The sequence below is a fragment of the Capra hircus genome, chromosome 10 (genome assembly GCF_001704415.2).
Source record: "Capra hircus breed San Clemente chromosome 10, ASM170441v1, whole genome shotgun sequence".
NCBI classification, from domain to species: domain Eukaryota; kingdom Metazoa; phylum Chordata; class Mammalia; order Artiodactyla; family Bovidae; genus Capra; species Capra hircus.
This window is the reverse complement of record NC_030817.1, coordinates 66216805-66360983: the sequence shown is the minus strand read 5'-3', so window position 1 is coordinate 66360983 and position 144179 is coordinate 66216805. Positions and strand designations below refer to the sequence as shown.

The 144179-nt window shown below is 40.2% G+C and overlaps 6 protein-coding genes, 1 long non-coding RNA gene and 1 pseudogene across 10 annotated transcripts in view; 3 read left to right on the top strand and 5 right to left on the bottom strand.

The window, feature by feature from the left end:
• Positions 1-10792, bottom strand: part of EXD1 (exonuclease 3'-5' domain containing 1) — a 38400-nt gene extending 27608 nt beyond the window's left edge. The window contains 4 exon segments of the mRNA XM_013966986.2: positions 692-760; positions 8245-8429; positions 8832-8904; positions 10714-10792. Coding sequence (XP_013822440.2) covers positions 692-760; positions 8245-8377 — 202 coding nt within the window. The 5' untranslated portion in view covers positions 8378-8429; positions 8832-8904; positions 10714-10792.
• Positions 11206-47068, top strand: CHP1 (calcineurin like EF-hand protein 1). The gene is made up of 7 exons (XM_005685503.3): positions 11206-11513; positions 17652-17724; positions 27812-27892; positions 31650-31777; positions 40784-40845; positions 44859-44981; positions 45127-47068. The coding sequence occupies exons 1-7, from the start codon at positions 11447-11449 to the stop codon at positions 45178-45180; spliced, it is 588 nt and encodes a 195-aa protein (XP_005685560.1). The 5' UTR covers positions 11206-11446; the 3' UTR covers positions 45181-47068.
• On the top strand, positions 52253-66554 carry LOC102181394. The gene is made up of 3 exons (XR_310320.3): positions 52253-52397; positions 53886-53965; positions 58956-66554. It is a non-coding gene; the product is annotated as an uncharacterized LOC102181394 (long non-coding RNA).
• Positions 69380-81425, bottom strand: OIP5 (Opa interacting protein 5). Its single transcript, XM_005709403.3, has 5 exons — positions 81052-81425; positions 80772-80838; positions 78185-78307; positions 75925-76006; positions 69380-70440 (listed from the first exon to the last, which is right to left on the bottom strand). Exons 1-5 carry the CDS (start codon positions 81371-81373, stop codon positions 70345-70347), a joined length of 690 nt encoding a protein of 229 aa, XP_005709460.2. The 5' UTR covers positions 81374-81425; the 3' UTR covers positions 69380-70344.
• NUSAP1 (nucleolar and spindle associated protein 1) lies at positions 81658-111241 on the top strand. Of its 2 annotated transcripts, none has more exons than XM_018054427.1 (11): positions 81658-81842; positions 87232-87300; positions 88543-88737; positions 89997-90153; positions 94461-94559; positions 95364-95473; positions 99140-99321; positions 100497-100654; positions 103726-103842; positions 109188-109296; positions 110355-111241. In XM_018054427.1, the coding sequence occupies exons 1-11, from the start codon at positions 81750-81752 to the stop codon at positions 110449-110451; spliced, it is 1386 nt and encodes a 461-aa protein (XP_017909916.1). In that variant the 5' UTR covers positions 81658-81749; the 3' UTR covers positions 110452-111241. The 2 variants fall into 2 exon arrangements, with proteins under 2 accessions (XP_017909916.1, XP_005685561.2); XM_005685504.3 differs by having other exon boundaries at positions 89994-90153.
• On the bottom strand, positions 113281-133354 carry NDUFAF1 (NADH:ubiquinone oxidoreductase complex assembly factor 1). 2 transcript variants are annotated; one of them, XM_005685510.3, is made up of 5 exons: positions 133233-133354; positions 126993-127645; positions 123598-123783; positions 116444-116518; positions 113281-113508 (listed from the first exon to the last, which is right to left on the bottom strand). In XM_005685510.3, the coding sequence occupies exons 2-5, from the start codon at positions 127566-127568 to the stop codon at positions 113359-113361; spliced, it is 987 nt and encodes a 328-aa protein (XP_005685567.2). In that variant the 5' UTR covers positions 127569-127645; positions 133233-133354; the 3' UTR covers positions 113281-113358. The 2 variants fall into 2 exon arrangements, with proteins under 2 accessions (XP_005685567.2, XP_013822441.2); XM_013966987.2 differs by having other exon boundaries at positions 133226-133339.
• On the bottom strand, positions 130760-131757 carry LOC108636995 (annotated as a pseudogene). The gene has a single exon (XR_001918698.1). The product of XR_001918698.1 is annotated as a small nuclear ribonucleoprotein-associated protein N pseudogene (transcript).
• Positions 131800-132472, bottom strand: LOC102182981 (SNRPN upstream reading frame protein). The gene has a single exon (XM_005685509.3). It carries the CDS (start codon positions 132053-132055, stop codon positions 131840-131842), a length of 216 nt encoding a protein of 71 aa, XP_005685566.1. The 5' UTR covers positions 132056-132472; the 3' UTR covers positions 131800-131839.

Below are 144179 nucleotides of genomic sequence, written 5' to 3'. Positions count from 1 at the left end.
ACCCACTTGAAGTGCTATGTAATTGACCAGTATATACCCTTTGTTATTGTTTAGTTGCTAAGTAGTGTCTGATTCTTTTGCAACCTCATGGGCTCCATAGGAGTCCACAAGGTTCCTATGTTCATGGAATTCTTCAGGCAAGAATTCTGGAGTGGGTTGCCATTTCCTTCGCCAAGAGATCTTCCCTACGCAGGGATCGTACCCGGGTCTCTCTCATTCCAGGCGGAGTCTTTACTGTCTGAGCCACCAGGGAAGCCCCCTTACCCTTTGTTAGGTTTTCAAAAATCCAGAACTAGACTTGAGTTCTGAAACATTTGGCTCCAAGGTTTCAAACAGTGTACTGTGGATGTACTGTGAACGTGTGGTGTTAAACTCACTTGCTGAACAAGATAACTCCTCTCTGTTCAGACTGATAACTCTGCTTGCAAACTGACCTCTAATATTGAGAACCAGCTGTCCTCACATTGTAAAATCAAGATGATTAAAATTCTTTAAAGACAGTTCTGTTCACAGTACCTACTACAACAGTAAGATAAGGGACACTTCTCAAATACCAACTTTAAGAGTTCATAAATGCAAGACAACATCTTGAGCCACCCCCTCACCACCAAATATTGGAATGAGGCAGAGCAGTGAGCTTCCTGCTACTGCAAATCCTGATATCAGCAAGTAGGAAACATGAAGCTCTCACCATTCACAATCTCATGTCCAAAAAACATCTTCACTCCTGGGACACTTAGACCAGTCTCTACGTTCTTCACTGTTATAGAAAACAATTCATTTAATTAATTAAAAAGTAATATTCCCTAAAACTGTAAGAAAATATGATACCTCTCAAAATTGCCCAAATCCGAATTTTATAAAAATCACCAAATTATCTTCCCTAAGAAATAAAGAGTCAAAGCTAAAATATAGCTAAATTACAAAGCTATAACATTGAAACAAGTAGTATAAAGAACAGAGGGAACCCCAGAATGATCAAAGATCATTCACTGAAAGAGCTGTAGTAATACACCAAATTTAAACTTCTGCTAAGAATATGCTAAGGCCTTTGGAGCTAAAGACTATCTATTTATTATATTTTTACTGATTTTTTTATTCCACCTAACTCCAGAAAAAAATTTAAGGCATCTGACTACTTCTAGAGTCTACACCCTTTTCATGCTACGTGCCTGATCTATGAATTTTCAGAGACAACAGCCCAACTCCTGGCCCAATTACAGGCTCTTCCGTGAGGAAGTAAAGGATTTAGAAGTTTAGATGTCATGTTTACAACACTGTCATTTTTTCTAGATGGAAATGCTCACAGCATCTGTATATCTCCACATCTCTCAGCAACTGAAAACAATGGAGTTTCACTCTCACTAGTCCATTGAATATATTCTTTGCTGTTGTTGCTGTTCAGTCACTAAGCCATGTCTGACTCTTTGCAACCCTGCTGATTGTACCACACCACGCTTTCCTGTTCTTCACTATCTCCCAGAGTTTGCTCAAATTCATGTCCATTGAGTTGGTGATACTATTTAACCTTCTCATCCTCTGCTGCCCTCTTCTCCTTTTGTCTTCAACCTTCCTCAGCAGCAGGATCTTTTCCAATGACTCAGCTCTTCAAATCAGGTGGCTAAAGTACAGGAGTTTCAGCTTCAGTATCAGTCCTTCCAATGAATATTCAGGGTTGATTTCCTTTAGGATTGACTGATTTGATCTCTGTGCAGTACAAACTCTGCCGACTCCCAAAAGGCTTCTCCAGCACAATTCAAAAGCATCAGTTCTTTGATGCTCAGCCTTCTTTATGGTCCAATTCTCACATCTGTACATGACTACAGGAAAAACCATAGCTTTGACTATATGGACTGTCTAGGTTTGTCATAGCTTTCCTTCCAAGGAGCCAGTTTTTTTAAATTTCATTGCTGCAGTCACCATCTGCAATGATTCTGGAGTCCAAGAAAACAAAATCTGTCACTGCTTCCACTTTTTCCCTATCTATTTGCCATGAAATGATGGGACAGATGCCATGATCTTAAGTTTTTTGAATGCTGAGTTTTAAGCCAGCTTTTTCACTCTCCTCTTTCACCCTTACCAGGAGGTTCTTCAGTTACTATTCACTTTCTGTCATTAGAATGGTATTATCTGTATATCTGAGGTTGTTGGTATTTCTCCTGGCAATCTTGATTCCAGCTTATAATTCATCCAGTCTGGGATTTAACATGATGTACTCTGCATATAAGTTAAATAGACAGTTTCAATATACAGCCTTGTCATACTCCTTTTCCAACTTTCAACCAGTCTGTTGTTCCATGTAAAGTTCTGACTGTTGTTTCTTTATCTGCATGCAGGTTTCTCAAAAGACAGGTAACTGGTCTGATATTGGTTTTCTGATATTTCCATCTCTAAGTGTTTTCCACAGTTTGTTGTGATCCACACAGTCAAAGGCTTTATTATAGTCAATGAAGCAGATGTGTGTTTTTTGGAATTCCTTTGCTTCCTCTATGATCCAACAAATGTTGGCAATTTGATCTCTGGTTCCTCTGCCTTTTCTAAACCCAGCCTGTACATGTGGAAGTTCGTAGTTCATGTACTGCTGAAGCCTAGCTTGAAGGATTTTGAGCATAACCTTACTAGCATGCAAAATGAGCACAACTGTACGATAGTTTGAACATCCTTTGGCACTGCCCTTATTTGGGATTGGAATGAAAACTGACTTTTTCCTGTCCTTTGGCCACTGCTAAGTTTTCCAAACTTGCTGACATATTGAGTGCAGCACTTCAGCAGCAGCATCTTTTAGGATTTTAAATAGCTCAGCTGGAATATATTCTAAGGTCAAAGATCACCAACTGCCTATTTGTAAAATCCCCCGGAAGTTTACTATCTTATACTTGGCTCTCATGCATCCTTTGACAATACTGTTCTCTACTTTCTTGACTTACAAGACATTCTTAGTGTTTATTTCCTTTCCTACTAATTATCCAGAGTCATCATACTAAGCACCTAAGCGAGACATCATGCTAATTAATTGCCTATGTTTAATTTCCAGTAACATAATGAGACAGGCATTTCATTATCTTCATTATGGAGGAATCTGAGGCTCAGAAAGGTTGAATAATTTGCTCAAGGTCACACTACTGGTAAAACAGTCAGAATTCAAACCCAGGCCTCAGTGATTTTAATATGCATCTTGTAACCAGCATTCCAGCATCTCCCTGATTTGCTCCTTCTGGTTTCAGCTGCCTCTACCACCACTGCTTGCCGCTTACACACTGACAGTCCCTAAGGTTATGTTCTTCATCCTTCTACCTTCTCCTTGAGTGATCATATCTACTTCCTAGTCATCCTAATCCCTCATTTCTACAATATGGATTATTTCTCTGAGGCCCACTTGAATTTTCAACTAATGGAAGACTTACTGCAAGATTTTTCAAACTGATCATTATCTTCCTGCAGTAACCAACAAACCTGTTCCTCTTCCCATTTCTATCAATAACAGTATTATATGTCAAATCTCAGTCATAAATGTAGGAGTCATTTTCCATTGCTCTTTGACAATCTAATTGATTACTAAATTACTAATCCCCTCTCTTAAGCATTTCTAGAATCTGTCTTCTCCATTCCTTGACAAGATTAAGCTCTGACTCCCATTACTTCCTCTTTACTGGGTCCCTTGATTGCCTGAATAGCTCCCTGTCTATTCTCCTTGTCTCTTGTGTCTCTCTACTTCAAAATTTCCTTCACACTGCTATCATAGTGATGTCACTCCGTGCTTTACCCAAATAGTACATAAAATAAATAAATCCATTCAATTCATTCATTTAGTCATGTCCAACTCTTTGCAACCCCATAGATTGCAGCACACCAGGCTTCCCTGTCCATCACCAACTCCTGGAGCTTGCTCAAACTCATGTCCATCGAGTCACTGATGCCATCCAACCATCTCATCCTCTGTCGTGCCCTTCTCCTCCTGCCTTCAATCTTTCCCAGCATCAGGGTCTTTTCCAAGGAGTCAGTTCTTCACATCAGGTGGCCAAAGGACTGGAGTTTCAGCTTCAACATCAGTCCTTCCAATGAATATTCAGGACTGATTTCCTTTAGGATGGACTGGTTGGATCTCCTTGCAGTCCAAGGGACTCTCAAGAGTTCTCTCCAACACCACAGTACAAAAGCATCAATTCTTCAGCATTCAGCTTTCTTTATGGTCCAACTCTCACATCCATACATGACTACTGGAAAAACCATAGCTTTAAGTAAATAGGTATAAAGAAATACATTCAACTTCCTTAGGAATATTTTTTGAAACATGCCAAAATAAAATATCACTCTTTGCCTATAATACTAACAAACGCTGAGAAAAGATATATATACACATCTGCATTTCTTAAAAACTCAAGACTAGGTTATTTACTGAAATTCACTCACACATTACTAGTAGCGAAGTAAAAACACATAACTTTTTGAAAAACTATTTAGAAATATGCATCAGAAACATTTAAAATATCTGTAATTTTCACCCAGTATTTTCACTTCTAGGAACTATTCCTAAGACAATAATTATAAAATATAACAAATATAAAAATGTATTTTATAAAATAATTCATTATAACTCATAATTATAAAATATACAATTGTATTGTAATTTACTATAATTTATAATTATAAATATTGCAAATTTTTTAAAGTTTTTAAGCTTTTCACTTTAAAATGTTTAGCCATTATACTGAAGTTTCAAATAATATAAGAAAATGTTACACTGTTAACTAAAAAAATGCATATATGATATACCCAATTTCTTAAGTCAAGTACATTGCTGCTGCTGCTGCTGCTTAGTCGCTTCAGTCGTGTCCGACTCTGTGTGACCCCACAGACGGCAGCCCACCAGGCTCCGCCGTCTCTGGGATTCTCCAGGCAAGAACACTGGAGTGGATTGCCATTTCCTTCTCCAATGCATGAAAGTGAAGAGTGAAAGGGAAGTCGCTCAGTCATGTCTGACTCCTAGCGACCCCACGGACTGCAGCCTACCAGGCTCCTCTGCCCATGGGATTATCCAGGCAAGAGTACTGGAGTGGGGTGCCATCTCCTTCTCCGGGTAACTTTCTAGTCATTCATTATTGCTGTTGTTCAGTCGCTTATTTGTGCCTGATTCTTTGCGACCCCAGGGACTGCAGCCTACCAGGCTCCTCCGTCCATGGATTTTCCAGGCAAGAGTACTGGAGTGGGGTGCCATTGCCTTCTCCATCAAGTACATTAAAACTATGTAATTAAACACTAGAAAGAAATATACCAAAAATTTCATCAGAATTGAACACTCTGTTGAATGAGCATGTGGCATTTACTGACTATTATCTACTTGGTGCCATTTATTCAGGCTACCAATGTGCTCATTCTCCCCAGACAGTGGTGTCTATTAAATTTCCAAGACATCTCTTTAAGATAAGAAACAACCCCCTACCCTATCTTTCCTCTTCCTCCTGTGTTTAATTCCACCAGCTACTACCATATGCCCTTGAGGTTTGAAGCCACATGGTGAAGATGGTACTACAGAAAGATAAAGAACAACTTTGGGGAGAGTCACAGTAGCTCTGGGATACCTCTCTTCTTTTACATGATTTGTTTAGGCCACTAGAAGTGAATCTGTTTCTAGCAGCTGAGCACAGTTCCTAACTGATACAGCATTAAAAATTTCAGGCAAGTAGTTTGAAAATCTATATGACTCCCATTTAAAAGATATTTCAGACTGTTCCTCTTTGCTTTCAGAAGTTCCAAATGTTATGACATGTGAGGTCCTTCTGATCTGCCCCATGCTTATTTCTCTTCTCCAGCCTTATCTCTCACCATATCCTCACACTGAAATTTATTTAGATTGTTTTTTGAGGTTTTTTTGGCTGCACCATAAGGCATGAAGATTCTCAGTTCTTTGACCAGGGATAGAGCCCCTGTCTTGGGCAGTGGAAGTGAGGAGTCTTCACCACTGGACCTCAGGCAACTACTTAACGTTTTCTGAATGCACCAAGTTTTCAGTTCTCTACTTTTGCATATGCTGCTACTTCTTCCTATAACAATGGTTCTCTCAAAGTGTGTTCCCCAGCACAGAATCAGCATCACTTGGAAACTTCTTGGAAACACAAATTCTTGAACCCCAATTAAGACCATAAGAATCAGAAACTCTTTGAGGGGGTGGGAGGCATCAATCTGTGTTTGAACAACTCTTTCAAGTGATTCTGAAATATAGATGAAGTCTGAGAATCATTGGCTTAAAACAACCTTCCCCGCTTTTCCCAACCAGTTAACTCTTGTGAAGTTACATCTAATTCCAAATACATTTCCAACATCAATTCCTCCTTTGGGAAGCATTCCTCACTGTCTCAGATCTAAATTAGAAACTTTGTGTTTCCATAGTATCCTGTGTGTCCTTCTATCAGAGGATATCACACTGCATTATATCTTTCTACTTATTTATCTGTCTCCTTCAGTTCAGTTCAGTTCAGTTCAGTTCAGTCTCTCAGTCATGTCTGACTCTTTGACACCCCATGAATCGCAGCACACCAGGCCTCTCTGTCCATCACCAACTCTCGGAGTTCACCCAAACTCATGTCCATCGAGTCACTGATGTCATCCAGCCATCTCATCCTCTGTCGTCCCCTTCTCATCCTGCCCCCAATCCCTCACAGCATCAGGGTCTTTTCCAATGAGTCAACTCTTTGCATGAGGTGGCCAAAGTACTGGAGTTTCAGCTTCAGCATCAGTCCTTCCAATGAACACCCAGGACTGATCTCCTTTAGGATGGACTGGTTGGATCTCCTTGCAGTCCAAGGGACTCTCAAGAGTCTTCTCCAACACCACAGTTCAAAAGCATCAATTCTTTGGCGCTTAGCTTTCTTCACAGTCCAACTCTCACATCCATACATGACCACTGGAAAAACCATAGCCTTGACTAGATGGACATTTGTTGGCAAAGTAATGTCTCTGCTTTTTAATATGCTGTCTAGGTTGGTCATAACTTTCCTTCCAAGGAGTAAGCGTCTTTTAATTTCATGGCTGCAATCACCATCTGGAGTGATTTTGGAGCCCCAAAAAATAAAGTCTGACACTGTTTCCACTGTTTCCCCATCTATTGGCCATGAAGTGATGGGACCAGATGCCATGATCTTAGTTTTCTGAATGTTGAACTTTAAGCCAACTTTTTCACTCTCCTCTTTCACTTTTATCAAGAGGCTTTTTAGTTCCTCTTCACTTTCTGCCATAAGAGTGGTGTCATCTACATTTCTGAGGTTATTGATATTTCTCTTTACTAGTCTAATTTTTTCAAGGACAGAGACCATATTATTCTTATCCATATCCCTGGTACCCAGCACTGTACCTGGGATATAAAACTTAATAAATGATTACCAAATGAATTAATATTTCAAAAGCCTGATATAGTCCCAACCTAGCCTACAAAAGTTTAACTAATAATATGGCTTAACAATAATACTAATCTCTCAATTGTCACTTACACATTTCAGTTGTGAACTTGAAACTTACTGTGCCAGGAAAACAACTACCCTAATAAGTCAATATTCTAGCTGAATAAGAACCCTACATTGAGGCTTCAAGGTGAACACATGGAAGAGGCTAAAAAGGTGGTATGCTTAGAGACAGTAGAAACTCTGAGCCCGTTCCCATAAACCTTGCCCTATATATCTCCTCCATCTGGCTGTTCCTGAATTATATCCTTCATAAAGGAACTGGAATTGAAAGTGGGAGGTGCAAAGGCTACACTGTGACCATGAGGATAATAGGCGATTACTCAAGTGGCTGAGTAGGAGCACAAGATGCCTTATCTCTCCCGGAATCTTTCAGCCACTGCACTATTCCTCAGCAGTCTACCTCTGGGCTTCTTTGTGCATGACAAAAATTAAACCTTTACCATCTTTGGAATTTGTCTGTTGAAGCTAAAGCAATTCCAGCTGATACAGTGTTCATTTTTAATTTCAAGGTGCATATGGAGAGAAATTAAAAGATGTACACAATTTAAAAAAAACCTATATACTGAAATTTTCCACTATCATGTCAATAGAAGTACAGAGGTGGACAAGCCAGCATGCACAGTCATATGGCTCCATTAGGGAAAATAACATTCTAATCTTCCTCCCACCTTTCCTCTAAAATAGGAATAATGCCACTCTTCCAGTTGCTAAGAGAGCCCAGAATCATCACCCAAACACACTTATTAGTCTCCTAGAAGGCAGGAGATTATGAGAAATAAAATGAAACCTTTCTTCAGAACAACAATCTTGTCAGGGTCCACATGCTGCAGCACTCCTTCAAAAATGCCACAAACTAATGTGAGTCTCACTCTTCTCCACAAAATCTGGTTGAGGAAATGGTAGTCACTGCTGAGATCCATGCTATTTGATTCCAAAAGGAGTCTTCAAATAATCTTCTTTAATATCTAAACCCTTGAAAATAAAAGAGATCTGATTTTTTAAAATATTTTGGGAGAAATGAGGTTATTTTTCCTTTCCTCATACTTGGGACAAGAAAAATAAAAATATTCGAGTAATTCTGCTTATCGTTTATAATTATAATGAGAAAAAGATCATTGCAAGTATCAACTCTAACTTATACATGGGAAACTGAAAACTATAAGACTTCAGGCAAAGAGGGTTTGATTTCTTTGTCTATAAAATGGCCTAATATCACCTATCCTTCCTTAGCTAAATGGAGCAAGAACATTTAGAGGCCTTTCAAAAGCACATACATACGCCATTTTAACATCAGCCAAAAAACTAAAAGAGCAAATGAAAAAACAAATGATATTGGCAAACACTTGACAACACATGTTGCAATGAATTGTTTACCCAGAAATGTCCAGGATCTAATCTCTTCTGGATATAACCTCTTCTAGATTAATAACATTTCCAGAGTTTCACACTGTTAACAACGAAAGAATAAGTGAGTTAGAATTATCACAATTTCTGCATTACCAATCTAGTTGCCATGTCACTCTGAGGGTCATTCCACCCCACCCTAGCCACAGCTCAGGGACTGGGCTGCTGTGATGTCACCAACCAGTCATGTGCAGCCTGACAGATTAAACCGTCACATGCTACACAATGGTTTTCTAAAATTCAACTGTTTTTGAAAAAATGATGTATGCTTATTATAAAAAGGAGAACAATGCAGAAATGCACAAAAACTTTATCTTGCAGAAATAACTATCATTCACAGTAGATACTCTTATATTCCTTAGTGTAATACTGTAATTTAAAAGATAAATTCTTTTTTTAAAAAAAGATCTTTTAGAACAATCCTGTTATTTGGATGTCTTTGTATTTTGAACCTCAGCTAAGTGTTCCTCCACAGTGGTGTAAATTCAAAAGCGGCTTGCCTTCACCACACTTGGAATAGTCAACTAGTGAATTTTGCAACTTAGTTTAACTACAAAACATTGACCAAATAACTAAGGCCCAATTCATCTAGGAAGAAGGTGAGAAGTTACATAGTGTTTTTAACCAGATAAATAACTTACACTTTAATATTTTAAGGTCTAGCAAGTGTTTTCACAACTGTTATTTGTTGCCCACAACTGCCTGATTTACATATGTAGAAACTGAGGCTTAAATTAAGATTTAAGACACCTGCCCAAGGTTAGACAGCTAGAAAGTAGTGGAACCTGAACTAAAACCAGGCCCCTCGTGGAGATGAGTCCAGTACCCAGTGTTATGCTTCCAGAGGGAACACAGAACAAGTCACCAGAGTGCCTGGAAAAATCATTCTTCCTTGTTCCAGTCAATCCAACAAGCAAAAGGGGAATTTTTACAGAAATAAAAGAGAATATAAAAATGGAAAAAACAGCCCTTACTAGAGACAAAAATTAACTTACATTTTTAAAAGATACGTAAGACATAAGCTTGTGAAATGCTTGGGGAAAGAGGAAATTTAAGAAATGTTAAAGTAAATCAGAAAAACATTAACACAAAGCAAAGATAGCTCTACTGCGGACTGCAAAAGGTAAGATTCAAGATTGGTAAGGAGCAAGGTCAGGATCCAGAGATGGGCTTCACGGCACACTCAGAAAACGGACACTCAAGTTGCTGACAACACAGATTTTTCTACCGTACTTATACTCTCAAGAAAAAAAGAAGCTCCTGTGGCCGAGACGGGCATATCCAACATGTCACCCTTTGCTGATGAAGGCAGACATCAAGTCAGAGGAGGCCAAGTCAATCATAAAAACAACTCAGTAAAACTGGAACCTCCGTAACCTAAGCTGACTACCAGCCCGCTAAGAGAGTCTTCTAGGGCTTAAGTACTAAGTGAGATCTGTCAGAATTTGGTTCTTCTGTAAGTGAAACCAGTTTTGTACAAAATAACAGGGGTGGCAAAGGCGTGTAAAGGCATTGAAGCCACAGCAAATGAACTGATTCTCCTGAGAAGGTGTACTAATTTGACAGGTGGCTTTAAACGTTTTCAAGAAAACAAACAAAAATATGCCATAAGAACCAAATGCAAATTCCCTCATTTTTCGGGCAAAATGAGAAACTTGTTTAACGCTGTTTAACGGCGGCCATACGTTAAAAAGTCTGTCCTCCGCCGTTAGGTTTTTTTTTCCTCCAACGGAAATTTGTGCCTATTTCAGCCAAAGGGTAAATTCCTCGAGCTTCAGTCTTGAACTGAAAAGAGAAGGACTGCTTTTAAGGAAGAAATCTCGGGAAGTTCCAAACCCTCAGCAGCAGTTACCAGAGGGCAATCCCGAAATCAACTGGAGAAAAGTACGCAGCTCGGGCGCTGACACTCTGGAGCCGACGCCTGCCGATTGTTTCCCGAGGAGCCAATCGGCGCTCGGTCCCGGAACTGGCTCGCGAGCTCCCCCTGCGGCTTGGAGGAGAGAGAGCCTCCAGGAAAAAAAAGAGGCGCAGTGCAACTCCCAGCATGCAGTTCCCAGGAGACACACCCTAGCGTTCAAGCAAGCCACGTTTTGCCTCTCTGTTTTTGTTTCTCTCCGCAATCCATACTAACTGTAGGGTGGGATTTCTAATGTTAGAGTTCTGTGAGAAACAGGTTGGCTACACCAACTGCCACAGGTCAGTGTGTTGTAAAACAGTGGCGTTGCCCTTTTAGTTGCGGGCTCTAGGGCCAGCGTGGCATTGCCCCTTTAAGACCGGTGGCATCATGGTTCCGGGGGCGTGGTCCGCTTTTAGTTAGACCCGGCCGGGTGCTGGGCTAATTCATTCGGGGCTGGAGCTAGAAACGTCGACGTCGGCTCCAGCGCTGAGCGCAGCCTCACTCCCAATTGGCTGGGCCTCCGGCCTGCCCATCGCCGCGCACCACCCCTGGGTTCCCTTCCCAGTCCGCAGTAGAAACACTGCCCTCTCCCTTCTTTGACCCCGGCCCTTCTTCCCCTTCGTCCCTCCCTCTTACCGCCTCTGTCGCTTCAGGCGCCCCTGCTCCCAGCGGAGCTCCCGGCTTGGTGATGGGGTCCCGGGCCTCCACGTTACTGCGGGACGAAGAGCTCGAGGAGATCAAGAAGGAAACTGGCTGTGAGTTCGGGTAGCGGGCGGGAACGCGGCCGGGCGCCTCCGGCTGGCCTCACGACCGAGGGCGACTGTCGCTGAGATCTGCAGCTGGGGTGCCGAGAGGTTGGGGGTTCCTAGGCATCCTCCAGCGCTCGAGCTTTGGGGATGATGGAGGACCTGTTCTTACAGCTAAGGCTACCCGCGGTGGGACTCTGGCTCTTGTGCGGCTCCCCTTCTCATCAAAGACAGGATTCGCGATCACCCGTAAATCACTGATCCCGCTCTTTTCTCCTTCCCCTGCTCTTGAAAGTCTCTGAACTCTTTTCCTTTGTCTTTCCTCGCACCAAACTTAAATTCAGGAACTCTGGATAGGTCCTGTAGAAAACATTGTCTTTCCTGTGACGTTTCTAGACAAGGACTTAAAAACTTAAAACCACTGACAACTGTGGGAAATCAGACAAATTCTTGCCGCAACTGGAAAAATAAATCCAGAAAGTGAGATCGTGTCGTAAGGTTTTGGAAAACGTAACCTGGTGATGGAACACCGTAAAGAACCAGGGGTCTGAGAGTATGAGATTTCTTTCATTCTGAGCTTGTGGAGAAAAAGTGCAGTTGTTGTGACTACCAGTTTTTTATTTACACTGAGGATGCTGGCTGTCCTAATTTCAGATATATTGATTTTTACTATGCTGGTGTATGTCATGCAGTCGCCATGGAAATTGGATGTGCTCCAAAAATTTCAGTGAATTTGTAGAGGAACTGATTTTTATAGTCTAATCTCTTCCTCTGAATCTGAAAGGGGCAGCAGGGTTTTGTGAATTCAGAAGCCCTGTAAAACACCATGGTACATTTGTGTAGCCCTTGATAATGGATACAATATTTCTCAGTAATCCATTATGACTCTTGTATTTTACATGAGTTATGTAAGCATCTGGGCTCTGAGTCTTCATAATTTCTGTTTTTGATAATGAGATGGCCACAAAGTAATTCAGTGATTCATTTGCAGATAATATTGAGTGCTGGGGGAACCTCAGAATCACCCAGGCAAAGGTGGCCTGAGATAAGTTGAATAAATACTGTCCCATCTTTCTGATAGCCCAGCTTTCTAGAATCTTCAAGTTGGAAGGGATGTTATTTAGCCTCATCCCTTGTCCTATTGGCTTACTGTTTTCAGCATCTCCTAACTTAGTCATTAAGCCTCTCTATAAAGATTTTAAGGAGCTCACCACCTACCAATGAGTCCTTTTTATGATTTTGAATGAAGACAAGAAAGTAGGTAGATGTTTATAATGTGCAGTACTTGTTTAGCCACTTGACCTTGTGGTCATTTTATTACTTACTCTGATTCCAAGAGTAGAAACATAGACGGTTTGGATTCAGCAAGCATTTTATTACATCTTGTGGCTATGACCTCTGGCCACACTTGTAAACATAAGAACTACTTTAGGTCTAAGGTGACACCAGAATTAAAGCATTCTTTCTTAAAATAAAGAGTCACATAATGAGGGAGTATAAACCAGAGTGCTGGTGGGAAAAAGCTGTTTTTCCCTCAAGAGGAAAGGAGCAGTAATCCCATTCTGGTTTTATTACATTTGACCAAATGAAAGAGGCCTTGATTGCCTTAGGACTCTAGGTTTTTTCACTGTGTGACTGTGAGAATGGAGTACTCCTGTAGAGCTATTTTCTTAGTTGCCGAAAAGAGAATCAAGCCTGAGGGAGAGTCTCAGCCACACCAGGACAAATGTACATATTGAGCCAGAAAGCATAATGAAACAAGTACTTATTGAATTTTTGCAGTGTCTATACTCAAAAGGAAATGGCAACCCACTCCAGTATTCTTGCCTTGAGAATCCTGTGGACAGAGGAGCTTGGAGGGCTGCTGTCCATAGGGTCGCATAGAGTTGGACACGACTGAAGCAATTTAGCATGCATACATGCATTGGAGAAGGAAATGGCAACCCACTCCAGTATTCTTGCCTGGAGAATCCCAGGGACAGAGGAGCCTGGTGGGGTGCCATCTATGGGGTCGCACAGAGTCGGACACAACTGAAGCAACTTGGCAGCAGCAGCAGCATACTCAGTACGATAGTGGGTATTCAGAATAGGTAGTGACAAAAGATGCCCACAACCACGTCATGGAGATAAGCCCACAAGAGTTAGGATTAGCATCAAACAAGATACTGAAATTGTGTAGCACCCCTTCCAGAACTCAGGGAACAGTCATTGTGAACTGGCCTTGAAGAGGATAGGAATTGGGCCATGATATATGCATCAATTGATTAGATTTGGATAAATTAAGCTAGAGCATTTTGAGTGGCTTCCAGGCATGTCCCCTGACCTGCTACACTGTCATTCTGCTTTGGGAGTTGAGCTGTCAGTTTATCCAGTTTGTGCCATCAGTAGAATTGATTTTTAAAGCAATAGTCTTAGCATGATGCAAAAGGTTTAGAAGAATAAAAACAGCAAACACCTGAGGGTGGGGTAGAGTGATGAAATTAGCCCTGTTTTCCTCTGCTGCTTTGTTCTATAAAGAGTTTGGGGAACTGTCATTCCGAAACACTTCAAGTTAAGAACAAGACATTTCACTACTCCCTTTGCAAGAAGAAAATGTACCATAAATAAGTAAAATTGACTTTATATGCAGTATGAAAGCTTTGTATTTGTAAGTCTAAATTGGTTAGAATTCATATATGACTAGTTTATCTGGTGTTTGAAATGTAATCACTTAAGTGTTTAGAAAAGTACGTCTAAGTGAGAATTCCTTGTACACCTTTAGTTTCATCATCTGTAAATGAGAATAAAAATAGTACTACTTTTTGGATTCTTAGGATTAAATGAGAAAAATTATGTAAACTACTTAGAATAGTGTCTGGGTATGTAATAAGCACCAGATGCTAGCTATTTTCATTTTGAACTATAGGTAACAATCATCTTATTGTGAAAACACTATTACCGTATGCTAGTTATAAAAACCATGTCTAGTATGTAATTGGAGAGGTGACAATATTTTGCGCTTTTCCTGTTTTCAGGGGACATTGGACTAGGAATCAGGTTTTCCCAATTTAAAGAAATAAAACTTTGGAAGGAGTAGAAATCTTGACATATCCAACAGTTTAAAAAAAAAATACTGTCCAAAAACACGAGTTGGCATAAAACATTTGCAATATTGTCTTAGTTCTGTTACCTTCTTTCACACTTCAGCATTTCCATAAATTAAAGTCATTTGAGTAAAAGCTGTCACTAGAGGAAAGGTCACAGTGTCTTGAGAGTTTATGAAATCTCCACCCTTAGTTCACTTAACTATATGGCAATAACCTGGCTGTGAATTACTTAAAAACCTTTACAACGAAAAATAGCCACATAATCCTTGAGGAACAATTCACACCAGCTGGGTAGTGATAAATTCCGATTGATTTATTTTTAGTCTCTGTCTTCTGGTATGTGTCGCGTGATATGGCAAAGGTGCTGAACAGGTTTGGGAAGTAAGTGCTACAGGCCAGTGAAGTTCTGTTTGTTTGAAAGGGTGTAGTGATCATGGCACTAGTGTGGATTTCTCTGTAATTGGAACAAAGAGCACAAGCCTGGCAAAGGCAACTGCTTGAGAATAATTTCCTGAGCTAGAATGTAAGTGGAAGTTCAACTGAAGGCTGTTCCTGCCTCATGATACTGGACACATTCATGGCCCTCAGCTGCCTTGCCGTAGTGCCTGAGGGCTCTGTCACCGCAGAAGACCCTGCTGTCTCCCAGCTCCTACTGAAAGAGCATTGCACATATTACTAACATTTTCAGCTGGTTTTGGATTAAGTGATTTGCAAAGCTCTGTACCTCCCCCTCCCTGCCCCCCACCTTTTTATGATGAAAAATTTCAAACATACAGAAAAGTTAAAATAGTATAATGAACATCCATATAATTCAACATTTTAATTCAACAGTTAACATTTTGCTATATTTGTCTATTTGTGTGTGTGTGTATATATATATTCTTTTTGATGAACCATTTTAAAGTTGCAGATAGCCAAACTTTTCACCCCTTAAGCCTTAAGCATGTATTCCTGAGGACAGGGATTTGTTTCCTGCATAACCACAGTACTATTATCACACCTAAGAAAGTTTGACTCTGGCTAGGAAGACTGAGGAATTCGGGTGTTGGGGAGACTTTTCATTATGTACACTTTTTATACTATTTTTACCATGTGGATAGATTGTTTTCTCAAGCTAAAAAAAACCTAGTATAAAAAGAAATACAATTTGAATGTGTTCATTGTTAAAAGTAACCTGAAGTATAATACTCTAAGTATTAAAAACTGACCCCGTGGGCTAAATATTATGAAGTTATTAAAAAGCACTCCAAAGCAATATAGAAAAATAATGAATTAATAAATGAAAAATAAGCTATTATAACTATGTAAAGTGCACAAGTGACATATTAGGTAATATACAAAGACATGAAAACATTGGCATTGATATTGTAAACAAATTTTGTCTTTCCAAAAAAATCTTTTGAGAAAGGTAGTCATTCTTGAACCAACTTATTTTGTGAAAACTAAAAAAAAACTTTAGTTCTAGAGCAACGTTTGAGTCCTGAGGCCAAAGCCTGTTCAGGTTCCTGAAGAAGACGGTTGTGGCTGGCAGAATCAAGAGAAAGGTGGAGATTAATTAGTACAGCAGTAAAATTGTACCTGCAGGCTCACAGTATTAGGACAATGATAATAGCTAACCTGGCATGCTTACCAGGTGCCAGACGTTGGCCAAGCACTTTTCTCTCCTGGACTTAGTTAGTTCACTGCACAACCCCATTCACTCAGCCCTCGTTGGTGAGCTGGGTTGCCATGACTGGAATCAGAATCGGTCAGCCTGACTCTCAGAGGAGTGTTTACTGAGCTGCGCACACCTGCCTTTCAGGCAGAAAGGTCCCCACCGGCTTCCTCAGTGTCTGGGCTCCTGCTGGCTCTGCCCTGGCAGGGGTGGTTCTGCCTCCTCCTCTGCTCCCTGCTCTCCTTGAGAGCTAGTACAGAACAGAGCCCAGGCTGGCTTGAAACCTGAGGCTGAAGAGTTTACTGCTTGGCCCGGTGTGTCCTCTCATACTAGCTTTGGGCCACTCACTTCCTGCTTCTCCTGCGCGTGCCCGTGTTAATTTTGTCCCATTGTTCCCAAAGCTGCGAGTGGATTTCTGTTGCATGAGCTGGGGGAGGACAACTATCAGAACTCCCTGAGCCACCCCTCTACCCGTGAAGGTACAGCCTAGGACAGAGTCCACACTGGTCACACCCTTTTTGGCTGTTGTCTTTTCTCCTTTGATAACTAATTTTTTCCCTCCTATCTCCAGTCTACCACGAGATTAAACTATTTCCCAGAAATTCCTTTTTGCATTTTCAAAGTTTCATTGTCTACCTGTGGTTAGTGCCTCATTTTAATTGTCAGCTTGTACCTGAGTTAGTGCAAAATGAGGAACAAAGTAACTTCCTGGTATATGTCACCTGAAGATAGCACAACCATTTTACAGATTGCCTAATTTTCTTTCTTAGAGCCCATTCCTTTACTGGGAACTCAGTGGAGCTCATGCAGTTGCAGAGAAAGAGGCTGACCCAAGGCTGTAGATATCTTTTACCCAAAGATCAGCCCTGAGGGAAAAGATAAAAGTCACTGATGCTTAAGGAAAAGTAAACTAGATTCTAAAAATACTGTCTGTTTCACACACCCCAGGCCTTAATTCAGCACATGTTACCTACCCAGCTGTGCCAGTCTGAAACACCAAACTGATTAATAGGGATGTGTTTTTGATCAAAGCTGGAATTTTCATAGCTTCTAAGTCAGGGTACTGAAAGGTGAAAGTTTCACACTTTCTTTTTAAACTAAATTTAGCTTTGTTTTATTAAATCTTAACCAACTGACATTTAACACAGAGTCTTAATTAAGCCTAGCCTTCACTCTTGAGAGTCAATTTTGTTTACTCTTGATTTATTTTCTAACTCCTTTCATTCTTTCTGCTTTGACACACTAGAGGTGAGTTAGTTGAGACATCGCACCACTTTACTGACTTTGAAGCATTTAATGGTGAGCTGGGACCAGGAGGGCAGCTGGTTTCCAAAGGGTCACTCACATTCAGGTTCAATTTGAGCAGAGGACAACTTCTCCAACTGTAACTAATTCTGTGTTCTTCAGTTTCCCACAGTCAGATCACCCGCCTCTACAGCCGGTTCACCAGCCTGGACAAAGGAGAGAATGGGACTCTCAGGTAGGCATTTCCTTTCTTTATTTCCTGCTAGTGGCTGAACAGCTGCTTTTATCCAGAGAGCTGACATCTGGCAGGCAGAGAGCAGGGACCATTTCTTCACGCATCTTAAAGTGTTATCGATCCACAAGGGAGTTAAACAGAACAGTGGATTTGCATTTATCGCTAGGTGCTTGCTGCTTTACCCCCGCTCTCCTTAGTTTGATGGGCCATTACTCTGGTCCTGGAAATGTACCTTCGGGAATTTCAGCTCTCTCTGCTTGAATTTTCCCACAGCCCTTCCCCAAACATGTTAGCTTTCAGGAGGCTGATCCATAACAATCAAAGGTGGTCTAAGTTGTTTTGTCCTCTTTTCTCTAATTTCTCAACTCAACCCAACCCCTAGGGTACATCAGTTTATATGTATTAATGTTAGATAAGGTGGTCAGTATATTTATCTAGAGCAGTGTTTCTCAACTAAGGGCTATTTTCTCGAGTGGCCAAATATCTGGAGACATTTTGGATTGTCACAGCTGGGGAATGCAACTGATGTCTGGCGGGTCAAGGCCAGGAATGTTGCTGAACATCCTAGAATGCACAGGACAATCCTTCCTAAATGTCAGTAGTGCCAACGTTGAGAAACTGGTCTATAGTAAGTATATGACTTCAGATTTACTATAAAGCTCTTTCATTTTATATTTGTAAATGTCTTGTCATAGTCAAATGAAATATCTCCTGAGCACCACCTCCCAACCTAATTCTTAAGCAGCACCTAACTCTTGTTATTGTTGTTTCTCAGCTTTGATTGACTGATAGAACAAAGCTGTTTGCCTTTCTGGTGGATGGCAAGAAACAATGTAGGCTTCTAGCACAGGTGTGGGCTTAGCATAAAAGGGGAAAGAATATAGTTGCTAAGCCTTTGTGTATAATCCTCAGGCAGAAGAGCTTAGAAATCTATAGGACCATGTTTGTTTAGAGCCATGTCTGGTTTTGCCGGAAGCTGGAGTTGACCAAGATCACGCTGTCCAGTCATTAAAGTCAACGACTATGGAGTACCTATCATATGCAAAGACCATACTTGGTACTTTGTATTTTTAATTTAATTTTACTTTTGAGGCAAAAGACACATAACATAAAATTTACCATTAAAAAGTGTCCTTTTTAGTGGCATTAAATACGTTCACAACACAGTTTAATACGTTCATGTATTACTGCAGTCTAGTTCTAGAACGTTTTCATCAGCTCAGATGGAAACCTCATACCATTGAGTAGTCACTTCCCATATAGGTGGAATCATACAGTATGTGGCCTTTTGTTCACTCACTCTTTGATTTTACATGGTGTTTTCAGAGTTCTTCCATAGTGTGTATCAGTACTTCTTTCCTTTTTATGGCTGAGTAATATTCCATTTTGGGCTTCTCTGGTGACTCAGTAGTAAAGAATCCACCTGCCAGTGCAGGAAATTTGGATTTGATCCCTGGGTGGAGAAGATCCCCTAGAGAAGGAAATGACAACCTCACTCTGCTATTCTTGCCTGGGAAATCCCATGGACAGAGGAGCCAGGTGGGTTACAGTTCATGAGATCGCAAAAGAGTTGGACAGGACTTAGCAACTAAACAGCAACAACAATATTCCACTGTATGCATAGACTATATTTTGTTTGTTCATTCATCATTTGGTGGGGATTTGAGCTGTTAACATCTTTTGCCTATTATGAACATTTTTGTGTGGACTTATGTTTTAAGCATATAAACTTAAGCATATGTACTTGAGCATATACCTAAGAGTAGAATTATGGGTCCTATGATAATTTTATGCTTAATTTATTGAAGACCCACCAACCTGTTTTCCACAGCTCTGTACTATTTTACATTCCCACCAGCAATGAAATGCAAGTTCAAATTTCTCATCAGCACTTTTTCTTTAACTTATTTTTTAAATTGAAGGATATTTGCTTTATAGAATTTTGTGGTTTTCTGTCATACATCAACAAGAATCAGCCATAGGTAGACCCATGTCCCCTCTCTCCCCAATCTCCTTCCCATCTCCCTCCCTACCCCACCCTTCTAGATTGTCACAGAGCTTATATTTGAGTCCCCTTAGTCATACAGCAAGTTCCCATTGTCTGTCTATTTTACATATGGTAATGTAAGTTTCCATGTTACTCTCTCCGTGCATCTTACCCTCTCCTCCCCTCTCCCCGTGTCTATAAGTCTATTCTCTATGTCTCTTTCTCCATTACTGCCCTGAAAATAAATTCATCAGTACCACCTTTGTAGATTCCATATATATGTGTTAGTATAAGATATTTGTATTTCTCTTCCTGACTTAAATCACTCTGTATAATAGGCTCTAGGTTTGTCCACCTCATTAGAACTGACTCAAATGTGTTCCTTTTTATGGCTGAGTAATATTCCATTGTATATACATACCACAGCTTTTTTATCCATTCATCTGTTGATGGACATCTAAGTTGCTTACATGTTCTAGCTATTGTAAATAGTGGTGCAATGAACATTAGGGTACAAGTGGTTTTTCAATTTTGGTTTCCTCAGGGTATATGCCTAGGAGTGGGATTGTTGTGTCATATGGTGGTTTTATTCCTAGCTTTTTAAGGAATCTCCATACCATCTTTCATAGTGGCTGTATCAATTTACATTCCCACAGCAATGCAAGAGGGTTCCCTTTTCTCCACACCCTGTCCAGCATTTATTGTTTGTAGACTTTTTGTTCATTAGCACTTATCGTCTCTCTTTTAATTTTAGTAGATGTGAGTGGTAGATCATTTTGGTTTTGACTGCACTTCCCTAGTGGCTAATGATGTTGAGCATCTTTGTGCTGCTTGATCATTTGTATGTCTTCTTTGGGGAAATGCATATTCAAGTCCTTTGCCGGTTTTTCAACTGGAGTTTGTCTTTTTTGTTGTTAAGAGTTCTTTTATATCTGAGATACCAGACACGATTTGCAAATATTTTCTCTTATTCTCTGAATTGTCTTTTCACTCTCTTTCTAGTGTTTTTTGAAACATAAAGCTTTAAAAGTTTTGAAGTCCAGCTTACCTAACTTTTCTTTTGGTGTGCATGCTTTTCGTGTTGATTCTGTGAAACCGTTAACAAGTCCATGGTCATGAAGATTACCCCTATGTTTTCTTCTAAGAGTTTTATGATTTTAGCTCTTATATTTAGATCTTTGATTCATTCTTCATCACACCATGCGGACTGTGAAATCTGAGTTCCCCTACCAGGATTTGGACCTGGGCCCTAGCAGTGAAAGGGCCAAGTCTTAACCACTGGACCACCAAGGAATTCTCTCATTTTTGAGTTTCTTATTTGTATATACACACACAATTTTTTGGTATATTTACACAAAATGGAAAAAAAAAAAAAGCAGGCTTCCCTGGCAGTCTAGTGGTTAAGACTCCTTGCTTCCACTGCAGGGGATGCAGGTTCAGTCCCTGGTGGGAGAACTAAATCACACATGCTGTGCAGTGTGGCAAAAAAAAAAACCCAAGGAAAGCAGTGTTGTGTGTGTGGCAATAGATAGAAAGAAATATAAGAGTCAAACCTTATTTTTTGACCTGTGGATATCTAGCTGTTCCAGCAACATTTGCTGAAGAGACTATATATATTTGTACTTGAAAACTAAATCAGACTAGAATATCTATATTTCCTTAAGGTCAAATACTTGAACAATTTACTTGAGTTTGGGATTACGTCTTTCTCATAAATTTAGATTTAACCATTAAGTGAAGCTATAGAATTCACATTAGTTTTGTGTCCTTTTCTTTTTTCTAGAAAGTAGGTGATTTGTAAATGTGTATATTTTAATCACTTTCATGGTTTGCTGGAAACAAAAAATGGAACATCTTTTGTAAAAGGAGCTGTTTTTCCTCAGAAAAGGTGACTTTTCATGTGTCAGCTAGTGTTACCTGCTCCTTAAAATGTAGTCAATATTTGCTCAGCCCCTAAAATGTAATTTCACACTCTATGAAAAACCAGTGAACTAACTCGCTCATTTGATGTGTATCAATTAAATACCTGTAATGCACTAGACACTGTTTCTCTTCTGGTTTCTACAAATTCTTGGTAAAGGAAAAGGTGGTAGGAAGTGATGGGGTAATTTTTTATTTCGTGGTTACCTAGATCTAGCTGACTTTTTTGTATTCAGCTTTACAAAGTACTTGGTCTAAATTCTGTGCTTTGATCTCTGTCATGGATGTGGATGAAAATGTGGGGAAAACCCCAAGCCACCTTGAGTGCAAGAGAACGTTACCCTGTTGTTCTACACAGTAAACAACTGGCATGTTTCAGTCAACCCTTGAACGAGGCAGAGTCAGAGACGGTGGCCCTCTGCACGGTCAAATCTGAGAATAGCTTGTAGTCTGCCTTTAGTGTCCGCAGTTCCACATCCGCAGAGGCATCTGATGATGGACCTGTAACACTATGATACTGGCTATTGAACAAATCGCACATAGATGGAACCATGTTCAGGGGGCAGCTAAGTATGTAAATCATTTTGTTGTACCCACCCATTGTCAGGAATTTCACACTGGCTGTGCCTCCTGACAATGGCCATCTCAGCCTCTGGCCATCTTGTTAGATTGTCTTCCCCTTTCTCTCCCTCTAGCCTTAGAGAATACGCGGTAAACTCAAAATTCTTTTTTTTTTTTTTCCAGATTCTTCTGTGGTAATAGAGTGATTTAGCTGTCTCCTTTACTGCCTTTAGTGCCAGACTCAGCTCAAGTCCTGTCTTGACCTTTCAGTAACCCATCAGGGTACTCAGCTGAATACAAGTTACCTCCAGTCTTCTGTTACCTGTAACAGACCCCACTTTCCTAAGAAAGTTATTAGGAGAAATTTTTTTCTTCCATATTTTCTTCACTTTCTTCTCCCAAGATGCTTCTGTGTCTGGGGCTTAAAGCCAAATTCTCCAGAGTGAGAGACTAGAGTGTACCGTCCAAGACATTCTGTACTCCTTTTTTAAAAGTGTCAGTCTGTGGGAGCATGAAGCAGAAACTATGGAAGGCTTTGGTTAGAAATGGAGCTTCAGCAAAGTGCTTTCAAAGGTTCAACCCCAAAGTATCTTTTATAAAACACTACGTCCATGGCCTACCCATAGGTATTAAGTTAAAATGATTGGTAATCTTCAGATTGATATTTCATATACTATAATTTCACAAATCTTACTTTCTTCAGGTGCCATTATTTTGAGTGAAATATTTCTATCTCTGCCATTGAAATTGGTCTTTGAAAAGGCAACTGGTCTTACAAGGTGCCCTGAAATGGTCCTTTGTAGGTCAGGTTAAGGTGAGAGCCTGGTCATTATCTGAATACAAAGAAGGCTTCTTTTGTTTAAATATCCTTGAAAAAGTGAAAGTGACCTTTGAAAAGGCAACTGGATCCGTAAGATGCCCTGAAATGGTCCTTTGTAGGACAGGTCAAGGTGAGAGCCTAGCCATTATCTGAATACAAAGAAGATATCTTTTGTTTAAACATCCTTGGTACTGATCTAATCTATGGGGTTAGATGTCAGGATAATGACTACCTTTTGGGTTGGGGATCAGATTGACACAAAGGGAGCATGAAGGAAGGAAGGAAGGAAGGACAATATCTGGGTCCTGATAGTGATTGATTCCTTGATTTGGGTGCTGGTTATAATATGCGCTGGTGAAACGTCATCATACTGAATGCTTGTGATTTGTACTCTTCCCTGTATGTATGTTATACCTCATTAAAAGTTTACTTTAAAAATATCCTGTGCATTGAGCAAGTTTAACATTGGATCTTTGTCAGATACTTTCTCTGATGTAATACCATGATGAAAAATATTCCTGGGTATTAAGTCATGCAGGTTAAATTGACTCTAGGGAGCAGTACAGACCAGTTAAACCCTGCAAGGAAGTTATTACTGAAACTACTAGTTGGCTGTGTTGTTATATATCACTTTTAAAAAGATTACCTATAATTTTTAAGAGATTGTGTCCTAAGTGGTAGCCATTTATCTGCTTAAAAACTGAGTGCCTCTGAGATTCATTTTCTTGTTTGACTTTATCCAGAGGATTGATGATTTCAATATCCTGGATAAGCTCTTGCTTTGTACAGAGTGCTCTCAGTCATTCCATAATGGAGTTTCACAGATGAGAACCATGATGCCAATCCAATTCTCATTTTTTTATTATAGTAGGTAATCTTTTTTTTTTTTAACTCTCTTGAAAGCTTCAAATATATCTTCCTGATGTTCTGAAATTTCACAAAATTGTATTTTTTTGTGGGTTATTTTTCATTATTCATTCCTTGGTATCAGGTGAACTTTCTCAATCTAAAAATATGTCCTTTGGCTGGAAAGTTTTCTTCTGTTATTTGTTTATTTCCTCCCTCTCTTCTTTCTTACTGATTTTTATGCCTTTTCTATTGGTTGGCTATTGGACCATCATGGCTCAGTTTTCCCATATTTTCTGACTGATTTTTTTCCTTTGCTTTCTGGAAGATATCCTCAAATTTATTTTATAGACCTTTTGATGAACTTGTCTACAATCACATTTTTAATTTCCAAAAAACTTTCTTGTTCTCTGACCTCTACTCTATCATAGTAGCTTATATTTGTTTTATAGATGCCAAAACTTATCAAATGTCTATTGGGTTACTTATTAGAACATTTCAAACTCTCTTTTGTTCCCTGAATTATCATTACATCTATTCATTTTGGGGCTTCCCAGGTACTCAGTGGTAAAGAATCTGCCTGCCAATGCAGGAGATGCATGTTCAATCCTGGGATGGGGAGGATCCCCTGGAGGAGGAAATGGCAACCCACTCCAGTATTCTTGCCTAGAAAATCTCATAGACAGAGGAGCCTGGCAGGCTACAGTCCATGGAGTTGCAAAGAGTCAAACACAACTGAGCATACACGCACGCTTTTCATCTTGATCTTACTCTTTTATATTACTAATTTTTCCAAAATTCTGGTGAGCCTTAATTGTCCATTCCTATTTATGAAAAAGCCTGGATGGGGTAATGTAGAAAATGGGCATAGTTTGTTTGTGGTTGGTTTCTCACAGGGCTTTCCCTGGATGGAAGGACTGACGACAAGCCTTCTATACTCTGAGCAGGACCAGTAAGTTGGTAGACCTTACTTTAGGGGTGGTTAGGGAGCAAGGGGACAGATTTGCAGTTCTCTTCCCCCAGTGAAAGGACTGTGTTCCTGGGGAGCCAGCCTCCCATACTTGGCCAAAACCCTGCCCAGGTGGCTCTTCCAGTTTCTTTCCATAGCAGCTCCCCATTTTTATCCTGGGGACAAATGGTTTTATGTTCCTTGGATGGGTGCTGGCAGCAGTGGGCAGCTGGCCCATTCTTTAAAAGTTCTGGTAATTAATTTCCCTGAATGCTGTTAATACTTCTCTCGCCTGGCAATTCTGAGTGTGGTGCCTTGCTGAGGCTGCAGGGCAGAATGGCTATCATCAACTCTTCTACTCTGACTTATCACTACATTTGTGTCTGTCTTCTAACTTCCAGAATTGGTCAGAGTTCCTTGTCTACTAACACACTCCTCCCACCCTGATTGTTTATGTCATGGCTGTATTCCCATGTGTAAATTTTTACTGACATTTCAGAAGGGTTTAGAGAATGAGAGGAGGTAAACGTGTGTGTGATCACTTTCTCAACCAAAAGTCAGATGCAGCTTTGCAAATAAGTGACTGGCCCTAGAATACCCAAATAAGTAGCAAAGACTGCGTTTAGAACTTTGGCACTTTATATGAAAAATCCTACTATAAAACAGAAAACCAAGATCATTTTATCAAGATCAGTCAACAATAAGAAACTGTATATTGTTTAATAGTTTATAAACTGTTTCTTAATACTCTTTTATTTTTGTGTTGATGTTTTCAACTGTATGCCCCTTGATCTTAGAGACCTCATTGTATATACAATCTAAATTCTAAGAGTAGAATTTAAAAATGTCAAAAGACAGGGTTTAGAACCTTACTGATGTTGGAAATCCATGACTGGATTCCTCATGGAGACTGACAGAGTTAGGCTAGATTGTGAACTCACCACTTGACACTAGACCTGGTATTTTAAACTGTGTCTTTTTGCAGCTAAAATTACTTAAGCTTGTTAGACATTAAACTGAGGTATGTGGCCTTGCAATTCACATTAGCCTTAATCTTCTTTTAAAAGGAAGTAGTTATTGTTTCTTAACCACTGTCAAACAAGAGGAGCTTACATTGTGTTGATAATGTGGACTTTGTATTACAGAACATATTATGTAATAAGAGCTTAGTACATGTTTGTTGAATTATATAATCACGACCTCCATAATTTTCTTCAATAATTTTAAGCAACCCAGTTATCTTATGAATGTCTTCTTCTAGTTCATTTATTGATATAAAAATTATTACTCTAAATGATGGAAGATTAGAATCCAGAGTTATTATACCAGAGCTTTGCGCTTAGTCCCCTAGGTCATTTCTTCCTTTGTCGCCACCAGATGTGGTGGTGTTTAATTACTTAATTAAGCATCCTGTAAATGTTAAACCACAAGAGGATCAGAGAGAGATAGTTGAAGGCACCTGGGTAAAATATGAACATTTTATTAGCATCTTATACAGAGAAGGTAGAGGAATGTTCTATCTCTTCTGTTAGTAAATGTCTTGAAAGCAGGAATCATTTTTTTGAGTTTATATCCTTTTTACCCCCTTCTTATCTGGAAATAATTGCAAACTTACAGAAAAGTTACAAAAATAATGCAAAGAACTTCATATACCCAGTACCCAGATTTACCACTTGTTAACACTTTGCCACATACTTTAGTGTGTATTCCCTATAATTAGGAGATTCTCATAGCAAAATCAAGAAGTTTAGCATTTTCTGTGCATTATATAAAATTCTGTATCCTATATGGCCCATATTCCACATTTATTTATTGACTCAGTAATCTCCTTCACACAGTTTTTTTTTTTTTCCTAGTCTAGGATCATGCATTGAGTTCTGTTGTATGTCTCTTTAGTCAGTTCTCTTTGATCTCAAACAAGCCTCTGCTTTTCTCTGTCCTTCATGACATTGATATTTTATAGATATATTGTCTCTGTTGTAGATAGCTTTATATTTCTGGCACAGGATATCAACCCAGGAGGTTTGTTTTTTTTTTGTTTTTTTTGTTTTTTTTGAGAAAATAGTTACTAGACATTTTTGGGGAGAGCACCTTTCTTTCAAAAAGTTTATTTAATATGGGAAAGAAGTGTAGGTTTTTTAGGAAAAAGAGCATATGTTTTGACTTACAGTTGTTATTTAGTCACAGACTTAGTTTTAAGTTATAGTTCTTCCACTTTTTACCTTTGTAAGCTGGACAGGTTACTTTATGTCACTGACTCACAACTTCCTCAGCTCTGAAAGGGTACAGATAAAGTGTTGACATGAAAAAATGAGATAAAGTATATTAACAGAGTAGCACATGATGTGTATAGGGTGAATGGAAATTAACAATATTCACTTTAACAGACTTTAAGTTGTGAGAGGATGACTGCTCTTGCCGTGTTCAAGGGTTAAATACTTCTCTAGCTCTAGACTGTAGAAGACACTGGAGAAAAGTCCAATCAGAGCAAGGAAGCATGGAATCAGTTAACGCATTTTGTTCTCTACTGAGATGTAAATATCATCTAAGAATTCCTTGCATTTCTTAAGTGCTGTATATCTTCTTACCAAGGGTATGGAGGCCACTCTGAATTTTTCCTCCCATGTTCAAGCTCTTTGGTGTTTGATACTTTGCAGTTGCTGTTCCTTCTACAAACTTAATAACTAAGTGCAAAATGGTCATGTTCAAAGAATCATTTACAAGGACAGCTTACAAGGATTTGCTTGTTGGTTGATTTACTGACATAACCTGTGTGCTGAATTCACTGGAATGTGACATAGTCAAATCTGGCTTCTTCCACTCCTGAGCTGGTGCAAGAAACACTTGGCAGCTATTAAAGTGCTATTCTTTGCAGTTATTTGGTATAATTTGCCACAGAAGTAAATTCCAGGAGGTAATATTCTTGCTCGGTTGTACTCTTGCATGACCAAAGGAGTTCATGCAAGGGCCAATGGTCTCTAACCCAAGGTGATTCTCTTGGCAGCCGGGAAGACTTTCAGCGGATTCCAGAACTTGCCATCAACCCATTGGGGGACCGGATCATCAACGCCTTCTTTCCAGAGGGGTGAGTCCTTGCAGGTGTTGGACTTCCTTTTGGAGGCTAATCTGGAGTATTGATATTGGTTGGGTCATCTCAGACCATGATCTTTCTCCTATTGGACATTCCTAACTCAGTCATATCTATAATATCTCTACCCTCTCCCTGTTTTAAACTTCAAATAGGTATGTTAGCTCATTTTCACAGTTCTGTCTTTAATCTCTGTTTATCTTTGATGTAAAACTAAACATTTTAAAAACTATGAGATAATTTCAAATTTACAGAAAAGTTGCAAAATTTGCAAATAGTATGATGAACACTTGCATGTCTTTTACCCAGATGCATCTGTTGTTGTATTGTTAATATTTTGCCTCATTTGTGAGTGCTCTCTGTCTCAGTCCTAGCCAATAAAAACATCATTCAAGCCACATACATAGTTCCTGCCAATTTTCTAGTGGTCACATTTTAAAAAGTAAAAATAAACAAGTTAAATTAATTTTGGATAAACAAGCTAAATTAACTTTGGCAATATATATTTTATTTAACCCTGATATATCTAAAATGTGTAAATCAGTATTTTAAAATTATTGTAGTATATATTCTTTTTTATAAGTCTGGCATCTATTGTGTAATTTATACTTAGCCATACCTATCAAGTGCTATAAGAATATTAATATAAAATATGTTTCTTCCAGCTTTATTGAAATGTGACTGACATGTAACATTGTATAAATTTAAGGTGTACAACTTAGTGATTTTATACATGTATATATTGGAAAATGATAACCGTAATAATATTAATGAACACATTCATCATCACATATAGTTACTTTTTTCTTGTGATAAGAACTTTTAAGATCTCTCGGCAGCTTTCAAAGATACAATTCAGTGTTGTTATCTATAATCACCAGGGTGTATATTTCACCCCCAGAATATATTTATCTTAGAATTTGATACCTTTTGACCACCTTCATCCGCTTCCCCTATAGTCTACTTCATTCTAATATATTATTGATATTCCAGTTTTCTCAGTTTATCCAACAATCTCCTTCCTCCACTATAGGATCCAGTCTGGCTCAGTTATCATATATTCTTAGCCTCCTTTAATCCAGAACATTACTTTTCTTTTCTGACACTGGCTAAGAATATAGTTCCCCTACCACACACACACTTTCTCAAACAGAACTAGGCATTTGATATGCTTCACTAAAACTAATATACTGCCTTCAAAGTACTGAGTCAATATTTAATGAATCGATTAGGTACCTTTTGCTGAATAAAGCTTATCATATAATCTTGTTTTAAGTAACAATCTCTTTAACAGTGTCTTTCTGGTTCCTTGTGACTTGTTTCTATGACCCAGAGGACTTTTAAAATGTTGCATGGTTGCCAGTTCTTAATGAGACTAAAGTGTCAGTGAAAACACTCAGGTAAAATAAGTGGAGACGGAATTGTAGAACTCTGAATTGAAAACAAAGGAATTTGCAAGTTGAGAAGTTGGTCCCTCAGTAAGCTTGAGTGACAGAGAAGACTAGCAGCCAGTTCCTGTGAAGAGAGCACTCAGAGACTGAGACCTGCCCTTTTCAGGTTCACGTTGACCATGAGTGATCATCTGTTCTTCCTCATTTTCTGATTTTTTGTCTCCCTGAAATGCCCTGTTTGTTTCAGTTGTGGTTTTAGTGCTGAATTCTTGTCTTTTTTAAACTTCTTTTCTTTAGCCCTTGCAGAGAATTGAACTGTGTCCAGGGATGACTTTCGCTGCTGTGTTTTGTTTCTAAACCTTTTGCAGTGCAAAGTAAACCCTGCAGAGTCATTTGCCAACCTTTTTTTTTTTTTTTAGTGTTCTCTAGTCACATTGATCATTTGAAAAAGCAGCTGTGGAAAGCTGTTTTAGAAAGGCCAGACCACCTTCGTTGTGACTGTAGTGGTGCCTGTCATCTTATTAATTGATCTCTTGTTAAGGACACAATGAGTGCTGATGTACTCGAGATATGTATGAGGAGGCTGAGGATGACACTGAGATAGACTGCTTGGCAAGCCCCCCTCTGCTTCTTGCTCTGTCACAAATAGATATTTGACTTCTAGGTTGTATGCAGGTTCAATTTGGTTTTGTTTTTTTTAAATTTTATTTTATTTATTTTTCACTGCACTGAGTTTTTGTTGCTGCACTTGGTCTTTCTCTAGTTGTGGCAAATGGGGGCCAGTGTTTAGTTGTGGTGCAGGGGCTTCTCATTGTGGTGATTTCTTCTGTTGTGGAGCCTGGGCTCTAGGGCTTAAGAACCTCAGCAGCTGCAGCACGTGGGCTCAGTAACTTCAGAGCATGGGCTCTAAAGTGTGGGCCAAGTTGCCCTGCGGCATGAGGCTTCCTCCTGGGACTGAAGCTGTGTCCCCTGCATTGGCAGGCGGTTTCTTAAGCACTGGATCACCAGGGAAATCTCTCAGGTTTTTTTTTTTTTTTTTATAGAATGAGATTTGAAAGTAGGACATTGGTATTTAGTTTCCTTTTACTCAGAGACACTATGTCAGTGATATATGTTTACCTATTTGTTCTGGCATATGACTCTGGTCTTATTACACATTCCATGATTCCTCAACTCTGACTCACATTTTTTAGAGGTAATGAAAGGTCATCCTTTTGAGTACAGAGGGTTCATGACCTAGAATTTGAACTCTACCTTTAGAAGGTCTCCGATCTGTATGTCTGCTTGCGCTTGAGACCCGATATACCACATGTATTCAGTGGGGACAAAGACTAGGATTTATTTTAGGTAGCCGCAGGAACCAGACAACCTGTTCTCTCCATGACTGCCTTAGATAAATAACTATTCACATGGGACATTCTTTTTCAATATTAAAAAGCAGTCTTTATTCATTCAAGTTTTTGAATTATTTCTTATAAGGTTACTGATTAACTGTGGCACAATAAAAAGATTTTCTCTAATCTTCAGTACTGAAAAAGCTTTATACATAAAGAGGTCTTTCAAAGCATTATGAGGAAAATATCTATCCAACTATGAGGGAATAATAAAATCATAATACAGCCATACAATTATGCAGATGGTTAAAATGTTTTGAAGTATTTATATTGGTTAGAGACATGCCTAAAAGTTTTTAAAAAGCAAGCTACAAAATTACATATGCAGTATGGTCACAATTCTCCAAAAAGCATAGAAAAATTACTGGAAGATAGATTAACAATGATTCTAACTGATTGGTAGAACTAGAAGTGGTATTTTTCTACTTTTAATCAAAATTTCAAAATGTATTTATTGATTCTGTGACTAAATAAACTTTAAGTCAAAAGCAGTTGTTGTATAATATGCCTTAACTTTAAAATATCACTAGGTATATATGACTGCAGGGGAGATATGTAAGGTGGATAGGGAGACATTCGAATGAAATGGCTAACTTGCTGTTCACTTCAGAGCCTGAAGCAGTGAGTTCAAGTGTTGGCTTGTCTGATAGCACAGCCCAGCTGCTACTTATAGTCCTCTTTGGGAAAAGAAATTTAAGTAAATTTAATAGGTAACTGACTCTGGTAAGTCCTGTTACCTTTCTAACTCTGGTTAATCATTTATAAATTAAGAATAATAATACCTACCTCAAAGGATTGTAGCAAGACTTAGCTGAAAATATTTTATGAACTTTATGCATTTTATGCATATGGAAAGAGACTTCATTAAATGGACCTTCAGGCCACTCTAGCTATAACTGTTAATATATTAAATTAATAAGAAATAATCACCTTGATTGACATGTTCTTTTTGTTATCTTTCTTGTTCAGAGAGGACCAGGTGAACTTCCGAGGATTCATGAGAACCTTGGCTCATTTCCGACCCATTGAGGATAATGAAAAGAGCAAAGATGTGAACGGACCAGAACCACTCAACAGCCGAAGCAACAAACTGCACTGTAAGGAGATAGTCATCTGGCTTAAAATATTTGCTTTTCATTTCTTACAAATCATTTATTTATTTGTTCATTTACTAAACAATCATTTATTTGAACACAGTGGTTAAGAGCTCAGACCCTGGAGCTAAACTGGCTGGATTTGAATCCTAGCACTGCCGCTTTTTGGCCCTGTGACGTTGGGCAGGTTATTTCAGATCTTTAGGCTGCAGTTTCTTTTTCTGTAGAATGGGATATTAAGAGTTTTCACACAGGAAGGTTGTAAAGATTTGATGACAGATCTTCATCTTCATCAAGTGCTAGAGTAACAGCAGTGAAAAAGATCCAGCCCACCTTAAAATTTGACAGATGCTGGGATGTCACTTAAGAGGGTGGACAGCCAGGTTAGTGAAAGATTTCATTTTTCTCCCCATGCCTCTTGCCTCCTTTCTTTGGGTACTTAGATTTCCCTCTGTCCTTTATTGGTTTGCGTAGGATATTGCCTAATCCCTTATAATACTTCTCCAAGAAATTGAAATTGATTTCTCTTTTCATTTAACACAAGTTGAAGTTGAAATTACATTGAATTGGTTTTGCCAAGCTTCTGTTACTGGGGTGCCCACCAAATTTTTACTAGATGACTTAAAGAAAAATTAAAAGGCTTTATAACATTGAAACAAATATGGATAAACTATAGGATATAATGCTAAATTTATATACATTTGAAAGATGGTACATGAAACTTAAAGCTTTAATTTGTAGCCCTTGGCCCATATCCCCAGATCTCCCTTGCCATAGGAGTATGAGTTCACTCCTCCTCTATTTCAGGTAGAGTTTGAGAAGTACTGAAATAAATATTATTGTATAAGACAAGAAAGGTTTTTGAACCCAAATAATAAAACACTGCTCTTCTTCACTACAAAATCGTATACCTTAGTGAACAGCAAAAGACTTGAATACAAACAAAATTGAATATAGAAGAAAACAGAATTCTGATGAATTGTTCTCAAGTTTATTGGATACTCTGTGTTTATTAGTGAATTTCCGTTTCTTTTTTCAAGACTAAGTACTGTTTGAAACAAAGCCTTGTGTCTTAATGTTTTATGAGGTTTAGTGTATATTTAGTACAAGTTTGCCTGATGCTGGCATTAGTATAGGAGATTATTTTCTTATTCATTGTTGTCAGACCAGGAGTTGATCAATAATTGAAAAAGTTGGCTTTCGCATGGAATCAGAAAAGGATACGTGGCTTAACATTTTAATTTACCTTAAAATATTTAAAAACAGATTCATTGGCCAACCTCTGGATGTAGGACCAAGAGTTGTTTTGGTTTGTTTTTTTGAATTATTTCTTTCCTTTTATTAATTTAGTTTTTAATTGGAGGATAATTGGTTTACAATGTTTTATTGGTTTCTGCCATACAACAACGCAAATCTGTATTAAGTATATATTGTTTTGTTTTAATAAAGTTCTGTGGATGGGAGTCATGTGACATCTTTTGCACAGAACCTATCTGTAATGTATGGTCTAAGGTTTCTGGTTGCAGTTCCTTTTCAGTGGAAAGAGGACTTAAAGGTACTTGGAAAGCATTCTGAGAATAGAATTTTCCAGGTGTTTACATTTCTTCCTTCATCTTTTACACTTGTCCTGCCACACTTTCACAACAGTTTGGTTTTGGTTTTTTTTTCCTCTCTCCAGTGACTTGATTTTGAGTCTTTCAAAAGCTGTTAAACTAATTTTCATTTAAAAAATAACTTTTCACATATGTTTCATTTCCTATTAAGTTATACAGTGTTATGAAAAGTACAGATAGCACAATTCTAAGAGAGTTGACACACCTGACTCTTGGTAAGGATCCAATTCAGCAGGTGGAGTAGACACTCCAGAGTTGCCCATTGGCTGCAAGAATGCTGTGTGCTGTCAGCTGGAACGACTGCAGAAGGGAGGGGAGTGTCTGTGGATTAGTGAGTTGGTTAAGGAGAAAACAGTTCAGAGACATTCTGTGCTCTACAAAACTATGCTTACTTTTAGGTTATCAGATGTAATACCGACCGGTTACCTGAATTCCCGTTACAGCGTGGGCTCTACCTTTTTCAAGTCATGAATTCCCTTAGCAGTCTGGTGAATACTATCAATCTCATCTCAGAATGTTTGTGAAAGTATAAAGTGAAACACATACAATTATAAAGAAAACCAATTATATTGAAATACTATTAACAAAATGTTAAAACAACTTTGTGATGCAGTGATACTTCCGTATTCTATGCTAAATAACAGGATGTGATTTGGAGCCCTTTGGTTATAGAGCAGCTCTGTATCTTGATTGTGGTGATGGTTACATGAAACTACATAGGTGATAAAATTGCTTACTCCTTGAAAGAAAAGTTATGACCAACCGAGATAGCATATTAGAAAGCAGAGACATTACTTTGCCAACAAAGGTCCGTCTAGTCAAGGCTGTGGTTTTTCCATTGGTCATGTATGGATGTGAGAGTTGGACTGTGAAGAAAGCTGAGCCCCAAAGAATTGATGCTTTTGAACTGTGGTGTTGGAGAAGACTCTTGAGAGTCCCTTGGACTGCAAGGATATCCAACCAGTCCATTCTAAAAGAGATCAGTCCTGGGTGTTCTTTGGAAGGAATGATGCTGAGGCTGAAACTCCAGTACTTTGGCCACCTCATGCGAAGAGTTGACTCATTGGAAAAGACTCTGATGCTGGGAGGGTTTGGGGGCAGGAGGAGAAGGGGACGACAGAGGATGAGATGGCTGGATGGCATCACCGACTCGATGGACATGAGTTTGAGTGAACTCCAGGAGATGGTGATGGACAGGGAGGCCTGGTGTGCTGTGATTCATGGGGTTGCAAAGAGTTGGACATGACTGAGCGACTGAACTGAACTGAACACACGCTTGCACAGGTACACATGTGAAGCCTGGATAAACTCTGGGTTGTACCACTGTCGGTTTTCTGGTTTTGATGGTATGTTATAGTTATGCAGGATGTTACCTGCAGAGAGCCTGGAGTGAAGGGTATATGCAGAGGCTCAGAGAGATATTTGTACATCCCCATTTGTGGTGGCGTTATTCATAAGAGCTAAAATGAGAAAGCAACCTGTATTCATGAGTGAATGAATGGATAAGCAAATTCATTAATTCACATTGACCCTAAAGAAAATATTCCAAGTAGCATTAGTGGATATGGTAGTTACTTAGTGTATCAGCTAGGATACCTTCAGCTGAGTCAGCTGACTTCAACAGTAAGGAGCTGTATTATCGCACTTTACAAGTGAAGCAGGGCACGTGTCAGGGTTGATTGTGTTGTCAAGGACCCAAGTTTTTCCTGCTGCTCTGCTCTGCCATCCTTAGGGTCTGCTTCATCCAAAGCTGTGGCTCCTCATGGTCACATGATGGCTCTAGTGGCATTTAGGCTATGTGCTTCCCTGTTCATATCTGACAGTGGGGAGACAGAGACAGACAGGATGCCCCCTAAGCCATGGATGAGCTTCTGTTAGGAAGGGAGAAGTCCAGGGTGCCACAGAAATGGCAGAGTTTAGGGTGAGATAGAATAACAAGTGCAAGTTATGCATAGTTCTTACCATTACTTTAGTCTTGGCTTTCAGATCGACTTTTACAGAAAGCTGAGCATAAATTAGAATGCGGTTTAGGATCACATTCATGTGAGGAGACCAGTGAGACCAAAGCTACAGGAGGAGTCCTTGATGTCTGCTTCTCTGTCTATAGATTGGTTTTTCTGAATTTACCACAGAGCTGTGGAAGCAGCAAGAAGGTGCTTCTTGTTGTCAACCGAAGAGAACAGCTGAACATCATAAACCTAGCAACACATCTGCTACTAAGGCAAATTTGTTTACCGTCCATCTTCCTCAGAGGATAGTCTCTTCAGGAACTCTGAGCGCATGCTTTGTCCTATCTGTTTTTCATGCCACAGTGAAAGAATGTCAAGGATAGTTAACAAGGCTGAGCTGTGCCTATGTAGGCACAGGCCCAAGCACACAGAGTACTGCTCTTCTGTCTGTCCCCAGGAATGGTTCCTTATTATTCCCTTCAGGTCAGTGAGGTTATAATGTCTTACGTGGAAGGTACAACCCATCTTAGAATGTTCCAGAGCATGGTAAGCAAGGGAGGGGTCGATAAGCTTCCATTTTGGTATTCTGTTGTCCTCTGAAGTAATTTGTTTTTTATAACACATAATGAGTAATGTGGGAAATGAGTCTGTATGAAGACATTTTATTTGGATGATGAAGAGTATTGGTGAAGTGGAGTTTGGGAGAGTAGCCAAGAAGACACTGAGCAGCATTATTCACAGTGGCTAAAAGGTCAGAGCAGCCCAGGTGTCCATCAGCAGATGAATGGACACAAAATGTGGTATGTGCATTCAATGAAATATTATTTGGCCTTAAAAAAGGAAATTCTGTCACATGCTACAACATGGATAAATTTACTTGATACTAAATAACAATAACAATAAGACCAACACAAAAGGATGAATATTATTTGATTTCTCCTGTGTGAGGTTCCTAGAGCAGTCAAATTCACAGAAAGTTGCCAGGGCCTAGAGGCAGTGGGAAATGGGGAGTTATTGTTTAATGGGTCAGAATTTGAATTGGGGAAGATGAAAAAGTTCTGGAGGTAGATGGTGGTGATGTTTACACAACAGTGTGAAAAGTACTCAGTTGTATACTTTAAAAGGGTCAAGTTTATTTTACTACATTTTTTTTAAAAGAAGTAACAGTGATTAAAAGGTAAAAGTCTGACTGAGTGCTTTCATTTTCTTTCATTAAAACCAAATTGAATGCGCGACACGATTTTAGGCCCAGGATACAATGATGCATAAATCAGAAGAGGTCTTTACTTTCATAGACCTTATGATCCAAAAAGGGAGACAGACTATTTGGAAAAAGACAAATGAATAAACAGAATTTGTGATCATGGCAACTTCTGTGAAGAAAATGAATATGGTGAGAAGAGAAATGGATGGGGGTGTCACTGCTTCAAAATGAGGGGTTGGGGAAACCTTTGTGAGGAGTTGAAGCTTTAGCTAAGAATGAGCCAACCATGCCAAGAATAGAAGTATAGTCTAGGCAGAGGGGACAACTGGTGTAAAGGTCCTTGGGTAGAAATGAGTGCCTGATGTTCATAGGACAACGAAGCATGATCAAGAAAAGAGGACGGCAGAGGAGAGAAGAAGAAAGCTGAGAGGTGACGCGGGTACATGACACTGATTGAGCTCTTCCTGTGTGCCAGACGCTGTTTAAGATGCCTTTCATGTGCTAACGCATTCAGTCCTCAACCCTCTGAGGTGGATTCTGTTACTCTCACCTTGCACCTCTTGGACAGCTGGGGAACAGAGAGGTTAAGTGACTTGCTTGCTTAGACATAGTAAGTAGGCTGTCAGAGGCAGGACTCAGCACAACCAGAGTCTTAACCACTGTGCTGTGTTGCTCTGATGTCAACATCAGGAGCTCAGAGGAGGGAGCCAAGCTGGAGGTGCCCATTTGGGAGCCATCAGCATTAGATGGCATGTAAAGCCCTGAGGCTAGAGGTGAGAAACTACCCTTCTGGAGACAGGAGAGTCCCAAGTCACAGACCAAGAATGGGGGAAAGGGACAGGTAGAGAGGAAAGAGAGAAGGTAACCAAATGTCTCAGTCATTTGGCATTTGACCATTAGTTATCTCAGGGAAAATGCTGGTTCTACTGGTTCAGGACCAGAGCTGATTGACGGGAATCCAAATCAGTTAAGAAATTACTGTTAACTGCAGTTTTTTCTAGAAGATTATATCATGTGATCTCTCTAGTTACCCCTCTGCTGCTGTCTAGTCTGTTCAAGCTGCTTTAACAGAATACCATAGACTAGGTGACCTAAGCAGACATTTGTCCCAGTTCTGGAGACTAGACTCAGATTAGGTTGCCAACATGGTCTGGTTCTTGGTAGAGGTCCCTCTTCTGGTTCACAGTCTTCTTGCTGTCTTCTCACATGGGGAGGGAGGTGGAGACAGAAAGAGAGAGGGATAAAGAGATCTCCTGTCTCCTGTTTTTATAAGAGCATTAATCTCATCAAGAGGGCCCCACCCTCATGAGCCAATCTAACCCTAAAACATTGGGGTTAATGGTTCCAACACAAGAATTTGAAACATTCAGTCCTGGCAACTAGGTTTCAAAAATTAGCTTTTCAGGTTTCTCTAAATACTTGGTCAGAAAGAAATGTGTTTATTCCAGTACCCAATTAAGTAATTCAGAAGCATATTTATGGGTTATATAACAAACAGATTTCTGTCCCTGCTGCTGCTGTTGCTAAGTCGCTTCAGTCGTGTCCGACTCTGTACGACCCCATAGACAGCCTCCTACCAGGCTGCCCTGTCCCTGGGATTCTCCAGGCAAGAACACTGGGGTGGGTTGCCATTTCCTTCTCCAATGCATGAAGGTGAAAAGTGAAAGTGAAGTCACTCAGTCGTGTCCGACTCCTAGTGACCCCATGGACTGCAGCCCACCAGGCTCCTCCGTCCATGGGATTTTCCAGGCAAGAGTGCTGGAGTGGGATGCCATTGCCTTCTCCGTTTCTATCCCTAAATCACCCTAAACATTCCTTAGTTAAATAACACATTTTGTGGTATTTTAGAATGATAACAGCATTTGCAGAAGAAAGAGAGTGTGTGTATGTCTTTAAATTTGTATTCTATATTGAACTATAGTTAATTTACAATGTTGTGTTAGTTTCAGGTGTATAGCAAAGTGATACAGTTATGCATGTACATTACATTCGTTCTTTTTCAAGTTGGCAGTACTGTATTAAACACACATTCATTGTGGAGCACTTATGATCCTGTCCCTTCCCTGGGAGTCAAAAACTTCCTAATCATACAAATCTCAAATTTGGTAAACATAGTTACTCAACTAACCAAATTAAAGAAAACTGACAAACATCAGGAAAAGTCTTTCCTGTTTATTCCCCCTTTGAGAATTTTAATATGTACCTTACAAAAAGTAAATTGGATTTTTCTAAAATTTTTACCTGGTCTTTTAGTGGACTCACCACCCTCCTCCCTCTTTTTTTTTTTTCCTTTTGGTGGAGGCAAGGGGTGATGTTTAAGCTTGCAGATATTCATCCCTGTTTTCGTGCCTTTGCTCTCAGTGTTAGCTCTTCCTGGAATCCATCCTTTATCAGATTTCTGTTTATCTTTCAATACCTTGTTCAAATGTTACTTGAACCAGAAAGACACATCTGCAGTGTGCTGTGTTCCCTGGTATTTCATATGTATGACAGCATTTAGAATGTAGTAAAGTGCATAGTGCGTGTTGTTCTCTACTGGATTGTGAATTCCAAGGACCAGATCTAACTCCGTGGATCTTGATAACTATAAAGCAACGGATATGGGCCTTTTAGTATTTTCAGTAACTTCAGTACCTTCAGTACCTTTTGGTTTTCAGTACTGAAAAACAAAAATCTTCGCAGCATACTTGAAGTGATTCAAAGCCTCGAAAGTACAACATTCAGCTATTGTGTGGTAGTCACGCCCTCAGTGTGACGTCTCACAGTGCCTATAAAATCATCCAGTGTTACCACACTGTTCACTTGGTGGCCCTTTAGGAACATGACAGTGTCTGAGTGATTTCTGCTCCTCTGAATCCTCTCTCTCAAATATCCTAGTTTCTAAAAGATCTATCTATTATGTTAAAGAGAAAGAAGCATGAAGAGGCCAGGACACCACCAAATGCTTGGTCTTTCTGTTGGAGACAAGTTCTTTACTTTCAGGACTCCTAAGTGAAAGAGGATTATGTCAAGTCTTATGTGAGGCAAAATGAAGACTATAGCCTGGGACACAGCATTTCAGATAGCTCTGAGAAACTGCTCCAAAGAGGCAGCGGGGAAAACCAGTATATACGTGATTTGGGTGAAGGGGCAGTACTTGCAGTCAGGCACGTATATTTTGCAGAAAGTTTTTGCTAGTCTTGTGAAGGTTAATGCTCATTATGAGGAGCAGACATCACCATGAAGGATTTCAGTGCTTTTCTAGATATGAGAAGATGCAAGAATTGGTCTCATAAAATTGGCTCCTGAAAATATATAACTATCTGAAGACCTGTCCTGCCAGTTTTCCCCAGAGCACAGAGTACCTCATTTCTGCTGTCCAGCCTGAACTCCTTTCACAGGGTGTTGAAAATCAGCGGCTGCAGAAACACATGATTTATTCTTGTAGAGGTGGATGGCAAGTGCCAATTTGTAGCTGACAGTTATTTGAAATGTGACACAAATTTGCCGAAGAGGTCATTTCCCACAGTGATATGTCCTGTAGTCTGCTGCTTGGTGCCTGTATGGCTCCTGCTGTTGACTGTCCCTGACGGTGGTGCCCAGAAGACTTGACGGGCTGGATAGAGACAGCCTAACTGACAGAATCGCTGATGGGATTTGGGTTTTTTGTGTGTTGGGGGAGGAGGGGTTAACATTCTAAGTTAAGAAAAAGGACATTCAATTTATTAAGTTTTTTGATTTGTCCAATGAAAGGCCGTGTTTCATCCATGCTAAGATGCCATCATTTATGAGATGCATCCCAGTTCCTTAAAGTGTCTTAAAATCAGTTACAGTGTCTTTAAATCTCTACAAGTAAGGGCAGTTGCTCTTGGAAAAACTATTAATTCATTGTCAGTTTTCTGTCTGGTGTCCTTTATATACTTGGTTCTTTGAGAAGGGACAAAACATTATTGCTGCTGCTACTGCTAAGTTGCTTCTGTCGTGTCCGAGTGTGTAACCCCATAGATGGCAGCCCACCAGGCTTCTCCATCCCTGGGATTCTCCAGGCAAGAACACTGGAATGGGTTGCCATTTCCTTCTCTAATTCATGAAAGTGAAAAGTGAAAGGGAAGTCGCTCAGTCGTGTCTGACTCTTAGTGACCCCATGGACTGCAGGCTCCTCCGTCCATGGGATTTTCCAGGCAAGAGAACTGGAGTGGATTGCCATTGCCTTCTCTGCAAAACATTATTGAATTTCCACTAAATTCTTGTTTTTTCCTACCAGTTGCTTTTCGACTGTATGACTTGGATAAAGATGACAAGATCTCCCGTGATGAGCTGTTACAGGTATGTGGGAGAACTCCAATGCACACGGCTAGCTTGTGTTTGGGCCCTGCTGACTTAGTGATATGGACAGGAATTGTTCTTTCCTTCAGTAAGCTTTTATTTAACACCTGCTATATGCAGCGTCCTGTCCTGCATATATAGGATAAAGCAGAACAGATGACCTGGGGAAACTTGAAATGGCTCATTGAGTTCTCACAGATGTCACCACTGTTTAAAAGGTAAGCACCGAAGAATTGATGCTTTTGAACTGTGGTGTTGGAGAAGACTCTCGAGTGTCCCTTGGACTGCAAGGAGATTCAACCAGTCCATCCTAAAGGAGATAAGTCCTGGGTGTTCATTGGAAGGACTGATGTTGAAGCTGAAACTCCAATACTTTGGCCACCTGATGTGAAGAGCTGACTCATTGGAAAAGACCCTGATGCTGGGAAAGATTGGGGGCGGGAGGAGAAGGGGATGACAGAGGTTGAGAAAGACTTCGCCTTCCAGTGCAGGGGATGCCAGCTTGATCTCTGGTCACGGAGCTAAGATCCCACATGCTTCATGGCCAAAAAACCAAAACATAAAACACAAGCTATATTGTAATAAATTCAGTTAAAAATTTTAAAATGATCCACATCAAACAAAAAAACTTTTAGAAATTTTATGAATCTTTAGGATCCTAGGGGGCTAACACATTCAGGAATTTCCATGGGGAGATTTCTCTATTTCAAGATAAAACTAAAAAGTAAAGTGCTTTCTAGTCCCCTTGAAGTGAGTCTGAACTCATTGCTTTGAGAAATCTTCTCAGTTGAAATTAAGGACCAACCCAGGGTATTCCTATTAATTTCTGTGTCATAGTAAAAACCAAAACAGTCTGCAGGTCAATGATTGTGTCCTTTGGTTTTGAATTGGGGACATCTTTTTTGTAAGAAGATTTCACTTTATTTAAAATTGCTACATATGGGCTTCTGAGTTCTGGAGAGAAACATAGAGGCAATCACTCAATAGTTGCAAGTTTTTATCCTCTGTCCAGATCTAGCTGCCAGAAAGATATATTTTGGAATGGAAGGTTGATTTTTTCTTTTTTCCTATTATTAAGATAAAAGAGCCTGCGGCAGGGTATGAGGAGGAGATCATGTGGCCAGAGTGCCAGTCAGTGACTAAAGTGTTCCTCAGGCCTGAAATGACTTTAGAACAAATGTGCTTATGGATTATTGAGGTGTCAGAGGACTAATGTTATCCTAGCAAGAAGAGAATTTGAACATTTTACCAAAGTTTACAAAATTAACTTTTCTAAACTCTGCTATTTCTAAGACATTTGATAATATTAAGTTCTTAATTACTCGGTGGATATTTTAAAAAATTGCTATTTTTCGTAAGGAAAGTCTGAGTGTTCTTATTTTCCTAGTTTGATTTTTATAAAAAGTTCTGACTGAACTTTTAAGGGTGATGGATATGTTTATTTTCTTGATTGGGGTGATGGTTTCACAAGTATGTGTACATATGTCAGAACTTACCAGGTTGTACATTTTAAATGTGTGCAGTTTACTGCATACCAGTTATACCTCAATAAAGATAGTTGCTATACTCATTTTATGAGAGTAGCATAACTTGGACATGAAAATACTGTAAAGACTATAATAAAAAAAGAAAATTACAGTGCAGTCTCTTTTACTCACATGGATGTATAAATATAAAACAAAATATTAACACATCAAATCCAGCAATATATAAAAGGAATACTATATTGTGGCCAAGGTGGCTTTATACCAGGAATTTGAAGTTGGTGTAAAAGTAGAAAACCTACCAGTAGTGTTTCTCCATGTTAACAGACTAAAGAAGAAAAATCAAATGTTCTTTTTCATAGAATTTTTATAAAATTCATCATCCAGTCATGATTTTTTATGGTAGGAATATTGACTTTACATACTTTTTGTAATTTTTAAATTTTTATTGGAGTGTAGTTGACTTACAGTGTGATGCTAGTTTCTGCTGTACAGCAAAGTGAATCAGTTACATGCATATGTCCTCTATTTTTTAGATTCTTTTCCCATATAGGTCATTACAGAGTTTTTAGTAGGGTTTCCTGAGCTATAGAGTAGGTTCTTATTCGTTATCTATTTTATATAGAGTAGTGTGTATATGTCAATCCCAACCTCCCAATTTTTTCCTCTCTTTCCCCCGACCCCAATTCATGATTTTTTTTAAAGTCTTAAAACAGAGAGAGATGGGAGCTTTCTTAAACTAATAAAAGATATATACAGAAAACCTCATCACTCATTTTAAAAACAGCAATAATAAAAGTTCCATTTGCTAATAAACTTCTGACTGGAGCTACAAGTGACACTGTGGAGAGGTGGAAAGGGCATTGACCAGGTGTGGAGGCCTGGGTAGACAGCTTGGGCCACTGGCTGCTGGGACCTGTGTCCAGGCACTTCTGGACCTGTCTGTCCTCACTGACAGACTGAGTGAGTGATTTTTACTACACCCCCACTCCTATACCCACCCCACTGTACACATATAGCACATAATTCTAAAAATAAAACACTTCAGAGAATAATTGGACTGGGACCTGAAGAAACTGCTCTTTGAGGATGGATTTGTCTAGTTGGCCATACACAGTCACTGTGTGAGTGCTTAGTTGCTAAGTCCTGTCCGACTCTTTGCGACCCCATGGACTGTAGCCTACCAGGCTTCTCTGTCCTTGGGATTTCTCAGCCATAAATACTGGAATGGGTTGCCATTCCCTCCTCCAGGGGATCTTCCTGACCTAGGGATTGAACCCACATCTCCTGCATTGGCAGGTGGCATGTTTACCACTGAGCCACCTGGGAATCCCAGTCACAAGGAAGATAACAAATGGCTTGGCCAGCTAAAAGTTTTTGCTAACATTGCCTCTTTTTATTTATCCTTTAGTTTGTATATATTTCTCCCCAAATGTACAACTTCCAATTTTCAAGAATTGATTTGGGGATCAGGGTGTATTGATACAAATCAGTATTTCAGTTCTTTTTTTTTTTTTTTTTTTTTTTTCAGAATATCCCATAACATACTTTTAAAAGTCAATTTCAAGAGACTAGGGAAGTGTATAAAGGAATAGGGCAAAGGGAGTCCCGTGAACAGCTGGCTGAGAAAGTCTTTCTTTCCTAGGGGAAAGCTCAGCTCTTACCTGTTGAAGACAGAGGTGGTAGACTAGGGTAATGTAAGGTATCATAAAAGCACCCTGTCCCCCATTTCATGTTGTTTTAAAAGTCATGTTATTAAGAGTTGTTTGTTTCATTTAAGGTAGCAATTTTCAATGTATATTCACACCCTAAAAATGTTAGCAGAATAAGTGAGGAGGTGGCGGGTTTTTTGGTACGTTTGGGAATAAATTTGTTGAAAGTGTTTTTTAATTCTCTTTATCACAGTTCTCGCAGCCCTTTAACTATGCTTGTCATTTTTCTAAAATAAGGGATTTAGTATTTAACCCTTCAAGGATCTTTATGTTCCTTGACCATACTTTAGGAATAGCTGAGCTAATGCACTGCCAAAGTGAACTGTATTCTGGTAAGATTCCAGAAAGTCTTACCAAACTGACTTAAACCTATAAGTGACTAGTTTGCCTCATGCAACAGGAAGCCTGGGAATATACTGTCCAGGTTTGTACAGTACCTAAATGATGTCCAGGAACCAGGTTTCTTCTTACTGTGGCATCCACAGTACATTTGACTTTCACCTAATGGTCCCAGGATTACTGTTGTTCGGCATCATGTCTACATCCTGGGCAGGAAAAATGGAGAAGACCAAAATGCAAAAGACTTTCCCTGAAGTGAAGGTCTGCCTTCCTATTCAATAACTTTGCCAAAGAGTTCTGCTCATATTATTGTCTAAAATGGCCTAGATGAGAAGATATCCGTTGAGGCTTTTTGGCTGTTATATTAGAGGACATCAAAGAAACAGAGGGTGCAGGTGGCTTTTTATTTTTCAAATTTTAGTAAGAGAGTCCTCGTGACCCCTAAGTCTCTCGTAATTCCTGGCTCTCGGTCCTGCAGGTGCTACGCATGATGGTCGGAGTGAATATCTCAGATGAGCAGCTGGGCAGCATTGCAGACAGGACCATCCAGGAGGCTGATCAGGATGGGGATAGCGCCATCTCTTTCACAGAATTTGTTAAGGTCAGTCACTTACCTCTTCGCTTGAAGAACTTAAATCCTACTATGCAGGAGAGAGGGAGAAAAACATTAGAGAAGAGCTTGACACAGCATCTCCTGTTGTAACCTTCGTAACTGTAGCTGGGTTTGTTTTTTTTTTTTTAAACAGGTTTTGGAGAAGGTGGACGTAGAACAGAAAATGAGCATCCGATTTCTTCACTAAAGGACTGAGACCAAACTATTCCTTGCTTTCTAGTATTTAAGAACTGGAACTTGAAACCCCTCCTATCCACCAGCCCCACCTCCACCCCATCATTCCCCTTCTCCCAAAGTACTACTGCTGTTGCATGACAACCCCAAATATGTTCTGTCAACGCAAACCTGCCTTTGGTGTATAAATAGGGCATTACAGAATGGTACAGCCAGTCTAATTCTGTTCAGTGTTGTTCGCCGGATATCTCCATTTCTAAATGTCACCTTCCCTTGTTCTGCTGCTGAGTGCCATGCATCCATCCAGTCTGAGAAAGTGAGAGGGAATCAACCGAAGAACAGCCAGCAAAGCTCTTTGGCTGGATGTGAACCGTAGCCAGGCTGCCTTTCCACCAGCTTGGCTTTGGCATGCTCCTTCATCCTTTTTTGTATGTTCTTTGCTTCCACTTCTCTTCTGCCCAACCTACCACTCTCTTAGTCTTTCAGTATCCCTGGTTTTTATTCTCAGTTACGCCTGTTAAATATATTTCAGACTTGGCAGTATAGTTCAGTGGTCTGGCAGTTTTTAATCTACCTTTACTCTTAAATGGGTATCTGGGATGTTGCCTCCCCAGGAGCTCTTTAGTAACCAACACTTCTCTCAGAAGAATGTCTTGACCATCTCTTGGTCCCCTCTGCTCTGTCACCAAAGGGCTGTTGGTTAGAGAAGCTCTTGAAAGATAAGAAAGATAAGAGGTGTAGAGCCAAGTCTTCTAGGTGGCTTGCCCAGGTCACTCTACCTCTGGCCTCTGACTCTCAACACACATACCTACATGGCTGCTCTCGTTAGTACAGTGTTGATTCTCTAGAAATTAGCCGTATGCCTGCAGCTTGCTTCGTCTGAGGATAATGTCACCACCAGAATGGCTGCTCTGACCGTTTGCTTGGTGTCTTTCTCATGGCTTTTCGAACAAGGAGGCTGGGCACCCTAAAATATTCCCACCTCTACAGCATGGTTTATGCCTTGGTGTGATGTGCCCTGGAATTCTTTTCACTTCACATTTCTAAGTAGAAAGATAAGTGCCTAACTTATCCCAGGCCATAAGATTTAAAAATTGTCCTCAGTGTCTTGAGGTTTTGCACAAAATTATCTCTGAATTTTACACCTGGAACAAGTTAATGCCGGATGCCACAGTCAGGTCTTAATACAGGTCCAAAATATTGAATGTATCGTATCATTAGCTGCCTGGTTACATTGACTTCCTAGCTCCTCTCGTACACTACTGCTAATCCCTTAGGAATGAGAGCTCTGGCACTGGTGACACAACCTGAAGTGGCATTACAAGCCTTTGCTTGAACCAGAGCAACTCCTCTGCCCCAAGGAAGCTTAGTATGGATGTCACTGAATCAGGCTGTGGTCATCCTAAGATCTGTCCTTATGCATCTCTTCATCCATATATCTGTCCTTGGCTGATTCTCTCTGACTCATTGCTTGCTTGCTTCTTTCCTTGCTTTGGAAGGCTATCCAAGATGTATACACACTACTTTATGAAGGGAATTGCTTTAAAAAAAAAAAAAAAAACAACTGCAAAGGGTTTGGGAAGAGTGCTTAAGAAAGAGTGGCCAGGCTGGATGACTCAAGTATAAATGAGAGAGGATTTCATAGAGAAGTATCAGTGTGACTTTGTGATCAAGTGATGTAATATAGGAATTGTATAAAAGGGAAGAACTGTCCAACACTGGTCTGTTTGTGAGGTACTTCAGAGGCTCCTTGACTTGCATATTTAAAGTTCCTAAGATGATGGCCTTTTCCTCCTCTTGGCTGTGTAGCAAACTGTTTTAATCCACGGTTGTGCCTTATTGTTCCATTAAAATTGTACTCTTCGATCCATCAATAAATACTTGTGGTTAAAACAAAACAACATGGTTGATTTTTGTCCTCATGTTTTATAAGTATTTTTCATGACTCAGTCCCTTTCTTCAGGTTTGAAATCATTTGTCTTCTTTACTTGGCTTTATGTCTGTGCTATCAAATGCATTTATTTGAACATAATTGAGCATGATGTGAGATTCTGTCAGCATTTATATCTGCTGCTGCCTGGACATACAAGGCAGAGGTGTTCATCTAGTGGCCAGCACTGAATGCATCTGAGTGTGATTGACAGCCTCAGCCACTTCCCACTCTTTCCAGGTTGGATTTTATTTCTGTTCTTGAACCCCTGACTTCTTAAATGTAGAAGAGGTCTAAAATGGGGTATCTGTCTCTTGCTTGTTATTAATTTGTTCACAGTCTAAGTGACATAGTATGCCCAGCTATTCAGTTCAGTTCAGTGGCTCAGTTGTGTCCGACTCTTTGTGACTCCATGAACTGCAGCACACCAGGCCTCCTTGTCCATCACCAACTCCTGGAGTCCACCCAAACCCATGTCCATCAAGTCAGTGATGCCATCCAACCATCTCATCCTCTGTTGTGCCCTTCTCCTCCTGCCCTCAATCTTTCCCAACAAAAGGGTCTTTTCAAATGAGTCAGCTCTTCGCATCAGGTGGCCAAAGTACCAGAGTTTCAGCTTCAACATCAGTCCTTCCAATGAACACCCAGGACTGATCTCCTTTAGGATGTACTGGTTGGATCTCCCTGCAGTCCAAGGGACTCTCAAGAGTCTTCTCCAACACCACAGTCCAAAAGCATCAGTTCTTTGGTGCTCAGCTTTCTTTATAGTCCAACTCTCACATCCATACGTGACCACTGGAAAAACCATAGCCTTTTCAGACTGTATTTTTTGGGGCTCCAAAATCACTGCAGGTGGTGACTGCAGCCATGAAATTAAAAGAGGCTTACTCCTTGGAAGAAAAGTTAAGACCAACCTAGATAGCGTATTCAAAAGCAGAGACATTACTTTGCTGACTAAGGTCCATCTAGTCAAGGCTATGATTTTTCCTGTAGTCATGTATGGATGTGAGTGTTGGACTGTGAAGAAGGCTGAGCACTGGAGAATTGATGCTTTTGAACTGTGGTGTTGGAGAAGACTCTTGAGAGTCCCTTGGACTGCAGGGAGATCCAACCAGTCTATTCTGAAGGAGATCAGCCCTGGGATTTCTTTGGAAGGAATGATGCTAAAGCTGAAAGTCCCGTACTTTGGCCACCTCATGCGAAGAGTTGACCCATTGGAAAAGACTGATGCTGGGAGGGATTGAGGGCAGGAGGAGAAGGGGACGACAGAGGATGAGATGGCTGGATGGCATCACTGACTCGATGGACGTGAGTCTGAATGAACTCCGGGAGATGGTGATGGACAGGGAAACCTGGTGTGCTGCGATTCATGGAGTCGCAAAGAGTCGGACACGACTGAGCGACTGAACTGAACTGAACTGACTAGACGGACCTCTGTTGGCAAAGTAATGTCTCTGCTTTTGAATATCCTGTCTGGGTTGGTCATAACTTTTCTTCCAAGGAGTAAGCGTCTTTTAATTTCATGGCTGCAGTCACCATCTGCAGTGATTTTGGAGCCCAGAAAAATAAAGTCAGCCACTGTTTCCCCATCTATTTGTCTTGAAGTGATGGGACCAGATGCCATGATCTTAATTTTCTGAATGTTGAGCTTTAAGCCAACTTTTTCACTCTCCAATTTCACTTTCATCAAGAGGCTATTTAGTTCTTCACTTTCTGCCATAAGGGTGGTGTCATCTGCATAGCTGAGGTTATTGAGATTTCTCCTGGCAATCTTGATTCCAGCTTGTGCTTCTTCCATCCCAGCGTTTCTCATGATGTACTCTGCATATGAGTTAAATAAGTAGGGTGACAATATGCAGCCTTGACTTACTCCTTTTCCTATTTGGAACCAGTCTGTTGTTCCATGTCCAGTTCTAACTGTTGCTTCCTGACCTGCATACAGATTTCTCAAGATGCTGGTCAGGTGGTCTGGTATGCCCATCTCTTTCAGAATTTTCCACAGTACTGTGATCCACATAGTCAAAGGCTTTAGCATAGTCAATAAAGCAGAAATATATGTTTTTTCTGGAACTCTCGTGCTTTTTCGATGATCCAGCAGATGTTGGCAATTTGATCTCTGGCTCCTCTGCCTTTTCTAAAACCAGCTTGAACATCTGGAAGTTCACGGTTCATGTATGGCTGAAGCCTGGCTTGGAGAATTTTGAGCATTACTTTACTAGCATGTGAGATGAGTGCAATTGTGCAGTAGTTTGAGCATTCTTTGGCATTGCCTTTCTTTGGGATTGGAATGAAAACTGCCCAGCTATTATTACATGGCTTTTCACACTTTCAAGTTTCAGTCCACTACATAGGATATGAGTAATTTCTTATTTTAAAGTTTAGTGTCATGCCACAGGACTCAAAGAAGTTACAACTGGAGTCAATCCTATAACTTCTAACACAATACCATCTTCTTTTCCCATCCCTCTGCCTCAAAAGTCCATTCAAAATAACTTGCACTGTTTTAGCTTTGCTTCACTTTGAGTAATTTTACAATCTGGAGAAAGTGAAAAATAGTTGGAGTAACCATAACATCAGTTTTGGAGGAACTTTAATATTACTGACCATGCCATAGGTATACAGTCTATGACTAAAATAAAACAATTGATACTGTAAAAATAATTTTAAGAACATTACAAAATTACTTGCAGTTTGAAAAGAATCCCCTTAATTTTATCTCCCTTGCTTCCTTATGGTCTATACATCCATTACATATTTTTTACATAAATGAAACAAACATGAGATATCAGCTTTTAGAAATTAACATTGTGATATTTCCCTATATGAACCGTTTTTCCCTGTTTATATTAATGGTTGCATAATATTTTACCAACTTGATGTATATTTACTTAGCCATTACCTTGTTTGCTTAGTTTCCAATTTTATGTTTGAAAATAATAATACAATGAGTGCCTTTCTACCTTAATTCTTTTTTTCTTTGGAAACATTTTCTTGAAGTGGGATTATTAGAGCTAACTTTGGGCATATACTTCAAGCTTTGATAAAGAGAATGCCACAAGCAATCTAATTACTCTCCTTTACCGTCAGTGTTCTTTTTAGAATGTGTTTCATGGTCATCTATTTTTTTCAACTTAATTATAGAATCACATTGCCAAGTTTTGTGTTTAAAACACTATTCGTACTAATTGTCTTGATGGGGTTTTTTTTTTTTAAGTTTTTTATGTGGATCATGGTTAGCTTTTATTGAGATTGCAGTATAGTTTCTATTTTGTTTTGATTTTTTGCCATGAGGCATGTGGGATCTTAGTTCCCCAATGGAGCATCCAGGTATTGAACCCATGTCCCCTCATTGCGAGGCAGATCCTTAACCATTGGGCCACCAAGGAAGTTCCTAGAAAATCTTGAATGATCATTTCTGTCAGAGATCTTACAGAATTCCTAAAACAACGGAAGATTACCTGGATGATTTATTGATAGAATTCCTGCCTGTTAATTCATAGACTTAACTAGGTTCTCCAACTAGCTATAATACTATTTTGCAAAAAAATTTTGGTATTTGTGTTTGTTATTAGAAATACACAAAAGAATACCTGCAGAATTTTATACATGAAAGGGGATGACTGTCAGGAGAAACAAATAAGAGACAGTCTGCACCATCCCAGTACACTTTATAGTTTTTTGTTCTTCCTTAGTTTCCTGTACCCCAGGAAGAAAAACACCTGTTATTAGGGATTGCATTGACTCTAATCAATTTGAGAATTGCTATCTGAACAATATTGAGTCTAACAATCCATTTTCATGGAAAGTCTCTATTTATTTAGATCTTCCTTCCTCTAGGCTTGTTTTGTAGTCTAAAGTGTAAAAAGCTTGGACTTATTTTATTAAATTTTTCCTAAGCATTTTATCCTTTGGGATGCTATTTTGAATGCAGTTTTCTTAGTTTCATTTTTGTTATTAGTATAAAGTGTGTGTGTGTGTGTGTGTGTGTGTGTGTGTGTTCCTTACGACTTTCTACAGAAGATCATGTCAGCCAGTACAATGTGAAAGTTTTAAGTGTCCTAGTTGGGTCAAACTCTTTGCGACCCCAAAGACTGTGGCCAACCAGGCTCCTCTGTCCACGGAATTCTCCATGCAAGAATACTGGAGTGGGTTGCCATTCCCTTCTCTAGGAAATCTTCCCCACCCAGGATCAAACCCTGGTCTCCCGCATTGCAGGCAGGTTCTTTACTGCCTGAGTCACCACTTCTGTAAAAGTAAGATTTCTTGGCCTCATCTGAAGACTTAGGAAACTGGATCTCAGCTGCAGCGGTAGGGAATCTGTACTTCTAGGAATTAGCTCAGATGACAGCCTTAATGGTGTTTGAGGATCTATACTGCCCACCTATGGTTTTTCCCGTAGTCATGGACCGATGTGAGAGCTGGACAACAAAAAAGGCTGAGGACCGAAAAATTGATGCCTTCGAACTGTGGTCCTGGAGAAGACTCTCGAGAGTCCCCTGGAGGCAGAGAGATCAAGCCAGTCAATCCTAAAAGAAATCAACCCTGAATGTGCATTGGAAGGACTGATGCTGAAGCTGAAGCTCTAATGCTTTGGCCACCCGATGAAAAGAGACGACTCCTTGGTAAAGGCTCTGATGCTGGGAAAGATTGAGGGCAGGATAAGGAGGGGGCGGCAGAGGAATGAGATGGCTGAATGGCATCACTGACTCAATGTACATGAGTTTGAGTAAGCTCCAGAGACGGTGAAGGACAAGGAAGCCTGGTGTGCTGCAGTCCATGGGGTCGTAAAGAGTCGGATAGTACCGAGCGACTGAACAACAGTGTTAAAAGTTCCTGGGCCCTGAAAATGAAACTAGTAGTAGCATATTTTACCCTAACGATGACTTAAAATAGTCACGCGACCTAGCCATAGACTACCTAACGGCGAAGTTCCGCCGCTTAAACGCGGAAATAATTTTACACTCTTAAGAAATTAATTAAGAAAGTATTTTTCCCTATTACCTCAAACCTGAGACCCAATCACAGGCAAAAACAGGCCAAAAGAGTGAGGCTAGAGCTATTGATTGACACACATTCCAACCAACCTACAACGGAAGAAGAGCGCGCCTGCGCAAGTCATTATCCAATCTGTACTCAGCATTAGCGGAAGAGGCGGGGCGCCTGGAAACGGCCGCCGTAGAGTTGGCGGACTTGCGAAGGAGCGAAGATGGCGGAGTGAAGCACATTGAGGCTATCTGGCCTTTGGGCCAGGGGGCGGGCCGGCCCCCGGGCGCTGGAGTGCTTCTGCCGGCCCTTTCGAGGTAAGCCGGGAAGGCTAGGGACGGGGAACTAGCAGGAGGTGGCGCGGTCCAAACCATCCGAGGAGCAGAGTGCAGAGCCTGCCTGCAGCTGGTGCGGGCCTTGGCTGGGCGCTGGTTTCCTTCTGAGCTGCCCTAGGGCGGCCGCCCCTGCCTTTGAAGGTGTGTTGCACCACTTCTCAAACCCGTTCCGCCACTGACCTCAGTGCCTTGGGCTTGGCTGCGTTTGTGCTTTCGGCTCGTTACCCAGTGGTTGCACCCACGCTGTTGTATATCTGGCATTTTGTGTCGTTTATCTTTGAAGAACATCTTAGTTTTATTGGTTTGTTTCTGTTCTTCGTCTCACAACTTCTTGCCCACTGTTTTGCCTTGAGTCTCGGGTTTCAATCGAGGCCTGTCCGAGTTCTGAGTATTTTGTGTGCCCGTCCCGTTGACCTTGAGATTTGATGTAACAGGTCAGGTTCCTCACCCTCCCACACCACCCCGCCCGGGGATTTCAGTTTGAGTCTGTGTATCGTGTATGTACTCTTGCTTAACTCTGTTACATCCATTTATTCCCACTACCACCTCTCAAACTTTTTTAAGGTCTGAGAAAGCAGCTTTGTCCTTGTATGACCTGATAGTTGCCTAATGGCGCATTAGTCTCGGCTGACTAGATAAAATTCACCGTAGTTTTCCAGAACTGAAAGAGTCAGTGTACAGTTTAATTTATATATATATATATATAAATATATAAATTTTTTTTTAGAATGAGGAAGAGTTTGGGGAATTATTATTAGAAAGTAATTTGTTTAATGGGGGGAGGTTGCAAAGTATAATACTCAGGCATTTCTATTCTGTTTTTGTTTAACTTTATGGGATGTATCTTTTTGTAATTTGAGTTGTTATGACCCCTCACATTCGGTCTTTCAGTTAAATTGTGGGAAGGGTTCCTGTTACTAGGTTTCTGAGTTGGTGAAGCCTGTTTGAAACTGGCACTTTAGTTAGGCCCGGTTCAAATGACGTGTCGTACTACAAATGAATGTGACTGGTAAACACTTTGTGCTGGCTCTGGATTTAGCAGACCTGAAAATACTGGGTGAAGAAATAAAAGCTTTTTGTTGCTTTTGTCTGGAGTAGTTTTTTCCTTTCATTTAGGAAAATAAAGAAAATATGGTGCAGAACATTCTTCTTCCTACCTTACAAACAGGGGAGTGGTCATCTTTACTAAAGCAGAGGTCTTCTGTGGGAGGAGAGGGCCCACAGCATCATCAGATTCTCAAGGGGAACCTTCTTTAAAAACTTGAGAACCACTGCTTCAGGAGTTTTGACATCTTTATAAAATTAATGCCAGTGCAGATAAAGAGTAACTTCTTTTCTGATTGTTCCTTCCAAATAGTGTTTTATAATGTTTAAGACTTGTTTCATTTGGATAATTATGCACATGGATGCATGTAGCACACATGAGGGCTATGTCCTTACTGTAATTTTTCTTTCTTCCCCTTACTGCAGGAAGAACAATTTCCTTGCCATTTAGGTGCTTTTATATTCATCTCAAAAAGAAACAAAATGCTGAACTCGGGATTTGGCAAGTGAGTAAAAGTAGCTAATGCTTTTAAATACTGTTAAAGTAGCTCAGAAATAGCTAGATGGAAGTGGAACAAGAAATCATTAGCTTCAACTGAGAATGAATATCACAAGTGAGTATAAATTATTTAAGCTAAATCATTTATTTTCAACAAAACCAATGTATTAGATATAAAAGAAAATAAAAATTTGATCATTTTCCCAAACCAATAATTTTTATTGGATAAGGAGGAAAGATTTAGAGTATATTCACTTAAATTTGAATTATAAAGCTCTTCAGTACACCTTTATTATCTCTTGGTATGAATCTATTCTTCTGAATTTACCACAGAAGTAAAGTACATTCTGCTGCTCAAAGAGCATTAAGTGATAGTGCTTTCATAGTAGACAGTAACCTTATGTGCAAATTAGGGTTCATAGCTACTGTATTAGTTTCCTGGGCTATAAAAAAGAACTACTAAGTGGGTGACTCGGAGATCAGACATCTAAAATCAAGGTGTTGCGGGGACCATACTCTCCCTGAATGCACTTGGGAAGGATTTGTTCCAGACCTTTCTTCTAGTTTTTGGTAGTTCTTCGGCTTGTGGCAGCATAATTCATCCTTTACAGGGCATTCTCCCTGTGTATGTCAGAGTCCTAAATTCTCCTTTTATAAGGACACTAATCAGATTGGGGCCCATTTGGCTTCAGTATGACTTCATCTTAATTACTTATGCAGTGACCCTGTTTCCAAATAAGGTCACATTTTGAGGTACTTGTAAGACAACATACGAACTTGGGGATGACATATGACATAGTTCAACCCATAATGTCTACTTAGTCTTACACCTTGATTATTGATTATAATATATGAAAACATTGAACGTTCAACTGCTTTACGGATTAAAATCTTGTATCCCAATTGTATAAGGTGCTTAAATATAGTCGAACTCATAGAGCCTGACAGTAGAAGGATGGTTGCCAGGGGCTTCAGGGAGTGGAAATTAAGATTTATTTAATCAGTACAGAGTTTCAGTTTTGTGATACGAAGAGTTATAGAGATGGATGGTGGTGATGGTTGCACAATAATGTGAATGTACTTAATGCCATTGAGCTGTACACTTTAAAGGGTTAAGATGATAAATTGTATGTTATGCATGTTTTACAATTAAAAAATGAAAAAGGTTAGTGAAAAGCTCCAACTATGTATATTTTAATATTAAGAAAAGGAATAAAAACGGAGGAAACAGAGTAAGTGCCCTTTAGTTGTAAGTGTCTTTATCTTATGCTTTTAGAGTAAAGGCTTTGTTGCTTGGATTTATAACCTGAATTAATTAAGTCCATGCAGATTGTTGAATAAAAATTCAGCTGAGTTAATCAATTTTAATTGAAGTATAGTTGATTTACAATGTTGTCTTAATGTCTCCTATACAGTAAAGTGAGTCAATTATACATATACACACACACACACATTCTTTTTTATATACTTTTCCATTATGGTTTATCCCAGGACTTTGAATATAGTTCCTTATGTTAATACAGTAGGACCTTGTTGTCCATCCATTCTGTATATGATAGTTTGCATCTACTAACCCCAAACTCCCACTCCATCTCTCTCCTACCTCAACTCCCCCTTGGCAACCACAAATCTGTTCTCTATGTTTGTGAGTCTATTTCTGCTTCATAATAGGTTCATTTGTGTCATATTTTAGATTTCACACATCAGTGATACCATACAGTACTTCTCTTTCTGACGTCACTTAGGATGGTAATCTCTAGTTGCATCTATGTTGCTGCAGGTGGCATTATTTTGTTCTTCTAGCTGAGGAGCACTCCATTGTATATATGTGCCACATCTTCATTCATTCATCTGTTGTTGGACATTTAGGTTGTTTCCACATGTTGGCTGTTGTGAATAATGCTGCTGTTTAACATAGGGGTGTGTGTGTCTTTTTTAAGTATGTCAGCAGAGTAAAGATCAGATTGGCGTCACTAAATGATTCATGAGTCAGGCAGCCTCTCATCTAGCAGATAGAAAGGACCTCCACTGAGCTGTAGAAGAGGAAAGGTGGGAACGGGGCAGAAACAGGAAATTATTAGCAAAAAATACAGTATTTCAGGGAAGGTCATCCTCCTAAGAGGAACAGAAGGGTTCTGCTGACCGGGCAATTCCAGACTGACTGGTTAAAGGTTACATTTCTGCAGGAGGTTGAAACTGCAGTTAGGTTAGGTATTAAAGTCTTGGTTTGGTGATGTGGGGTTAGCACAAGGGACTCCATATTGGGCCTGAGTAATAGAAATTTTACATTTGTATAGCAACCTATAAATCTATAGGGAACTGATAAGCACTTATCAGTGCTTTTGTACTTAGAAAGTAAGTGCTTTTGTATTTACAAAGTACCTTTAAATTCTGGTACAGAATGATCTCTAGTATACTTTAAAGGAAAAAGCAGGGTGCAGAACAAGGTGTATAGTGTACTTTCATTTATAGGGAGGAAATAAATCTACTTAAGCAGATCTATATTAGTATAGTCTATCCATATTTGGGGGCAGAAACTGTCTAACAAACCCTGGATTTGTTTCAAATAGGACACTTTAAAACTTAATTTGGATGACAGTGAGACCCACTTTGTTTTATCAAATGTGTTCTGGATTTACATAGCAAAGTAAGAAGGTACTTAACTCCTATGGTATATCATTCTTCATGTCCTTAGAGGAAGCAAAGTGTATGAGCTATTTATTGTGCATAACCAATTACCCAAAATTTGGTGGATTAAAACAACAGTAAACATTTATTATCTTTCACAGTTTATGTGGGTCAGCAGTTAGGGAGCAGCTTGGATGGTTTCTGGCTTGACATCTCATAAGGTTATATAGTCAAGATACTAGCTAGGATGGTAGTCATCTGGTCTGATTCTGTGGTGGCTCGTTCACATGGATAACAAGTTCATGCTGGTGGTGGAAAGCCTCAGTTCCTTCCACTGTCAGCCTCTTCCAGGGCTGGTTGAGTGTCCTTATGATACAGCAGCTGGCTTATCCCAGAACAAGGCAGGAGCCTCAATCCCACCTCTGACCTTGCCTCAGAGGTTACTCACTCACTTCCTCATTCTTTTGCTCATTGTTTGAACACTAACTAGTATACTGCAATACAGTTTTGACACTAACCATCTGGAATTAATGCAGACCCCCCCCCACCCAAGTCAAAGGACATGACCCCCAGGAAGACTGCCCTTACTTTAGATGTCAGCTGTATTTTGAAGGATCCTCAGGACACTTCTACTTCTGACCAACTGGCTGCAGATTCAGGAATTCCGATGACCCTGTAAGAACCAATTTTGGGTTTTGTTGGTTTTGTATGTTGTTTTTCTGTTCTCCATTTATCTGAGCTCTAATATTTATTTTTCCCTTCTTGCTGCTTTGGGTTTAGTTTTACTCTTTTTCTAGTTCCTTAATGTATAAAGTCAGGTTGTAGGTTTGATACCCTTCTTTTTCAATTTTACCATTTACAACTATAAATTTCTCTCTCAGCACTGCTTTTGCTGCATCCTGTAAGTTTTGGTATGTTGTGTTTGTTTTCTTTTGTCTCAAGATTTTTCTTTTTTGACTGCACTGTGTCTTCATTACAACATACAGGCTTAGTTGCCATGTGGCGTCTTAGTTCCATGACCAGGGATCGAACCCATGTACCCTGCATTGGAAGGTGGATTCTTAATCACTGGACCACCGGGGAAGTTCTTGCCTCAAGATATTGTCAAAGTTCCCTCGTGATTTCTTCGTTGCCCTGTTGGTTGTGTCAGAGTATGTTGTTTAATTTCCACTGGTTCATTTACTGTAAATTCCAGAGATTTGTAGTCTCCTTCTAGGAACAAGGGGCAGTCAAAATTTTTTATTATACAGTGGTTACATAGATCAACCTTGATTCATTTTTAGAACAGATTATTAAAGGGGTTGAATACCAGGGGCAGTAATAAGGGGGGACCATCTTAAAGCTGACTACTACATAGTCATTTGACTCAGATCTAGCTGGCACAAGAGCTACATTGAAAATTCCTGTTCTATCTTTTCATCCTCTTAAGTCAAATTTTTTAATATAAAAAATTTACTTTTATAAATGAAAAGTAAATTACTTTTTTTCCTGTATCAGCAGCAGCAGTAAACAAGTGAGTTTAGGGACCCAGAAATGCCTAGTAAAGCACCAACTTTACAGAATGTATGTGTAAGTTTTATAGATCACAGTGTATAGTTGTAGTTATAATAGTAACCTAGTTAGTAGTTACAGTAGTAATATATATATTATATATATTATTATATATATATAAAATAGTAGTTATAGTAGTAACCTCTATTCCACTTTCTTTCTCTATGAATTTGCCTCATCTAGGTACCTCATGTAAGTGGACTTTATACAGTATTTGTCCTTTTTTGTCTGATTTACTTTTGCAGATATTTACAGTTTAAGTGTTATGTTCAATAGCAATAAACTGCTGATGTTTTTACATGCTTGCATTGGGTGATCATGGTACAGTACATACTGTTTTACCTGTGGTTAGTTTACAAACTTTTTACTGTTCACTCGTAATCTTAGGTAGTTGAAGATAATTCTGAGTAAGATGATACACATGGTTTTTCCTATTAAGTATTTAAACATCACCTTTGAAGTACAGTACTGCTTTTAAACACAGATGTTTTACATAGAATCATTTCATGGCTATAAAAACTTAGAATATATTACTGATTTGTGTAACATGAAATTGACATGTATCTCTCATTTTATATAATACTAGTTTTTATATAAATCTAACTTTTTGTGTATACTTAGATATTTTTTCTGGCTATTGCTTCTGCTTTACTGATAATACTGAATTTGGTGGTATGGTTGGATATTTTCTTTTAAACAATATGCAATCCAAGCAGGTTTTTTTTTTTTCTGTTTTTAAATATTACTTTTAAAAAGTAAGCTCCTGTAGAAATACCTATCTTAATCCTTCTGTTTTTTAATTTATTTTGTATTTCCAGGTGCTTCTACATTGTCTCCTAGAGTGGGGTAGTCCTGCTTCTCTTATCCAGTCACCTTCCCTGTTGAAATGTGGATGTTTCTTCTCTACACGTTGCCTCCGTGACTTGCACTGGAAAGGCTGCTCTTCTTTTTGCTCCCACTCACATTCAGCACAGAGAAGCCCTGGGCACAGTCCTTCCACCAGGTTCTCCTGGAAGAGAGGAGCAGCTGAATCACAAAGGAATTATTTCAAAAGCTGAAGGCTGATGTCTCGTTTGAAGCAGATGCTTTGATGGTGATATTTGTGAATTCTTTACCTTTTGTTCCAAACAAGAAGACTGAATATAAATAGCAGGTATCGGTATCACATCAGGGTTCTGGGGTTTTTTTGTCTTCCAGTTTTAATCACTATCATGATAAGCACAGTTAAGACTTAAAACAGTAAATTCCAGATATATGTTCTAATTTGAAATGAAAGAGATGCTTAAAGAGATGGCTTACATATGTATCTAAATCCTGGCTTATCCTTTGACATGGATTTACTAGATAAGAACAAAGGTCCCGATTTGCAATAAAACCGTTGATGTGATAAAGAAGTAAAAAGACAAGATATCACAAGGTTACTTCCATATGTGAATAAACCATCACAAACCTATAAATAGCTGTTTTTACATATGTAAGTCCACAGTTTGGGATGATAAGAGGAATTTTTCTCCTGGAGAAGGAAGCTGTGGTTGACTTCATTCTCAGAAATCTTTGGATATTTGGTATTTTTAAATGTTTTTTCATTCATCTAAGGAGTGACCACATTGTGCAGATGCTAACCTTATGAATGCATGCTTGGGTTTAGTGAAAGATTGGTAAAAGGAAACAAGTTTTGACTCCAGTGATGGAACCCTCTTCACCTCTGGAGCATGAGAGACCTACTATATTACAAAGTGTTTCATTCTTTTTTGTGGAGTCTTATATAGCGCTTGAGACTTGGTTTTACATGCTGCTAAGGCTGGAAGAAAAGTGGCATAAGTGGATTTTCTGTTCAGGGGATGTGATGGACCCTACCGTATGACCTGCCTCAGCTGTGGACATAGAGGAGTGGAGGAAAAAAGGAGGAAACTTTCCGTATTACTCCTTTCCCTTGGAAAAATAAGTGAAAGTGCTTTATGCAGCTCTGAGTTTATGGCATTTCACATTCTTACAGCTCTGTTTTTTGTAAAAGCATAAATAACTGTTTTCCTTTGACCCAAAATGGGTTCTTGGCTATTTGTTTTTCTAGGCAATAGGTGTAATGTCTGACTGAAAAGGCTTGGACTCAGGTAACTTTCTCCAGTTGGAACTGAACTTTCTCATCAGAGAATGGACCTCAGAAGAAATGTACCCAAACGTGATTGGTTCCGTGTAGATTTAGAAAAATTCAGAGTGTGAAAAAAAGGAGGGGAGAAACCCTCAAACAGGAAAAATAATTCCAATAAGAAAAGTAATGCACTTCCTTTCTGTGAAAACATGTATTATCTGATGAACAGTCTATAGGGTAAAGCTGTCCTTGCTTCCAAGTCAACAGAGGACCACTGTATGAATTTCCAGGTCTTTACATAAGAAGGAAACCTTTTATAGTAAGTCTGTGAGTAGAGAAAGAATTTAAAGCTGCTTCGATGAAATTAAGATCAAATCATCTTAGATTATCTCTGTGATATACAGAATGTTTGCCCAGGGCCATACGTGCTGTGCTGCTGAAATCTTGGGAAAGATTTATCAGAATTTGAGAGTGATAGAAATAGCCAAAATTGGAAAATAATTGAGTATTCTTAATCATTAGTTAAATTGGTCAGCTAGTTTGCATTGACATAAAACATTTTGGCAAAATAATTACATGATATAGATAAAATATAATTTCCCTTAATTGCGAGCAATTACTCAGTGCTGTAAAGCATAGTCAAAGTAGCTTGGATAAAGGTAACTTAAATTTTTCTCTTAGTAACTTCTCAGCCATTTCCTGATGTTTTCTCTCAGTATTTTGGAATTGTTAAAAACTGTAGGAATGCTTTAGGAATGGAACCTGCCTATATAAGTCCCGTTCGTACGTTGAAAATATCTACATTTGTTTGTTAAAGCCATCTCCTCCCCCCGCCCTTTTTTTTTTTTTGGCAAGAATCTTTTGGCAGGGTATAGCAGAGACGTGTACCAGCAGAACCAGTGAAACTGTCTCTTTTCCACTTGTTTAAATATGTGTATCAGACTCATCTTCTCAAGTTGCTTTACATATTTTCATTTCACAGCTAAGAGACCACTGCTTAATGCTTTCTTTCAAATTGTTTCTGCATCTTCCATGATTTTCATCAGATGGCACTTAACAAAATGGGTATATTCCAGTTGTATTTGCCCGGTGTTTACTTACTGCATCCACATTGTTTTCCCTGATGTATTTTGTTCCACTTCATGATGGCAAAAGCTATAATTTTAGGCAGGACTATGCCTCTTTCTGTAGCTGTGCCTACTTCCTTTACTTTGCTTATCCATGTTAGCTGGCATTTTTTTCTTTAAAAAAAGTTGAACAAAAACGGGATATGTGCAATAGAAATATATATATGTATATTTTTTTTTCTAAATACTTGTGGACAAATGTTACAAGTTGTTTAAGAACAACAAAATCACCAATGTCTTCCATTTTGAGATGTGTATAGTTTTGTAAGCATTAGTGCTTGGTAGCATATTGTAGTGCCATGTTAGGGGTTAGTGCATGAACTTAGTAATACTTTAAACTTCAGGATGAATTACAGAAAATAATAGTGTAAAAAGATTGGGAAATCTAGACCTTTTGTGTTTTTTTCATAAATATCTGAATCTGTGATATTCTCCCTGGGGAAAAAGAGATTAAAGCCAAAAGTACTCATTTAGGAATAGAAATGTGGGGTCACAACATGAGATACTGTCTTTGAGGATATTTAAGCTTTTCATGAGGTAGCTGGAAAGCAGTTGCCTTTGTGTCTTTATGAAACCTTACATCAAAACAAGGCCCTATTTCATGATTTGGCTTTGCTCTCTCAAGTTTGAAGTGAAATTGTTCTTACACTGTTTTCACATTGTATGTCTGGTAGGTTTATTGTTTTCCCACTCCTTTTGCATCAGATTATTTTGTATTTTGCATGTTACCAAGATTATGTGTTTATTGCTCAAGTGACTGTTTTTCTGATCTGCAGGCCATTTATGCTTCCATCTACAGTATGCTACGGGTTAACAGAACAACACTGATCAGTAGTTCAGAGTGTCCTAGATGAATTTCTCATGGGTTTTTCCTGTTTTTAAATCTGCTGAATTGTGTATTGATGGGATTCTAGACCTTTTCATGAGAATTGGAAATGAAGCTAAATGGAGCCTACCTAGGCTGCCATGTGTTAACTCTCTGCTTGGTTATAGTGATTGCCTCAGACAGCTTTCACTTTTTTCTGCTTTCCTCATAGAAATAAAAGTTTGTTTTGTTCTGAAAGCATAGCTTTCTGCAGAAAAGAAATTCCTACCTCTAAAAGCTTTCTTGAGAACTTGGAAATGGCAGTTTTCTGCTGTGGTTTTTAGATCTCAGGAGAGTTCAGGATAGACACAAATTCTACAGTTAGTATGATAGGAAATGCAAAACATTTTTAATGTGGTGTGACACGTGCAGAAGCAGGCTTAAACAAATTGACTCTTGGGCAGCAGATCTCCAGGGACCCAGGTTTTAGATTCTAAGATTGTACTTAAAAGTGGTTGTACTCTTGGTTCAAGTAGTTTAGTGCCTGGGAGAATCCACTTCTGCAAAGCATTTAAACGTTTTTAAAAATACCTCTGCAAAGGTAATGAATGCAAAATAGCAGAGTATATAGGAAAGGATATTTCCTATTGCAAAAAAAAAAAAGCCATAAAACAAGCTCATAATTTTCAGGAGGTAGAATTTCAGTAGCAATAACAGTTTTGCATGTATAATAAGTTGCATTAGCAAGATTGTACAATAGACTACTACTTGAATTTGAGACTGCGATCAACAGAATTCCATGAAAGGAAAAAGATGTTTTAGATAAAGAGTGTATAAAGGTACTTAAAAAAAAACTATGAATGTGCATGAATATATCATTATGTGAGAAATAGCAACTTTTGTGTAAGTCAAAGTTTAAATACTTTACTTGGTTGCTAGAGCAGAGGTTCTTTAGAGCCTCGTTAAATTAACCTTATCTGATGCTTAACCTGGAAACATACCCCTGCTGACGTATCCCCACTGAAGCGCATCGTGTGGGGATTTTGCTCATGACGTTTCTTTTAGCAACAGGCCATTTATAAAATGGCATACATTTTGCTTTGTCACCTCATCTTTCTCCATTAGTTTCCTGGGTACATTTTTTAAAAGAGAGAAAAGTTTGTTGTGTGTATATATTTATGGTTTAAAAAACAAACCAAGAGCTTGGATAACTGGCTTTTCCTCATGCCTATTAGTATAGGGGAGTTAGGATTTCAAGGTGTTAAGCAAAAGGATTGAAAGGAATGGCCAAAGGCAGTACATCATCTAATGTAGATGTGCCAAAGCCTGGGGTTTATGACAGCTTATTTTATCAGGAACCCAGCAAACTAGTTTCTTGATCTGAAGAACAACACAGCTCTCACATCTAGATGTAATTGTGGAACAAGGGCGACTACTTTTACCTCATGTTCATCTTGGCCATTTAGTACCTTGAAGATTCCCCAAAAGAGTGTGTTCCCTTGTTTCCCAGGGGGGAAAGCTGAAAGATAAATAGAGTGGATCTAAGAAGATAGTGCCTCTTGAATACTAAATTCTTAAATGGCAACTCCAAAGGATAGAGAAAAGGCTATATTATTAAATGATTATAGCTCCTCTTTATATGTCCTATGCCTTCAGTTGGTGTTAGAGGCATTGGAATAACCAAGCAATATTCAGACATCTGCACGATCATGAGGACACCACTGCATGTTACAGTGATGTCAACAGTTGAGTTACTTAGAACAATTAAAGATTACCCTCAACAGCCACATAACAGTTCTAAATGCTCAAATATGCTCTTGAGTTTTTGTGGTCTCAAAGTATGGTTGATTATTTTCCAATATTGTGATCCCATGTTTACTCTTTATGTACCTGTGATATGCAAAATATGAAGAGACCCTTGGCCTCCAGGAGTTTACATTCTCATGGTGCTGCTGGTACAAGCAAATTGCTTCTCGTTTATTCAGAACATTGCTTGGCTGTTAATTATACCATGTTTGGAAGGATTCCTTGGCCAACAGTTTTCAAAAGCAGAGGGCTATGCTAAACTTCAGGGCATTGATTTTTGAGTTTACATTGTATTAGCTCTGCTGTTCATAAACTCCTTTTCCCCAGGGAGCTGTGCAGGTATGCTCATTAATGTGAATCAGAAACCATTCTGCCTAAGAGCATTTTCACCGTCTACACCACCTATGTATGCTCTTCTATGCCATCACTGTCAGTAAATGGCCAAGAAAACTTAACTGCTCCAGAGGACATCTGTCAGTACTCTTTTCCCAAATTTTTACATTATTCTCTACCCGAAAGGACCAGAATTTGCAATTAAGCCTTTTATAACTGAATAGGGTCCAAATTTTAACCTTTTTGTGTGTGACTTTTGTACCTCTGTTCTGAAGCAGCATTGTGATAGATGTGGAGCAGCTGCCTGCATTTCTAAGCAATCACTTTATCAGCCTATATTTTCAGTGGAAACCGCATGTATCCTTGTAATTTCCCCTAATTCCTCTTAGTCAAAGAGTTTACTCTGCATGTTTATTAAAACTGGGTCTGAATGAAAGTACGAGCAATAGTGGCAGGCCCGTAACTCTTTAGAGTATAATATTCCTAATGCATGGTTGAAAATGTACAGTGTTAATGTGGTTACTAGTAATTATATATATCCATTTATTAGTAATGAAGCAATAGAGACTTAAACCACTATCTTGAATTTATTGTTTGGATCATTAGTTTTCATTTTCTAAGTAAAGACTCTTTCTTCCGTTGAAAATGGGAGCTAGAACAGGGGCAACCACAAGACATTCAGACTGTCAAGAAGAGAGCATAACAGTGCTCACCCTCTAACTTCTTGCCTGGTTCCATTAGTCCCCAAGCATGTTTAAAAACAAAGCACAAACTAAGCATGTTGAATAAAAAGCTGTTGTGGCTCTAATAATCAAGTGCAGAGTTTCAGAAAGGGTATGGAGTGCCAGTGTGGAAGATGTAACCAGGAATGGGATTTGTCTGATAAAGTTTATGTGGCTTAACTTTGGATCTCTTTAAGACTAGAATCTTGAAAGTGAAGAGAGACAATAATGCACGTACTTCAGATGTTCCAGGATTTTCAGGTAACTGGGCAGCTCTTTGGATGGTACTGCTATTAACCAGCCGTAAGAGTTCCTTCCAGCAAAGGAGCCCTTTACATTTTATGGAGATAGTCCTTAAAATACTCACATCTGTAGTTTGGTTTCTCTGTTGTTCCTGTATTCAAATTTTCAAAGAAAAGTTTTATAGCCAGAGTTTTATAATTTGTTGCTTAAAGTTTTTTATGCCAGGTAAAAAGGAGCAGCTTTTCCCATTTTGAAGAAAAACCTTGTCATTTATTTTCTTGACGTAGAAAATAGACCAGTTTATTGTGATAGCTTACAATTTTTTGAGATGATTTCTGATTTTGAAATAACCTATGAAAGAACATGTGATCATGACAAATGTACAAATGGGATTCATTGTATCTGAAAGAGGCCTAAGTAGAAGAGAATTCAGAATTAGACTGGTTTTCACTAGGCACCATCCAGTTTCACATTCAGTGATTGAAAATTATTTCTACCTGACTTTAATCTTTGCTGTGGGATTTGATTCCAAATACCTTTGGATAACTTTCCAGTAGTTAAAAATTGAATTACTAATAGTCATTTGACTCAGTTCAGGAAGTGAAATGTCATATCCCATATGTAAAGTTTCTCTTTGGTACTTAATGATAACATGTCTGCCAAACAAACCAGTAAAGATTAAAGGACAGAGTTTCTCTCATCTCTGCTTCCATTATTCCACTAGGGCATATTAAAATGTTAATATTAGAAATCCAAACATCACAGATTTCTCCAGGAACTCACAGATTTCTCCAGGAACTCATACTTCTCCAACGTTTAAGTCAGAATAGATATGTTAAGGTTAGAATTTTCAAAAGATTTTGTCTCCTTTGGTGATGGTATGCCACACCATAGATTAAAATGTTTTTCTCCCAGGGATAAGTATTCTGGCAATAAATTATCATCAGTCCTTAAGCAACAGTAATGTTTTCACCCTTACCTTAAAACCACCGATCACTGGTAATTTTAAAAGATTCATATTAGAATAACCTTCACAGAGACTTACTTCAGTAGCTTGTTTTTACTGTTCAGCATCTTCTTCCCATGGTATATAAGATAATGTTAAAAGACTTTCATTGACTGTTTGGAATTTTACAAAAGGCCACTTACTTTCTAATCTATGCATCTTTGGGATTGTAGATTAAATTTTATTCTTTGCTGTAAAAAGGAACTGCTGTAAGAGTTAGAAACTCTGCACCTGTGTACATATATATTTTGGCAATAAAGCAGCATGGGCTGAGAATGCACTGAAATTTTACTGTGTTATTATTTGGAATGGGTAATTGTAATAATGCAGTAAATTATGGAGATTGAAGAAGGAGCCTATTCACAGACCTGCACTGAGGTAGGCTCCAGATGTCAAAGAAAACAAAGGACCTGGGTTTCTTGATATCAGGTTGTAGCAGTTTCTGGTGTAGTTCAAGGAAAAAACAGGTAACCATATGAATAAAGAGGCACCACATTTAATGTATGCCCTTATGCCATCCCCTTTTTTAACCTAAAGTTAGGGCCAACTTTATGCTAGGTCTAGGAGCAAATGTGTAGTTTCTGGTAAGGAAATAAGTGAGCTAAGTTCAGTAATGATAAAATTATTGCAGATAATCCATCCTATCTGAAATATATAAAACATTTAAGATGCTTTTATATTTAACTTTAAAAAGTTAAATAACTAAAGAGGTTTTAACACTAAGATACCTTGTAGGTTTAGGGGAAAGGAGTTATTTCAAATTTTAGAAAGTAGATGTTACAAGCTTCCTTGAGATTTGGCTATTAACAAAGAACAGCTGTGTGGGTTTTGTGATGTGACAACTAATGTAGTTTCTTTGATTTCTGAGACTTCATTTAACACAGTGATACATTCTGCTCCCAGGTCCTATGCTAGATGGTGGAGTTAACAAAAATTGAAGTGGTTTCTGCCATTAACTGAGGAGCTTGAAAGTGTACAACTTGGAAACCTCCAATATGCAATTTTTTTGTTCTTCTAAGTACATAGATTTTTTTTTTTTTTAAAATACTTTTTGGGTGCACCACATGCCATGTGGGATCTTAGTTGCCCAACCAGGGGTTGAACCCATGTCCCCCACAGTGGAAGCACAACAGAGTCATAACCACTGGACCACCAGGGAAGTCTTTTAAGTACATGGAATTTTGAAAATACTCTTATTTAACACATATACAATGGTAAATGATATCTTTACAGAGTCTGTTAATATCAGCCAGTCATTGATATTACACTTCCCAGAGGAGCTCTTATACCACTAAGGCTTGTTTAAAAGTCAGTCATTTGTGAGTGTCAATTAATACAACATTTATAAAAGGCATATACCAAAATTGTAAATGAACATGCCCTTTGACTCTGTTCCACTTTAGGAATCACTCCTACAGAAATACCTGGACAGATATGCAAAGACATGTACGAGGGTCCAGTATAGGAATGGTTAAATACTGATGCATTCATGACTGAATCATATGGAAGTGTTAAGTAATTGCTGAGGCCTGGTATAGAAAGCTGTGACATGTGCTATACAAGAAGCAGGTTGCAGAATAATGTGAAAATATTACTGCCTATTATGTCTGTCCACATGAATTAAAGTTATAATAATTAGCATTTATTGAGCATTTACTATTAAGCACTACTCTTAATTAACATTAGATGTATTCACTAACTCATTTAATCCTCACTGTAGTCCTAGTTAGCTTTTAACCCCTATTTTAAAAGAAGAGTTTAATTCTTTAAGTTCATGGCTAATAAGTACCCAAGCCACAATTTGAATCCAAATCATTTGGCTCCCAGATTGCTCTACTGTGCCTCTCAAAAATATAAGGAAGAGTGTACTTTACCCTTTACTTTGACACACATCTACTATATCTGACTTTGATTCTAGAGTAAACATATGATTTGTATTTGGGAAAAAAATTTAAAGTCAACCATCTTGATTAGATGTCAAGTCTAAGCATTTAATTTTCCATTGAAAGTTTACCAAAACAAATCCAAAGTTAAAATAGCTACATAAGATGAGCTTAATTTAGATAAAATATGTTCAGGTAGACATACCATACACAGTACAAACCCCAGGATGAATCACTAGAGACTATTGGGTCTCATTCTTCAGGAATAGAGCTTTTCTGGTACTGTTTGTTGCCAGAGGCTTCCTCCTTACTTAACCAAATTTTGCAAACTGTAAAGCATAAAGCAAGTCGGAATTTTCTTTCTCAAATATTTTTAAAGGAAAATATCCTTTATGCAGTCAAAAAGGAAAAGAACTTGCTATTAAACCTACTGGGCACGTCTGAACCATGTTACCCTGTCTGCACGCCACCCTTGGCTGTATCATCTGACTACTAGTGCCAGCCCCTCTGGGTCTGCTTGCCACCTCTCACCCATTGCTCACAGGACAACACAATGAGACTCTGAAAAAGAAAATTTGATCCTGTCATAGGGCGTCCTCCTTTAAAATTCTTCCAAGAGCTTTTCATTGTTCTTGGGATAAAAACAAAGATCCTTCAGGAGGCCAATACGGCTTTGCAGCCTCTGGTTTCTGGACACTATTACAACTCCTACGTGCCTTTTTAGGGGCCTCACTGGGCCCTCATATAAGCCGTTCCCTCTATCAGCTTATTAACTCCTACTAATCTTTCAGAAAAGTTATGACCAACCTAGATAGCATATTAAAAAGCAGAGACGTTCCTTTGCCAGCAAAGGTCCTTCTAGTCAAGGCTATGGTTTTTCCAGTGGTCATGTATGGATGTGAGAGTTGGACTGTGAAGAAAGCTGAGCGCTGAAGAATTGATGCTTTTGAACAGTGGTGTTGGAGAAGACTCTTGAGAGTCCCTTGGACTGCAAGGAGATCCAACCAGTCCATTCTAAAGGAGATCAGCCCTGGGATTTCTTTGGAGGGAATAATGCTGAGGCTGAAACTCCAGTACTTTGGCCACCTCATGCAAAGAGTTGACTCACTGGAAAAGACTGATGCTGGGAGGGATTGGGGGCAGGAGGAGAAGGGGACGACAGAGAATGAGATGGCTGGATGGCATCACTGACTCGATGGACGTGAGTCTGAGTGAACTCTGGGAGTTGATGATGGACAGGGAGGCCTGGCATGGTGCAATTCATGGGGTCTCAGAGTCAGACACAACTGAGCAACTGACCTGAACTGAATCTTTCAGACCACTGCTGAAACACTTCAACAGAAAGACCTTCCCTGACCCCGGAACCAGGTCAGGTACCTGCTATATGTTTATTTTTCTATGTCCCTTTTCTTCAAAACCCTTACTACAGTTGTAACTTTAAATGCCTTCATGTGGTTATTCGAATGTCCATCTCTAACTCCAAAGATACAGAAGAGTGGTTTTCGCTTATTTCTAGCAGCTAGCATAATATTTTATAGCTATTTATTAAATGAATAATATGAGAAGCTATTGAACCACAGTGCTACATAAAGCAAAATAATGAGAAAACAGCATTTGGTGAGTATTTGGTGTTTTTATCATTCTTTTCATTACTATCCTATTACTATTCTTTTCAGTTTACAACTGAAAAGGTAAAGATAAATATATATTATGGAGTTAACTTGTTGAACATTACCTACAGAATATATATGTACCTGTATCTCATGTAAGAAAGAAATGATTTCTCAGTATTCATATGACAATTGCTCCATGTAGGAATAACAGTTAATTAGCAGAAGTACAACTCTATTTTCAGGCCACTCATACATCTTTAGATCACAGCATTCATGGGACATTGGCTCTTAATTCTTAAATTTGCCATCAGAATGTTTTCAAAAATAAATATTATGAAATTGATAAGAAGCCAAAATAAATTAAGACAAATAGCTATGAAACCTGGACAGAAGTCTCCTGTTTCTCATCTTCTAGAAACATCTTCACAAATCACTTGGAAAATCAGTCTAGAGGTAAACATAATAAATCACATTTCCTATCCATTCTTGAAGTCGATGTTTATTGAGAAGTGATCAAACAGCACCTATTGTTGAAGACAGCAAGAAGGCCTGCTTCTGATACTCAACCTCTGATTCTGAATTACTTTGTTTGCTTGGACTGGTCAGGAGGCACTTTCTTCAGAATTTTCATGAGTGAATTTAAGCGAGTATGTGTTAAGATTATCTTCTCTTTCAGCTGGGAAGAGAAATATAGATGTCAGGGCATCTTAATTTTAACTTTCAATCTGATTCTAGAAGCCACTTCAGATTAAAACTAGTGATTGGGAGCTAGTAATATTACAACACATTTCATAAGTACATTTGTTCTATTATGAAAGAACTTTATGCAACAAACCTAGAGCACAGTAAAGTGACAGATACAAAGTTTCCTGTGAAAAAAGACCAGTCACTGATGCTGAGCACTGCTACTTCTGGTCTCCTTCTTTCCTAGCCCTTATCACAAGGTTAGTGTTAACTCCGAAACTTGGGAAGACAAGAATAAAGTACAATCAGAAAGCTTGTGGAGACAGAAGCATTAATGACTCTCTCCCTCTTTTTTCCAGCAGCAAGAATTTTTTAAATTCTTGTTTACAGTAACATATGTCTGTCTTCAATTGCTAATGGTCTTCAAAGGTAGCTCTGGTTGTCAGGTTTAGCACAGATGCTTCTGGTAGATGATTTTCAGTAGGTTTTTTTTCTAGCTTAGAATAGCCATATCTAAAACCAAACTTAGTGGTGTTACTCAGTTGCATGAAGTTATCATGGATAAGTCTTAGTAAAAAAAAAAACACCCAACTTAATTTCTGACATAGCACAAATCTACTTTTTATGATTCAAGATACAAGAATATTCAAAATACATCGGGAAGTTCTGCTTAAGCAGGTCACTATAGAGTCTATCAGTCTTATTTGGGTGCCCTTGGACATAATGAATCATTTTTGTTACTTCAAGATTTTTTTTTTTAGTCTTTAGTGTTCAACATTTTTGCTGTCTGTTGGCTATAGTTCTCTCTGAATTTATCTTACCTGATAAATGAGGTTTATCAAGGTCTTAGACATGTAAACTGTTTTTCATCAAATTCAGGAAGTTTTTAACCATTATTTCCTTGAACATTTTTTCTTTTTCCTCTCCCTTTTGTACTCCCATAACTGAACCATATTTAGGCATGCTTTATGGTATTTGGATCACAATAAACCGTGGAAAATTCTGAAAGAGATGGGAATACCAGACCACCTGACCTGCCTCTTGAGAAATCTGTATGCAGGTCAGGAAGCAGCAGTTAGAACTGGACATGGAACAACAGACTGGTTCCAAATAGGAAAAGGAGTACGTCAAGGCTGTATGTTGTCACCCTGCTTATTTAACTTATATGCAGAGTACATCATGAGAAACGCTGGACTGGAAGAAACACAAGCTGGAATCAAGATTGCCGGGAGGAATCTCAATAACCTCAGCTATGCAGATGACACCATCCTTATGGCAGAAAGTGAAGAGGAACTGAAAAACCTCTTGATGAAAGTGAAAGTGGAGAGTGAAAAGGTTGGCCTAACGCTCAACATTCAGAAAACGAAGATCATGGCATCTGGTCCCATCACTTCATGGGAAATAGATGGGGAAACAGTGGAAACAGTGTCAGACTTTATTTTGGGGGGCTCCAAAATCACTGCAGATGGTGACTGCAGCCATGAAATTAAAAGACGCTTACTCCTTGGAAGAAAAATTATGACCAACCTAGACAGCATATTAAAAAGCAGAGACATTACTTTGCCAACTAAGGTCCGTCTAGTCAAGGCTATGGTTTTTCCAGTGGTCATGTATGGATGTGAGAGTTGGACTGTGAAGAAGGCTGAGTGCTGAAGAATTGATGCTTTTGAACTGTGGTGTTGGAGAAGACTCTTGAGAGCCCCTTGGACTGCAAGGGGATCCAACCAGTCCATTCTAAAGGAGATCAGCCCTGGGATTTCTTTGGAAGGAATGATGCTAAAGCTGAAACTCCAGTACTTGGCCACCTCATGCGAAGAGTTGATTCATTGGAAAAGACTGATGCTGGGAGGGATTGGGGGCAGGAGGAGAAGGGGACAACAGAGGATGAGATGGCTGGATGGCATCACTGACTCGATGGACATGAGTCTGAGTGAACTCCGGGAGTTGGTGATGGACACGGAGGCCTGGCATGCTGCAATTCATGGGGTCGCAAAGAGTTGGACACAACTGAGCGACTGAACTGAACTATGGTATCCAACAAATCTCTTAAGCTAGTTTATTTTCCTTCATTCTTTTTTCTCTCTTCTTCAGATTGCAAATCTCATCAATCTGTCTCCAAGTTTGCTGATTCTCTAGTCAACTCAAATGTGTTGTTGAGCCACTCTACTGAAATTTTCATTTCAGTTATTTATTGCACTTTACAATTCCAGGATTTCCATTTAGGTTTTCTTTTTTTTTTTCTCTCTCTTTAGGAACATCCTCTATTTAATGAGACACTCATCAGACCTTCTTTTACTTCTTTTTTAAAAAATTTTATTCATTTATTTTTGGCTGTGCTGGGTCTTCTTGCTGCACAGTCTTCCCTCTAGTTCTGGAGAGCAGGGGCTACTCTCAGTTGTAGTACACAGGTTTCTCATTGTGGTGGCTCTTTTATTGCAGAGCATGGGCTCTAGGGTGCACAGGCTTCAGTAGTTGCGGCACATAGGCTCAGTAGTTGTGGTGCACAGCCTAAGTTGCTCCATAGCATGTGAAATCTTCCCAGACCAGGGACTGAACCCACGGCTCCTGCATTGGCAGGCAGATTCTTCACCAATGAGACACCAGGGAAGCCCCATACCTTCCTTTCCTTCTTTAAGCATGGTTTCCTTTACCCTTTTGCACATATTTTTAGGGCTTCCCTGGCTCAGTGGCAAAGAATCCACCTTCCAATATGATCCCCTGGAGAAAGAAATGGTGACCCACTCCAGTATTCTTGCCAGGGAAATCTCATGGACAGAGGAACCTGGTGGGCTAGAATCCATGGGGTCACAAAAGAATGAACACAACTTAGCAACTAAAAACAACAACATATTTTTAATTGCTGCTTTGCAGGCTTCGTTTGCAAAGTCTCAACATCTGGGCCTTTTCAGTTTTTGATGCCTGTATTTTATCCTGAGTATGGGTCATACTTTTTTTTTGCACATCTCTTAATATTTTATTGAAAACCAGACATTTTTATTTTTGGCTGTCTGGGTCTTTGTTGCCACAGGGAGGCTTTCTCTAGTTGCAGTGAGCCAGTTATGGTGTGCGGGCTTCTCATTGCTGTGGCTTCTCTTGTTGCAGAGCTCCAGCTCTAGAGCATGCAGACTTCAGTAGCTGTGCACAGGCTCTAGAGTGCTTGGGCTTCGGGAGTTGTGGCACATGGGCCTAGCTGCCTTGCACCATGTGGGGTCTTCCCAAATCAGGGATGTAACCCACGTCCCCTGCATTGGTATGCAGATTCTTAACCGTTACACCAGGGAAGTCCCAAAAAACAAACATTTCAGATAATATATTATAGCAACTTGGGATATTAAACACCTGCCTACCTCCATTCAGATGGCTCAGTGGGTAAAGAATCCACCTGCGATGCAGATGTGGGTTTGATCCCTTGGTTGGGAAGATCCCCTGGAGAAGGGAATGGCAATCCACTCCAGTATTCTTGCCTGGAGAATCTCATGGACAGTGGAGCCTGGCGGGCTACAGTGGAGCCTGGCGGGCTACAGTGGAGCCTGGCGGGCTACAGTGGAGCCTGGCGGGCTACAGTGGAGCCTGGCTGGCTACAGTGGAGCCTGCTGGGCTCCACAGACAAGACTGATCTATTTTGACAGTGCCCTGGGACATAAATTGCTCCCTAGCTAATCCAATTAAAATCAAGCCCATTTCTATGGGTAGTCTTTAAGTCTCCTTTTGTTCTAACCCCAGAGGGCTCTTCTTAGCTGTCTGTTTCCCTAAGCCTCTTATAAATTTCTAACTTGTCTAAGGTTTACCTTTTTGTTCATATAGACTACCAGTCTTCTTAATTGCTCACCAACAAAATCTCCATTGTTTTGGGCAGCATCCTTAGATTTGAATATGTCCATACTCTTCCAAATCAAGTTAAATCTCTGGAAGAAATTCACAGGGCCCCCCCCCCCCACTTTTTAAAAAAATAATCTGCCTTTTAATATGCGCTCTCAAGCTGGGGTGGAGATAGTGTCTCTCAGAACAATACCTCTGCTTTACCAGCAGGATCCTGGATAGAGGTAGCTTCTGGTCTTTTCTGCTTGCCTCTGTCAGCATGAAGTGTCTGCCTTACAAGCAAGCTGGAGCAAGGGACTCAATAGGCTAGCACTTTTAGCCTACTGTAGCTTTGGCAGAACTTGCAGACTATAGATGCCTGTTCTTGCCTAGAATAGAGCTTCTAATGAAAAATGCTGATAGCTAGCCTGCCCCTCTTGGGAAGATACCACAGCCCGAAGCTGAGAGCTAGGGGAAAAGGATCCCTGTGTTCTTGGCCATATCTGCCCAGATGAAGTCTCTCTCCCTCTGAGCTGGAGGTGTAGGGGAGAGAGGGAGGGAGCAGGTTGTGGCTCTAAGGCCACAGGCTTTCACTGCTCTTACCAAGGTTTTGTAGACTTTGTTGAATATCTCTTCATTTCCTTTATTCCTTGAAGAAAATTTCCACAGACTTAAGGTAGCTATTTTCTTTGTCATTTGCTTCAATTTTGGCAGTTTTGTTGCAGAGGGGGGTCCATGGAGTTACTCAGGCCATTTCAGAAGTTCTCTCCCATATAGATTATTTCTAATTACAGTATTTACTGATCCTGCTGACCAACTTAGTTGCTCAGAACAAGGTTTGGCAAACTATGGACTGTGGGGTAACCTGCTGCCCATCTGTTTTAATAAAGTTTTATTCCAAGAAAACTATATCCATATTTTATATATTGTCTATGGCTGCTTTTGCACTACAATAGCAGAATTGAAAAGTAGAGACTTCATGGTTGAGCTTAAGATATTTGTCATCTGCTCTTTTACAGAAAAGTTGGCCAATTCCTGGATTAGAACATGGTTTCATAAGCTTAATTAACCGTGCAAAAAAGAAAAAACAAAACACTGTTCTCCTATCCTAGAAAGTACTTAAATTCTGAAAAATAAATGCCCTGGTTACTAAATGTATAATTACCAAGGAATAAACTATTAAGAGTGCTAAAAACAAAACCAACAGTAAATTCTAAGGTGGTTCTTCTGAGGGTAGTAAAATAATAGCCAAATTCTATTCAGAATGAGTCAGCAAGCTACCAAAACAAACCTGCTTTCTTCAACTCAAAACCATCAAACACTAGTAAAACCCATTTAAATAAGAATCCTTATAACGGTTTTCAACACTCTTTCCTCCGAGATATCTAAGTGTAAGGTACTTGCAAAGAGGTCAGATTTATGAAGGATGACAGTCCACACCCAGCACAGAAAGGAAGAATAGGAATGTGGAGCTCAGCAGCTCTCCATCTCCTCCTGAACCAAACCTGACAATACGGCTTCACTATTTTGCTTTGTATCACAGATTCAATAAGGAAGGCCAAACCAAGTACAAAGAATTATTAGTGTATCCACCATTTCACTATCCCTAAGTTCATGGGTACAGATTATCAGGAACTGTCTATATTAAAGAAAACACACAACCATCATGAAAATTTACCTCTGCAACCTTTTCTGGTAGAGGGACAATGTGGAGATCCATCTCAGATGCATTTACTATGGCTTTCGTTTTTAAGAGGTAGCTAGATAGAAAGTGTAAAGAGAAAACATTAGTACCATACCACAGTTATGATGATTAAGGAAACAAACTTGCAATACCTGTCAAGCAAAGATTGCCTTCTTCCTGATACCCATTTCTAGATTCATAATGTATTTCACAGGAAAAACATTCTCAATTACCAAGTCACCAGAGAGACACTATGCCTCATCTCACCCTTTTCCAGCCCAGAATCCACTAGTCAAAATGATCCCAGGACAAACTAAAGCCAGAAAACCAGGGTCACATGAATAACTGTAATGAGTGTAGGCCTCACACACCACCAGTAGACTACAGCACAGTTAGAAGGAAAGTTATCACATTGTGACAAATACTGCTGGTTGCCTACCCAACAGCCATTCCTCAAGGCTTTCTTGCTAACAGAACCCAGATTTTGTTTAGGGCAGCAGTGTGCCCAGTCCTAAGAGATGAATCATAACTGTTCTAGGCTAACTGTGAAAATCTTATTCCCTACTGTCACACAGTTGTTTTCCCAGCTTAAGGGACCTATTCCCTGCATTCCCACACTTTCCATATCCTTTTCCTTCCAGTTCTGGATGCTGCTATTTAGCGATGTGATGCTTAACACCTGCAGCATCCAAGAGAAAAAGGCCATGAGAACCAGCGATACTAACCCACAGCTCTGTCATGGCTGAGCTACTAGGACAATCCTGGAGTAGCCAACTGTCCCACCCTGTTCTTAAAGCCACTCTTACGTTTTCTGTTACTAGCAACCAAATTCATTCCAATACCCACAGACATAGACGTATCACAGTCCCAGACTCAGGCTACTGTACTTTCCTAATTTCTTTTTTTAAAATTTTCATTATTTTTATGTTATATTGGACTATAGCTGATTACCAATGTTGTGTCTTCCTGACTTCCACTTAATCAAAAAGAATGTATTGACCTTTGAGTCCAGTTCCTCATTTTAAAGACGTAAGACATTACTTAAAATAATGTTTTTTCAAATTTATATTAAAATTTTTTTGTTACTAAAAGGTTACTTCCCTAAGCAAAAACTCAATTATAACTGTGCTAAAGTAATTCCTTATAACTATTTCTAAAAAAGATTTGAGGTTATTAATAGCATACATTTAGAGATACTTTTCCTCATATCTTTAAACCTAATTCTAAATAAATAAAAATTATTTAAGAATGAAAGAAAATGAAATCCCAATCCATCTCAAGAACATATTTCCTGTTAAAAATCTGCACTGAACAACCTCATGATAAAGGGGTTTATCAAAGCACATTAAAAAAAGAGAAGAAGGACACTTCTGTTTTATGAATGGAAAAACAGGCTTTGGAGTTAAGACATACACTCAAATCTCAGCTCCTCCACATTTGCAAGCCTGTTTTCTTAAAAACACATTGAGGGAAGCATAGCACCTCACTGGCTGTTTTTGTTTCTAATGATAATGAAAAGACTTTGACAGATGTTTCAATTTGTTGAAATAACAGAAAAGCTTAACAAAAAGTAGAATTTATAATTAGAAATATAAGAAATATCTAAAGTAATTAATAAGAAGGAACAACCAATAGGGAACTTTTTCTGACTTTATAAGGCCACATGATAATTATTTTTTACTTTATCTGCTTCATTCTTTTTCTGCAGACAAAATTTCTCTGCATTTATACACACAACATATAAAATATCTACCTCAAACCAAGAGCTTTCACTTCCCCATTGCAGCACCTACACCATCTACAGATGACCAATGTCTTTATGCTTTTATTTCAAATTATTAGGGTTAGAAATCCTGATTGACCTAGCTTAGGTCAGGTCTGTTTCTGATCCCATCACCTGGGAGTAGTATCACATAGCATACAGATATAGCCACAAGGTCCTGCACTGTAGGAGGCAAACAGAGGCTGCGCACGAACTTGAAAAGTGTCTATCACAGCATTAGTTTGCAAAAACTTACCTTCCAAAAGTTCCTGGAATGAAAGAATATCCTCACAGTATGATTATTAATACACAGTAGTATTATGAGACATTTATAATAGTCATGTATTATGAGACTTATTTCGGTCCCATTGCCATCTTTTTTGTAAGAGCAGTATAGCACCTGGCTTTAGCATCTTCTCTAATACAAACATTCTGCCTTTTCTGGAAAATGTTCTAAAGTTTATTTGCTGAAGAAAATCTAAGTCTACTTACCACACGATTTTGTCACTGGAAAGGCAGAAGTGGCCTCTCAAGGCAGCCAGGGCAGTATGGGTAGAATATAGGTGGAAACCAATGGGAATCTCACAGGAACTACATAATAAAAGGTTGTAAGTGCTGGAGGGAAAAAAAACAGGATATAAGTAAGAAAGAAAATCAGGGAACAAATACAAAATAACATCTCTGGACTCATTACTAAAAGCTAGACTGTAACAGGAATCATGAGACTGAAGAAATGTCACATTCAAGAAAGGTTAATTACACCCTGCTGCTGCTAAATCACTCCAGTAGTATCTGACTCCGTGTGACCCCACAGACGGCAGCCCACCAGGCTCTCCTGTCCCTGGGATTCTCCAGGCAAGAACACTGGATTACAGATAACTTTGTGAATTCTGGCTACAAAAGCAATCATGGATACACAACTGTCACTTTGCAAAAGTAATTTATATCTGAAAAGCAGAAAAAGAGCTAACTAATCAGATTAACATTTAAACATACAAAACTACACATAACCATATAAATTAGCCACCATTAAGCCAATTTGCAGTTGAAGTAAAACAATCAAGTTGACTAGGGCTTATTAAGCAATTTATTAATAGAATGCAAATCAGGATTTTTTTGCAGATGTAACCAAAAACAATTTCCCAGACAAAATGAAAAAGAAAGAAATTTTATGATCCTAGCAAGTCATCTACTTTATTTTCCTTTATCCTCTAAAAGAAATGTGGTTTTAGTTCTATTTAAACCATTTGAGTAACTGATTGACCTTATTTGCTAGTATATAAGACAAATCTAAATATTACAAAGAAATGTTGTAAGAAAAAATTAACTGTCGTGCATGTACTAAAAGCGATTTAGAGTGGTTCAATGAGGGAAAAATTATTTGTATAAACATAATATACTATGCAGTAAAACAGTACTAATAAAGTATAACTGCATGGCTAAAAATAAACAAATTCATGTCAATGGACACTAAACAGGACCAAGGAACAAACACACTAAACTTATTGGTAGATGAAGTCCCACACTACACACGCAATACTGTTTTTGGAAGTCGCACCTTTGGCTCATGGGTCTCAGGCCTGTGGACTTGGACTAGAACTAAACCTTTGGCCTTCCTGTGTCTCCAGCTTGTCAACCATGGCTCTTGGAACTTCTCACCCTCCATAATCGAGTGAACCAATTCCTGACAATAAATCTCTTCTTGCTGAATCCCATGGCTCTCCTTATTTCAAAAACGTAAATACATCGAACTTTCTCTCCAGTGTTTTAAAAGCCATCTAGATCTGTACTGTCTATAAGAATGCAAGCCACGTAAGTAGTTTCATATCTTCTATTAGTCTTGTTTAAAAAAAAAAGGGTAAAAGTAACAAGTGAAACTAGTTTTAATATATTTTATGTGACCCAAAATTCAAAGACATCATTTCAACATGTAATCAAGGGAATTCCCTGGGGGTCCAGTGGTTAAGATTGGGCACTTTCACTGCCCTGGCCAGATGTGCTCCCTGGTCTGAGAATTCAGACCCCACAAGCTGTACAGTGGGGCCAAAAACAAACAAAAAAACGACATCAACAACAGCAAAACCCATGTAATCAATATTTCTAAATTATTCAATGTTTTCGACTGTTTTCAAAATCTTACGTGTATTTTGCACTCAGCATATTTCAGTTCAGAATGGCCACCGTTTTTAGTGCTCAGTAGCCACCATGTGACAAGTGACAGTACTGGACAGCACAGATCTAGCTAGATGTACTTCTCTCTAAGAAGATATTCAAAGAGCTTCTGCCTCGGGCCCCAAATGAACCAATTCCAAGCAGGCCACCACTCCTTCCCAGTTTCCTTTGGGTGGGAAGACACTCCTGGAAGGATAAGCAATCTTTCAGCTGGGAAAGAGGAGCTACAGAAGTCTTCCTGGTTACTGAGTACAGCAACTAAGAATTCCTAAACGTACTCTATTTAACACTAAAACTGGACCAACCAATGGTCAAAATGAACTGTCTTGCTGTTAAAACCAACACTGAAAATTGAGGAGCTCTGTACTGAATTCACTGAGTACTTTGTTGTCACTTCTAAATCACAGTACAGACACGATGCAAAGTTCACCAGGCAGTATTTAAGGACCTAACTTTCAACCTGTGTTTTTCTCCAGGTTCCTAGGTTACAGCAGAATTAGTCCCGCTGTAGTTTATTACAAATTCCAGGTTTAATGCAAGTGTATATGTCCTATTTATGTCAAAGTATTGCAGTTTATAAAAAGTGATTCACTTCAAGGTAATTTTCTCCTTTTTTCCCCTCCTAATTTTCTTAAATTCACTTCACTTGCACAACCCACGAGGGAAATGTGGCCCTCAGAAGATCTTAAAACCTTTACACAAGTATATTTGCCATTTCATTAAAACATCAAGTTCGTACAAGACAATCAGGTAAACGGAGCATTCTTCAAGTACACTGTATGAACGAAACAGACACTTCTCCCAGTGGAATATAGGAAAAAACTTCTGGTCCAAGTCGGTTCCACGCTCTTCAACCACAATAAGTCAGGGAATAACTAGAGACAGTTCTGGAATTTTCAGTACGTACCTGCCTTTGAGCGAACCTTCAACGCCAACTTGGAACTGAGGCTCCAAAACTACATTATTTGTGACTCCTAAAAGGCAAACACAGGTCAGAATGACTACCTGTGGGGCACTGAAAGGGAAAACCTCTCTCAGTCAGAAAGGCTCATCATGGTCACGAATATCGTAAAAAGTTATTCGCCCCCCTACTCCTGGCAAAGGAGTTAAGTTCCTTCCAAATTTTCATCCTGCTTTCCTCCCAGCTGCTCTCAGTCACCCAGTGAGAAGGCGCCGCGCTCACTCACTGGAGAAGACCACGGCCCCGAGGGACCGCGAGAGGTCCCAGGCGAGATGCACAGAGTCAGCGAGCACGGCGTGGCACTGCGCGCACTGGAACACCGCGCACCTCTCGGGCTGCAGCCATCGCGGCAGCCGCGGGCGGAACGGCAGCTCCTCCAACCCCAGCCCTGCGGGGCCGACCGACGAAGACCCTTTCACCACCTGCGTGTCCCACTCCATGGAAGTCGCAAAAGAAGGTTCATTAATCGCTTTCTTAGTCCCATCACAGAAGTCACCCCGTGGCTGCTCTGCAATCCGAGAAATATGCCTCCGCGGCCGAGCAGCCATCTTCCCGCAGCCGGCGCCACCGTTTCAAAGACTATTCAGGCCCCACCCCAAGTTGGCTCCTGCGTCCTCATTGGACAACGTGAATGGGGGCTCTGCCGCGCACTTTGTTGCCTGGACACGCCGTTTGGCGCCTAGGTGTTAGGGCAGTGTGGAGAAGATCGTGGGTCAGGTGGAAGGGAAGTCAACCATCCTATTGGTCAGTACCAGAAGACCCCGCCTTTAACGAATTTGTAACCAATGGAAGTGCAGCTTACGTAATTTAAACTCTCTATGAATATCGGTTTGCTCAACGCTTTGAGTGGCGCCAGAGCGTTGAGCGGCGCCTTAGCAAGTTAAGTATCGGGCCTCCGCGTCGTTACCTGGATTGCAGTTCGCCATGATCGTTCCCTCCCTGGAGGAGCTGAACTCCTTCAAGTACAGTGACCTGCAGAACTTGGCCAAGAACCTGGGCCTCCGGGCTAACCTGAGGGTACGGGGCCGGTGACTGGGGGATAGGATATGCGGCTTCTTTGAGACGCTGTGGGAGGGGACCGAGCGGGAATTTCGAGGGCTGAGGCGACTGTCCCGGCCTTGGGGCTGTAGATTTTGGTTTACCCATGGGTCCAAGTAACTGTGCAAAACCGAGAGGGTGTCAAAGTTTTCACCTTTGTTGAGGCTGACTCTTACAGGGACTCAGAAAGATGCCCGCCTCCGAAATTGTTTGCTTTGGTTTTATTGGGAGTACTCTGCTATTTATCAGTCCATCTGTTAGGAAACGCAGGCCCTTTAGAAAACTAAAGGAATGCTGCATCTAAACGCCAATTAATAGGCAGTCGCGAAAAACTCCAAACAGCTCACACTTTTGTTAAATTGCCTTTGCTTCTGGAAAACTCCAAACAGCTAACAGTTCTGTTAATTGTAAAAGGTCCCAAAATTTCCTGCTACTTGAATGGAGGACGGAAGAAAGGATGATTTTTAGGGAACCTCCCCCGTAGATAAGTTTTTATAAGTTAGCTCTGATTCAGTAGGATCGTTAGTCTATTGGTCATTGTTGTGGTAGTGTTCTATTCAAAACCGATGAGGTCTTTGACTCTGATACTGCGAAACGTTTGGGGGAAAATGTTCAATTCTGGATTGGATGTATATATTGTTCTGTATATTTAGTGGAGTTTTCCCACATAATATTAAAGTATATTCTGGAGATTTATTCTGCAAGCTGTAGTGTTTAAACTGAGTGAATGTTTAGATCAGTCCTCACAGATATTTTAAGTGGTTAAATTAATTAAAATAATCAGTACCCAAGTACCAGTTGGGGCTGAAGTATAAAGAACTATCTCTGGAGATATTTTTGAGCTATAGTATTAATATTTAATGGCTTCCCAATAGTTCATGAACAAAGTCTTTTAAGTCCCTTTCATTATTTTTTTGCAGTCTGGCTGGAGTCTTTTATCCAAGGCAGCAGCATCCAGACTGCTGCGTGAACACTTGGCGTCTTTATCCATCTTTCTGCCTTTGCTAATTCTGATCCTTTGGCCTCAGATCCCTTTCTCTATCCTTTATCTGCATGAATAAATCCCAATTACTCTTCACAGTCTAACTGAAATGTCATCACTGACCTGGCACCTTTTCTTTTCCCCTCCTCTTCATTCCCTTGGCCACAGGTCCACCGCCCCAGTAATCCCAGGGACCCTCCACACTTTTAAGGCAGTGTAATTTCAAGTACTTTTTCCAAACTCTTGCCGGCTTCCAGCATGCACTCTAGTTATTTGTATAGCTATGTTCTCTTCTCTACTGAATTTAAGTGCCTTGAACAGAGATCTCATCTGTCCACGTTGGAAGTCTTTATAGCACTAAGTGCAGTACGTTTTATTTGGGATGTGTTGGATTGTTATTCAGAACTACGATTTACAGTCACTTCTTGGCAGTGCTAGAGTAATGCACCAGAGGGTAGTTCTTTTGACAAGAGTTACTGTGGAGGTTTCCTACTTCAGTTTGGAGCTCTGGCTAACATTAAGGCCCCATAACTTTTTGGATCTCTGAAGAGCTATTTTAAGTTCGAAAGTGGGGACTCGGGTTCAACTTTTCACTTTTTCTGAAAGTCTCACCTATGTTTTTCTCATAACCAACTGCAGCCATTTTCTCCTTTTAAAATCTAACTTCCACACCGTCAACAGTGTTTATAAATTTATTTTATTCAAGTGTAGTTGATTTACAACGTTGTGTTAATTTCTGCTGTACAGCAAAGTGACTCAGTTGTACGTGTATATATACATTCTTTTCCATTATAGTTTACCGCAGGATATTGAATATACTTCCCTGTGCTATACAGTACCACCTTGTTGTATATACATTCCGTATATAATAGTGAGATACTACTCATAATAGTAAGGGAAAAGGAAGGGACAGTTACTAAGATTTATTGTACAGCCAGTGGTCCTTTTCTCACTATTACAAGCTTAGATTATAAAGACTTCTGCTCTTTCCACTGTATTGCAGCTCTCGTCCCTCACCTGGCAAACTCCATAACTGGTTAAACCCAGCTATACACTTAATCCTTGCTTGTGCTAACCAGCTGACCCTGGCTGGAGAAGATCATCTAACTTTGTTCACTGTGCTTAATTTAAATGTGACCATGAATTTAACTTATGATTTATTTGATTCTCCTACATGTCTTTGGTAGTCATTAATTTTCTCATTATTAAGGATAATTATTTCCAATCTTCCTACCTCAGATTGGCTCCCTTCCAACACTTGATGACTTCTCCTCTTAGGTCATGGAAAGACAGATGCAGTCAAGCTGAGAATTTCCTCATCTTTCCATCCCCAGACCCACCTGTTCTGTGTTATAGTAAAAGGCTGTGCCTAAGGGCAGCCTGGCCATTTGTGCTAGAGACCCCATCGCCCTCTCTGGGGCTACAACTCCTGCGATTATTCCTCTCTGCTGCATCAGTTCCTCTTACTCTGCGGGCTCATTTCCATGATGTGCACAATCACATTTTATGTCAGGTTTTATTTGCATTTACTTTTGTCTGCTCTGGGGTCTTCACTGCTGCTCACCAGCTTCCTCTAGTTGTGGGGAGCAGGGGCTGCTCTCTATGGCGATGCGTGGGTTTCCCACTGCAGTGGCTTCTCGCTGTGGAGCTCTAGGGCACACAGGCTTCAATAATAGTCTCTGTAGACTCAGTGGTTGTGGCTTGCAGCTGCTAGAGCACCTGCCTCTGCCACAGGCTCCGCGTTTCATCACTGTTTCATGTTTTCACAGCATTTTTTTTTTGTTTCATTATTTAGCTCTATCAGAATCTTCATTGTGTCATGTGGGATCTTTCATTACTGCACACGGACTCTCTAGTTGTGGCCTGAGGGCTCAGTAGTTGCCCTGTGGCATGTGGGATCTCAGTTCCTGGACCCGGGATCGAACCTGAGTCCCCTGCATTGCAAGGCAGATTCTTAACCACTGGACCACCAGGGAAGTCCTTTCACAGCATTTTAAGATGTTCTAGAAATCTGTGCAGCATACAGATTTAACAATACTTTAAAATTTGCTAAGAGGATAGATGTTGTTTTTTTTTTTTTTCTGCAGAACCACACGACATGCAGGATCTTACTTCCCTGACCAGGAATTGAACCTGTGTCCCATGCAGTGTAGTATGGAATCTTAACCACTGGACTGCCAGGGAAGTCCCAAGAGAATAGATCTTAGGTTAAATGCTCTTACCTCCAAAAAAACCAAAACCCACAGAATCCAAACAGGACAGTAGGCAACTTGGAGATGATAAATGGTTTGGTAGTGAAGACAGGTTCACAAGTGAAGAGCCCACCTGCCCATGCCAGAGATGCAAGAGATGCGGGTTTGAATGGGCTGGGAAGATCTCCTGGAGGAGGGCATGGCAGCCCGCTCCAGTATTCTTGCCTGGAGAATCCCACGGACAGAGGAACCTGCCTGGCTATAGGCTGTAGGTCACAAGGAGTTGGACACGACTGAGCGACTTAGCACACAAACATGTCAATTTGTATACATTAAATATCAACAATGTTGGTCATACCTCAGTAAAGTGGTTGAGGGGGAAATAAGTCAGAAGAACCAAGAGTGCCTAATTCTGTCCTACCAATTCACCCACTTCCCAAGAGAGTTTCAAAAAACAACAAGTAGAAAGAATGTATTCCTTTATTACTACTAGTTGACATGGTGCTTGATAACCTTGACGCAGAGCCTTCAGGTAAAACTCACAGCCTAAGCACAGCCTATCCTGTGCCCAGAAGCTCAAACTAAATTGAGATCTCTGCCTCTCTTGCCTCGTTGTTGTTGTTGTTCAGTCGTTAAGTCATGTCCGACTCTTTATGACCCCCTGGACTGTAGCCTGCCAGATCCTCTGTCCATGGGATTTCCCAGGCAAGAATACTGGAGTGGACTGCCATTTCCTTCTCCAGGGATCTCCTCAGCCCCGGGATCGAATGTCTCCTGCATCTCATCCACTGAGCCACCAGGGAAACCCATTCTTGCCTGGACACATGGCCAGTTATAAACGGTACAAGCAGAGAACAGAGACTGGTAGCTGGGCCCCCTTGAGAAGGAAGTCTGCATGGCTGGTAGAAAGAGGGAGCCCCGCCATGAGCTTGACCTTCTAAAGCACAGGAAAACATAACCCATCAGATTAGTATTCCTCTTTCAGGAAAGAACTGGAAGGAAAGTTTCCCTTGGTGGAAGGAGAAACTCCCCAGAGACCTGTAACCATCCTCCTAAGACTCTGTATTTGGAGTTCTCCATCTTTGGGACTGAGCTTCCCAGGTGGTGCTGGTGGCTCAGACTGTAAAGAAGCTGCCTGCAATGGAGAAGACCTGGGTTGGATCCCTGAGTCAGGAATGTACCCTGGAGAGGGGAATGGCTACCCACTCCAGTATTCTTGCCTGGAGAATTCCATGAACAGAAGAACCTGGTGGGCTACGGTCCATGGGGTCACAAAGAGACACGACTAAGCGACTAACACACACACACATTTTGGGGACTGCCCACATACCTCCCCCCACCACCACCACACACACACATATGCTTCACCAGGTACCCAAGCCAGAAGCCTGGGTGTAATAAAATTTCCTTTTCCCTCAGCCCCCACATTCACATTGATTTTACTTACCAGGAAAGTTTTTAATTCATCCATGTGGCCTCAGCCCTGTTCTAGCTCAGGCCACAGTTGTCTCTGGTTTCCTACAACAGCCTCCTTGCAGGTTCCCTGTCTTCCATCCCACCCTCATCAAATGTATCATGCACATTGTACAGATAGAGTCATCATCCCAAAAAATACAGAACCCACTGCCCTGCAACAGACTCTGTAGACTGCCTTTAAAGGTCACCCTCTTAAGAGTCTCACAAGGCCTGATAGGGTCAGGCCCACTTTCCCATATTCTCTCTCACCAGCTTGTCTAAACAGCTACCTGCTCAGCCCACACTGAACTTCAGTTCTTGAAACTGCACTCATTCTTGCCTTCCCATGCAGTTTCTTTACCCTTTTCCCTACTTCCCAGTCTCCTATTTGTTCTTCTGCCTCAGCATCTAGTGACCTCATGGCTTTATCTTAGAACTGGCATGTATGTTTACCTACTGAAGTCAACCCTAGTGCAGCACCTACCTATATTCTTACACGACATGTAAGCTTCCTTATGCTGGCATTTACCCCACTGCACTGTAATTGCCACTTTCCTCTCTGACTTCCCCATTGTGCTATGAAATCTGTGGGGACAGGAACCAAGTCTATCTTGGTCATCCTACTCCAGCCTGTCTAGAGGACGTTTGATGAATACAAGAACAGGAGAAGATGTTCAATGAATCTTTCTTGCTTGTTTGATTTTTGACTCTACTGATAAGGTCTTTCACTTTTCTGCAGGCAGACAAGCTGTTAAGGGCCTTAAAAGCTCACCTTAAAAATGAAGCAAGAAAAGAAAATGAAAATCAGGTAAGTAACATTTTCATCACCTATTAAATAGCAAAACAATCAGTTAATGAATGAGAAACACAGTTGGTGATGACTTAAGACATGGTGTTCGTTACCAAAGAGATTGTTATTAGTAGTTGTAAATCCTTTCATTATTCTTATAAATGGCAAAACTGCCTCTATAGTCTGCTAAGTAAGATGTTTCAAATAAATGCAAAAGTTAATTACTAGTTGCTCATTGGAAAAGACCCTAATGCTGGGAGGGATTGGGGGCAGGAAGAGAAGGGGACAACAGAGGATGAGATGGCTGGATGGCATCACTGACTCGATGGACACGAGTTTGGGTAAACTCCGGGAGTTGGTGATGGACAGGGAGGCCTGGCATGCTGCGATTTCATGGGGTCACAAAGAGTTGGACATGACTGAGCGACTGAACTGAAGTGTATGCCGAATTGTATGAATAGGGAGGGAACTGGATTTGAAGTCAGAAAAACCAAGTAGGAGCTTTGTCCTTTGTATGTATGTAACCTTGGAAAACTCAAAGTATTGATTATTAGTTTCCTGTTCTTTGAAATGGAAATAACATCTGCTCTGCTGAATTGAGTGTTATGACAGTCAAATGCAATGGAGACTATGAGAGTGGCCTGTGGTAAACTATAAACTACTGCTGCTGGGAGTGATTGTCATGGCTGCTACAGACCCACACCAGAGAGTTTAGACAAGGCTTGACACCTGATTGGGTCAGTGATATTAGCTGTCATTGTTATTAGTTATAGCATAAATTAATTCATGCACTTTTAATAATTTGTGGGCATTTCCTGGTGGTCCATTGTTTGGGACTTGGCACTTTCACTGCCATGGGCCTGGGTTCGATCCCTGGGTGGGGAACTAAGATCCTGCAAGCCGAGCAGTGTGGCCAAAAAACTAGTTATAATAATTTCCTTGTTTACATACACTAATATACCTTTGAATGCTTTGCTAGCCTAGTTTTTTAGCTTGGGTTAAGTGTGATTATTTCTTTTTGAATACTTCATAATTCTCGACTGTGCCTATAATTTCATGCTGGAGAGTTTTAAAATTATCGCTTGCATATGTAATATGTTTGTTTTTTTTAGGGATCTTCTTTCTTTTTTTTTTTAAATTTTTATTTTTACTTTATTTTACTTTACATGTAATATGTTTTTTATTCAGTTTAAATTCTGATTCTTCCTGAGCATTGTAACTGTATACATGGGACATGGAAGACTAATGTCTTTTTTCCAGGATGAAATTCAAACTTATGCATCCTCTTGTGATGAGACTGAGCTACAGACCAGCAGCCAGGAACAAGCTGAGAGGGAGCCGGATGACCATGTCACCAAAACCAGAGGAAGGCGTAAGACTGTCCACAGGAGCCCTGACTCGCAGGCAAATGGAAATGTACAAACTGAAAAGAAGCTAACACCTGTGCCCAATCTGGTATATTATCAGGGAGCTTTCTCTTATTCCCTTATGATATCAGGTGATGGTAAACACTGCCCTGAGCTCAGACCCAGGTCTGGCTTTATCATCACACCTCAGGGACTGGCACTCAGGAAGTACTTATTAAGTACTAAGCACAGGGACTTCTCTGGTGGTCCAGTGGCTAGGACGCCATGCTTTCACTGCCAAGGGCCCAGGTTCAGTCCCTGGTTGAGGAACTAAGATCCCACTAGCTATGGGGTGCAGCTGAAATAGAAGTATTAAGTTCAAATTAAATGTATGTTAAATAAATAGGAACATTCATTAAGTGTTTACTTAAGTGAGGTGTATAGTAAATAAGAAGGAAAGAGATATCAGTATCGAATACAATATTTTTTTTTTTCCTCCTTCCTAACTTGCGCTGGGCCTGGTGATCAGCTTAGTCTTTGAGCAGTGTGGTCATGTGATTCCAGGCACTTCCCCCACTGGCTTTGAGAGGATTCTGGTTTTATTATCCTTTCACAAGTTGGTCCTAACCTTTATGTCCTAGCTTTGCATAGGACCTTACTCGTCAGCCTGTCGAGGTCTTTCGGTGTTGGTTTCTCCTGCCTCGGAGAGCCTCCTCTGCCATGCCTGCCTTCCAGTTGTCCCTAGTCTCTCCTGTGCCCAGACGCACATTCTCACAACACGTGGCGAGGCAAAGAACCCGATCTGCCATTCAGAAAGAGCTTAGTCTCTTCCTTTTCTTCCTGTAACTCCTTTTCCCCCTCAATTTGGTACCTATCTTTGGAAGACAGTGATTATTTTTTCTTTCCTTTTTTTATGTCTGACTATAGCGGTGCTTTAAATGATATATATTTTTTTCCTTTGGCTGTGCTGGGTCTTTGTTGTGACTTGTAGGCTCCTCATTTGCAGTTTACTGGCTTAGTTTCCCTGCAGCATGTGGGATCTTAGTTCCCCAGCCCGGGATTGAACCCATGTCCCCTGCACTGGAAGCCGGATTCTTAACCACTGGACTACCACAGAAGTCCCTAATGATATTTTTTTCAATTGAGGTATAATTGACACATAACACACTATCAGTTTTGGGTGTAAAATGTAATGATTCAATATTTGGGGTGATCATTTCACAGTATATACAGTGTCCAGTTAACATCCATCCCCTCTCATAGTTAAATTTTTCTTGTGATGAGACCTTTTCAGATTTACTCATGGCAGTTTTCAAATGTGATTACTTGTCATTTAAATCATTTATTTTGTTTTAAAATTTCTAGCAGAATCATTCAGAGATAAAAATATGTGGCCCTGCTGAATCCCAGAATCAAGAAAAGCATGAAAACCAGGTTCTCAGAACTGCTGTAGAAGTTCCTTCTCTACCAAATGAGAGTCAAGGAGATGAGAATGCGGTGTCCTCAGGAAAACATGGAACAGATGGTATGCGAGTAATTTTTTAAAAATCTAAAATTGCTAGGGTGACTGCTTTATTTCCCTAGGACTGCCATAACAAAGTGCCACAAACTGGGCAACTTAGAAATTTATTCTCTCACAGTTCTGGAGGCTAGAGTCTAAAATTAAGCTGTCAGTAGAGCCATTCTCTTCCACATTGAGGAGAATCCTTCCTGGCCGCTTTGAACCTCTGGTGGTGGTTATAGACCTTGGCTTGCAGCTAAATCTCTGCCTCTTGGTCATGTGGCATTCTCTCTGTGTGTTGTTTTCTTTATATTGCTGGCTTAAAAGGACACCAGTTATATTGGATTGTGTGTGTCATGTCTGGTTCTTTGCAACCCCATGGACTGTAGCCCACCAGGTTCCTCTGTTCATGGGATTCTCCAGGCCAGAATATTGGAGCAGGTTGCCATTTCCTACTCTAGGGGATCTTCCTGACCCAGGGATCGAACCCTGCGTCTCTTGCATCTCCTGCATTGGCAGGCAGATTCTTTATCACTGCACCACGTGGGAAGCCCAGGTCTATCCCCATGACCTCAGCTTAAGTTGATTACATCTACAAAGAACCTTTCCAAATAAGGTCATTGCACAGTTACCAGAGATTAAGACTTCAGCATATCTCTTTCAGGAAAACCGTTCCTCCCATTATACCACTATATAGAATTTCCAAGCGTTCTGCAGTGAGAGCAAAAGTTAGAACCAAGTATAGCAGGCCGTCAGGTCACCTTTAACACCTGGTAGAAACCAGATAAGAGTGATAACTGGCAAGTTTCAGGCAGTTAATCTCTAGGCAGGATGAGGGGAACCCACATTCTACCGATTAGCTCCTTCTGGCCTACTCCAGAGACAGGTACAAAGGCCTGTTAGCCCCCTTGAGTAGGACAATTAAAAGGGATCTTCATGGTCTACCTTCCCAGCAATGTGACTGTTTTATTATGATGAATGTATATTTTACTTAGTCTGTAACCTAAAAGCTTCTTCTCTAAACTTTCTCAACTAAATGTTTGTTTCCGTAAAGCCAGAAGACATCCCTGGCAGTTCAGTGGTTAGGACTCCTTGATTCCACTGAGTGGGGCGTGGGTTCTATCCCTGGTCGGGGAATTAAGATCCCGCATGGTTCATGGTGTGGCCACCAAAAAAAAAAGGCCAGAAAACTTCAGTTCCCCTTTACCTAACAGGACTTGGTGCTTTCTGATTTCATTCCTCAGGAAGCCTGCCAGTGGCAGCAGTGTCTCGGTGTTTGCTTCATCCCAGTAGTCTGTCTGGGACCTGATATCTTCCTGAGGGGACTGAGAGAGAAATGATCCACTCACGTCCACCAAGCAGTTTAATGCAGAATTTCTAGTGTTGAGCCTTCCCATCTTCCCCAGCATTTTGAATGTGTTACTAAATTCAGAAAGTTAAAGGAGTACAGGTTCTGATTCAGTAGGTCTGAGGTGAGCTTGAAATTCTGCAGATTTAATAAGCATCCCCAGGTAATTCTGATGCATATGCCTCATAAGTGCACTTTGAAATCTTGAGACGAGGAGAATGTAAAGAAATATGACAGAGTCAGAGGTGGGTGTAGAATTACAAATGTCTGGTATTCCACCAGTCATGTTGTCGAGAAGACTTACCTCTAGGACCCAGTTTTGAAGGCATGGGAAAAATGAGGGTAGATCCTGTAAGTCAGGTTTGCTCACTGAAGTGCGGGCTGTTTGAAGGAGAAAAATCGGATCATGTAGTTTCTGGTGAGAGGAATTTTTTAAATTTTATTTTGACATAATTTTAGACAGTAACAAGAGTTCCTATATAACTGTCACCTGGATTTCACAAATATTAATATTTTGCCATATTTGCTTTATTCTTATATACATATATACTAATATGTGTTGTATACATTTTTTTCATAAACTGCTTGAGAGTAAGTTTCAGATATGTGCCTTTTTACCCCTAAATATTTCTGTGTGTTTCTTAAAACATAAGGACTTTTTCTCACAAATGTACAGAGTGCAGTTCATATTCCACATGATAGTTAACCTCAAACAACCACTTGTCAAGGTTTGGTATAGTATCAAAGAAGAATATCCACAGTTATCTTAAAAGGCCACTAAATAGTCTTCACTTTTAACCACGTAGCTGTATATGGCAAAATTTGTTTTCATATATTACTGCAGTTCAGTTCAGTCACTCAGTCGTGTCCGACTCTTTGCGACCCCCTGAATTGCAGCACACCAGGCCTCCCTGTCCATCACCATCTCCCGGAGTTCACTCAGACTCATGTACTTTTCTTCCAAGGACTAAGCGTCTTTTAATTTCATGACTGCAGTCACCACCAACCAGAACAATATATCACAATATAGTGTATGCAGAAGCAGATGAGAGAATTCAGCTGCCTTTTATTATCAGACGTTAAAGAAATTGTAAAAGAAAAGAAAAAATAACCACTCTACTCATTTTTTTTTTATTTAGAAACTTTTGTCATTTTTAATCATGTTAAGGAAGGAAAGCTATGATCAACCTAGATAGCATATTCAAAAGCAGAGACATTACTTTGCCGACTAAGGTCCGTCTAGTCAAGGCTATGGTTTTTCCAGCGGTCATGTATGGATGTGAGAGTTGGACTGTGAAGAAGGCTGAGCGCCAAAGAATTGATGCTTTTGAACTGTGGTGTTGGAGAAGACTCTTGAGAGTCCCTTGGACTGCAAGGAGATCCAACCAGTCCATTCTGAAGGAGATCAGCCCTGGGATTTCTTTGGAAGGAATGATGCTATAGCTGAAACTCCAATACTTTGGCCACCTCATGCGAAGAGTTGACTCATTGGAAAAGACTTTGATGCTGGGAGGGATTGGGGGCAGGAGGAGAAGGGGACGACAGAGGATGAGATGGCTGGATGGCATCAATGACTCAATGGACGTGAGTCTGAGTGAACTCCAGGAGCTGGTGATGGACAGGGAGGCTTGGCATGCTGCGATTCATGGTGTCGCAAAGAGTTGGACACAACTGAGCGACTGAACTGACTGAACTGATAGCGGGTATATTTTTAGTTAATCAAATATCGTTAAATGTCTTAATTTTAAGTCTAGTATGATATATATTGATACATGAACAAAAATTCTTTGGGGTCCTCAATTTTTGAGAGTATGGAGGCATCCTGAGGCTAGAAAGTATGAGACTTGATAACTAACCTTATTTAGACAGACCTTATTTAGGTTTCATCCCAGCAGTGTCCCTTAAAACAAAGGCAGACTCATCCTTGACATTTCGTTGCCATGCCTCTTTAAACTACTTTAATATGGAACAGTTCTTCAGCCTTCCTTTGTCTCCCAGTGTGTTGACACTTTTAAAATACAGACCAATTTCTTGGGTCCTCTGACTTAGTTTGTCTAATGTTGTTGATGGTTAGAATCAGATCATGCCCTATTGACAGGAATCCCACAAACTAAGACACAGTGTCCTTTATCGTCAGCACTCCAGAGGGCTCAGGTATTGGTTTGTCCTATGACCAGTCTTGTTAACATGCATCACTTGGTTATGGAGGTGTCTGCTAGGTGGTTCCTTTGTTGTAGTTATTATATTTTCATTTATAATAAGCATGCTGTGAAGAGTGGCTCTGACTCTTTACGTATCCTATTTCATGGCCAAGGTCCAAGCAAAAGCCACTGTAGCCCCTCCATCTCTATCCATTCATTCTTTTGTCTTATTTTTTAGATGCATTGGGAAATGTTAAGGATGTATGACTTCATAAGTAGCATTTCTTGAAAAGTCACTTACGCAGTATTTAGTAGATTGCCTCAAGCTAAAAATGATATTAGAATGTGGAAGATAAGTAGAGGGAAATAGCAACCATTATACACATCATGATCTTAACTAGATTTAAAGAACAAAAGCAAAACAAGCATAGAAGCAAAGGACCTGAGAAAATATACCAGAATGATAATAGTGTTTCTTAGGCTGGTGGAATTGTGTGATTTTTATCGTTCTCATTAAAACATCTAGACGTGTTCACAGCAAACGTTCTGGAAAAAGTGTTTTTAAATTTCTGATAGGCTTATATAGCTATATAGGAAGCACAGAATTTCTGTCTGCTTGGAATATGAGCCAAAAATGTGGTGATGCTATAATTAATTCTTTGTGCTCCTTACATACTGTTTCTCCCACAACCTTGGCAGAGACTACCACATGAAAATGCTTCATGTTAACTTACCTTTTTTTTAATTGAAGTATAATTGCTTTACAGTGTTAGTTTCTGTTACATTTCTTCATGGGAATAATTTTTAGAAATCTTTCATTAGTTCTGAATCTTTGGATTCAGGTAATAAAGATCCACGGGTATCTTCAAAAAGAAAGAAGTCTCTCTACACAGATGGGTTTTCCAAACCTGGAAAAAATAAAACCACAAGCACTACTCCAAGTAAGTTACTCTGTTGCCTGGCCCATAGAATGTTGGTTGTGGGTATATTTAGAGTGCTTAAAATGCTGCTGAGCATGTATTAGAAATTCTGTTACTTATTCCTAGAGAATGTAATCAATTAGAATCGCACAGAGCGATTACAGAGGTAAAGTGTTGCCCGTCTTGGCCTGCCTTACAGCCCTGAGCTAAGAGTGTCTCTTACAGTTGTAAAGCATTGTATAAAAGAAGGAACATAACTGAGAGACCACATTGTGTGTGGCTGTCAAGCATAATATATTTATCGTCTGCCCCTTTACAGACAAAATTTGCCAGTCCTTGGCATAGAGCTTTCTTAGCATTATGCTTAGTCACTCAGTCGTGTCCAGCTCTTTTCTACCCCATGGACTGTAGCCCACCAGGCTCCTCTGTCCATGGGGTTCTCCAGACAAGAATGCTGGTGTGGGTTGCCATTCCCTGCTCTTCTTAGCATTATAAAATGTCAAATTTAAGTAAAGGCCATTAATTAATTGGTGATGTGGAGGACAAATCTATTAATCTTTTCTTATCCTCTGGACTAAACCAAGATGTCAGTAGGCAGTGAAATGGAGAGATTGTCAGTATTTGATAATTTATAAGATGAATATGCTTTTCTCCTGAGTTTCCAAAAACTTAATGTTTTGAAATTAAAATTTTAGCAAAAATGATGTTTGAAGTTGAATATTAGGAATGCTGAGATGAGAACGAATGTTAACAGAAAAACATAAGGAAGGTGAATAAATGGATTTTGTCTTGTTATTAATTTTCATATTTGGGAAAATATTCTAGACTTTAAGAAGCTTCACGAGGCTCGTTTTAAGGAAATGGAGTCCATTGATCAATATGTTGAGAGAAAAAAGAAACATTTTGAAGAACACAATTCATTTAATGAATTGAAGGTATGCTGATAAAATTATGTTCTTAGTGGTACTGTTTGATTTTAATGTTGATACTGTGTATTACATAGCATGGTTAATACAACTAGCTTTCTATTATTCTATTACTAGAATAGATTTGAGTTTAATGTATCTTTATTATTTTAAATTTGTTTTTGAGAATTTTCAAAACCCTCCAGATAAAGCAGTGAATCTTTACTATAAAAAATACTTTAAAAGAAAGAAAAAACATTAAGAAAATATAACTTTTTGAAATTTTTAAAATAGAAAAATATTTAAAGTAAACAGTAAAATAAAAAAGAACAAAAGAAAGGAAGAAGTCCAAAATAGCAATAAGTTACTCTGTTTTCCACAATCAGACATTGTGCCTATCACTTTTGTTGGGGAAAAGCTGATTTATGGCTGAAGCCACCTTCTTTTCCTGTCTCTAACCCAAAGGGAAAAGGGGTGACTAACAGTGGCTAGCTTGAAGGCTTACTGTCAAAACTGAGCTTCCTGGACTGGGTCCCTTAAGACCAGATAATGCTGAACTCGAACTCTTTTGAGTAAGAGAAGGTGAAATCAACCCTGAGGTTGAGTTAGCAGAAGAGTAGTGAGTTAATAACATCCCAGGAAGTCGATGTTACTGTCTTACATGATATCTGGTGTTAAAGGGGTGCCTCACATTTGGATGGGAAACATTTTTTAATTTAATAATACATAATAGTGAAAGTGAAGTCGCTCAGTCGTGTCCGACTCTTTGTGACCCCATGGACTGTAGCCTACCAGGCTTCTCCATCCATGGGATTCTCCAGGCAAGAATACTGGAGTGGGTTACCATTTCCTTCTCCAGGGGATCTTCCCGACCCAGGGATCGAACCGTGGTCTCCCGCATTAGAGGCAGACACTTTAACCTCTGAGCCACCACCTGCCTATTTCTCAAAGAATTTGAGCCAGTTTGTGGTATTACAGCACAATACAGTATAGAGCTGTTCTAAAAAGGGCAGAAAATGAGCATTGTTAGCAGGTACAATGTCTGCTATATCAGTTACTGAGTTGAGTTTTGAGTTTTCTGATACCCATGGCAATGGGGAAATGCACTGGATAATAAGCTCTAAATAATTAAAAAAAACAAAAAAATACATGTGGTTCTTAGTGACTTAATCTTGGATAATAAATGTTCACTTGAACAGTGTTTATAAAACCACTGTTACCACAGTTGAAGACAGTGTTATCAACCTTCTAGCAAGCAGGAGCATCCCCACCCAAGTCAAGGCATTAAACATCTCCATCCCTTCATACTGATCTAACAACATGGGTGGACAATCCAGAGAAGAAATACTCAGTATGTCCATAAGGAGACTTTTAAATTTTAACAAGGGCTAACTTTCACAGCATTCATTACTGAATACTGGGACAAGAGGTCCATCCTGGGAGTGAAGGAGAAGGGGAGTGGCCTGCTGATGCTTTACAGAAAGTAGATAGCTTCTTTCTCTGCACAGGCATGAGCTAGCTGCAAATATGCCTGGAAAGAGAGCCACTCATTTTCCTTACCATGAAGCTGAGTCTACTTAAAAACTTTATTTAAAGTCAAGCTTTCTGTACACATGATATGGATGAATTAATTTTCTAGGTAAAAGTTAAGGGCAGAACAACTGCTTTAACCATAAACTTGAGTGTAGCCTTGAAGATGTGTTGAATAAATGAGTAGCTTATCTTGTTTCTTAGTTGACAGTCCCATCTGAATGAGTTGAGTTTTACAAATCCCACCCTGGTGTCACTGTTTAATCAGGAATTAGCTGACGAGATGGGCTATTTGGTATGATCTATTTGCAGACTAAACAAAAAACAATGATAGTGACTTCACCATAGCTAATATGGTTTTCTTAACATTTGATATGTTTGGAGGTTGGTCTTTTGGAGAGTGATGGACAGTAAGAAGTGAGCAGAGTTCTAGAGAGAATCATCTGGCTGTGACTAATGACTGTCTCCATGATTAGTTGCCTGATGGCTCCTCCAGAATGGGATCCCGAACTTTGTGCCCCAAGATGCCTGTTTACTTTGCTAACAGTGGGAATGATCAAATTTTTTAATCTTTGATAATATATGAAAAAAAAAATTGAATTTGCATTTCTCTGATCATCAGATGTTTACTTGTTCATGTTACAAATCTTTGTATGATATAATTGGCAGGTTTTCTGTGAATTTGCTTTTTCTTAATTTTTGCCAATTGATGAGCCACTTATCTATATGAATGATGAATATTATGTATTATGTGTTCTAAATACTTTCCTATAGTTTATCTTTTTAACTGTATTAATGGTATCTTACTTTGTGGAAGGTTTTATTGTTTTATTAAACTTTACAACTTTTCCTTTTAAAACTGAGGAAAAGTTTTGTGTTGCCCTTCCTGTCCCAAGATCATAAAAATATGCTTTTATTTTACTGCTTTTATTATTTTCCCTATGTTAATCTTTAACCCACATTTTTATTTTTATGTATGTTATGATTGAGCTCCTTGCTTTGTTAAAACAGGATTTTTTGCTAAAAGAAAGGGAGAAATTTATTAGATACATTGCAAACAAAATAGTGCTACTAGAGTCAGCATAATATTCTACCTGAAAAGCCAGAAAGATTGGTACTCACTGTGAGTAGAATCACTTAAACATTTTAAGTTGCTCAAGCAAAGATGCAGAGTTGATGGTTTTGGCACCAAGTGAATTGTGAGGAGACAGTGTAGAAAGTGGGAATTTTAGGAGAAAGAAGAAAACAAATGGTGTGATTACATATAACAGTATACTTAATACATCTAACCTGAGTTCTTAGCTTACGGTAAAGATACATATTTACTAAATATTTTATTTTTAAATTTGTCTTACAACATGAATCTCTTCTGCTTGTATGTTGAAATGAGAGCTTAATGTAATTCTCTGCTTCCTTGTATTATGTCACAGGCTATCATCAGAGTGTTTCTTTTGGCTCTACATTGTCAATTCCAGTAGTCCTGTTTCTGTTGTCAGTTAGTGAAGTTAGATTTCTTCTGACTGCAGCAGAGCTTAGACTAATGATACTAGACTAGAAAAACATTCCATCATTCTTTGTGCTTTGACTGTATCTAAAAAAGATAACATAAGTGAAACCCTTCCCTGCTGTTTTATAGAGAGCATTCCCCTTCCTCTCTTCTTTTTCTTTAGGTTTTTAAAAAAGAACTTTAAAAAGCTATCGGAGAGCTAGGGTTGGGTTGGGGAGTAATTATTTGTAGATTTCATAAGCTTTTTACACAGTAGGTTCTTCTTTGAGCTTATATTTAATAAACTGCATATCATGCTGTCAAAGGAACCATCTTTCCAAGAGAACCATTTATCCCCCGTCTCTGGCCATGGGAGACTGTTTAGCCACCTGCTTTCTCTAGTGAGAAAATACCTGGGGACATGGGAGCTGCAAAGGGCTTTCTGTAACACAGCACAACTAGAAGTTTCTGTTAAATCAGAGCCATCTTCGCAGCACAGGTGTAGAAAACCGCCCAGCCTGCCAGGCAGATAGGATGGGGTGAGGTAGTAGACAAGGAAGGATGACAGGGTTAAAAGTGAGGATGAAATGGAATGAATGGGGCATTCTCCTGCACTTTGCCGGAGAGACAATACTGTCTAAGAGGCCAGGCTTTAATGTGCTGCGTTTCGGGTTCTCCAGAGGCAGCCCATCACTAAGGGAGTGCCGGCAACTCCAGTTCCTGCCCGAGGAAGACTCTCCGTGGCTTGTACCCCTGGCAGCCAGCAGCGCTCTCAAGGCCGGCCCCACGCAGGCCGGAGCACCTTGTGTGTGAAGGGGTCAACCAAGCACTCTGCTCTGTCGGCAGCTAAGATGAATGTCAGGTAAAGAAGAGCTCCAAACTGGAATCCAGGGTGAGGTCTCAAAGGCTTTATTGCTTTTCATACATTTCAGGAGGACTACATCAAATGTTTTAGAGTGGATGAAAAAGGAGAAAGGATTGGAATAGAAAGATCAGCAAACATTTAAGTTAATCTTTTTTCCTTTAAATTTGTGTTTTCTTGTTTTATCCAACTTTCCTAACATTTGATTAATAAGTAAAGATAGAAAAGGTAATATGGATGTTTTACTTTATTAATTTAATGTATGTCTGCAAAAATGTCTATAGAAATTTTTCCGTTGACTTAAATATCAAGTTGAAGCTGAAAATGTCTCAGTATGGTGAACTAAAGAACTGACTCATCCTGAAATGTGAACATTGTAGCCCCCTAGGTAGTGCAGCAGCATAGCCGTCTCATGCCCTGTTAATCCCTGTTTTCTTTGCTTATGCCTTTCCTGGCATCGGGGTAGCCCTCAACTATGACCGTCCCCACAGAGGAAGATCTTCAGGCTCCTTTTTTCTTTATTAAGGGCATTGCTGCCTTTAATAGAAGTGGTGCATGGTAATACTTCCCCATCATGTGCAATATCAGACACAGTTTTTAAAAGCTGAAAAATGCCCTTGAGTTTGGAATTCTATTTATTGAGTTAGCTTGGAATATGAGGTACCTATGCTTGGCAGTTCTGATTGTATTTAATATTTAAGAACAGCATGGTCAAGGGCTAGTCCTTGCTTCCTGCAGGGTACAGAATAGCCTGGACACGGTAGCAGAACCATTCCTACACATCTATTTTCTTAATTCTGTTGTAGAGTCATAGTGGTCTCCCAGTCCCTCTGACTTGCCCTCATCAGGAGGCGAAAGGGAGCTTCTCCAGGTATACCTGAAACTTGAGGCCCTTAGGTGTCTCCTTTGAATTCTGCTTTATACTGTCATTGGCCAAGGCAGGGAGAGTAGAGAGTACAAAACCATATTTTACAAGTAACAGAACTTGATAAATGACTTGCTGTAGCATCATTGTTTAAAAACATTCACATCCTGTGAAAGAGGTTCATTTGTATAACAGGTTATACTAAGGCCCTTTCAGTGCTTGTTGATGGGTAGGTGGTGGTGTTTATAAGCGCAGCCCAAGTTACTCTTGACACAGGTACTCATGTCTTATTCTATTCTGTCCTATTTAGGTTTTCAGCTGCTACTAAAGATAATGAGCATAAGCGTTCACTGACCAAGACTCCAGCCAGAAAGTCTCCACATGTGACCATGTCTGGGAATACCCCAAAAGGCCAGGCTGTGCTCGGGACACACAAGTTAAAGACCACAAGGGGTGAATCTGTTGCTGGTAAAGAGACAACACCCCCACACACACACACACACACACACACACACACACACTTCTGCTTCATTTTTAAGCCATGTGACATCCTAATAGGATTGTTTCCTTAAAGCCTCTCCATATCTATAGAATCAAAAGCAAAAATTTCTCCATAGCATTTATACTTGTGAGGGAAATGCCAGAGACACAGATGAAAACCTGATACCCCTGCCCAAGGTCTCCATCCTGTCTAAGACAAGCCCCAAGACGGTGACCCCCCCTGGAGAACACTTGGCCCACTCTGGTACTCTTGCCTTGAAAATCCCATGGATGGAGGAGCCTGGTGGGCCGCAGTCCATGAGGTCACTAAGAGTCGGACACGACTGAGCGACTTCACTTTCACTTTTCACTTTAATACATTGGAGAAGGAAATGGCAACCCACTCCAGTGTTCTTGCTTGGAGAATCCCAGGGACAGGGGAGCCTGGTGGGCTGCCATCTATGGGGTCTCACAGAGTCGGACACGACTGAAGCGATTTAGCAGCAGCAGCAGAGATTAGGGGGAGGATCACAGCACTCATTATAGCCTCTGAATGGTTCTGCCAGACCCTGAAACTAACAGGACCCAGAGTTCGTGGAATAAATGCCATGCTATTGACTGGTAGTAGGGTGTATAAGCCAGAATGAGCCATATAAACAATCTTCTACACCCTGTCTACTTAATCATCGCCTACAAAGACCAGGTGGTTTTCAAAAGAACAGTGCAATAGCAGTGTGAGGGTTTAAAACATTATCACCAACAGGTTAAGGCCTGTATTAGAACTGAGTGTATCAAAATTCTCTTGAGAGTTCTGCTGAATGTCAGGCAAGAGGGGCCTTGGTTCCCTGAGACCAGAGTAATCCAGCAGGAGTTCAGACTAGAGGAGAATATTGTTGTTGGTAATAATCAGTGTGGAGACTGTGGATTTTTTCATGCCTTTCACACCTAAATTAAAGATCAAGTAGTGAGACAGACAACTACATTTCAAGAGAGAGTGCGGAGGTAGGAACAGAAAATTTATGATTCTTCCTGTATATCACCTCTGTCATTCCCATTTACCCTTAATCTTTTCTATACCAGCAAGCAAACATCCCCTATAACATGCTAAATCATCCTGTAAAAGGGGAAGAAAGTTTGGGCAGAAAGCAGGGCTAAAAAAATGAAGACTAAACTTCCTTAAGATGGGACTCTTGTCATTTTACATGGGACATGAGGTACTGAGCAGCAGCCACCTGCCTAATACTGAGCAAGGCCCCACAAATGCCCACAGATAAGGACATGAGGAAGAATCTACCTCTATGCCATATCCTGAGTTTTCTCCTCTAGGTTACTCAGGAGTGTGCCCAGCCGGGATGGGATAGTTTTCTTTCCCCATTTATCAAATACAAATTTCATGTAGATGAAATCAAACTGATTTGTTTCTAATGATTTGCTTTATTCACTCTGTATGTTTCAAGAACCATACTGATAAATGAGCTAAAGTTCATTCATTTTCACTGTGTTTTTCAATGGTGTGGATATATTTCAACTTATCCATTTTACTGCTCATGTACCCGCTGGTATTTCTGGCTTTTATTTTTTTAATATTTATTTACTCACTTATTTTCGGCTGTGTTGGGTCTTAATTGCAGCACGTGGGCTCTCTAGCTGTGGCACACGGGCTCCAGAGTGCGTGGTCCGTAGCTGTGGCGGACAGTAGATGCGGCGAGCTGGCTTAGGTGCCCTGCAGCCTGTGGCATCTCAGTTCCCTGACCAGGGATCAAGCCTGAGCCCCTGTGAACAATTTTTATTGTTTTATATAGTATAACTATGACCATTGTGGAACACATTTCCTATCCATGTATAAGAGTTTCTCAAAACTAGGAGGTCTGCTGAATAGTAAGGTGTGCAGACACTTACATTACTGGTTGAATTGTACCAGTACATCCTCTCATCAGCAGTGTGACAGCCCCATTGTTCCCCTCCTTACCAAAACTTGATAGCAACACAGTGGAACGGCTTCAGCACCGGGGCTTTCTGCTTTTCTGTGTTGTTTCACTAGGTGTTCCTAGATCCTGGTTACTTGTTCACATATTCAGGCAAGTACCATCATTTGACAGTGGCCTGAATGCAACCTGTAAGGGGAAAGGATTATAAAATGTGTCAGATATATGCTGCCCAACTGTAGCAAAAATGTGGCTTACCAAATTATACCATTCTAATATGTTTTTAACTTTAAGTTACAAAAATTCACATTCTTCACATTCACTTTCTATAACAGCCTTCATTAGTGAAAATCAGAGCCATGGACCTTTTAATCTCTATGTGATTATGTTCCCTGCAGGCTTTATCTCTGTTTGTGTTAATGAAAATGTCACTATTAATAATATATAACTTTTTAAAAGGGTAGGGAATTCCCTGGTGGTCCAGTGGTTGGGACGGCGAACTTCCAGTGCAGAGAGTGCAGGTTCTATCCCTTGGTTAGGTAACTAAGATCCAGCATGCTACGCAGTGCTGCCCCAAAAAAGGGTAAATAATATCAGGCAAACAGCCTGAAAATTTACCCAGTTAATTTTTTTTAGTTGAAATATAGTTGATTCAGTGTTAGGTTACTTTCAGGTATACAGCAAAGTGATTCAATTATACATATAAAAACATATATATATATAGCCTTTTTGAGATTCCTTTCCCTTTTAGGTTGTTATAAAATATTGAATATAGTTTCCTGTGCTATATAGTAGGTCCTTTTTTAGGTTATCTATTTTGTATGTAGTAGCATGTTTATGTTAATCCCAAAGTCCTAATTTATCCTTCCCACCGAATTAAATCTTAAAACAGAATTCTAAACTCCTGTTGATCCTAAAAAATGTCACAATTTGGGGAGCTGCTGACAGGGAAACAAATCTCAGGGGTTAGTTCTCCTCAGTAACTCTTTTCTCCCCATTTCTCCTTTTTAACCCTACTTCTGTTTCAGGCTGTTCATATTAAATTCTATTTAAGATTGAGCAGTGATACTTTAATAAAATAAAACTTTAGCAGGTCTTTTATTCTAATTAAACCCTTGGATTTTGTTATTTTAGTTATTACCCCGTTCAAGTTGACAGCTGAGGCAGCGCAGACTCCAACCTCCCATAAAAAACCAGTGTTTGATCTCAAAGCAAGTTTGTCTCGTCCTCTCAACTATGAGCCACACAAAGGTATGTGGGAATGTTTTGAGGTTCAAGAGTTAAGATTAAACAGTTATGCATCTGACGATATGAAAAATCGTAGTGACTCAGTGGAAGCCATACTTGGCCTAGAATTCCTGCCTCTGCCCTGTGTCCACGTGACCCATAATTTAAAAACTATCCATTGAACAAATACTAAATAATTCACTTATATTTTTGTTAACCAAAAACAGTTTCTAATCAGTGTTGCTAAAAAGCATTAATAAAACTTCAGCCAAGATCAAGAAACTTGAGTATTTCTATGGGTAAATGAATGTTTTCTTTATAGTTTTTAAAGGATCCTAGGCTGAGGACCACTGGTCAAACCACCTGGGACATTTATTGGCCAAATGTCTCTCTTGGGCATATATTAAAGTTCTTCACATGCACTTAAAACATCAGCAATTAATATGATCTATATGTCAGTGCTTCTGGAATTATTTTAAAACAAACTTCCTATAAAAATTATGTTTATGTAAGTGTTTAAATTACTAATCTTAATGCAACAAATATAATAAAAACTAAGTCTTATTTAGAGGTAAGAGTCAAGCTGAACCATGGTTTAAAAAAACTTCTCCCACTGCATTTTTCCACCCCAAGTTTTCCCATCTGTGGCAATGGCACTTCTCTAACCAAGTGTCAGGGCAGACGTCTGGGAGTGATCTTTGGCTGTCCACTCTCCTTGACACCATACGCAGGCCTCTCAACTCCATCTTTGAAACTGATCTGTAATTTGACCACTTTTTACCCCTTTATGGCTACTGCCTTTGGTCCTAGTCACATCATCTTATTGAACTTCTAGAATAGCCTCTTGGCCCCACTACAACCTTAAAGACGAATCAGAGCACATCAGTGCCTTGCTCTGAACCTCCTAAGGTTTCCCATCTCTCTTCCACCCTCATTTCGTTGTCTCCTCCCTTCTCTGACTCTGTGCCAATCACACTGGTGTTTCAGCTCCTCAGACACATTCATCTCATTCCCTCCTTTAGGTCTTTGAATTTGTTATCCCTGTGCTCCACCAAGAGTACTATTCCCATTGATCTTTGCACAACTTGCTCCCTTTTTTTAATGGGGCATCCGCTTGACTGTCACCAATCTAGGAAGGTCTTCTCTGTCCACCCCCCGCCCCCCACCTCACACACACACACTCTTTACTCCTTCAGTGCAGTTCAGTCGCTCAGTTGTGTCTGACTCTTTGTGACGCCATGGACTGTAGCACACCAGGCTTCCCTGTCCATCACCAACTTGCAGAGCTTGCTCAAACTCATGTCCACTGAGTCGGTAATGCCATCCAACCGTCTCATCCTCTCTCTTCCCCTTCTCCTGACTTCAATCTTTCCCAGCATCAGGGTCTTTTCCAGTGAGTCAGTTCTTTGCATCAGGTGGCCAAAGTATTGGAGCTTCAGCTTCAGCATCCGTACTCCCAGTGAATATTCAGGACTGATTTCCTTTAGGATGGACTGGTTTGATCTCCTTGCAGTCCAAGGGACTCTCAAGAGTCTTTTCCAACACAACAGTCCAAAAGCATCAATTCTTCAGCGGTCAGCTTTCTTTATAGTCCAACTCTAACACCCATACATGACTACTGGAAAAATCATAGCTTTGACTAGATGGACCTTTGTCGGCAAAGTAATGTCTCTGCTTTTTAATATGCTAAGTAGGTCATAGCTTTTCTTCCAAGGAGCAAGCGTCTTTTAATTTCATGGCTACAGTCATCATCTGCAGTTAATTTGGAGCCCAAGAAAATAAAGGCTGTCACTGTTTCCATTGTTTCCTCATCTATTTGCCATGAAATGATGGGACCGGATGCTATGATCTTAGTTTTTTGTTAAATGTTCAGTTTTAAGCCAGCTTCTTCACCTTCCTCTTTCACTTTCATCAAGAGGCTCTTTAGTTCCTCTTGGCTTTCTGCCATAAGAGTGGTGTCATCTGCATGTCTGAGGTTATTGATATTTCTCCTGGTAATCTTAATTCCAGCTTGTGGTTCATCCAACCCAGCATTTCACATGATGTACTCTGCATATAAGTTAAATAATCAGGGTGACAATATACAGCTCTGACATCCAAATTTGGAACCACTCTGTTGTTCCATGTTCAGTTCTAACTATTGCTTCTTGACCTGCATACAGATTTCTTGGGAGGCAGGTAAGGTTGTCTAGTATTCTCATCTTTTGAAGAATTTTACAGTTTGTTGTGATCTACATGGTCAAAGGCGTAATCAATAAGGGAAAAGTAGATGGTTTTCTGGAATTCTCCAGTGGGTGTTGGCAATTTGATCTCTGGTTCCTCTGCCTTTTCTAAAACCAGCTTGAACATCAGGAAGTTCACGGTTCACGTATTGCTGAAGCCTGGCTTGGAGAATTTTGAGCATTACTTTACTAGCATGTGAGATGAGTGCAATTGTGCGGTAGTTTGAGCATTCTTTGGCATTGCCTTTCTTTGGGATTGGAATGAAAACTGACCCTTCCCAGTCCTGTGGCCACTGCTAAGTTATCCAAATTTGCTGGCATATTGAGTGCAGCACTTTTAAAGCATCTTGTTTCAGGATTTGAAATAGCTCTACTGGAATTCCATCACCTCCACTAGCTTTGTTTGTGGTGATGCTTCCTAAGGCCCACTTGACTTCACATTCCAGGATGTCTGGCTCTAGGTGAGTGATCACACCATCATGGTTACCTGGGTCATGAAGCTCTTTTTTGTACAGTTCTTCTGTGTATTCTTGCCACCTCTTCTTAATATCTTCTGCTTCTGTTAGGTCCATACCATTTTTGTCCTTTATCGAGCCCATCTTTGCATGAAATGTCCCCTTGGGATCTCTGATTTTCTTGAAGAGATCTCTAGTCTTTCCCATTCTATTGTTTTCCTCTTATTTCTTTGTATTGATCAGTGAGGAAGGCTTTCTTATCTCTCCTTGCTATTCTTTGGAACTCTGCATTCAAATGGGTATATCTTTCCTTTTCTCCTTTGCCTTTCACTTCTCTTCTTTTCTCAGCTATTTGTAAGGCCTCCTCAGACAGCCATTTTGCCTTTTTGCATTTCTGTTTCTTAGAGATGGTCCTGATCACTGCTTCCTGTACAATGTCACGAACCTCCGTCCATAGTTCTTCAGGCACTCTAGCAGATCTAATCTCTTGAATCTATTTGTCACGTCCATTGTATAATCATAAGGGATTTAATTTAGGTCATACCTGAATGGTCTAGTGGTTTTCCCTACTTTCTTCAATTTCAGCCTAAATTTGGCAATAAGGAGTTCATGATCAGAGCAACAGTCAGCTCCCAGTCTTGTTTTTTTGCTGACTTGTATAGAGCTTCTCCATCTTCTGCTGCAAAGAATAGCAGTCTGATTTCAGTACTGACCATCTGGTGATGTCCCATTGTAGAGTCTTCTCTTGTGTTGTTGGAAGAGAGTGTTTGCTATGACCAGTGTGTTCTCTTGGCAAAACTCTGTTAACCTTTGTCCTGCCTTATTTTGTGCTCCAAGGCCAAATTTGCCTGTTACTCCAGGTTATCTCTTGACTTCCTACTTTTGCATTTTAGTCCCCTATGATGAAAAGGACATCTTTTTGGGGTGTTAGTTCTAGGTCTTGTAGGTTTTCATAGAACCATTCAGTTTCAGCTTCTTCAGCATAACTGGTTAGGGCATAGACTTGGATTACTGTGATATTGAATGGTTTGCCTTGGAAATGAACAGAGATCATTCTGTCATTTTTGAGATTGCACCCAAGTACAGCATTTCAGACTCTTGTTGACTATGAGGGCTAGTCCATTTCATCTGAGGCATTCTTGCCCACAGTAGTAGATATAATGGTCATCTGAATTAAATTCACCCATTTCCATCCATTTTAGTTCACTGATTCCTAAAATGTTGAGGTTCACTCTTGCCATCTCCTGTTTGACCACTTCTAATTTGCCTTGATTCTTGGACCTAACATTCCAGGTTCCTATGCAGTATTGTTCTTTACAACATCGGACTTTATTTCCATCACCAGTCACATCCACAACTGGGTGGTGTTTTTGCTTTGGCTCCATCCCTTCATTCTTTCTGGAGTTATTTCTCCACTGATCTCCAGTAGCATATTGGGCACCTGCCTACCTGGGGGTTTCATCTTTCAGTGTCCTATCTTTTTGCCTTTTCATACTGTTCATGGGGTTCTCAAGGCAAGAAGACTGAAGTGGTTTGCCATTCCCTTCTCCAGTGGACCAGGTTTTGTCAGAACTCTCCACCATGACCCATCCGTCTTGGGTGGCCCTACACGGCACAGCTCATAGTTCCATTCCTTACTTAGTCTTATATTTCTTCATAGCACTGCCTGATGTTACCCTACTTGACAATTATCTGCCTCTACCGTTGGAAAACAGCAAGAATTGTTGACTTCTTGGTTCACTGCTCTGTCCTTAGCACCTAGAAGAGCCCCTTGCACACCAGGTTCTCCAGAAGTATTTGTCATGGGAATGACTGATCCCCCTAACTTCTACTGATGGTAGGAAACCTGGTTTAGAGCTTCACCTGTGCTTGTTATTTTAGATCCTAGGCAAGTCATTTAATTCCTTTATGAAAGGGAAAATAAACAAGTACTACTTCGGTGGTTACTGAGAGGGTCAAATGATGCAGCAAGTGTGAAAGTCCTTTTTATAAAATGGGAAACACTGCAAATGACAATCACTAGTACTCAGAAACAGGTCACACTATGCCAGTAAAGTAATACATAAACATCTGGAAATTTGGTCACAATTCTAAAGCCAACAAAATAGTCCTCCTTGTTCTGTCCCAAATACACAGCAATAGGTAACATTAATAAACTGCAAAGATGAAATACTATACTATTAAACATACCTATGCAATCTTGGGATTAAACTACCTAGTTGTTATGGCTGCTTTGATGTGCTGTGTAATTGGATTCAGTATTAAGAGGCTTTGGGGGGTTTTTTTGGTATTAAGATTTTTTTGTGACTTTCTAAGGATTAAAAAGTCAAAGAGGGAATTCCTGGCGGTCCAGTGGTTAGGACCCTGTGATTCCACTGCAGGGGCCTGAGTTCATTCCTAGTTGAGGAACCTAGGATCCCACAAGCCATGCAGTGTGGCCAAAAAAAAAAAAAAAAAACTTTTTAAAGTAGAAGACACTTGTTTTTAGAGGAAAAGAAAGTAATGTCTATCTGGAATATTAAACTGAAATTAATAGAATTATACTAGCAAATGTCTAAAGACAAAGTATAAATGTTGATAGCAAGCAGGTAGCCCACAAATAAGAGAGAATTAAAATAATAAATACAAGAATCTTCTTAAAGAAAAAAAAAAAAGAATCTTCTTAAATCTGTTTATCTCTGTCCTAAACTAGGAAAACTGAAACCATGGGGACAGTCTAAAGAAAACAATTCTCTACATGAGCATGTCAACAGAGTTAGCTTCCACAAGAAAACTTATAAACAACCTCGTCTCCAGACCAGGTAAGAACATAACTATTCAGTTCTATAGTTCTTTTAATTTGAAAAACTGTATAAAAGCAGAGTCTTTGGGACAGAGTCACAGAAATAGTGGAGTTTAAAAAGAAGGTAGAAGTGGAATCATATACAGCACTTAAAGTACATGTGCCTAGGCAGTATCACAGTGGGCTCTAACTGAGCAGGTGTGAGATGGCACCCACACATCGGCATTGTTTCTGAAGCTCTGCAGGTGATTCAGAAGACCCGGATTCAGAGCACTGCTCTTACATGACCTATCTACCCAAACAATGCACCTGGATGTTGCTCCAGATATCACTCATGTACCCAGGGCACCTAAGTATGCAGACAGATGTAAATTCTCACACCCAGGGAAACCAGGCTTACTAGGCTTCAAGGCCCTGCACAAGGGGAAACCCCAGTGTGATCCTTAGAGGCTTCTTTCTGCATGAAAACCAAGTTAATGCCAGAGTCTGTCCTGGGCTGCAGCTGGTCCTGGTTTGGTCGATTCCCTATGAGATACCCTCCTGACACAGATTTACCTATCATTTGACTGGACAGCTACCACCAAGACCTTATTATTTGCTATTAAAATCATTAACATGATTCTGGGCCTTTTTTTCCCCTCTTAATTCCTTCCCTCAAAAATCACGGTTGGCTTAAGTCAGTAGATCCTGGTTCCAATGCTAGCACTTTCGTTAGACAATGTGATTTTGAGCTTGAATTCTGACTTCCACAGATAGAGCTTTCTCACTTAAAACAAACTAAAAAAATCTACAGGTGTTGGATTCACTCTCCAAGCTGTCTTCTGGTTCTAATTTCATGCTTGGTTTTAGAATGCTGCTTTAACATAAGGAAAAAAAAATTTTCTAGCTTTTTAACATAAGTGACTTACAGGTATGGTTTCCATTGCACAGACCACTGGTCACGAGCGCAGTGTCCTGTAAAAGTGAATTTTACACTGGATGTCATTTTAAGTTTGGACATTATGCTAACCACAGGTGCTTTAAAGTGGTCTGTTTGGAGCTTCACCAGAGCCTAACATATAACCTGTCCTTTTGTAGGGAGGAACAACGAAAGAAACATGAGCAGGAGCGAAAGGAGAAGAAAGAAAAGGTCCTGGGAGTTCGAAGGGGCCTCATTATAGCTGAACGTTCATAATTTAGCATCCTGTAAATATTTTTTTTCTCCGAACCTTTTGTAAATATTTTTATACTGTCCTCTTAGTCAAAAGACCTTTTTCTGCTCTTAACTTTGTTCATATACATATATGTAGTGCCTGTGGCTTCTTCACATGCTATTTCCCTGAAAAGACATTACCTTTAAAACTCACAAACTCTTCTGAAATACTTTTTACCTAAGCCCCTACACAACTAGCTCAGTTTTCTACAAAAGACCCATCATAGATTCTTGACCTAGATTTTTAAAGTCAAGTGCCCTCTGCTGGCTCTAGTAACAGAACTTCCGTCCTCTTCTAGGCAAAAGCATTTTCCTGATGGTAGACAATTATAACACATACTTTAGTAGAAACTGAACAAGTTATGGATAGGGTAAGCTGTGAAAGGCCACCTCTTCATCCTCTAGAGAATCTAGTAATCTTACTGAAACTGTAGGCCATTTGGGTTGGTAAGACATCAGTATTTAACCTATGTGAAATGTTTCATTTAAGCTTTTGTGTACTTCATGTAATTGTCAATTACATATCTCTGTATTCTTAAAAACAAAACTATAGCTCATTCTAGCCTGGCTTATTTAGAAATACACAGGACCATATTGAAAGTTGGGGATTGCAGCTTTAAGGATTATTGTGCTCTGTCAAACTGATATCTTACTTGATTTATGCAAAAGACTAGAGTTGCTTAGTATCATATTCATGATTGTTGCACCTGAGTGGAGTGTGTGCGTTTTGTACGGCTTGAGATTTTCATGAATAAAATTTTTTCTCACGGTGGTAAGAGTCATTCTTTGTAAATGTAATTGGTTTCCAAAATTTACTTGACCAGCCAAGACTAATAAGAGCTGACTTGTACTCTTTGTGCATCCTTTCTTGACCTCCTGCTCCTAGAAGAAATGATTTGTCTTTCTTCTGTATTTTCACAGCACCTGTCAGATTCTATTAAACTTATTTTTATACACATATGAGCCCAGAGAACATGGCACAGAATATGGCATACTCCTGGGTGCTCAATAAACTCAGATTTTGCTATCAAGAGGCAGAGACCAGATCAATCAAGAAATGTTTGTCAACTACCCTGCTACCATAAAGGGAAAATGATAACTATTTTGGAAAACAGCTTTGTAGTTTCTTTAAAAATTTAAATATACATCTATCAGATGACCCAGAAATTCTCCTAAGAAATGAAAACATATGTCAACACCAAAACGTGCAAATATTTATAGCAATTTTATTCACAGTAGCCAAAAAGTAGAGAGAAATCCAACTGTCTATCAATAGATGGATTAAAGCACTAAAAAGTGAAATACTGATAATGCAACGTGGATGAACATCAAAGATGTTATGCGAAGTGAAAAGAAGCCAGACACAAACTTACACAGAAAGTAGATCAGTGATTATGGGGCTGAGATGGGAATGAAGAGTTTAGGTGTTTTAGTCACTAAGTTGTGTCTGACTCTTGAGACCCCATGGAGTATAGCCTGCCATGCTCCTCTGTCCATGGGATTTCCCAGGCAAAGATACTGGAGCAGGTTGCCATTTCCATCTCCAAGGGATCTTCCTGACCCAGGGATCGAACCCACGTCTCCTATGTTGCAGGCAGATTCTTTACCATCTGAGCCACCAGGGAAGCTGACAGAAATTTCCTAAAATTAGCTGCATAAAGACTGCACAATTCTGGAGGTCCAATGGTGAAGACATCGTGCTTTCACTGCTGTGGCCCCAGCTTCAACCCCTGATTGGGGAACTATGATCCTGCAAGCTGCATAGTATGCCCCCCCCAAAAAAAATCATTGAGTTTATACACTTAAAACAGATGAACTTTGTTATGTAAATTATACCTCAATAAAGCTGATAAAGACAAATAATTATATGAAAATATTTTAGGCCAAAATGATGGAAAAGCTGTCAGCCTTGTGTATTCTTATCTTAAAATTGGCTCTCGGATACTCTGGCTATATCATATAGTTTCCCATCTCCTCTAACAGGACAAGAATTGATCAGTTTAAACTTAATCAGGGTCTTGTTTCTGGCACATGCGATCTCTAATACTTAAAATGACTGGGGAAGCAGCCAAGGATCATGCATCTTTGGAGCACAAGCAATGTAGATGTTAGGGACTGCATGTTTGTGGCCACCACTCCCTCCCAATTCATATGTCGAAAATCCTAATCCCCAATGTGACTTGGTACTTAGAGGTGCACTTGGAAGCCTTTGGGAGGTAATCAGGTCATATGGGTGGAGCCCTCATGACAGGATTAATGCTATTATATGAAGAGACCAGAACCTGTTCTCTTCATGTAGGGATACAGTAAGAAGGCAGCTGTCTACAGCCAGGAAGCACTCACCAGACACCAGGCAGGCAGGCACCTTGATACTGGACTTCCCCGCCTCTAGAACTGGGAGAAATACACATGTGTTTCGTTTAAGCCACCTAGTCTACAGTGATTTGTTACAGAAGCCCAGGCAAAATAAAACAGGTATTTTTTTCCCAGTGACTTCTATAGCATCTTTATCTTAATGTTTTCTACAGCAGTCTCCTCTCCTGATAGCTAGATGAGAAAACAGAAGAAACGTATAGGGAATAGAATGAATGGTAGAAGGCCATCAACAGTCATTTCAGAGCCTCCCTGTTTTGGGAACCACCTATTAAGTACAGAAACTTCCTAAGAGGAATCACTCTAACCCAAAACAGTTGTTTACATAGTAACTCTGCATCATTACTTACATTCTTTAAGTTAAGGTATCACTTAACTGGTTGGTTCCTCTCAGCGGCATTTACCTATGTCTTAGGGAAGACATACAGCCAGTTTGGACACCATTTTAAAAATACTTTATTTTTGTGTCACTGTGGATTCTACTACCCTCAGCAATACAGAAATACCACATGATCACTATTTAAAAAGTCTTGGATTAAGCTCTGGAGAATTTTCATAGGCAAATTCTTCTGTGTGGGCCGGATCTGTAAATACTCCAATAAAATCTATTTCCAAGAAAAATGGACCATCCACTTTATCAGCCAGGGTGAATCCAATAGATGAGATCTAAATTTAAAACAGAGAAATTGATCAAAATCTTGTATGCTGTTGTTTTCCCTGGAGTTTTAAAATTCTGTAATTACTATAGCTTCATGTACATACTATCAGCCCTTAACATGTATACCATAGTACTCAAGTGCTGTAGCAAATTATAAGAAGTACATGACTGCTTTTCTTTCCACATTCTACTTCTCTCTTTAAAACAGTGCCACTTAAGACTAATAAGTAAAAGTGGATGTCTAATGGAGGTTCCTTGAAGCTCCCCTGAACTCTGTTTTAAAGCTAAAGTAAAATGTAGGCATGACCACACTGAAATTCCTCCAAGCAGGGGTATGGTTCACAGGACAGTTCTGAGTCAGCATCTGTTTAGGTATAACAGGAGTATACTTAAGTAGGAATTTTCATCTTTCATTTCAGTTCAGTTCAGTCGCTCACTCGTGTCCAACTCTGCGACCCCATGAATCGCAGCACGCCAGGCCTCCCTGTCCATCATCAACTGCCGGAGTTCACTCAGATTCACGTCCATCGAGTCAGTGATGCCATCCAGCCATCTCACCCTCTGTCATCCCCTTCTCCTCCTGCCCCCAATCCCTCCCAGCATCAGAGTCTTTTCCAATGAGTCAACTCTTTGCATGAGGTGGCCAAAGTACTGGAGTTTCAGCTTCAGCATCATTCCCTCCAAAGAAATTCCAGGGCCGATCTCCAGAATGGACTGGTTGGATCTCCTTGCAGTCCAAGGGACTCTCAAGAGTCTTCTCCAACACTAGAGTTCAAAAGCATCAATTCTATGGCGCTCAGCCTTCTTCACAGTCCAACTCTCACATCCATACCTGACCACAGGAAAAACCATAGCCTTGACTAGACAGGCCTTAGTCGGCAAAGTAATGTCTCTGCTTTTGAATATGCTATCTAGGTTGGTCATAACTTTTCTTCCAAGGAGTAAGTGTCTTTTAATTTCATGGCTGCAAGCACCATCTGCAGTGATTTTGGAGCCCCCAAAAATAAAGTCTGACGCTGTTTCCACTGTTTCCCCATCTATCTCCCATGAAGTGATGGGACCAGATGCCATGATCTTCGTTTTCTGAATGTTGAGCTTTAAGCCAACGTTTTCACTCTCCTCTTTCACTTTCTTTTTTTTTTTTTTTTTTTTAGTTTTTTATTTTTTAAATTTTAAAATCTTTAATTCTTACATGCGTTCCCAAACATGAACCCCCCTCCCACTTCCCTCCCCATAACATCTCTCTGGGTCATCCCCATGCACCAGCCCCAAACATGCTGTATCCTGCGTCAGACACAGACTGGCGATTCAATTCTTACATGATAGTATACATGTTAGAATCCTCTTTCACTTTCATCAAGAGGCTTTTTAGTTCCTCTTTACTTTCTGCCATAAGGGTGGTGTCATCTGCATATCTGAGGTTATTGATATTTCTCCAGGCAATCTTGATACCAGCTTGTGCTTCTTCCAGCCCAACGTTTCTCATGCTGTACCCTGCATAGAAGTTAAATAAGCAGGGTGACAATATACAGCCCTGACGTACTCCTTTCCCTATTTGGAACCAGTGTGTTGTTCCATGTCCAGTTCTAACTGTTGCTTCCTGACCTGCATACAGGTTTCTCAAGAGGCAGGTCAGGTGGTCTGGTACTCCCATCTCTTTCAGAATTTTCCACAGTTTATTGTGATTCACACAGTCAAAGGCTTTGGCATAGTCAATAAAGCAGAAATAGATGTTTTTCTGGAACTCTCTTGCTTTTTCCATGATCCAGCGGATGTTGGCAATTTGATCTCTGGTTCCTCTGCCTTTGCTAAAACCAGCTTGAACATCAGGAAGTTCACAGTTCACGTATTGCTGAAGCCTAGCTTGGAGAATTTTGAGCATTACTTTACTGGTGTGTGAGATGAGTGCAATTGTGCAGTAGTTTGAGCATTCTTTGGCATTGCTTTTCTTTGGGATTGGAATGAAGACTTTTCCAGTCCTGTGGCCACTGCTGAGTTTTCCAAATTTGCTGGCATACTGAGTGCAGCACTTTCATAGCATTATCTTTCAGGATTTGAAATAGCCCAACTGGAATTCCATCACTTCCACTAGCTTTGTTCCTAGTGATGTTTTCTAAGGCCCACTTGACTTCACATTCCAGGATGTCTGGCTCTAGGTGAGTGATCACACCATCATGATTATCTGGGTCATGAAGATCTTTTTTGTACAGTTCTTCCGTGTATTCTTGCCACCTCTTCTTAATATCTTCTGCTTCTGTTAGGTCCATACTATTTGTCCTTTATACAGCCCATCTTTGCATGAAATGTTCCCTTGGTATCTCTAATTTTCTTGAAGAGCTCTCTAGTCTTTCCCATTCTGTTGTTTTTCTCTATTTCTTTGCATTGATCACTGAGGAAGGCTTTCTTATCTCATCTTTCATTTGCCAGCCTTCAAAAATGAACTGAAATAATCCTCACAGTTCTATTTCACTAAAGGTAATAAAACAGTCTTTCCCTGATGCTGAGAAAGATTGAAGGCAGGAGGAGAAGGGGACGACAGAGGATGAGATGGTTGGATGGCATCACCGACTCAATGGACATGAGTTTGAGCAAGCTCCAGGAATTGGTGATGGACAGGGAAGCCTGGAGTACTGCAGTTCATGGGGTCGCAGAGTCAGACACGACTGAGCAACTGAGCTGAACTGAATATATATGGTCTTCCCAGGTGGCGCTAGTGGTAAGGAATTCACCTGCCAATGCAGGCGACACAAGAGACTCAGGTGTTAACGCTGCATTGGGAAGACTCCCTGGAGAAGGTAATGGCAACCCTCTCCAGCATTCTTGCCTGGGAAATCCCATGGACAGAGGAGCTTGGTGGGCTACAGACCACGGGGTCCCAAAGAGTCAGACACAACTAAGCACACACACAATACAGTTCTGAGTGAAAATACAGGAAAATGTCACCTTGTCAAGCAGAAGCTGGTACTGGGCATCCCGGATTCGTCCTTGGTTAGAGAAGAAAAATTTGGAGAAAGGGATCTGAAAGAAAAAACCATTGACTTCAAAGCTGAAATGTAAGCAACTGAGGCATTTGCATAGAACTCCAATGATAAAATAATAATGCTTTAAATTTAATTCTAAAATTATCTAACATGTGAAGTTACAACAAATGGCTTAGTTGTTTGGATAACAGATGGAAAAAAAATTTAATGAAATAATCTAAGTATTACAAGAAAACAGTTGTAAACCTTTGCAAGCCAGAAGTCCCAAAGGAAAAAATAAAAGAGTACAACTTTCTGGTGGCAAAAAAAAAAGTATCCTAAACACAAAACTTTTACAGATAACTAAGAAAAAGATCAAACAACCCAACAGAAAAATGGAGATGGGAGAAATAGGCACATCTGTATACTGTTAGGCGGACTGCAAATTAGCCCAACTCTTAGAGAACAGCTGACAGTTGTGGCACGCCGGATTCTAAGATGACCCCAGAGATTTCCAGCTTTCAGTGCACACACACCTTCTGCCAGGTATTCAGACACTAATCTTAGTGCTGCTGTGAAGGGACTCCACAGAAGTCGGGTCCCAAATCAGCTGACCTTAACAGAGGGAAGATGATCCTCTGTAGGTGTGCAATCTCTTGAGCTCATAAAAATGCCTGGTGAAGGAGGTTAGAAGCATCAGCGGGATTCAAAGGGGGAAGTGAGGGAGATTCTCCACTGCTGGCTTTGAAGACAGAGAAGCTCAATGGCAAGGAGTGTGGGCTGCTTACAGGACACAAGAGTGGCTTCCGGCTGACAACCAGTAAAGAAACAAAGATATCATTACAACCACAGGAACTCAATCAGGCCAATAATCAGAATAAGCTTGGAAGTGGATTCTTCCCCAGAGCCTCCAAGAAGAATACAGCCCAGCTGACACCTTGTGATATCAGCCTTAGAAGGCCCTGAACACTAAACCTGGCCATAGGCTTTCTAATCTGTGGCTTATAGAAAGTGAGCTAACAAATATGTTGTTTGAAGCTGCGAAGTCTGTGGTATTTTTAACACAGCAATAGGAAACTAACAGTAATACCTAAGAAAATTTGAAAAGCTATAACCTGACCTGCCAATTTCACTTTTAGAAATTTATATTACAGATAAACTCCGACAAACATATAAAGATGCAGCTTTTTCTAATAACAATGATGAAAAAAGGAAAAATAGAGGAATGGTTGAATAAATTATGGTGCAATCATATAACTAAACATTATACGGCTAATTTCAAAAATGCAGTATTAACAGATCTATACCTGATGCTGTGGGAAGACGTCCACAATATATTATTAGTAAAAAGGAAGATACAGACAAAATCTACAGGGTAAACATCATTTGTGTTATAAAAAACAAAATTTTTTTGGCCATGCAGTGCAGCTTGTGGGATCTTAGCTCTCTGACCAGGGACTGAACCCGAGCCCTGGTAGTGAAAGCCAAGTCCTAACCACTGCACTGCCAGAGAGTTTCCCTAAAAAGAAATTTTTGAAATGCCTCCAAAAAAATGAATAAATTTACTGTAGCAACTGGGAACAACCCAAGTGTCTATCAATAAAGGACTATTTCAATCAACTATTGGATACCCACATACAGAAAACAACAAACAAAATAACAAAAAACGAAGAATAATTACATGTAATGATATGGAATCTTTCCAGGATCTAAATTTTAAAAATATAAACCTGTACAGAAGGTGCATAAAGCATACTACTATTTTTAGTAAAAAAAATAAAATAAAAATGAAGTATATGTGCATATATATTTGCTTATTAAAAAGAACTGTAAACCTATGCAAGAAACTAATAAACATAGTTACCTATAGAGGGTGGGGGGGAGGGGAGAAGGGAACTGAATGGGAGTGAGAATTATTTGTACATATATCTATATTATTTTGATTTTTGAACCAAAAAAAAGTGAATTAAAAAACAAAATTTCAGATTATTTATTACCCAAAACACTTGTTGACATAAAGTGAAAGTGAAGGTCGCTTAGTCGTATCCAGCTTTTTGTGACCCCATGGACTATACAGTCCATGTAATTCTCCAGGCCAGAATGCTGGAGTGGATAGCTTTTCCCGTCTCCAGGGGATCTTCCCAACCCAGGGATTGAACTCAGGTCTCCCACCTTGCAGGTGGTTTCTTTACCAGCTGAGCCACAAGGGAAGCCCAAGAATACTGGAGTGGGTAGTCTATACCTTCTCCAGCAGATCTTCCTGACCCAGGAATCAAACCAGGGTCTCCTGCATTGCAGGCAGATTCTTTACCAACTGAGCTATGAGGGAAGCAAACAAACTCAATTCAAAGTTCATTTAATAAACCACCATTGCATAAGATCATGTTATTCAGAAAGCAAATTCAAGTGCAGTCACATCCTCATTTCTCACATCCTGCTCCCTTCATTTCTGTTAAGCAAACCTGGAAGGGACACCCCAGTTTCTCATTTTGCATCCTGGTTTGGCACTTAAACTGCCTCATTATTCCAAATGTATTCAAGGAGCATGTGTCACCCACCCTGCCCCCAGCCTTTTGTCTTTTTGTCACATAATTTGATAAGATCACTGTCCACACTAAGGGAATCTTTTAGCCTGGAAAAAAATGAAGCTAAGAAGGAGCATTAAGTCTGTATGATTTGCTTAAGAAAAAAAAAAAAGATAAACAATTGTTTTCTCTCTACAAATGACACTAGCATGCATAATTTTTCCATCACTGCTCTGTTTTCTTTCTATAATCAGTGTAAATACTTGCACATCTCACTTCTATTTACTAAGGAAGAATTATTTATGAAGAAGTAAACAGCAATTAATAACATTTAATTTTTAAAAATCTCTTCCCCAATACTTCCCTTAATAATTTAAAGAAAGGTGTTGCAAACAACTATTATTTCCAGCCAAAGACCAGAACATGTAACTTCAGGAAAGAAAGTAATAACTAATTGCTAATGATTAAATGGTAATGATACTAGAGAATAATTTGGCAATGTGCATCAAAGCTCTTAAAAACGTATGTATCATTTTTTCCTAGGTATTTCACTTCCAGGAAAACATCTTAAGAAAATAACTCAGGATGTTACCTTAGAGTTTGATGTAACAGTGAAAAGCTCTGAACACAATCTAAATGTACAACAATAGAGGATGGATTAAATAGTGTCTATTTATATTTGTGTAGATATTAAAACTGATATAGAAATATATTTCAACAGAAAATTGTTCATAAAATTCAGTTCAGTGAAAAATATATGTTATAAAATAGCACTGGCACAATATTATTTTCCTAAAAAAAATGTAATAGAAAAGTCTGAAGGTACATACTAAAATAAAAATAGTATTTTATTTCTGGGTAATGGGAACACAAAATTATTTACCTTTTCTGCATTTTCTATAATTTCTATAATGAAATACTTGTTTTATTTATCCATTACTTGCATACAAGTGTTACATATATAGTAATTTTGGGTTATATGTCTATATTAGTGTATAGATATATATCTGTGTGTGCGCGTACTCAGTTGCTCAGTCAGCCTCTGACTCTTTGTCATCCCATGGACTGTAGCCCACCAGGCTCCTCTGTCCATGGGTTTTCCCAGGCAGGAATACTGGAGTGGATTGCCATTTCCTCCTCCAGGGGATCCTCACAACCCAAGGATCAAACCCGTCTCCTGCGTCTCCTGCATTGGCAGGTGGATTCTTTACCACTGAGCCATATGGGAAGCTCAGATATGTATGTAACGCCTATTATATGCGAGGCACTGCACTGCTCTAGGTACAAGGGAAACAGCTATGAACAATACAAAGTCCCTGCTCTCAAAATTTACAGAATTTATGTTCCAGAGGAGCAGAGTAGACAGTGACAATAAACAGACAACTGAATGAACAAATAATTGTACTTAATGGTTAGCTCTGCTGCTGCTGCTGCTGCTGCTGCTGCTGCTAAGTCGCTTCAGTCGTGTCTGACTCTCTGCGACCCCATAGACGGCAGCCCACCAGGCTCCGCTGTCCCTGGGATTCTCCAGGCAAGAACACTGGAGTGGGCTGCCATTTCCTTCTCCAATGCATGAAAGTAAAAAGTGAAAGTGAAGTCACTGAGTTGTGTACAAACTCTCAGCGACCCCATGGACTGCAGCATACCAGGCTCCTCCGTCCATGGGATTTTCCAGGCAAGAGTACTGGAGTGGGAGGAAAAAAAAACAACAGGATATTATTATTGTGTGAGAGGATGCAACTCTAGCTAGAGGGATCAGGAAAGGCCTCTCTGAGGTCACTTTTGGGCTGAGAAGTGATTGGTAAGAGAAAGCACATGAAGAGCATGCCCATAGGATACAGCATGAAACACAAAGGCTCTGACAGAAGTAAATCTGAGTTTGACACACACAAAAGGGGCCGTATGGAAGAGGGCAGGAGGAGGAGGAGAGACTGAAGATGAAGACCGGGTCTGCTACTATATGCCCCAGGGTCATGGCAAAGAGTTTGGACTGTATTCTAATAAAGAGAGATCGCTGGAGGGTTTTAAGCATGTGAGTGATGTAATCTGAACTATGCTTTAGAAAGATCACTCTGGCTGTGTGTGCACAGTGGACTTTAGGAGCTAAGAGGACAAAAGAAACTCTTGCAGTAATCCCAAGGCCTGAACTAGGGTGAGAGTGGAAGAGATAGCTAGAAATAGACATGTATTTTGGAAGGAGATGTGAAAGAAATCTTTAACACTGGATGTGGGTTGGGGTGAAAGGAATCCAGGATGACTCTTAGGTTGAAGTATGAGCAAAATGGAGATTTTCCTTTGAATTTATAGATTAAAAACCTTCAATAGACAGAAGAAAGGAATGCACACTTGGTTTTGCCCTCATTCCCTGAATCTTCATTTATTTTCCTTCAGGTTAATACTTTTTACCTTCTAAAAGTTTGTTCTCCCTACAAAATATGACTGCCTTATAGTACGAAGAAATAAACAGAATAAAAACATTGATAACGTAAAGTATGAAGTATTTATTCCTCTTAAGGGAGCCTTTCTACTCAACTAGGGACACTAGCTAGGTACAGTTGCCTGGAAGAAATGATATGGCAGGAACTTAAAAAGAATCACCTACAGTACTTGTGCACAGAGCAGAGATATGCTTATGACTCTGCATGGACCTGGCCATACCCTTATCAAAAGTATTTACTGGAGGACTTCCCTGGTGGCATGGTACATAGGAATCATCTACCAACGCAGGAGACACAGGTTTGATCCCTGGTCTGGGAAGATCCCATATGCTGTGGAACAACTAAGTCCATGCGTCACAACTACTAAGCCCGAGAGCTACAAGCACTGAACACGCACACTCTAAGGCATATGTTCCACAAGAGAAGCCACCGCAGTGAGAAGCGCATGCAATACAATGAAAAGCAGTCCTTGCTCACTGCAGCTAGGGAAAGCCCACACAGCAATGAAGACTCAGCGCAACCAAAAATAAATAATATTTTTTTAAAAGTATTTACTGATTAGTAAGCTATTTCAAATCCTGAAAGATGATGCCGTGAAAGTGCTGCACTCAATATGCCAGCAAATTTGGAAAACTCAGCAGAGGCCACAGGACTGGAAAAGGTCAGTTTTCATTCCAATCCCAAAGAAAGGCAATGCAAAAGAATGCTCAAACTACCGCACAACTGCACTCATCTCACACACCAGTAAAGTAATGCTCAAAATTCTCCAAGCCAGGCTTCAGCAATACATGAACCGTGAACTCCCTGATGTTCAAGCTGGTTTTAGAAAAGGCAGAGGAACCAGAGATCAAATTGCCAACATCCGCTGGATCATGGAAAAAGCAAGAGTTCCAGAAAAACATCTATTTCTGCCTTATTGACTATGCCAAAGCCTTTGACTATGTGGATCACAATAAACTGTGGAAAATTCTGAAAGAGATGGGACTATCAGACCACCTGACCTGCCTCTTGCGAAATCTATATGCAGGTCAGGAAGCAACAGTTAAAACTGGACATGGAACAACACACTGGTTCCAAATAGGAAAAGGAGTACGTCAAGGCTGTATATTGTCACCCTGCTTATTTAACTTCTATACAGAGTACATGATGAGAAATGCTGGACTGGAAGAAACACAAGCTGGAATCAAGATTGCTGGGAGAAATCTCAATAACCTCAGATATGCAGATAACACCACCCTTACGGCAGAAAGTAAAGAGAAACTAAACAGCCTCTTGATGAAAGTGAAAGAGGAGAGTGAAAAAGCTGGCTTAAAGCTCAACATTCAGAAAACAAAGATCATGGCATCCGGTCCCATCACTTCATGGGAAATAGATGGGGAAACAGTGGAAATAGTGTCAGACTTTAATTCGGGGGGCTCCAAAATCACTGCAGATGGTGACTGAAGCCATGAAATTAAAAGACGCTTACTCCTTGGAAGAAAAGTTGTGACCAACCTAGATACCATATTCAAAAGCAGAGACATTACTTTGCCGACTAAGGTCCGTCTAGTCAAGGCTATGGTTTTTCCAGTGGTCATGTATGGATGTGAGAGTTGGACTGTGAAGAAGGCTGAGCACCGAAGAATTGATGCTTTTGAACTGTGGTGTTGGAGAAGACTCTTGAGATTCCCTTGGACTGCAAGGAGATCCAACCAGTCCATTCTGAAGGAGATCAGCCCTGGGAAGGAATTCTTTGGAAGGAATGATGCTAAAGCTCAAACTCCAGTACTTTGGCCACCTCATGCGAAGAGCTGACTCACTGGAAAAGACTCTGATGCTGGCAGGGATTGGGGGCAGGAGGAGAAGGGGACGACAGAGGATGAGATGGCTGAATGGCATCACTGACCCGATGCACGTGAGTCTGAGTGAACTCCAGGAGATGGTGATGGACAGGGAGGCCTGGCGTGCTGCGATTTATGGGGTCGCAAAGAGTCAGACACAACTGAGCGACTGAACTGAACTAAAGCGAACATTTATATTAATGAAAGAAAAAAATCAATTATGTAAATCTTGCCTTTAGGTCCTCTTCCTTCTTTCCCTTCCCATAGTCCAAGAGGAATTAATAAGAAAACTACAATGTAACCATGACCAAAAGACCTCTTTTTCATACAAGAAAAGACTTGTGCTGTTGTTACCTTGACCTCCTGCCAGTAGGGCCCCCCACGGGTGAACATGAAGTAACTGTACATCTGATCCTTCCTCTGGATTATATCTGTGTCCTCCCTGATATTCACCATCCAAGGTCGACCATCTCCACGGACACGGAGATACAGAGTGTTGAACTGGGACCAATCGTAAGATCTCTTCATTTCAAAAGGGCCCTAAGGTACAGAAAAGAATGTTAATTTTACCTCATTTTCCACTATTAGCAAAATGTGAGTCACCATCACCTTTTACAGCATCAAAAGGATCAACAAGCCATTTTCCTGCCTTTTTCTGCTTTCTACCACTTTATGAAGGCAGATAAATCTGATGACTCTTATTTTAGCACAAAATACTGACCTAGTTAAATGTTTCTAAGTTAATGTTCAAGGCATGATTTGCACAGGACAATGTTTACATGGGATAGACACGTGTGTCACTGAACAGAAATGAATTACTGCATGTATTTTCTTTCCTTGGGTCTAGAGAGCAATGGCTTCTGAGTGGGCCATTTTACTGAAACTGCCTTCCCTTAAATCAGAAAACTATGAAACACCTCAAGTTGTGTTTTTGTTGTTGGCCACATAGCATGAGGGACCTTAGTTCACTGACTAGGGATTGAAACCTGTGCCCCTGCAGAAGCACAGAGTCCTAATCACTGGGCTGTCAGGGAATTCTAGACCTCAATTTTTAAAACCAATATTATTTTAACAGCTACCATCCATTGAAAATATACATTAACCACTTGGTATGCATAATTTAATCTTCACAATAGCCCTATGAAATAGGAGCTATCATTGTTTTCCATTTTATAGATGAATCAACTGAGCACTCAACTCATAACTGGTAGGTCCAGTGCTGTTTAACTCCAAAATCTATGTTCTTAAAAACTACCTAAATGGTCTCTCTTTGAAAGCAGAATGTAGTATTAGTTTCCAAAGGTATTTGTTACTTCAGAGCTCATCTGATTTCAATAATACCAATGCTCAGATATGAACTCTTACTTACTAGCCAAACAATTTCAGACAAACTACAGAATCTCCCCAAGCCTGTTTCCTCATCTGTAAAAGTGAGATGGTTATACCTTACAAGATTGATGTCGGGAATAAAAGAGATAATGTATATAATTAGCACAAGAACTGGCAGGGTACACTTACCAATGTTATCAACTATTTTCATTATTCCACAGGTTATCACAGAATTATTTTCTACTGTGGACTGACCAAATCTATTCTGTGGATTTTCAAGGCCTGAAATAAAATCTTCCATGCAACTTTGTTACTGCTGAAAGAACACTTTCCTTTCTTTTTCAGGATTATCTTGAGAGAGGGTCTAATACTATTCCCACCATTTTCTTTTCTACCATAACCAAGCAAACAACCAATGGTTGTGGCCACTACCAGGCACAGGAGCCTGTCCAGAGCAGCCCTGAAACAACCGCTGATCAGCAAATTTGCCAAAAGCAACAGGCTGGTGGTGAGACAAAGGAGCTGACCAAAGCAGCTTTGGAAAATGGTGTTCTGACTGGAAACCAGAAGGCTAACGACAAATACTATACATAAGCATTGTATGCTAGTTGGTAAAGATGATTCTCACAGGGTTATGGGTTGTAAATTCTGAAACAGCTTTCCATGTAGGGTTGAATTAATAAGTAAATGTATGGTAAATGGTGGGAGACAGGTTTCACACTATTACAGACAGAAGTTATCAACACACAAGAGAGAGGAGGCTAGAGTAAATCATGTGGTACTGGATTAGAGTCAAAGCATCAGTATGAACTCATACTTAGCTTAGTATATATAAATAGTTACAGACGTGTTTCCACAAGCTGATATGCAAATATATATTTCCTAGCTGTGTCCACTGAGAGGTCCTAAATATAGTGTCAAAACAGATCTTGGTTTCTAATACCATTTAAAAATAAATGAGGGCTTCTTTGAGAAATGGCTAATTCTAGGGTTGGAACTTTCACTTTCACTTTCAAGCATTGGAGAAGGAAATGGCAACCCACTCCAGTGTTTTTGCCTGGAGAATCCCAGGGATGGCAGAGCCTGGTGGGCTGCTGTCTATGGGGTCGCACAGAGTCAGACACAACTGAAATAACTTAGCAGTAGCAGCAGGGTTGGAACAGAGAAAAATACGAAATGAGCTATGGCATCTTACAGTGCCAAAAAGTGCTCAAAAAAACAAAAGGATGGTGGCAAGTCAAAGGGACAGGTACAATCCAGTGGCCAAAGCTGGAACAATTTGAACAACAAAATAAATAACATGGTATTGGATCATAACCCAAAGTGTAAGTCTATTCTAAATGACTGAATAAATAAATAAATGTGGGAGAAGAAAAAAAACCTTCCTTTGTGAAGAATTGAAATTTCAAATAATTTATGAAAATACTACCCCTTCCAGGATATAGAACTTAATCCCATACCCTACCCCACGCCTTGAATGTAGGGTACACTTAGTGACTTGTTTCCAAAGAACAGAATATGAAAAGAGGTGGGGGGTGGGGTAAGTACTTAACAATGGAGTAACCTGGGGGGGTAAGTACTTAACAATGGAATAACCTAGCAAACACTACCCTGACCAGGTGACCAACATTAACATATCAGTGATGAGTCAGGTTGCTAGGATATATCCCTGATATGATGGGAAGTGTACTTCAACTCTATGTTCTCAGCTTCCCTGGTGGCTCAGAGGTTAGCCTCTTCCTTCAATGCGGGAGACCTGGGTTCAATCCCTGGGTCAGGAAGATCCTCTGGAGAAGGAAATGGTAACCCACTCCAGTATTCTTGCCTGGAGAATTCCATGGACGAAGAAGCCTGGTAGGCTACTGTCCATGGGGTTGCAGAGTCGGACACGACTGAGCGACTTATTTTTCCTAAAACCTAGAACCTCAGTCTAACCAGGGCGTAAAAAATCAGAAAATTCCAAATTGAGGATCATTCTACAAAATAGCTGACCTCAAATCCTCAAGAAAAATAAGGAAAGACTAAGAAACTGTCACAGAAATAGTTTACTTGAAAAAAAATCCACAGGCTGGCCCTACTTCCCACTCTAAGGAACACCAAGCCATCAGAGGGTCTGTGGGCTATGTCAGAGGAGATGCAAACCTCCCTAGATTACCGTTTAAATGTCTACCCTCCCTCAAACATAAGTGTGCCTCATCCTGGCCAATAGATGTCCAGAAACATGTAGCCTCTCTTTAGGAACCACTTTCCCCTCGTGCTTATGAAACGTTACACTTGTGCCCAGTGGTTATTTACCCCCATACACAAGATGAGACACCAGGTGTTGTCATTTACAGAAATAAAACCTATCTGCTACAGCTCGTGCTACATGAAGTCCACCTCAGTTCACCAGAAAACTGCAGCTCCTGAATTTCACGTACCCTTGGAATCTTGGATACCATAGCACAGTACCCACTTCGGCCACTTTCCCCATCCTGGGGCGCCTCAGAGCTCAGAGTTCCATACAGCAGCGCACTTTGGTTATTCTTGCCCATTTTCAGGAACACTTCACTTCTGCCACCAATCGCTTTATCAGAAGTTACTGTCCACTTATCCAAATCTTCTTTGCTACGGAATTGCCAGACGACCTTGGCTTGGTCCATCAAGACCTCATGCAGAGGGCGGCCTTCAGGCCCTATCCAATATTTCACAATATCATCCTTCAAACGCCTAAAATGGTCCTTCATTTCTTCTTTAATTGCTTTATCAAAACTAATTTCAGGCTTGTCCTCAGGAGAAGTTATTTCCAAAGCAACTTCCCTCTGGTGACGTTCTTCCAAATTCCCTTTAGTCTTCCTCTGAGAAGAGGCCTTGCCAGGAGCAGCCACCGGTTTCTGAAAACTACTGGAACAATAGTCTGCAAAGTGAGTCCCCCAAAATGGACAAGAGGCAACTCTTGGCTTTTGGCATTTTCTGAGAATATAAGTGCCATTCAACAATTTATGAACCAAAGCCATGATTTAAAAAAAAAAAAAATGTAAATTTTTCCCAGGGCTACCAGGGAAAGAAGCTTCAGCAAATAGCCCAATTCCACCTATAATAAAAGAGACAGTGAAGAGTTACTAGTGTACCAATGAATACATCATATTTCATATTCAACACAGATCATGTACTGTGAAATTCATTAAGTTATTTTCTAATTCTATAAATATTTGCTATGAGCAGAAAAAGGTTTACACTGTATATAATGTATCCCACTGCTTTATGAAAACAGGCCAAGATGAACAGAAACACAACCTCCTTCATGGAGTTAATGATCAGCCCCCAAATAATTCAAGAATGTGCTTCAAAAGGTAGTGTCAACTTTAAGAAAATTTTTATGCTACATTTTAAAAGAAATAATTGGTTCCTAAAATAAAATATTCAACTAATTCACTCCAAGATTGAGGCTAACTGACATTTTAGCACTAAGATTACAGTCTGCTTGTAGAGTCAGAAGACTGTACAGCTAGAACTGTTTACCCTCAAAGCAAAAACTCTCAAAGAAGTTGATCTTCTTTTCCTTGAAGTTGGCCTTCATTTCCTTAGGGGAAAGGCTGTGATAACACCTCCCCTACCTACCTTAAGGGATTCTTCTGTTGATCAGATGGATTGATGGCTATAATAGGGTTCTCTGATCCAGTTAAGTCTGACAAGATCCCCAAGAGTCTTCATGTCTAATAAGCTACTAGTCCAAGGCCCATATTTTGAGTAACAAGGTTTTGACTATCAGTCACTACTTGAGGTCCTCAACGATAGGACCTAAACCATAGTAGCAATAATACCATTACATTTAAATGCCATTCTTAATATTTTCAAACCACCCTGACAAATATTATCTCATTTAATCCACATAAGCCTCCTATAAGACAGTCAGGTAGATATTTCCTTTCAGAAAGAAATAGACACCAACAGGTGAAGTAACCTGCCCAAGATTACAACGCTAATCAATATGGAAGCAAGCACTAGAACCCTGGCCTTAAATGTTCCCATTTGACACTGCTGGCTCTCTATATGTAAAACATTAGTTACATAACTTCTATGTCTATACTGAAGTAACAACTTTGCTTTTGCAAAAACATTTAATGATTCCTGGCAGGCAGTGCTCCAAGAACCAGGAAGGCTAAATAGGAAGGCTACCAATCCCCTCTCCTACTTATTCCAGCTACCCTGAAAATGAAATAAAATATGCAATGCTAATTTCATCATCTTTCTCTCACCAGAGAGGAGAGAGAAGAAACAAAAACAAAAAATCACCCACTACTAAGAATACAGTACTGAGAAACAAGATGGAATGCTGAGAACTTTAAAAGCTTCAAAAATGCCCCAAATCTAACAACTCAGCTCACCTGCCTCAGTTGCTTAAGAGTCTACATCAAAATGGCACCCAGACCCCTCTATCTACAAAACAGGACTGGTCACCTTTCTAGACTGCCCCTCCTCCCTCACTCCCTACATCAGGTGGCTCATGACCTCATCTCTCCTAAGTCACTGCATTCCAGACGTGCACCTCTACCTCCAATCTACCCTACTACTCTCAGCATCTACAGAGGGCCTAAAACACAAAACTGATTCTTTATCTTCTCAGACTAAAATTCTTCAGAGGCTCTCATGGTCTTCAGAATAAGACTCAACTTTCTCCACAGGGTCTGTGAGACTCCTCCAGATCTAGCCTCTGCTCATCTTTCCGATATTCCCTCTAATCACACCCTACTCTGCTCTAATCACAGAGAACACCTGTTTTCCAGAAACTGCCACCCAGCACTCCCTGTCTAGGCATCATGTCTTAGCAGATTGCTGCTCCTAGGCCAGAAATGCCCTCTACTGATTTCTGCTGGCTAATTTATCCTTTGAGACTCAGCTCAGACATCCGTCACCTCCTCAAAGAACCCTTAATTACTCAACTCCACCAAGACCTTTTGATGTGGTCTCACTGCATACTAGGCTTAAGCTTTCTCCCGCTACCATTTATTGCCAGTTCCCTTGTCAGTCTCCCTGGCAGACTGAAAGTGTCTTAAAGGGAGAGACCATCTTCACCACGGTACTTTCAACTCCCAGGATGGTGCCAGACATGCGGCAGGCCTATAATATTTGTCAAACAGATAATATTTCCACATTTATCCACCAACACTACCACTAGTGTCTTGGTTCAGGGTTTTAGTGATTCTTCCCAGAACTATTGAAATTCCTCTAACAAAGGGCTTCTTGGGCTTCCCTGGTGTTCCAGCGGTTAAGAACTCACCTTGCAATGCAAAGCACACCAGTTCGATACCTGGTCCGGGAAGATCCCACATGCAGCAAGGCAGCTAAGCCCCCTATGCCACAACTACTGAGCCCACATGCTGCAACTACTGAAGCCCTCTTGCCTAGAGCTCATACTCTGCAACAAGAGAAGCCACCACATGAGAAGCCCACACACCACAACAAAGAGTAGCCCTGGCTCACCACAACTAGAGAAAGTCCACACACGGCAACGAAGACCCACCACAGCCAAAAAATAGATTAAAAAAAATTTTTTATAAAGGGGGGAGAGGCTTCTCAAACTTTAAAGTGCCTTGAATTTTATGGGAATTTTGTTAAAGTGCAGATCCTGATTTAGTGGGCACAGGATGGGGCCTGATATTCTGTATTTCTAACAAGTCCCCAGGTGATTGCTGGTGCAGAGAACACCTTTTAGGATTTAGTAAAGTCCTAACTCATCTCTCTGACTCTGACCTCCTTCTCTGCCAATCCAACCTTTGACTGGCAACAAAGGGAATTTTTCTAAATATGATGGCCCTCCCCTTACTCAGCAATTCTGTCCAGAAATTAAAACTCCTAAAATGGTACACAAGGCCATTCAAAATGCACCCAATTCCTTGGTCTCACTTTTCACTTTCATGGGTGATACCCTCAGCTCTTAACTACAATCATGTCTGATATACAAAAACACATCACTCAAAAATGACAAAAGTGACCAAACATTCTACTATCCTGGCTAATACAAGTGACTGCCATACCTGACCAGTCATAGCATTAGCCTCATTCTAGATACATAAGCTTCTTTCCTAATCATAGAATTACTTCCATCTCTCAACTACTTTCCCCCAAATCATATAACAGAAACCTAAGTCCAACAATAAGTCCCTTCTAACACCCTTTATTTATTTATTTATTTATACAACAGTACTTCACAGTTTAATTGCTCTATGCATTTATTAGCTAATATTAATGGAGCAGAAGGGGACAAAAGCTCACAAACATTTCACACATTTCACAAGCTGCACTGCAGGACAAAAAGTGACTAAGAAGGATCAACAGTATCCTAGGGTCTTGGTGGATGCATTCCTGGGGGAGGTGGACCTCTTATCCCTGGTGGAGGGGGTCTCATTCCTGGAGGGGGCATGCCTATTGGCGTCCCAAGAGTAGGAGGAAGCCCAATTGGTGGGCCCATGGGTGGTCTCATACCAGGCGGAGGAGCCATAATTCCTGGAGGTGGGGTTGCTCGACCAGCAGGTGCAGGTGCAGTCCCCCGTCCTGGTGGATACTGAGTTGGAGCTCCAGCAATGCTGGCAGTAGCAGCAACTGCAGCAGCTGCTACAGTGCCTCTTCCCTGTGGGGTCATTACCTGTTGAGATGGGCCCCCAACCCCTCGGACAGGGCCTGCTGATCCAGCAGGAGCCTGGGGAATTGGAACACCAGTTGGAACGCCTCTGCCAGCTGCCCTGCCAACCCCAGGGCCCCCTGCAGCTCCAGCAAGTGGTACCCGAGCAAGGCCAGTATCTTTGGGGGGTGGTCCCTCCACAGTCATGGAAACCAAGTTCTCCCCACGCAACAACACCAGACCCAAAACTCGCTTTTCTTCACGCTCTGGCTGCTTAGCATTCTTTGGCTTGATCTTCCTGAAATCATCACAATCACAGAGGATCAAGTTCATATGCTTGTCAAAAGCCTTAAAGGTGCCAATGAAGATACGACCATCTTGCAGGATACATCTCATCCTATAGTCAAAGCGTCTTGCTACTCTTTCCCACAGTCATGATTGCTGTTCCACCAAATGTCCACAGGAAAGTTTCAGGATCCTTAAGACCTAAGGGAAGGCTACAGATAAAGGTATGATGCAGGTTCTCTTACAAACAATGCAAGCTGAGGCAGAAGCTTCAAATAGTAGATGGAGCCTGCTTAAGATGTCCTTTGTCAAAAGGCAACATACCACTACTGAATGCTTACATGTATGTACAGTCAACTTTCTTGGTGTTCCAATACTTCTTTAACCACCTCTTGGTGTCTCAGCTAAGAATGCCTGTCTCAGTTCTGCCTGGAAATCCACCACAGGTACTTGCTGCTGCTGAGATCGCCTCAGGTACACGTGACACTCCTGGTTGCTCAGTGAGGCTGTCCTTCTTCGTTTGACTTGGACTTCCACCTCTGGTACGTGCTGTTCTGTAGTCCGTCTCAAGTGTAAACGGTCCCTGGCCCGCTCCATCGCGCCGCTGGCCGCTCCTCAGAACACAACGTCACGCATCTCCGGCTGGCAGACCGCGCTGCGCTCCTCCGCCGCCACGGCACCACTCCTCTAACACCCTTTAAATGAGATGTCCCATGGCTTTATGTATTCTCTTCCACTACAGTAAGCCCAACTTGTTCAGCTATAAAGATGTTCCTGGTGGCTTCTGAATGGAGGGCACTGACACTGCTCTCCATCCGTCTTCTCATGAGAACCTGTGCATACATCTCACAGCCCTTACATACTATTAGAATCTTGCTTTTATCTGTCTACCTCAGTAGCCTGGCTTTAATCTTGGACTATGGCTTGAACATAACTGATGCTCAAATGTCTGCTAAAATAAATGAACATCTTGTAAACGGTACGTTTTCACATGGACAAAAAGTAGAAGGGAACCAGGAGAAATAACCACAGTTGATCTCACATCCTGGAATCACAGGTAATATCTAAATTTCCCTGACTTCTTTAATTGATTTTTAACCTCTACATATACAGAAATTTGGGAAATAAATGATAAGCCTTTAAAATGGAATCTGTACAATCCTAAACACGAATTCTCATGAATACCATGCTTAGGTTACACTAGTGAGTGGCAAATGAGGAGTATATACAAAACATGCATATACACTAAGATGGACAAAAAAGATTTGGGGGCAAAGAAGAAGAAAAAGAATAGTGTGTAGGACAACGAGACTATACGTAATATTATTCACTATTTTTCAACCTATCAATCGTGTTACTACTTCTCTAATAACTTTAATTGAAGTGTTTTGTTTCATTCTATTACCGATAAACATGAAGTCAAAATCATTAACTGGATGATCTCCAGATGAAGTTGCTGAGTTTTCCTGACAGTGTAACCTAAGCGGCTAAAAGAGAGCAGTATTAGCGAAGTTTGTGTACCCAAAGCTTACGATATGCCAGAAACCGTTCTGAGTGCATTGATATTTTCACAACAACGATGAGAAAGGTACTATAATTATTCCAAATGCAGAGACAAACAAATGGAGGTTCCAAAATTAAATCACCCGAGGTCATACAACTAGTAACTGGCCAGAGTTACTCTAGTAACCCCAGAATTATTCTAGTAACCCCAGAGTCCCAGTGTTTAGTCGGGGAGCGATCGTGACCGTGCCAGAGCCCCCTTACCCTTCACCTGCTAGGGCCGTGTCACTCTCACAAGCTCCCGACACGCCAACTCCAAGCAGGCGCTCACTTGCCTCCCCTGCCGGCGCCTCAGAGTGACTTCCGCTCGACTCCCCGCTTTTCCAGACCGGGTACGCCACTTTTCCTGTGCGGGGGCCATCTGTTTTTCCTGTCCGGAGTAAAACCAGGCCTGATGACTCTAGAGTTCCGGCTGGGTGCAGATGGGGGAAAGAGTAATAATCTCAGAGCTCTGTGAACTGAGGGGGTTTTTTGGTCGGCTAGATTCCCAAAGGCTTCCCCACCCCGATCGCCAACCGCCAGATTTTTTCTGCCCTGTGTGAGGAAGTGGGGAGAATTTAGAGAAGCTTTTCGCCTCTCCTTCCGGCATCCCACCTTCAGGCTGCAAACTCCATCCCGTGTCTTTCAAATAGGACCCAGATATTGCCAACATCCTTCGCACCTAAGGATCCTGGGTTCACTCGCGCTCCATCCCCACAGACGCCCAAGAGAGGTCCACGGCCTCAGAGGATTGGTTCTGTGAATTGCCCCCGCGGAATCTTTGGAGACCCACCACAAACTTGGACAGCAAACCATCCTACCCGCCCTTTCCCAATCTGGCCCCGTGGGGTCGCCCACTCTGCAAAGTTTCGATTGTATCCTGTACACTTTCAACACCGAATCTTGATTATAATTATTCATTCACTTCTCACTTCCTCTGCCACGCTGTGAGCTCTCGGGTCCAGAAGATGTTCTTCCTGTTCTCAGCACCTAGCATAACGCCAGCAGGAATGAAGCACACAGCCTACCTGACTTTGAATGAAAAGTAGGGCACTTAAACACGTACTCCAGGGTCCAAGACCTCGCCAAGTACAACTGCCTTTTCAAAGTTTCCTCCATCTCTCTTTTTTCACACCATCACCTCTTCCTTCTTTAAATTCTGCTTTGACTTCTCTAGCCTGTACACTTACCTGATTCTGGTTCTCCTACCTTCTTGAACCTTTTCTAGCTTCCTTCTTTACTGACTCTTCTTTCTTCTCCCACAACCTTAAATGCAGGTTGTCTCCAAAACCTAGCCTTCGGCCTTCCTCTTTTCTTCTTCTCCTTTTTTTTTTCCCCTCTCCTTCCTCTTTTCTAGCTTATATATGAGTTATCTACAGACAATCGGATAATTTCTTCCCCTGAACACCAACATATATATTCCAATTTCTTGACAACAGGTTCAGCTGCAGGATATACCACTAGCATCTCAAATGTGATTTGTTTAAAACAGAAAATATCACACTTACCCATTTGAACTCTTCTCATCCTTTCTGTTTCTGTAAATGCCCACATCCTTCTAAGCTGAAAATTCTTGGCTATCCTTGGCTTCTCTCCTTGAAACCTCTCACTGACCCTAAATCCTCTTTGTTTTATCGCTCTCTTTTGATCTTTCACTCTTGTTTTCCAAATCCAGTGAAACCCCAATAGTTATTGCCCTATGAAATTTACATTCAGTCTGCTGATTGCCTTACTCTGAACACAATGGTTTGTCTAATTTCATTTAAAAATCACCCACAGATAAACACAAAATTCCTTTGGCCTCCAAACATGCCACTCATCAATTCTAAACCCTCCATAATCTCCTACTCCATCTATACTACTCATACTTATCCTCAATTTCTTATCTGTATGGTCAGGACATTCAAGATGGCTGTTTTGCTTTCTGTACAGCCCCACGGGCCACAAGTCCTTGATTCACTGACTTGACTATCCAGTCTCTTAAGCATAGGATTAATTAGTCCCTCGGAACTGAGGAGACCACCTGACATCAACTCCCCCTTTTATAAATGGTAGCCTTTTTCTCCCCGCCACCAAGTATGGAAGATCACTATGTTCTGTCTGCAGCCCTCAGGAGGGTGTTTTTCCAGGACCTTTTGCTTCAGATCACCTATCCAATAAATCCTTGATGTTTCTGTCCCTGTTTCCAGGCTGCTTCATGCATTTGGAGGTTGGGCCTATGGGATGCGGCCCAACACCATCCCAGGTGATATCTACCTAAACCACACTCATTTCTCCTCATAAGAGAGTTCATACTTTCTCAGCTTGATGTTCCTCTCTTCCGCATCCGATTCATTTGATCACAAGTATTTACACAACTTCCCCATTCCCACCTTCCCCCAACCCCCCAGCTTCAGCTGACTGATCTAGTGGTAGAAAGCTGGCCAGTACTGGGTCAGTCAGTTAGTCCTAGGGACTTTCTGAACTAACATCGGAAAAGAGACCTTCTGACCCCACGTGATGCTGGTGCAGGAGCTCCTGAGTGACCTTCTAGTACTGTGAAGAAAACTGGTTTATGGAAACAGAAAATAATATCAAGATGCTAAGAGGGACAGAAATGGAAGGATAAAAGATGATCCAGTCAGCATTTATACTGATAGCTCTAGTTGCTGAGGCTGGGCTGCATGGCTTTTCCTGGACTTCCAAGTATAAACTCGTTTACCTAAATTTATCTGGGTTGGGTTTCTTGCAACCAATAGGTCTTAATTGATACATAGAATCTACCTACTAAGAACATGCCTTAAAAAAAAAAAAGAACACACCTTAAATTCCATTTTCTCCTTTAAAATTTGCCCTAATGCCTCCATCTCATAATGGCTATTTTCCTTCTGACACCCTATATTTATTCTTTTTTCTGTAACACTGGCACTTACTTGTGTTCAAGTGAAAACTAGATTACAAACATGACTAAACTGCTTTTTCATTGTTTTATATATACAAGACTTTTCAACAGAGGATAAAACCCTGGAAGGTAATGACTTTTGTCATATACTTTAAAATATATATATTCTACAGTAACCTGCACAAATTTAGATTAAGTTGGCACTAACTCAAGAGGCCAAAAGACAAATTTCATGAAAACCTTTAAGAAGAGCTGTAATGACACAGGCAGAAGGATATTGTAATAGAGCAAATGGCAAATATGATTCAGCAATTTCACTTCTTGATTGAGTCCCTTCAGAGTTTAAGGAGGATCCAGGATATAATGATTTCAGAAAAGATTATCTTGTGGGAGTATGAGGTCATGGTGTTGCTACAGATCCAGGGTTCATTCTTGGCTTTGCTAACTCAGGAACCTGAGTTTATCTGTTTCATGACAAGCAACTTCATGGAAGGAGAAATGACAAACCAAACTGTCCATCTGTTAATTGACAACAGAAAATGGGCATGGTTTGAAACCCAAGATCACCTAGCCAGGACATTCCCTTCTAGTGGGAAAGCCCACTTCCAGGCCATGAGGAGAGTCACATAATTAGAAAGAACAGGCAGTGCCCAAGCAGATTGTTCAATAAACATGTATTGTCTAATCTTCTTTTGGAGATATTTATATCTGCTGTGCTAAGACCAGATATTTTTATGATGGCACTTTAATAAATATATGAACAGGAACATGTTCTTTTTCAATAGCTCTTGTCTTTTTAAAATTTTTTAATTTTTGTTTTTGGCTATGCTGGGTCTTCACTGCAACCCACGGGCTTTCTCTAGTTGTGGCACTTGAGCTTCTCTGGTTGTGGAGCACAGGTTCTCTAGTTGCAGCATCCAGGCTTAGTTGCCCCGTGGCAAGTGGGATCTTAGTTCCCCAAGTGGGGATAGAACCCTTGTCCCCTATGTTGAAAGGGAAATTCTTAATGTGTCTCTTGTCTTAGTTGACTCCAGGTAGGTAAACCCCAATCTACGCTCCACCAATATATAAGCAGCAACAATATCTTCAGACTGAGGTGATTTTATCCCCCTCTACAATTGTAATCACAATTCAAGTGGCTCTGTCACAGTCCCTCCCGGATGTGGATTTGAGAAACACCTGCTCTGTCAGGCCACAATATTATATATCTTCTCAACCTGAGGAGCAAACAAATTTTTTTCACTTGCCAGGGTGCAAGACTTGGACAGATTTAATAGCTTTTGTTTCTGACTGGCATTTCTTAACTGGTCCTCTTTTCTGGTGCTGAGCCCTAAGGGGGAAACTACTCATTGTTTCCTGGTATTTGTTCTTCCTCTATTTCATTAAAGTTTATATTTCCCAGTCTCCTCTGCAGCTATCAGTGGAAATAAAAATGTTGTTATAGCAGCTGAGAGCTTTCCTTTAAAAACAGTTGACAGGTGAGACAGGTGTCTTCTCCCTCCTTCCCCTTTGCTTTCATATTACTGCTTAGAACCTGTCATGACAGGACCCCACCCTGGACCGTGAGGGTGAGGGCTACCTCTCATAGAAGTCAGAAGTAGTCTGGGACCTCGAGGACTTTGTGAATCACAGTAGCCAAAACAGCCCCAGACTGCCTATACTTGAACTCTAACATGAAAAATAAGCTTCCCCTACCCCACCTATTTAACCCTGGTATTTAGGGTTTATCACCCAAGGTGACTCTAATCCTAAATAATATATCCCATTTTTTACCACTATCTGTAAGTGTATAGCTTGACCAGCTTTGGGTCACACTTCCTTCTTAGTAAAAATAACACATCTAGATAACTAATAAGGACCCACTGTATAGCATGGAGAAGGCAATGGCACTCCACTCCAGTACTCTTGCCTAGAAAATCCCATGGACGGAGAAGCCTGGTGGGCTGCAGTCCATGGGGTCGCGAAAAGTCGGACACAACTGAGCAACTTCACTTTCACTTTTCACTTTCATGCATTGGAGAAGGAAATGGCAACCCACTCCAGTGCTCTTGCCTGGAGAATCCCAGGGACGGTGGAGCCTGATGGGCTGCCGTCTATGGGGCTGCACAGAGTCGGACATGACTGAAGTGACTTAGCAGTAGCAGTATAGCATGGGGAACTCTACTCAATACTCTCTAATGGCCTATAATGGGAAAAGAATCTAAAAAGGAGTAAGACATATATTTTGTATAACAGATTCACTTTGCTGTACACCTGAAACTAATGAAAAGTGTAAATCAATTAAACCCCAATAAAATTATTTTTAAACACACACACATCCAGGTATACCCAACATGAAAAACAGACAAACAGGCAGAGACTCCCTAAACTCACTGAACTTTCTGCAACGTTGGAAATGTCCTCTATCAGCGCTCTCCAATATGGTAGTGCCTAACCAGATGTGGCTGTTAAATACTTGAAATGAGGGATTGAATTTTTAATTTTATTTCTTTGAATTAAGTTTAAATAGTCGCACGTGGCTGGTGGCTACCACAGTGGCCAGTGTAGTCCTAGACAATGGTGTAAGAACTCTGAATTACCCCTGAATCTGTCAGCATGTGAAAGCCAGAGGTTAACAAACATGAAATGGAAAATAACTGAAGTATAAATTTTGGCACAGATTAAAATCATCGAGAGTCAGGTAATACTGACTCAGATGGTTTTAACCAGTAGAGCATTATTCTGCATTTCTTCTCCCTCATCCCCTAAATATGGGCTTCCTTAAGATTTAGAGTTTAAAGCTTTTATCCCCCTTTGAGGTTTTATCCACTTCTACTACTTCACTGTAACCTCATTAAACAATCTGCTGTATATTCCCACATAGGATTACTTCTTCCATTTTCAAATAAAGCCACCTGTTTTAGCATCACCTGCCTCCTAACGATGTGAGAGGTGACTTTCTGGGTGTACATGCCTACGTAAGAGTACCTGGAGGGAATTGCTTCCAAGCAGCACAAGTACGCTGAGGATCACCTGATATGATAAGGGTCACCCAGTGTGCAGGACTTGAAATCAGAATAGCAAGTTTCCCTCATCAGAATTCAGGTACCTACTGGAACATGAGAATGTATTCCATCCAAGGAGCAGAACCCTGAGTCTTGAAAAGGCTGAGTGGGGAGGGCTTTGGGAGCAGAACACCAGTTCCCAGGGCAAGAAGAAAAAATTCTAAAGGTCTGTAAAAAAATGGTCTGGCCTGAGCAAGGCCTCCATGGGAGTCTATGCATGCATGCATGCATGCTAAGTTGCTTCGGTCATGTCATGAGAGTGTATACCCTGCTGCATTCTTTTTAAATATCCCCTCATGCAACTAATGAATGAAAAAGAAGAGTGTAGTCAGTACAAGATAAAATACAGCACAATAATGTCCAAAGATCATAATATTAAAAAGGCTAGGGACTCCCCTGGTAGTCCAGTGGCTGGGACTCTGTGTTCCCAGTACAGGGAATCCAGGTTCAATCCCTGGTCAGGAATCTAGCTCCCATAGGCCACAGCGAAAAATCCCATGTGCTGCAACTAAGATCAAGCACAGCCAAACAAATTAACATAAAATAAATCTTAAAAAAAAAAAAACAGGTTAAACGTGGCCATACATTGATGTTGGTTATAGTCTCTATGAGACCAGTATAAGCAGCTTGCACAGAATCTTTTTTTCTTTTTTTAAAAAAATTTATAGTTGATTTGCAAAGTTGTACTAGTTCCCCATGTACAGGAAAGTGATTCATTTATACATATACATTTATCCATTCTTTTTCAGATTCTTTTCCCTTAGGGGTTATTACAGAATATTGAGTAGAGTTACCCTCCACCCTACAGTAGGTCCTGCTGATCATCTATTTAAAATATTTATTTATTTATTTATTGGCTTCCCTGGGTCTCTGTTGCTGCACTCAGGCTTTCTCTAGTTGCACCAAACAGGGGTTCCTCTCTACATGGGGTGGGCAGGCTTTTCATTGCAGTAGCTTCTCTTCTTATGGAGCATAGGCTCTAGGGAGCAGGAGCTTCAGTAGTTGCTACACACGAGCTCAGAACTTGTGGCACACAGGCTTAGCTGCCACAGGCATGTGGGATCTTCCCGGACCAAGGATTGAACAGTGTCCCCTGCATTGAAAAGCGGATTCTTCACTACTGAACCACCAGAAAAGCCATATCTATTGTATTCAGGGTAAGAATGTTGATTTTAGAGCAGTTAGGAGCAAATAGGGGAATTTTTTAAATTGCAAGTTTAGACAGAACATTGAATATTTTATTAGAAGGGAGATGATCAATTAACATTTATTGAGAATGCACTTTGTGCTGGCCACTTTTGTAAGTGTTGCACATGTGCTAAGCCATTTAATATTTAAAACAAGCCACAAGGTAGCTGCCATGATCATTAAACAGATGAGGGAACTGAGGCCCAGAAAAGCTCCAGAAATAGAACTGACTGGAACTGGGAGAAGTGATCAGTCATAAAATCATACTATTCAAAAGGAAATTAGTAATCAGGTTGCACTAATGTTTGCTTGATTTTTTAATTGTGATAAAACATATACAACCTAAAATTGATCATTTTAACCATTTTTTAAGTATACAATTCAGTGGCACTAAGTACATTCACACTGTTGGATAACCCTTACCACCATCCATTTCTAAAACTTTCCATCTTCCCAAACTGAAACTCTGTACCCACTAAGCACTAACTTCCTATTCATCACTCTCCTGAATCCCCAGGCAACCACCATTCTATTCAATACTTTCTGTCTCTATAAATTTGACTAATCTAGATACTTCATTTATGTTCAGTCCGGTTGTGTCCAACTCTTTGCGACACCATGAATCGCAGCACGCCAGGCCTCCCTGTCCATCACCATCTCCTGGAGTTCACTCAGACTCGCGTCCATCGAGTCCGTGATGCCATCCAGCCATCTCATCCTGAGTCGTCGCCTTCTCCTCCTGCCCCCAATCTCTCCTAGCATCAAGTCTTTTCCAGTGAGTCAATTCTTTGCATGAGGTGGCCAAAGTACTGGAGTTTCAGCTTTAGCATCATTCCTTCCAAAGAAATCCCAGGGTTGATCTCCTTCAGAATGGACTGGTTGGATCTCCTTGCAGTCCAAAGGACCCTCAAGAGACTTCTCCAACACCACAGTTCAAATGCATCAATTCTTTGGCGCTCAGCCTTCTTCACAGTCCAACTCTCACATCCATACATGACCACAGGAAAAACCATAGCCTTGACTAGACGGACCTTAGTCGGCAAAGTAATGTCTCTGCTTTTGAATATACTATCTAGGTTGGTCGTAACTTTTCTTCCAAGGAGTAAGCGTCTTTTAATTTCATGGCTGCAATCACCATCTGAAGTGATTTTGGAGCCCCCCCAAATAAAGTCTGACACTGTTTCCACTGTTTCCCCATCTATCTCCCATGAAGTGATGGGACCAGATGCCATGATCTACGTTTGCTGAATGTTGAACTTTAAGCCAGCTTTTTCACTCTCCTCTTTCACCTTCATCAAGAGGCTGTTTAGTTCCTCTTTACTTTCTGCCATAAGGGTGGTGTCATCTGCATATCTGAGGTTATTGATATTTCTCCCGGCAATCTTGATTCCAGCTTGTGTTTCTTCCAGTCCAGTGTTTCTCATGATGTACTCTGCATAGAAGTTACATAAGCAGGGTGACAATATACAGCCTTGACGTACTCCTTTTCCTATTTGGAACCAGTCTGTTGTTCTATGTCCAGTTCTAACTGTTGCCTCCTGACCTGCATACAGATTCCTCAAGAGGCAGGTGAGGTGGTCTGGTATTCCCATCTCTCTCAGAATTTTCCACAGTTTATTGTGATCCACACAGTCAAAGGCTTTGGCATAGTCAATAAAGCAGAAATAGATGTTTTTCTGGAACTCTGTTGCTTTTTCCATGATCCAGTGGATATTGGCAATCTGATCTCTGGTTCCTCTGCCTTTTCTAAAACCAGCTTGAACGTCAGGGAGTTCACAGTTCACGTATTGCTGAAGCCTGGCTTGGAGAATTTTGAGCATTACTTTACTAGCATGTGAGATGAGTGCAACTGTGCAGTAGTTTGAGCATTCTTTGGCATTGCCTTTCTTTGGGATTGGAATGAAAATTGACCTTTTCCAGTCCTGTGGCCACTGCTGAGTTTTCCAAATTTGCTGGCATACTGAGCGCAGCACTTTCACAGCATCATCTTTCAGAATTTGAAACAGCTCAACTGGAATTCCATCACCTCCACTAGCTTTGTTCGTAGTGATGCTTTCTAACGCCCACTTGACTTCACATTCCAGGATGTCTGGCTCTAGATTAGTGATCACATCATCATGATTATCTGGGTCATGAAGATCTTTTTTGTACAGTTCTTCCGTATATTCTTGCCACCTCTTCTTAATATCTTCTGCCTCTGTTAGGTCCAGACCATTTCTGTCCTTCATCGAGCCCATCTTTGCATGAAATGTTCCCTTGGTATCTCTAATTTTCTTGAAGAGATCTCTAGTCTTTCCCATTCTGTTGTTTTCCTCTATTTCTTTGCATTGATCACTGAAGAAGGCTTTCTTATCTCTTCTTGCTATTCTTTGGAACTCTGCATTCAGATGCTTATATCTTTCCTTTTCTCCTTTGCTTTTCGCCTCTCTTCTTTTCGCAGCTATTTGTAAGGCCTCTCCAGACAGCCATTTTGCTTTTTTATATTTCTTTTCCATGGGGATGGTCTTGATTCCTGTCTCCTGTACAATGTCATGAACCTCATTCCATAGTTCATCAGGCACTCTATGTATCAGATCTAGACCCTTAAATCTATTTCTCACTTCCATTGTATAATCATAAGGGATTTGATTTAGGTCATACCTGAATGGTCTAGCGGTTTTCCCTGCTTTCTTCAATTTAAGTCTGAATTTGGCAATAAGGAGTTCATGATCTGAGCCACAGTCAGCTCCTGGTCTTGTTTTTGTTGACTGTATAGAGCTTCTCCATCTTTGGCTGCAAAGAATATAATCAATCTGATTTCGGTGTTGACCATCTGGTGATGTCCATGTGTAGAGTCTTCTCTTGTGTTGTAGGAAGAGGGTGTTTGCTATGACCAGTGCATTTTCTTGGCAAAACTCTATTACTTTGCCCTGCTTCATTCCGCATTCCAAGGCCAAATTTGCCTGTTACTCCAGGTGTTTCTTGACTTCCTACTTTTGCATTCCAATCCCCTATAATGAAAAGGACATCTTTTTTGGGTGTTAGTTCTAAAAGGTCTTGTAGGTCTTCATAGAACCGTTCAAATTCAGTTTCTTCAGCATTACTGGTTGGGGCATAGACTTGGATAACTGTGATATTGAATGGTTTGCCTTGGAGATGAACAGAGATCATTCTGTCATTTTTGAGATTGCATCCAAGTACTGCATTTCAGACTCTCTTGTTGACCATGATGGCTACTCCATTTCTTCTGAGGGATTCCTGCCCGCAGTAGTAGATGTAATGGTCATCTGAATGAAATTCACCCATTCCAGTCCATTTTAGTTCACTGATTCCTAGAATGTCGATGTTCACTCTTGCCATCTCTTGTTTGACCACTTCCAATTTGCCTTGACTCATGGACCTGACATTCCAGGTTCCTATGCAATATTGTTCTTTACAGCATCGGACCTTGCTTCCATCACCAATCACATCCACAGCTGGGTATTGTTTTTGCTTTGGCTTCATCCCTTCATTCTTTCTGGAGTTATTTCTCCACTGATCTCCAGTAGCACACTGGGCACCTACTGATCTGGGGAGTTCCTCTTTCAGTATCCTATCATTTTGCCTTTTCCTACTGTTCATGGGGTTCTCAAGGCAAGAATACTGAAGTGGCTTGCCATTCCCTTCTCCAGTGGACCACATTCTGTCAGGCCTCTCCACCATGACCTGCCCGTCTTGGGTTGCCCCGCAGGCATGGCTTGGTTTCATTGAGTTAGACAAGGCTGTGGTCCTAGTGTGATTAGATTGACTAGTTTTCTGTGAGTATGGTTTCAGTGTGTCTGCCCTCTGATGCCCTCTTGCAACACCTACCATCTTACTTGGGTTTCTCTTACCTTGGCGTGGGGTATCTCTTCACGGCTGCTCCAGCAAAGCACAGCCGCTGTTCCTTACCTTGGAAGAGGGGTATGTCCTTACCGCCACCGTTCCTGACCTTCAACGTGGGATAGCTCGTAGACTCATAAAATATTTGCCCTTCTGTGTATGACTGATTTCACTTTTCATGAAATTTTCAAGATTTATCCATGTTGTAGCATGTTAGAATTTCCTC

Excerpts from the sequence above, each read along its gene's own strand:
- CHP1 (XM_005685503.3), top strand. The coding sequence starts at position 11,447 with ATGGGGTCCCGGGCCTCCACGTTACTGCGGGACGAAGAGCTCGAGGAG. Across the intron at positions 17,725-27,811 it reads GGAGAGAATGGGACTCTCAG|CCGGGAAGACTTTCAGCGGA; the intron begins GTAGGCATTTCC and ends TTCTCTTGGCAG. Across the intron at positions 44,982-45,126 it reads CTTTCACAGAATTTGTTAAG|GTTTTGGAGAAGGTGGACGT; the intron begins GTCAGTCACTTA and ends TTTTTTAAACAG.
- OIP5 (XM_005709403.3), bottom strand. The coding sequence starts at position 81,373 with ATGGCTGCTCGGCCGCGGAGGCATATTTCTCGGATTGCAGAGCAGCCA. Across the intron at positions 80,839-81,051 it reads CGGGGCCGTGGTCTTCTCCA|GAGTCACAAATAATGTAGTT; the intron begins GTGAGTGAGCGC and ends TTTGCCTTTTAG. Across the intron at positions 76,007-78,184 it reads TCCAGTGACAAAATCGTGTG|CTACCTCTTAAAAACGAAAG; the intron begins GTAAGTAGACTT and ends CTTTCTATCTAG.
- NUSAP1 (XM_005685504.3), top strand. The coding sequence starts at position 81,750 with ATGATCGTTCCCTCCCTGGAGGAGCTGAACTCCTTCAAGTACAGTGAC. Across the intron at positions 87,301-88,542 it reads GAAAAGAAAATGAAAATCAG|GATGAAATTCAAACTTATGC; the intron begins GTAAGTAACATT and ends TCTTTTTTCCAG. Across the intron at positions 109,297-110,354 it reads CAACCTCGTCTCCAGACCAG|GGAGGAACAACGAAAGAAAC; the intron begins GTAAGAACATAA and ends GTCCTTTTGTAG.
- NDUFAF1 (XM_005685510.3), bottom strand. The coding sequence starts at position 127,568 with ATGGCTTTGGTTCATAAATTGTTGAATGGCACTTATATTCTCAGAAAA. Across the intron at positions 116,519-123,597 it reads CCTACTGGCAGGAGGTCAAG|ATCCCTTTCTCCAAATTTTT; the intron begins GTAACAACAGCA and ends TTTTTCTTTCAG. Across the intron at positions 113,509-116,443 it reads ACCAGCTTCTGCTTGACAAG|ATCTCATCTATTGGATTCAC; the intron begins GTGACATTTTCC and ends TTTTAAATTTAG.
- LOC102182981 (XM_005685509.3), bottom strand. The coding sequence starts at position 132,055 with ATGGAGCGGGCCAGGGACCGTTTACACTTGAGACGGACTACAGAACAG.